This window comes from Artemia franciscana, chromosome 1 (genome assembly GCF_032884065.1).
Source record: "Artemia franciscana chromosome 1, ASM3288406v1, whole genome shotgun sequence".
NCBI classification, from domain to species: Eukaryota; Metazoa; Arthropoda; class Branchiopoda; order Anostraca; family Artemiidae; genus Artemia; species Artemia franciscana.
The window spans coordinates 66,039,601-66,183,779 of NC_088863.1; the positions used below are offsets into that span (position 1 = coordinate 66,039,601).

Sequence of the window (144,179 nt, forward strand, 5' to 3'; positions counted from 1 at the left end):
AGTGAAGAGCAATGGAAAATTGGAATAAAAGATATGAGACAATGATATATACAAGCCCGTGTTTTTGTTTTTCATATGCTGTGAAGCCCCATAGCTTTCAACATGAAATCAAAATTGCAAAAGATGTTCCCTGTAAATGCTTTACCATTTACATTAAATTATCACGATAAAGCTACGATGTGAGCAATCCCAGATAAAGATATGAAAATGTGGCTTGTAGGATTTTTAACCCTGGTAATGAAATTTGCGCCATAGAAATAAAAACATCGTTACTCCTCATTTATATCTTAGTCTTTTTTTTCCCAAGTCATGTACCCTCACGACCTTGACAATTTTTCCAAAAATTTATAAATTAGTATATTCGATTTATTTCCATACAGAATATGCTTTAAAAATAGCTTTGAATATTCCATCTGTTAATCTTATTACAGGCGATGATTTTTAGAGAAATGCCGAAGACACTCGAGAGAAATGAGACAAAGTTATGCGGTGGAACAATAATATCCAACCGTCATGTTTTGACGGCGGCCCACTGTATTACGCAAGAAAAAGATGTACGAGTTAAGTTAGAGGACTACACAATATGGATAAGGAATTAGAAGTTTAGTGCTGAACGAATAGCTTTGCATAAAAACTATGTAAGTAGAATTTTAGTTGAGTAGAATAATGTTTTTAACTCTCACCTCATAGCCTTTTATAATGTTAGTTTTCGCTGTTTTCTTTTATATATTTTGTTACTGTTGAGTTACTCCCTTTTTTGTGTGCATACATTCCTAGCTGAACTTACTTTGATGGTGGGACTCTATCACTATTTTTTTAGTTTTTAAATTTCTAATTTTAAATTTTTTAATTTTCATGATCAAATCATTTTATTTTTACCAATTGAAGCCACTGTATTGATCAAGAACTTCTTTCCAGCCTTTAGTAACCTGAGACTTAAAAATACATTTTGACAAACATGTATCTTGTGAGGAAGAATTGCGATTTGAATTTAATTCGCCCTTAAGAGCTAATCATTTTTGGAGGAAAACAAGAATAACTTAGATCAATTGATTTCAAAGTAGAAATCAGAGAGAGAGAGAAAGAAAGAGAGAGAGAGAGAGAGAGAAAGAAAAAGAGAGAGGGAGAGAGGTTTCTTTAAACAAAAGCGTAGCTCAAATGGCTAATTTGATGTTGAAATACAAAAGATATTATTATGCACTATTATATATTGACGTAAAAAAAAGGGACGAAAGAGTTCTGGTAACGGTTTGCCCGAGCACATGCAGGCGCAGAACATAAGCTTCAGTGGTTGCAACAGATGCAACAATGAATAACCAACTGATCCTAGACCAGCGTTGGTTGGAATCCTTGCAGTTGTTGTCAGACAATTTTGTCTGCTTATACGGCTCTAAAACTACTGAAACATCTCTGCAGTGTTACTTTCAAAATTGATAGGGCGTAAAATTACTCTGCAACAAGCTTCAGGCTGCCAAACTTCGGTTTCAAATTCGATTGTTTGCTCATAAGTGAACCTTCAGAAGTCGGAAACTTATAGTAAGATTGGGTCATGTCACCTGGCAGTATTATGGAGGTCTACTCTCGCCAGTCTTTGCCTGTTAAAGTTTTGACCAAGATGGTAAGCTTTGCTTACACTTTGCCTAGACCTGTGCCAAGCTAGGTGGATTCAGGTGTTAAGTTAACATATTCATGTCAAAAACAGATCTATGAAGTCAACCCCTTCAAGAAACCCCTTCATCAGTAGAAGACATCGGAAAACCGGAAGGCCTTCATAATTTCTCCAGTTCCTGTGACAAACTCCAAAGATCTAAAGAATGAGAAAGACTGGCAGACTTTTGAGGCCTATAGCCTCTTCGAGAAGTATGAAACAAAGCCGCATTATAATCTTAAGACGCTTTTCCAGCTATAGGACACAAAGCAGGTACGTCAGCCGATGAAACAGGATTAGGAGGATTCAATTATTACACTGTACGACAACATTTATAGTATCATGGCTGTATTCCAACTTTACATTTTCCATTAATTTACTTTTGAGAACCCCAATGTCTTATCAGGTTTGGCGATCATGGAAGCTGCTTGTCTATTTAAGAGATCATTAAAATTGAGAAGGTTAACATCTATTTTCATCCCAATAACTCTTTCCGCAGTAATCTTCTTGTTGACAAACCGTTATTTCTTCAATAACTTTTTGCTTTTAGTAAGGACCAAGGCCCTAACCCTGCAAACTTTTATTTCCCGGGGTGAACCTTATCAAGAACAAACTTTGGTCTTCGCTTCATCATCGCTTAATGAGTGAAATTAAAAAGTCTGAATGGAAGTAGAGCAAACTGTTAAAAACCAGGGTTGACGTAATCCTAGATTTAATTTTTCAGCGTCGAAGGGAAGTCTACTAGATTTTTTTTTTTTTTTTTTTTTTTTTTTTTTTTTTTTTTTTTTTTTTTTTTTTTTTTTTTTTTTTTTTAATGCGAAATATGATCCACAGCCTTGGAATTACTGTATTTTCACCCCTGTAGAGCAGCAAGGGCAGAGATATCTTTTTCAAACCTAGGTTGTCAGAGTCAAAGCACAATATGCTCCCGTCTGAGTGGCCTATTCTCGAAAAATGGAAAATTTTCTTATAGGTCGTAGATCCAGTTGTTGTTTATGATGTCGCAGTTATTATACTCGACAGGCTAACATCAGTGAGGCCCATAGGTATCCCTTTATATGGATCAAATTTTGAGGGCAATGTTGGCATCGTTAGTGGATGGGGGGAATATGGTAAGTAAATTCTATTTTTCAGTAGTTTATTTTAGATATACTTTCACCTTATCATTCGTTGAGTGAATGATTTCTTGGTCCAATAAAATATAAATAATTCAAATTAAATAAACTCAACCCCCTCCGAATTTAAGGCTATAGGGCTGAGGATGTTGCGTGAACCTAAACCAGCTAAAAATAAAACATATAAAGAGGATAACAGCAAAATCAGCCACCAAAATACAATCCACTGGAAATTATGTTAGAACAATGTATTTTGTCCATAAACAAAAAAAAAAAAAAACACAAAATTAACTTTGGTTGGAAAGATCAACAGACTCAGGGACTTAAGAAAGATTAAGAAAAAAGAAAAAAAGCGACCAAAATTCTTGTACGATTCTTTTAGAGGCATCTAACGAGTGACACTTTAGAACCATCTCCAGTAAAGTATTCTAGAAACTGGGGGAGTTTGTTTTTTCTCACTGAAGTATCTTTTGAGTTATCTAATTTGTGATCATCAAGCACTTTCCTCCATGCTCTTTTGAGGATCATCTTGAGGATGTTGCGTGAACCTAAACAATCTAAAAATTAAACATATAAAGAGGATAACAGCAAAATCAGCCACCAAAATACAATCCACTGGAAACTATGCTAGAGCAATGTATTTTGTCCAGTAAACAAAACAACCCACAAATTTAACTTTGATTGGAAAGATCAACAGACTCTGGGACTTTAGAAGGATAAAAAAAAAGAAAAAAAAGCGACCAAAATTCTTGTGCGATTCGTTTAAAGGCATCTAAAGAGTGACACTTTAGAACCATCTCCAGTAGATTATTCTAGAAAATGGAGGAGTTTGTTTTTTCTCTCTGAAGTATCTTTTGGGTTGTCTAATTTGTGATCATCAAGCACTTTCCTCGACGCTGTTTTCATTGGAGAAAAAAATATACAACATCAAGAGGTTTCAGTATGTCTGTTGCGTTCGGTGGAAGGAATACAAAGTGAATGCTATTTTCTCTTCAGACAGCCAACACTTTAGCATAAAAGTAGGAAGAGATGTTGTCGTCGCCCAAAAAAACTTTCACTCCTGCTCTCTTCTTTAGGTGGGGGAGTGCCTGTGGCATGAACTGCTCTTCAAAAATTTCACTTTCGAATCATCCTGACTAAGATGCAGCACACCTAGCTTCTTTAGGGCCTCCTGTACGCCAAGAGCGAAACATGCCTTTCCCTTTGTAGCTCACAAATGGTGGAAGTAGTTCCACTTCTGCATTTCCACATATCAACAGGGATATTGCTCCCTTAGTTCATTCATTATTCTGGAGGGGTATTTGGCACCTCTTTTCACGGCACATTTCTTTTTCCCTAGGTTGTCTGTTATACTAGTATAATCGTAATTACAAATATTTGACAAAGGCCCATCCTGAATAGTTACTTCTAAATAATTGATTAAAAAAAGAATTCTTAAAGTAATTTACTCTTCTCCAATTGATGCAAGATAACTTTTGACTGTGAGTTTCAGCTTTAAGCATTCAACAGGAAGACCCCACTCAACACATGTAAGCAAAATGGGAAACGATAGATTCATTTTCGAGCCCTGTCTATACAGTTGGTCTTTCCACCTTTTTACTGTGCTTTTTGTTCATTTGGTGAGCAAGAGTGTCAGCATTCACTGGTTTCGTATATGTTTTGGGAATTGGTAAAAATTCTTGATCAAGAATCAATTTGAAACGAATAAACTACGAATAAACTAGATTTAAAATAAGGGATCTGAGTTACGATGTCCTTCTAAATATGAAGTTTCATTAATATCCGATCACTCCTTCGTAAGTTAAAAATACGTCATTTTTTCTATTTTTTAGTATTAACCCCCCCCCCTCCCAATAGAGCAGATCCGTTCCAATTATGTAAATCACGTATCTACGACTTCTGCTTATTTTTCCCACCAAGTTTCATCCCGATCCCTCCAATCTAAGCGTTTTCCATGATTTTTCCCCACCCCGTAATCCCCCCAATTTCACTAGTCCCGGTCGGGATTTTAAATAAGAGCTCTGAGACACGATATCCTTCTAAATATCAAATTTCATTGAGATGCGATCATCCGTTCGTAAGTTAAAAATTTCTAATTTTTCAGAATTAACCCCCCCTCCCAACTACCCCAATGAGAGCGGATCCGTTCCGGTTATGTCAATCATGTATCTAGGACTTGTGTTTATTTTTCCCACCAAGTTTCATCCCGATCCCTCCGCTCTAAGTGTTTTCCAAGATTTTAGGTTTCCCCCTCCCACTGTCACCAGATCCGGTCGGGATTTAAAATAACAGCTTTGAGATACGATATCCTTCCAAACATCAAATTTCATTAAGATCGGATCAACCGTTCGTAAGTTAAAAGTACTTCAATTTTTCTATTTTTCCGAATTAACGGGCCCCCACTCCCCCCCCCAGATGGTTAAATTGAAAAAACGACTATTTCTAATTTAATCTGGTCCAGTCCCTGATACGCCTGCTAAATTTCATCGTCCTAGCTTACATGGAAGTGCCTAAAGTAGCAAAACCGGGACCGGACAGACAGACCGACAGAATTTGCGATTGTTATATGTCACTTGGTTAATACCAAGTGCCATAAAAATGTCAAATTCAATAAAATCTTTTTCTTTAGGTTCCATGGCTAGGAACCTACTTTAGGCACTTCCAGGTAAGCTAGGACGATGAAATTTGGCAGTCGTGTCAGGGACCGGACCAGATTAAACTAGAAATAGTCGTTTTCCCGATTTAACCATCTGCGGGGGGAGTGGGGGGGCCTGTTAATTCGGAAAAAATAGAAAAATGGAGTATTTTTAACTTACTAACGGTTGATCAGATCTTAATGAAATTTTATGTTTGGAAGGATATCGTGTCTCAGAGCTGTTATTTTAAATCCCGACCGGACCTGGTGACACTGGGGGGGGGGGGGGGGGTTAGGAGAGGGAAACCTAAAATCTTGGAAAATACTTAGAGTGGAGGAATTGGGATAAAATTTGATGGGAAAAATAAGCACAAGTCCTAGATACATGATTGACATAACCAGAACGGACCCGCTCTCTTTGGGTTAGTTGGGGGGGGGGGTAGTTTTAAAAAATTAGAAAAAATGAGGTATTTTTAATTTACGAACGGGTGATCGGATCTCAATGAAATTTGATAGTTAGAAGGATATCGTGTCTCAAAGCTTTTGTTTTAAATTCCGACCGGACCTGGTGACATGGGGGGGACCTAAAATCATGGAAAACGGTTAGATTGGAGGGATCAGTATGAAAATTGGTGGGAAAAATAAGAAGAAGTCTTAGATACGTGATGTACATAATTGGTACGGATCCGCTCTATGGGGGGGGGGTAATTCTGAAAAATTAGAAAAATGACGTATTTTTAACTTACGAAGGAGTGATCAGATCTTCATGAAACTTCATATTTAGAAGGACCTCGTAACTCAGATCTCTTATTTTAAATCTCGACCGGATCCAGAGTCACTGGGGGGTGGAAATCTTAGAAAATACTTAAAGCGGAAAGATCGGGATGAAACTGGATGGGAAGAATAAAAGTCCTAGATACATGATTGACATAACCGGAACGGATCCACTCTATTTGGGGTAGTTGGGGGGGGGGGGGTAGTTCTGAAAAATTAGAAAAAATGAGGTACTTTTAATTTACGAACGGGTGATCGGATCTCAATGAAATTTGATAGTTAGAAGGATATCGTGTCTCAAAACTCTTGTTTTAAATCCCGACCGGACCTGATGACATTTGGGGGGGCAACCTAAAATCATGGAAAACGCTTAGATTGGAGGGATCGGTATGAAAATTGGTAGGAAAAATAAGAAGTCATAGATACGTGATTTAGAACGGATCCGCTCTATGGGGGGGGGGGGGGGGTAATTCTGAAAAATTTGAAAAAATGACGTATTTTTAACTTACGAAAGAGTGATCGGATCTTCATGAAACTTCATATTTAGAAGGACCTCTTAACTCAGATCTTTTATTTTAAATTTCGACCGGATCCAACGTCACTGGGGGGGGGGGGGAATCTTAGAAAACACTTAAAGCGGAAAGATCGGGATGAAACTGGATGGGAAGAATAAAAACCGGTCTAACATACATGACTGACATAACCGGACCGGATTTGCTCTCTTTGGTGGAGTTGGGGGGGGTAATTTGGAAAAATGAGGTATTTGTAAGTTACGAAATGGTGACCAGATCTAATAAAATTTGATATTTAGAAGGATCTTGTGCTTTAAAGCTCTAATTTTAAATTGCGACCAGATCCTTTGACATTGGTGGGAGTTGGAGGGGAAACCGGAATTCTTGGAAAACGTGAAAATTGGGGTATTTTTATCTTACGAATAGGTGATCGGATCTTAATGAAATTTGATGTTTAGAAGGAATTCATGTCTCAGAGCTCTTATTTTAATATCCCGACCAGATCTTTTGACATTGGGGGGGTTGGAGGGGGAAATCTTGGAAAACATTTGGAGTTGAGGAATCGGGATGAAGCTTGGTGGATATAATAAGCAAATGTCCTTGATACGTGATTGATGTAACCGTACTGGATTCGCTCTCTTTGGGGGAGGGATTCAGTGATTTGGCGAGTTTGGTGCTTCTGGACGTGCTAGGACGATGAAAATTGGTAGGCGTGTCAGGGAGCTGCACAATTGACTTGATAAAGTCGTTTTCCCAGATTCGACCATCTGGGGGGGGGGGGCTAAAGGGAGAGGAAAAATTTTTAAAAATGAGAAATTTATAACTTACGAGTGGGTGATCGGATCTTAATGAATTTCGATATTTAGAAGGATATCGTGACTCAGAGCTCTTATTTTAAATCCTGACCGGCATCAAGCCTCTGATTTTCCTTTTAAATCAATCTTTTCGTTCTTAGAATTTTGTTAGAGCCCATACCATACCATGACTTGGATTTAGAAAATGACAAGGCCCAACCGCAATTGATACCGATGTTTGAAACTAGTCACGCTTTCAAAAAGTTTTAGTTAGTGTCCTGAGTAGTCGCAGTTGCGTGTTGTCATGGTTGAAAACATTCTAAGCCACAAGTATTACAAGTATTCGCCGTGGCAAGTATTATTAGTCCTACTCGCAGGTTGTCACCTTTGTAATCACAATAGCATTAGTATTGACTCTGAAACTGTCCTGGTAATACCCTTACCCGTTCCTAAGATGTTGCAGATGCGGCTACAATTAGATGCACATAGCGTCTTTTCATTTATTTTACTTTCATTTATTTTCATTTATTTTTTTTTGTCATTTATTCATTTCTTTTTTTTTCATTTATTTATTCTGAAAACTACCTTTCGGAATTTCATGAATTTTCAGCACGAGATAAGGTAAAAATCTTAAGTTTCGGACACAAACCTTTTAAGTACGAGATTCTAAAGACATCTAAAAATGTTGTTCTTGAATACTTTGAAACTTTTAATCCTTACATAGTTTTTACTTAAAAAGAGAGTTTTTGGACCCAGGAATAGGTCACAAACCCTTTGTCTATCATCTATTTTATAATATAAGTCTGAATTCCAAAGGTCAATAAGCAAATTAATGTAGACAAGAGTTTAAGGGTATACCCCTCTCTTATGAATACTCGTCTGAAAAAGGTCCTAGTCCATTTTGAACTCATTTTTTCACTGATCAGCTCAAAGCAGATGTCCTAAAATGCTTGAGCTTGGAGAACGTCATTGCACAACAAAAAAAACAAAAAAAAAATTGTTCTTCCAATAAGCGTAGAAAATTTGTTGTACCAATACCACTTACTTTACGCTCAAAATCTTGGGTCTAAAGGGCCTCTTGCAAAAAAGAGGTTTAGAGTGAGGGTTCCAAATGTTATAGCTTGTAAATATTTTACAATTTGCTTGAAAATTTTATGTGAAAGTTCTCGTGTTCGAGGCCTTGGAATAAGAAAGGTTTATAAAAAATGAAAATTTAAACAGGGGTATCGAATTAGGAAACAAGTTACTGGATAATCGTTTTTCTTGCGTACCTTTAATAGTTTACCATCTGGAAAAAAGTATTACAAATTGTGCATCGATCATTTTTTGTCTATACATTAGAAATAATGGAGGGCATGCTTGTAAGAATAAGCGGTGCGTCTCGAGTGTTGCTTATTCCTATTTCTCCAGTATTGCTACTGTTTCTCCATACCTCGCTACATTGATCAGATGCGGTAGATGGCCATGAGAAATGGGACGCGAGCTCATGAAATCATTCGACTGCTATTAAAATACTGATATTTTTAGAGCAAAAGAATGGTTGGATATAACATAGACAGCTTTTTTGTAATTATAAGTTTTATTTAATTTTTTCTATGGAAAACTACTTTTGACGATGGTTGATGCCCCTTATCTTATCACGGTACCCAAATACTTTGTTTTGCTTTTCTATGCCACCGTCCCTATTTACCTCGTGCTTTGTTGTCTGTACCAAATAAGCTTAACTTAGTCATATGCTTCAATGGGTTTCGATCTGAAGGTCGTAAAGCTCGAATAGTTTAACAGTTTGGAACAATAAAAGGTAAATTCGATTCACTAAGTTTATTCTGCATGGTCATAAATAAAAATTGTTTAAAAACGATTAAATATTTGAAAAACGACCAGAAAATAAATCTCTTTTTAATATTTTTTCAAATGAAAATAAGGAGCAATATGTAAAATTAAAACGAACAAACACTATTCCTTTCATGAGTGGAATGTAACTTACTTTACACTTCACTCTTTGCGCTAAAGTTTGCCTTCATGTCAAAATTCTTTAACATCGATTCCCAAAACACAAATACCGTTTAATTGAAATAAGAAGCTTTAAAAAGTACTAAAATACTAGTGAAAAGAGCGAGTGATTGAGGAAGGGACAGTCCCCTCCATATTTATTTATTTTTTCTTATTTAATTAATAAAGAAATAAAAAGATATAGCTAACAAACTTTGTCCTTATCGTTCTATGCACGACGTAAATAGTGACGTAGACCACACTGCCTTTTACTCACTAACACCAAAAATAAGAAGAACAATAGGGAATTCTTTTCGCAAGACAGTGGGAAAAAAATTAATATTTTGGCCTTATGTCCAAGGGTCGTCCTCAGCAAAACATAAATGTATAAGAAGATGTAAATAAATGTAACAGGGTAAAGTCAATAAAACTAAAATGATTTTTTTTTTTTTTTTAACAGTGTCCTTACCTGAGCGACGTTCAACCAGGACTGATAAATAAATTATGACGAAACTAGGCAGTTCATTGAAATGAAAGAGAATGATTTAAAAGCATGTTTTTAATGCCAATCTTGCTTTTTTGGCTGCTAATCTCATAGGTCTATTTATGACAGGTTATGTGTTAATATCTATTGTTAATATACCTGACACGGGGATGTCATGGATATTCTATGGTAGCCACAACACTTGGCTGGGTAGAGAATTTAATATGGCGAAACCCTATAGGCAAGTGTATTCTCCTGATGAGGCCTTGTGTTGGGTTGTTGCCTCTGAATTATTTGTCTTCATTGTTTCTATTGTTTGGTAAATGACGACTTATACTTATTGACGACATGACTGCCTGTCCATGGATTATTCTTTATGGTTGATTGTGTATGGCTATGCTGTTTGACCTATGTGATAGTATGGATGAGTAGGGTTACGTCCTCATTCAAGTGCTGGTCTATGTTAGTCACTAATTTACAGCGTTCGGACTCGCCTATAAATTCCAATAAATTCCTATATTCTAATGCACCCCTATAAAATGCCTATATTTTGGCTAAAATCCTATTATTCCTATATTTTCGGCTAGAGAGCACTAAGAACATTGCTCATGATTTGCAATTTTCACTTTTCTTTAAGTAAGCCAAGATGTGCTTTTCTTTTTGCTTTTGACTCTGTTGTAGACCGTGCTGTCTTTCGGTGCAGATCGATAATTAATTACAGCTGTTGAGCTGTTTGAACTTAACTAATCTTTTGTACTGGGCTTAGTAAGCTGCTTCTGCCTGGGCTATGCTGTTGTGTTGACCTAGTAGCCTATGTTTTGTTTTTTGTCATTTTGGGCCTGTTCGAAATGAGCAAAGATCAGTATACAGGCTAGCAGTATCTGCTTAATGAGACTGGAGTTCTTGCGACTTATGCGTTTCCTGCCTGAACGCTACTTTAAAGGCTGATGCGAATACGGCCCAGTTTTGGACATATCCATATTTTTTTTTATGGCCTTTTAATCTTGGGATGCTATTTTGTAGGTGATGCTTGGTAATTAAGTTTGGGGCCTACCAAGTTTAATAGTTCATGGCTTGCTAAGACGGATTGCAGCGGTAGAAAGATTGGCGAATGGTGTAAGACTGGGAACGACCAGTACTCGTTCTTTTGCAAACTCTGCTTGACTAATTTTGGTTGTACAGCTGGGGTTGCTCAGGGGTAAACCAACATGTGCGATCTGCAGAACACAAAGCCGCAGTTACTGCTTAACTACATCCACTATAGCTTCACCTGAATGGAAAATCTCGAGCTGATGAAACAACCAAGGATAAACCGTTAGTTGGTACAAACATGTTTTGTGAGCGTGATGCCGCTTATAAAGCTGAGTTAATATGGGCACTTCAGACGGTACAGAGTTCCATGTCTGCTAACTCTTCAGACCATATTGTCGCAACCTTCTATGCGATGTTCCCCGGTAAGACCTCCAACAAAGTGCCCCCATGTGCGAAGAAACTCATGTATCTGATCACCGATGCGCTGCATCCTTTCTGTAAGCAAATGCTTGTGAAGGACATTCAGTCATATCTTGTACTAGAATATGACGAGAACACCAACAACGCTGGTATGGAAGAGTTACAGATATGTGTTCAATATTGGTCCTCATATGGAAACGAAATCCAGAGCAGACTTTTTTGCACAAGTTCTATGGGCCACGCGACAAGTGATGATCTGTGTAGGAAGATTATGTCAGCCGTTGAGCAGAATCAGCTGCCACTTGAAAAACTGATCATGCTTGGAAGTGATGGACCAAACGTCAACAAAAGCGTTTGGAACAATTTCAATGCCAAAAAAGAAAGTGACAGGAAAGAGAATGTTGAATAATGGTACTTGAAACATCCATATAATCCATAACGCTTTCTTGAAAGGTCTTCAGGTGTTCGGAGAAGAAACTTCCGACTTTGTTATTCTTGTGCATTCATTTTTTGACGGCTGGCCTTCACGTTGTGAAGACTATTGAAAGTGCCAAAAGAAAGCAAGAGTGCCAGAGAATGCTTTCATATAGCATGTCCTAAGCCGCTGGTTAACGATCGGACGTGCCCTTGCTAGAATCATGCAGTAGTGCCGGCAATCCTAGAGTACTTCCTGAACTTCATGCCGAGTGAGAAAAAACTGAAGAAAGTTCTGTCCACTCCCAAATTTCTGAAGATTGTGGCTTATATCAGAAGTGCGAAGATGAAGGCCCAACTCGAGTTTGTTCTAGCCTCAGCAGAACTGTTCATAATTTTCACCCAACTGTTCCAGAAAGAAGAGCCTCTCATTCATGTTCTGAACTCTTTACTCCTGTAAAGAGTTAATTCCTGTTCTGGTCTTTACTCCAGATTTCGTGACCGAGATTGAAAATTTCTCACCAGAAATGTTGAACCTTGCTGAAAAATTTGCAGAAAAGCCCATAGTTTCAGAAAATGTGGAACGAGCTTTCCGTGAGAAAGCAACACTGAAAGACAAGGCCATTTTCTATGTCAATATGCGAAAACATTTTATTGCAGCATTCGCCATATTTTGAACAAATGGCCTCTGGAAAAGATGGTTTTCTAGAGGCTTTACGCTTTTTGAGTCCGATCAACATGAAGGATTCAAGAAGCATTGCAGACATAGCGGATCTGGCACGCGAGATTGCGATTGGAGCAAGCTCAGACGTCGCTCAGGCTGAGTGGCTGCTTTTCAAACTGAAAATGGACCCCGTTAGGACATTACTCGGATCAATCATTTTTGGAGCCATTACTTTGGACTGATGAATGAGCACAGGGACAGCAAGTACCCAGAACTTACCAAGCTTATCAAAGCAATGCTGACGTTATCGCCTGGCAGCGCAGATGTTGGGCATGGGTTCTCGTGTTCTAGTAGGATTCTTGGTGAAGACCAGGCATTAATGTCTGAACGCGTTCTGGATGCGAGACTCATGGTATATGACACGTTGAGACTTTATGGAGGAAAACCAGAACGGTTTGTTATTACAAAAAACTGTTGAATCTTGCAGGTTCTGTACGCTCTTGTTATCAGCAATATCTGCATTAAAAGAAAAAAGAAGCTTTTGAAGAGGACAACAAGTGGAAGTTGCAGGAGGTCCACGAAATAGAAGACCTGGAAAGGGAAAAGAAAAACTTAGAGCATCAGAACAAAGAGAAAAGAGAACAGTAGCAGATACTCTACTTCAAGAAGTGACCGATACTCTACTTCAAGAAGTGACCGATAGAATGAAGAAGGCTGCCGGGTCCAAGAGTTCCATAGACATTGCCCTAGCTGTTTCTTTGCTCGAAGGTGCTGTGAAGTCCAGAACAAGTGAAAGAGAGCAGATGGTGGAATCTGCGAGAATGGAGCAGTCTCTTGCAAAGAGAAAAACTGACCTCATATTGAAATTGATGCCCAAGAAGCAGCAAGAGTGATTTCAGGTATTTTACCTGTATCAGTCAGTCGTTGGCACAGTATGTGTATCTGATATAAAAAAAAAAAAAAAAAAAAAAAAAAAAAAAAAAAAAAAAAAAAAAAAAAAAAAAAAAAAAAAAAATGAACAGTAATCCCACGCCATTTACAACCGATCTGATCCCCGAAGACTTCCGAATCCTATATTTGGCCTATATTTAGGCTCGGGAAACCCTATATAAATAGGACAGAGCCTATAATTTGAAACGAACCGACCTGTCCGAACCCTGAATTTAGGAAAACAGTCTTCCTTTTCTCCTTCTGTCTCTTTTTTTTTGTGTTTGTGCTGTTGCATTGGTGATTTCTCTTTTCATGATAATATTTCGTAAGGTCATTTTTAATTAAATTTGTGAATAGAGCATTTGGTGAATATTCTCCCAAGTCTCTATTTAGGGAAATATTATTATTAATCTTAAGTCTGATTTCAATTGCTTCTCGAACTACTTGTTTTATGCCTATGTCTTTGCTAATAAGAGCGAATTCTCCAAAAAGTTGTGGTTAGAATTTTCAAACACACGGCTGCTTAAAGCAGAATGAAAAGAAACAGAAGGAATATTAGAATTTAGAGCTTTGGTGATATCATCTTTTTACTTTTGTAGGCGTTTCTCGAAATTCTGGTGAATTCTCCCTTTATGAAATTTGCCTGACTCGCATGGTATTTGGTAGACAACTACTTGGCGAGTAACTGGAGTTTTATCCTTACCAGATTTTAGGGAATTTATTATTTCCATATTATTGGTAAATACAACATACAGATTATTTTGTATGCATACTTTTTTAATATTCCTAGTGATTTTTGGGATTTATGGGAGGTAAATTATCTTTGGGGGCTATCAGGATTCTCACATGGTAAATTATCGTTGATTTTATGGGAGTATAAACTGCAAAACAAACAAACAAAACTAGTGCACTAGAAATGGGTGTAGTAAATGACCACCTACTTGTTTATTGTTTTTCAATAGCCTGAGTGATAGCTAGTTCAGGGGTATGTAATTTCGTAGTTTCGAACTATCGGTGTTTGTCTGTGTCAGACCGATAAACGTTGCAAACAATCATGGTCATTGCTTTGCCCTAGGTCTACCCAACCTTCTATTAACGGCACTATTGAAATTAACGTCGGGTACTTACGTGTTATAGTGACCACACCAAAGAAGGGAAGTTAGGTTAATCCTAATGAAATATACCAAAATATAATGAAAATATAAGTTTAGTAGCCAAATTATGGAAAATACAACAGAGAATTATGAAAAGCAGGCTGCCCAGAACGTATTATATTAAATGCCTAACCTAACCACCTCTATATATTAAATATTTAACTAAAGTGTACCGGCAAAGTAGTTTCTCTTGCTCAGGCTAAGCTTATTATCTCCGAGTGAACACAGAAACTAGTAGAAACTAGACTTCACTCCGCCCTGCTCAACATCAAATGTAAATCACTTCTCCAGTGCACTACTGCTTGTCCTGCAATCCTCAATTACCTTGATCCTACCGTCGATCTTTCCATCTGGATATCCTCAAGGATTGGTGTTTTTCTTGAAAGAATCCCAATTCTTTTCCCTGTGCCTTTAATTTCTCCATGAAGTGATTGTTCCACTTCGCAATCAATGTGGAGGAAACAAGTATCTATAAAATTTGAAAAGAATATTTTTGTCGGATTATCGAAAAATCTGAAATTCACGCATTGAAATTTCTCGACTTACGAATATTAAGTCGTAATTCGTGTTTTCATTACAAATGAAAATAGTAGTTATTTTCATTAACTGTTTCAAACATTCTTGTAGAAGAATATTGTTTTGTTAAATATTGTAAAACTTCTTGAATCAAATTTTTTAGGGTCACTGTTACGATGCAAAGAATGAACATCAGCGAAGAGATACTAACGATAACAACATTGACAGTGAGGTCGTCAAAAATGCGGATCAGAAGCCAAGTCTCGTGTCAACAGCTCTGACTTCCTTAAAGGGAGTCCCTTTGGTTCTTTACGAGGCCACTACAATCCAGTTACTATACAGTACATGCTTAGTGAAGAAAGACCACATCCTCATTGTGAGTTATAGATGATGTGCGAGGTCAACACAAGACTTACAGCCCGATATGGACGGCTGGGTGAGCTCGTCATGCCACTTGCTAGGTAAGGAATATCTTAGTTTATTCTTTGTTCCATCGCATAAATTGATGAAGAACCTATTAGGTTGAATTAGAGACACTTCACACGTTTTTCAGAAAGACAAACTTAGGAATGGTTAAAAACAATTTTGTGAATGCCATTAAAACAAATCCACTACCTATGCTTCTTTTAATGCTGATATCCATTGAATAATAACCAATCTTTTAAACCTATGTCCCCCTCCTTTCAAATACTGGGGGTTTGTCATCTAGACAAAAAAAGAATAATTATTTTGGACAAATTTTGCTTTCAAATTACAAGTCTTCTTTATTTCCATTGGTTTTGTCCGTGCATTTTACTGTATTATATAACTTGTCATGATCACTCCAGTAGGCTCAGTCAGTCCATGATCACTCAAGGGATGACTTAAGGTCCATATTTCATCCCCAATATTCTGAAAATTATCTTATTCTTCCCGTACATTATCATGATAATTTACCGGTTCCTATTTTGAATAATGCATTATCAGAAATAAATTCCGGCGTAAGAACCTGCTTTGCGGTACCTATAGATTCGAAGTCCAAAAACAAATCATCCCACTAGTCAGAATGTACTTAGAGGGGGGGAGGATTTGTAATTTCACCCATCCCCTTCCTCCCAATGTGAAATATTACATATACAGGCGAATTGTTCGCTTATGTAATGAATTCCCGGATTTTTTTTCTTTCAGGGCTGGAAGCAACTATTTAGCCATAGCCATAATTTAGCGCAATTTAGCCATAATTTTTAAATCCTTGTAGCATTTAACTGAAGAATCGGACGAAGCGTGTTACATTCACTCATTTGCACCATTTGAGGTTCCACTAATCGCAATATTAGCCTATTAGTTTTACCAACTGGCTGATTGTTTTACCACATACTTATCAAACGAAAGCAAAATTTTGCTAATCAGGGAAAAAGTGAGACATAATAGTGGGACTGTACCCTATTATTTTATATATTTTCATAATCATATGAAAAACCCATTCAACGAAGCCCTTCGACCCCTCCACCTCATATAAGATGACTATGTTCAACAAGTAGCTCAACTACAACAAATATATTACATGAAAAGCAGGAAGAGGGTGTACTGGATAAGGTACTCAAAACAGAGTTTAATTCACAATTATGTCATTCATTGGAATTCAGTTTTTCTTTTTTGTTGGGGGGAGGATTTCCGATATTTCATATACAAGTATACACAAAGACATAAAAAGACATTTTCTTAACAAACGTTGGTTTTATGACCATAAAACTCTCAGAATACCCGTTTTAAAATATAGGTCACTGCGTCTTGCGAAGCATGCTGTGCATAAACACAACACCATAAAATTATGGTATTTCTGATAGGAAATCTGCTTAATAAAATATCTGATGTATTTTCATTTATTTTATTGCTAAATATAAAATTCAAAAGCGAAACAAGACATTCATTTTTTTATTATATACAAGATGCAGCTAAAGTTCCTTAAGGGGAAGGTATGTTCATAAGACAAAGGGTAAAATACAACAGCTTTATTAACGAATATATAGCCTTACCTGTATCTAAAGTATTGCAGATGTTAATGACCTATCTTTATTTTATCAGATCTTCTCGGAATCCTTGCCCTCACGAATTTCATTTGCTACTGCTTAAGAGAAAATACCGAAGTGGGACTTGACATTCATCTTATTTTTAGCTATTTATAATATGCAGCTAAAGTATTAAAAGAGAAAGTTACAGCTAGTTAGACGAAGTCTATAATAATGTCTTTAATCCTGAATATATTAACATAAAAAAGAATATCACAGATTTAAATGAACTCTTTATTTTATCAGGCATTCTTGGTCCCCAAGGACTTAGTTTGCGTATTTGTAAACTTGAAAAAGAGTTACAGAAATTAAATGGAAAACCTGCCCAAATTACGATTGAAAATTTTCTTTTAAACAGTAAAATTAAATAGTTTGGTGATTCTTGGAAAACGTTAGAAAAATTAATTGGATTAAGGTGGCGACTTTTCAAACAAAGCTAAAAAAGAATTCTACAGCGAGCGAGAATTGTATCACTCATTTCTGCTAATACGTATGCGAGTTACCATAAGCAGTAATGTAGTTGCCATTGGTTATGATAATAATATTAAATAATATTGCATTTTAGAGCCTTTAACCCAGGAGCTTTGACTGCCCCTATTTATCAGTTTATATTTGTTTGTATTTATCTAATATCTTACATTCACCTTATATTATTATTGATTTATATTCACCTTATTAATATTTACCAATTTTATCGATTTTTATCATTTATAAACTTATTTCGTAAGATATGCAAGAAGTTGATACGGTCAATTGATAGCAAAGCATGCATATTAATAAAATCAGTAAGTTGGGAATTAAGCCTTTATATGAAAATACTACTGTATAACCAGAAGATATAAAATAGATAAAAGCTATTCATCTCCCTCTCCCTAAAGAGTTATGTTCGGATTGACGAAAACCTGCTGTATCTAGATGGAACATAACCAACTCCTCATCGGAAGAGTCACATATGGTAATGTTTGTCGATTGCGTCAATTAGTAATTATAGTTGCAATCAAAGAGTTTGTGTAACTTATAAGTGGAAACTGGCACTAGTGCCGACAAAAACTCAATGCCATCTAACGTTTTCCAACACTTTGCATTTTTCAGTGAAATAATAAAAATAATTAGTCTAATTTGTGTAGTTGGTAAAATTATTGTTGTAATAAGTGTCTCATTTCAGTTCCTGAGAGAATAAAAATGGAAATCTTGGAAAAATGCGTAGTATTGCCAAACGCTAGATAACGATGATATTTTTTGTCGACGCCAGCGCCAGTTTCCACTCTTATAAGTTACCCATACTCTTTGGTTGTCAGGTTAATACAGGATTCTCATGTCCAACTATTACAGCCATGATTACCTTTTCAATCAAATAACTGCTCTCATATTCTGTGGATGTTGATGTTGTTTGTAAAAACTCCCAGAAAACTCCTTAGCTACCGGATAAGAGTTAAATTTCCCAACTCTATTATCTGCTTAACAAAATAAAAAGAATAAATTAAGTTTGCTATTAACTTGCCATTGAAAATTAATATAGCGACATTTGGAAACGATCGCTTGGACCTAGGGTAATTCTAACCCTATTTAGAGGAATCTACATCAATATATTTATATGTGTATATTCTATATATTTCTAAGAAAAATATCGTTAATTTTTCTTCTAAAGTCGTAAATTGCTAAAACTTCGGGCATTGTAATCTATGCTATTTTGGGAGCATGTACAAGGTTAAGATTCAGTATCTTCTTAGGCAAAAAGAGAGGACACAAACTTGACCCTCCCCCCATGCTTGAAACACACCTCTGACTTGTGGGATTTCAGGAAAGGGAGCTGATACTGAGCAATTCTTCCAAATTTATAAAGCTATGTTATCAATCTTTTGCTAAAATCCTGCTTTTTTATAGCACATTGACTGGATATGCTATCGGTGCTGACAATGTGCCACGCTACGACGCTCTTTTGGAAGCCAGCCGAATGGGCCGACGAAAAGAGGACCGTTCAGAAAAGTTTTCCCAAAGGTTCAACCTGTGATGATACATCCCTGATCCCGGTTCATATCTGAATGGCTAGTCAAATAATGAACAACTAAAACCTCTGTTTTAATTGTAGTGCGTATTCATACCCGGTAATTTATTTATGTTTAAAACCGATGTTACTTTTTATATATAATTTTATGGGGAGGGAATAGGTTTTCGTTGAATAAAATTCGAATTATAACTACAAATTGAGTTTTATCATGACTAAGACAGGTACAGTAAAAACAGACTTGTATCGTCTTGTTCAAAAAACCTGTATCAAGTACTGCCATCTTTGTATGACCTCCGGCTATTGTGTTGCGAGAGCGCCACTTGGTTTTGTCGTCTTTTTTTGTAGCATCCCGATTTCAGCTTATTCCTAGAAAGTGGTAAGGGTCTAACATCTGTGGTTTTTACGGAAAGTTTGAACCTTAGGCCGAATTGATGAATATGACTGTGTTTTGAAAGCTTCGTAGAACTCTTGCATGAGGCCAAAAATCTATTGTTTCTATCCATTTCTGTCCGTGATTTCAGCTGAGTTTATCATTCGGTTTTTTACACTTGGGATTGCGGTGGAGAAGTGGTATCAGATATGCCTCTTAAACTTTAAAGGTTCTTTCATTGCTAAGGAAATTAGAGTTTATCCTTTGCTCTTTTCTAAGTGAGGACGTTAGAAATTTGGCCCAAGGTAAAAAAGTCAACTTTTGAACTAAGACAGATAGATTTTTTTTCGATGGCAGTCGATAGCTCTTGATGAGCTGATCAAAGTATATGTTATCCATTTTTTGGTAGAAAAATTCCTTCATGAGATATATCAGTTTGAAAGTTAAAGGGGTTGACAACATTAGTAGTAAGGTACACACTGAAACCAAAAGTAGGCCGATACCAATTCATGTATCCGCCAAGATTCAAGATCATATTCTTTGCTCTCCCAATTTATCTGTTTCGACTGTTTCTGCACACGAAACAGAAAGCGATATAGACAACCTACCAATTTCCTTTATGCTTTGTATTTCTCTTGCTACTAAACGTGGGAATCGTAGATGGTTTACCAGGTGAAATTGGAATAAGGCTAATTGGGCTCTTTATATTTCTACCCTTACCACTTTTTTGTCTAGGATAAAATTTCCTTTTCAGCTACTTCGGGTTGGATCTAAATTTGTAAATGATAATAATTTTCTGAACAAATGTTATTTTGATATTATATCATGCATGAAGGAGGCTGAGAGGGTGGCTGTTCCCGAAGAACGTGTTAAATTTAATACGCGGAAGCCTGAATGGTCATGGGATCCGGGTCTAAAATCAGCGAAAAATAGAGCCAAATTTTGGCTACATGTTTGGGTTTCTTGCGAACGACCACGTAGTATTTCAGCTTAAAAAGAAACTAAATTAGAGTATAAAAAGTATTTACGGTCTGCAAAATCTAAAATTTGCAAATTCCCGTCAAGTAATTTAGATTGGAAAAATGTGATAAATTCAAATAAAATTCGATTCAATAAAATTCAAGAATTCAAATAAATTTTGACCAATTTCATAAAATTCATAGAATTCAATAAAATTCATAGAATTCAAATAAAATTTGATTCAATAAAATTTAAGAATCCAAATAAATTTTGACCAATTTCATAAAATTCATAGAATTCAAATAAAATTTGACTCTTCGTCAAAAAGTAGCCCAATTAGTCCTGCTGCTTGGTGCAAATATTGCAACCTGATTTTTAACACTATAGGCCATTTTGTTCATGCTACTTTTATGAGGCTTCTTATTTCTGCGCTTCCCGTATCACTCCGCCAGAACCAGATCCTCCCAGTTAATTTAGTTTCGGTGGCACAAGCTATAAAGAAGCTTAAGGCTAGCTCTAATGATTGTGATGGTATAAGTGCCAAACACCTAAATGTAGATTGATTGTCCAGCTCTAGTCCAACATTTACAACTTCTGTTTCAATTGTGCTTATGCACCTCGGTTGTGCCTGAAAGTTTTGTGTGCGGAACAGCTACTTCGATCCTGAAAAAAGGAAAGATTCCAACTGAGTGTGCATCTTACATGCCAATAACGGTTTCCTGCAATTTAAGCAAAAAATTTGAGCATCTTCCCCTCCCATCAGTTAATTCTTCGGTATATTTGGTGAAAATCAGATTGAGTTTTCAGCTGGGGTAGGTTGCCAGCAGGCCCATTGAATTTTGGCTAATGTTCTTACTGAGGCTACTAAAAAGGATTCGAGTTATATTTATGTGCTTTGGATCTCTCCAAAGCCTTTGACACCGTAACGCATTCCCAAGCTATCTTTTCCCTTTTTAGTCACGGTATCAACATATCGGTAGTTTTTCTTCTTAGATATTGGTATTCAAATTCCTTTTTGCGGATTAAAACGGATATGAGGGTCTCAGAAAGTAAAATTCCAGTACGACGTGGGATCCGGTAAGGTGCTGTCCTCTCCCCCTCTATTTTCAAACTTTGTATATCATCTGTCTTTTCCTCTATCCCACCTACTTGTATCCTTAATTCTGTAAATATTTCTTATCTTGCCTATGCAGATGATATTCTTTTGATCAGTAGGACTAAAAAAGGGCTTTCTTTGTTTGTTTCAACAGTAGCATCTAAACTTCATGCGATTGGAGTGTTTCTTAATCTTTCAAAGTGTGAATATCTTTCATTTAATAGTAATATCACTACTCTAATCTGTGGATCTTTTTTTATCCCGTCGGTTTCTTCATTTCGGTGACTGGGGATTAATGTTCGCGAACAAATGTTGCCGCAACAACTCCCGCTGCCCATGCGACGTAGATCTAGTTCATTTTAATTTTGGCCCAGAAGTCGTTATAACAAGTTAGACGAATAAAACTGATTACAAAGGATTTGTCATAGATCTCAAGAGATTACTTCCCAAGACTGATTCTGAGTGGTTTAGGGAAATTAGGTGGGGTTATTTAAATACTTTGGCAGTAAGTCAAAAGATGGTATGTTCAACCCCGGATCTACCCCAAAAATTTTGAAGATGAGGGAAAAATAGAAATATGCGTTTGGGTTTTATTTTACCTTTATTAAGAAGCAGCTGTCTGTGAAAGTAAGAGGTTTAGAGGTATTAAGATTCGACACAATTTCGAAATTGATGGCTCACTTTCTCAACTATTTTTGAGAATAAAAGAAGATAATATAAAGTATTTTGGAGAAAAATTAAGCTTCTAGTTTTGATAAACCAAATGAGATACGATAAAACAGATTAAACATCGAGGGTATCCCTAAACACCCCTTCCCTTAGGAACAATCAGAGATTTAAAATTGTTTTCTAGCTAGTACTGAAAACGGACCTCTGAGCTCCCTTTCCCTTCATAGCAGCATCCCCTCCATTTTCTTGACCATCACACTTTTATAGGGTAAAGGGAGAAACAATATTACGGTTCAGATCATATATAAATAAATAATTGGATCAATTACTTGAGCCACACCCCCTCTCCTCCAGCGAAACTCCTTCTGGACCCTCTACCAGATAGGGTAATATATGCTATTAACCCTTAAACAAAGCACTATATTAGAATGTTTTAAAACAAGTTGGAAAAAATCGTTCCATTGATTTTGAAATGCATAATAAACACACAGATCGACAAATTAACCCCCATACAGCGTAAAAGGATGCAAAAACAGTCAACACACGCAAAGTTGACACCCTAGAAGTAGTGTTGGGTGATATTCTATAACCGAACTCTCAACTGCCCTTCTCGGGGGATATCTGACAGTTTATAAGTGACCACATAATTCTTATGTTGTTCTAGAATAATTTTCTGAGATTAGTCTGTGTGGGGGTGGAATGGAACTGGTACTTTGACAATAAATCACATCAATTTAGTTTTTTTAAGAAAAAAATCACTCAGTGATAATTTATTGCATCTTTTGGCATTTTGCGCTCCTAGGTCCAGGAGTAGTTGGCCTATTTTCAAATTATAGCATGTTGAGAAATATATTGAACCAACTAAAAGGCCATCTGTGCATGCTTCTGTAACTACTGTTGCTGCTACATCTTCTACTGTTACTTCTTTATACTACGGCTACTACTACTAAGGCTAAGGGTTGGAAGGTGAAACTCTCATAAAATGCTTAGAGGGATGTATAACTAAATCAAGAAACACTCTGTACATGCAGATTGTCAAAGGGGTATATCAGCAGTATCAAAAGGATGGTTTAGGATATTAAGTTGAAACTTTCAGGGCACGTTAAGGGATATGGAACTAATCGCAATTCACTATGTAATTACTACTACTATTACGAATTATACTACAACTACTACAGTTGCTAATTCTTTTACAACTACTACAAATATAACTGCTATTGCGTTGGAAAACTAGTACTACTGAAGCAAAGGCATTACGGTGAAACTGTACGAAAATAAGAGGAAAGTAAACGATTGAAGTAAGCTATGTGAGTGTAGGCTATTAAACAGGTGTAACAGCTATATCCCTGGAATAGCTTAGACCAATAAGTTGAAAATTTCATTGCATGCTAAGAGGGACATTGAATTTACCAAAGGCTCTTTGTGCATGCAACTGCTACTACTACCATTACTAGGAATGATACAAATATGCTACAACTACTACAGCTGCTATTACTTCTACAACTATAACTACTACGACTGCTACAAGTAGTAGTGAAGCTAAGGTTATTACGATGAAACTTTCCGCAAAGAAAACGGAAATAAGCTATTGAAACAAGTTATATGGATTTAGGATATTAATAAGGCGTAAAAGCTATATACCCAAAACAGCTTAGAGTATTAATTTGAAGCTTTCACTGCATATTAAGGAGGATATTGAACCAACCAAAAGGTACTATTTGTATTCTACTTTGACTGCTACTATTATGGCCTAGGTTATTAAGGAGGAGCATTAGGCTTGAACTTTCAGAGCATGTTTGCAGGGTCTGTTAAACAAACAAACTTTACTGCGTGCATATGTGTGGGTTATCAAAGGTTGTGATCTTATTACTAAGATCACAACAACAGCTCAAGGTATTTAGCTGGAACTCTCAGGGCTATCAATATCACTACCATTTTTGCTACTAATACTACTACTATTACGACTAATACTACACTTCTACTACTGCTACTATTAAATATATCAAAAGTAGCTTAAGTGCATCTAGTTTGTCAAGATATTCAGGCGGGATATTTTAGCACTAGAATAGGGTATAAAGCGAAAACTTTCTGGGAAAGTTTTTGTTGCTATAAAACTAAATCGAAAAACAAGATGTGCATGCTGGCTGTCAATAAGACGTCTCAGCAATATCTCAAGTACAACTGATGGAATTACGTTGAAGCTTTTAGGGTTACCACTATTTCTACCAGGCCTGGATTTAAAGCTTTTACGCTTGTAGGCACAGGCATTTTTCTGTCTAGTAAAAATGTGGTTTGACCACAAACATATTGCGATACAAATGATTCTTTCCCTATCCGACCAGAAAATATGTGCTGATTCCGGATCAGAAAAGTTTTTTTCCGAATTCAGGTTTGCGTTTTTTGAGGTTGAATTTGAGGCTAAAGTAAAAATGTTAATTAAGTAAATGCCAGCAAATGTGATGTCACAATTAGTGACATCACTTTTTTTTGCTGATGAACTTGAAACTATATATTTAAAGTCAAAAGAATTGGTTGGGGCTTAAAGCTTTGAGAGAGAGAGAGAGAATGAGTTTGGCGGAATGGTTCTAGGAAATTTGTGAAACTGCTATACAAATAATTATTTCACTATCCGACTGAAAAATATGTGCTGATTCCATATCTGAAAAGTTAAAGGTCTAGCTCTTCTACGAATTTGAGTTTTTTGTGATTGAATGTGAGGTTGAAGCAAACAATATTGATTGAATAAATACCAGCAAATATGATTAGATATGTAATTTTTACGCTCTTATTTTTGCTGATAAACTTGAAACTAAATGTTTCAAGCGAAATGAATTGCTTGGGGCTTAAAGTTTTGGGAGAGAGAGAGAGAGAGAGTGAGGCTGAGGGATGGGCTCTAGGAAAATTGGGAAAAAGGGGTCAACCTCAAGCAAATTGCTATACAAATCATCAGTTGAATGTCATCATGATTTCGTGACAAATAGGTTTTCGCTTTGTAAGTCATGAAGACTAATCTCTAAGTGTGTAAAAGGCATTCAACATATAATGGAAATTTCATTCAGTTGAACGTTTTGATATCACTGAATTCAGATTTCAATCCTCGGCAATTTTATCCGTGGCTTCCACTTCACACCTCCCTGTTTCGTATTTTAATACTTTCTCTACATTCCTTTTGTTTCCATGTGATCTTTCACACAGATAATTCTTGTACAAATCGCTTGTCCTCTCCATCGAACACACAGCTTTTTCACTATTCTTGTTGTATATAATATATATATTTCTATAGTTGTATATAATACATGTATATAATATATATTTCTAGTTGTAGTCTTAACTTTCTTCCTTGAAACACCATCAGCAACTTCACAAAATATTTTTTTTATTATTCCAGCCATCCTCCACATTGACAAATTTTAAACTCTCAAGTTTAGCCTCCAACTGTTCCTGGAAGATTTCTCTCAAATTCTGATCCTGGAGTCTTCCAACATCACAACTTCCCGGGAGGTAGTTACACTTCCGAAATATCGGCTTTGAATTAACCATAGACACAACTAGATAGTAATCTTTACTGTTAACATCAATAACAGCACTCCTATATACCCTAGTAACTTGTATTGATCCTGCCACTCTTCATTTTACTATACCATAATCAATTAGGTCTGCTATCTTAACATCACGTGAATACCATGCCAACTTATGGGCCATATTACGACCAAACACCATATTGACTATAACGAGATTGTTTTACTTACAAAATTGCACAAGTCTGTAGCCATTACCATTTCTCTCCCTACACCAAATTCACCTAGGCAAGGATACCATCTATCCCTGTTGCTACCGACCTGGGCGTTAAAACCTCCTAGTAAATACACTATATTTCTATCTAAGACCCTGTCTATTTACTCCTGTTACTGTAAGTAAAACCCGTCTGAGTAACTAGTATCTCCATCAGTCGGTTCAACAGGGGCGTATACTCCCATAACTAATACACTGGACTTTTTAGTCGTACAGTCAGCAATTAGAATTCTGTTATTAATACTTTCCCAGCCTAAACAAGACTTAGCAGCTTCCTTATTCATTACGAGCCCTACACAATGTTCATGTACCCCATCCTTCCTGACTGAACAAATTTCATGCTTGTTGTCCTGGGATCCAGGGATATGGGTTTCTGAAACTCCTAATGAGTCCAGTTCGAGTCGTCTGAATTCCTCAGTCAAAATGTCTATACGATAGTCATTTTTTGACGCCGTAACATTCCAAATTCCAATTTTCATGTTATTTAAATCATTGAAATCTTTTTGGCCTCAGGAGAAGCCACGATCCCAAATACCAGTGCAGGACGGGGACCAAAATATTTTCTCCAGTCTATACCAAAGTGCTTAAACCGGCTAAGAACTGGACAGCAAGAAGTCCCTGGAACCTCCAGCATTAATGGAGGTTTCATACAATCCTGCGTCCATCTTGGTCAAAACATGGTTTTCATTATCTTCTGTCATCTCTTCTATCAGGAAGAATTGAAATCCTGCTCAGACAGTCTCAAGCCTATTACCTCCAATTCATTATATATTCTTGCCTAAAAATATTATGCTACTACGGGGAAGCAGCCCATAGTAGATAAATCAGCTAGGAAGAGGTTTTTCAGTCCGAAATCGCTTGTCAAAAAACAAACCAAGCCCAGAAGAATTATCCATCAATCAGAATCTTGTGCGAATCCTGTTTCGTTCACTATAATTTCCTCGAGGAATACCACTGCTCAAGAGGTAATAGAGCTGATTACAAGGTTCCTAGTCTTGCAATTACCCTGAAAGTGAGACAGCCCTTTGGAGTGGTCGTTGTCCATGGATCTGGATAATATGCCCTGCCGCAGTTTTCCTCCCAATCGAGGATCCTCCTACGATGGTGTTCTGCGTCACAAAGCAATTTTACCCATTACTGGGTGAAGGTTTGTACCTCATGGGACGTCGTAAAACGCCAGTGGGCCCTGTTGAGTGCATAGCCCGTTAATGAGTGATAGGAGACTGAGAAACTCAGGATAGAAGATTAGATTTTTCAAATTGATTGGCACCATAAAGTTATTTCAGTTGGAAATTTGTATTACATACATTTTGGTTGTTGGTATATAAAGTTTTTCACCACTAATATTGTCTTTTAAGATTTTCTAAAGAAAGGTGATTTATTTAGTATGCATCGCCAACGCTGGTAAGTAGAAGAAACAGAAAACAATTGTCAAATAATGAGGGTGTTCCAGGTGAAAAATCAAGTAACTTTAAAGTAACTAGAGAAGTTACTTGAATTTTACGTTCACCAGGAACGGCTTTTGAAGTAACTAAGGTCTTATTCAGATAGAAAAAATACTACGACCAAGATTTTGATAAAACATTTGTAGTCCTTGTAAATATTGTAGCTAAGGCCACCGACCAGTAGAGGAAACTCTTAGAATATTTTGGAACTGACCTTGAAATCAAAAAAATTAGATACACTCTAGGGGTGTATGAATAGGATATTCTAGGCTAGTTGCATGTTTAAACTTGTTTGTCTTGGGTATAGTTTGAATAACGTAGCCTCTTGCCAAGATAGCAAAGAGTAGCTAAACTAGAATTTTACCACAATTATTTTTTCTGCATTGTTTCGTGATTGATTAAGCTAGCCTAACCTATATCTTAAATTTAACACACTGTATAAAATTGACCTACATTGTTCACAAAAAGAAAAATAACTTAATGCCAAATTCATTATGGAAAGGTATTAATTTTGCAATAAATCTGTGGGCATTCACCTAAATTTGGTTTAAATATCCTGTTTCTATACTAATTTCAGTGCATTAGTGTCTGAGATAGCATACAGTAGTGTTGATTATTGAAACTATTTGGCTTAGGCCTATCACTTTCTTACATTCAGTTGAACTATTAAGGTTAGAATTTTAGACTAGGCTAGTTAAAATTTCCAAATGATGGCCTTTTCACTTGGCTATCTTGAAAAGTATTTGAGCTTACTAAATGATTTTTTAATAATGGATCTGCATCAAATGAGAAGGAGTTCCCCTAGATTTGGCAAAATACTTTAGGAATTTTCATTGAAATATATATATTTTGGTACATCCATCAAGGAACCCCCCTCCTCAGATTTTCAAAATACTTTGCCTTCCCCCTCCTATGTACAGTTTTGTAAATTAGTGCCATTTGTGAATTAGCATAGCAGAAAGACTTTGGTTTTGTCCTAGATTTTGTTTTATTTTATACTTGACTGATTTCAGCTTATTCATAGAAAATTGTAAGGGTTTCATGTCTTCATTTTTATGGAATTTGTTTTTTTATTTATTTGCATAATTTTATAGTATTTGCTTATGAATAGGTCAAACTTGTATCAGATCAAAGGTATAAGCTATATAAAAAATGCCAATTTTTCATGATAATTAAAAATGTTTTCTTGGGCATTAATTTGTGAACATGGAACATTTTGTTGTTAGGGCAATATGATCTTCAGAAACTTGTTTAATAACCAAATCAGGCTCATACTTAGGCCCATGACCTAAACTTAACAAGAGAAAGAAACAGAAACTTGCAGGTAGGATTTAATTTAGAGTAAAGTGGATGACATATATTTGAAATATTCAGTTCACCAAGTTTAACCTTTATAAAGCAGAGTAGTCACAACACAGTTTTCAGTTTACTGTATTTGCTTCTAATTAAATATAGGCTTTCTTTGAGACCACAGTCCAAGATAAAAATGATTTATTCAAAGCCCAATAAAGGAACAAATTTTACAGCCTCCATCAAATATTCCAAAATTCATGAAAAATATAGCATAGAGATGGGTGCATAAAAATTCAATGGCTGATTTAGGATTTTTCTGTGAAGGGAAATTTCTCTCTTCTGATGGCTGTTCAAAAACCATTGTCTTTTGATAGGTAGAAAACAAAAATAACTGAACCTATAGTCTTTGTATGCATTCCTTTCATCTCAAATATTTGATACTCTTCAAAACACTCACTATTATTGAAACAGATATCTTACAAAATCCTAAATATCAAATAACTTCAAAAATTCAATAGATTATCTCAACTAGAAACAATTTTAGATTTTATAATTTTACAGCTTTTTTCAAATCTTCATACAATGAACTCTGCCAGTGGTACGACACTTTAGCAGCAACTGCCAAATAGCATTACTACTTACCTACCCCATTTTCTCTATTGTGGGGTATATGTATAAATGAATGTTGGAGTGGAGACAAGTATTATGTTGACTAATAATTTGTAATTTTTTTTATTACATAGAAACAGTTTTTTAGGACCAAGAAAAAAGGATTCTGATTTTATTTAAAAATACATTATTTTGTTTTGCTACAAAGTCATTTATTGTTGTAACCTGCGATTATGATGTTATTCATCATCTTGTATACAAAGATATCATCTTGTATACAAAGATGTCATCTTGTATACAATCATTGTGAGTCTTTATTTTGATGTGCATATTTGAAGAAAAAGTTTACCATATGTATAGACCAACTAACCCAATAGGAACATTTTGACTAAATACCTGACAGCCTGTACAACCAAAAAGTCTCTTTTTGCTTCCTGGCTTTTGGCTATGGTCTGTTTTATGCTTTCTATTTAGCTAATTTTGTTTTGCTGGTTAAATAGCAGAAATATTATTTATCTGACTATGTTTTTGAGTTTAGGCTATTTTATGGTTTTCATTTAGTTATTTTCTTTTTTCCCAAGAAAGAATGTTGGTTAAATAGCAGAAATAATCATATAGGCTACATCACCTATCACTGTCTTTGTAGAATAAACTTCTAATTTCTTGGAATTAATTTTTTCAGGTTTGGCATTAATAAATTTACTCATAGATAACATTGGCCTCCAAAATTAGAGTTTTGAAAATTCCGTAAAGTATTTTGCCAAGTTTCATGCTATTTGATATGTTAATTCCAAAAATGGTTCCCATCATTCCCATAATGTCAGGATTTTTTTGAAAAATACATATTATTTTAAACAAAACCCAATTTGGAAAAGAATGATGTTACCCAATTTCTTGTGTACTATCTGGTAATATTAGTTTCACCCAAAGCCAATAATTTGTTATTTCTTTATATTACATAGAAACAGTTTTTTAGGATTAAAAGTTTCTGATTTTATTCAAATGGCCCTTGTGTTTCAAGAGTTAAAGAATTAAGACAAAAGGTCAAACTGTAGCATAAAGAGCAGAGTATTGTGGAGGGGAAATCAAATCACATAACTTTCCCTAGCAAGAATTTCCTCTTTGTGAAGAATTTTTCCTGCAGAAAATTCTCCCATCAAATATTTATTTTCCTCAGAAATGCATTGATAAGCATCTTATCGTTTTGGTTATGGATGCAGCTGTTGGTTTGTTGCAAAATTACAAATTTCTGATGGAATGTAAACATTAACTTGCTTTTCTGAATTTACAACAAATTAGTGCAAACATAAACACTTAATTTGGTGGTGTCCATTGTAATTCTGAGTAACTTGCAATGTCAAGGATAATAACATCTTTGTTTTATTATACTTGACATCTAAAGTTTGTGTTTCCAAGATTTGTCAGGGGCTAATAGCTACAGTAAATTCTTAAATGATTCATAAATGAGGGTAGCTTCCCCCTCCTTAATAACTCATTTTTCACCCTGAAGTTTTTAATATCTTATAAAAGTTTCTTAGGGGCCATTTTCACAAGGATTCAAGTTCAACTAAAATCCTTGTGAAACCAACAAAAGATGGATAAAATTCATCTTTTGTTCAACTTAGAGATGGGCTTCATAATCCAGTTAAAAATGCGGCAAAAAACATAATCCATCTCAGTGATACCTAAACTCATATAGCAAATTTCAAGCAGAACTAACTTAGCCTACTAGCAGTTGTCTTGCATTTTGGAGAGGCCAGGCCACCCAAGCAAAGGGTGTATTGTCATTACAAATGATTTTTCTGAAATGAGCTGGTGGAAAACTATTAGGAAATGTAAGGAATCTAGTTTACTGTTTAGAGATTAGGATATCACAAAATTAAGCATTCAATATGCTTGTTTGTAAATCTTAAGTAAATACAAACCCTGTTGGAATTTTGTTGATATCCATTTCACAATTAGTGTGTCTAAAGAAAGTTTCCAAAGAGCATTCAGTTTTAAGCATGTATTTTATCTTTATTGATGGTTAAAGAAAGCAATAGATATACCTGCTGTAGTTGATTAGTAATAAATAACTTGCTGCCTTTCTGCATAAAAATGTGCATTTTTATGTATAATGTATAGCTTTTAAAGTCATTAATTCCTGAGAAGCCCCTTCTCCAGTTATGCCAGCTTTATGGGTAGTAAAGCCTTTTTAAAATAATCTGAAACAATTCTTTGGGGGTCCTTACGAGTGGCTTTCCTTTCTAAGGCAATTAGCAATAGGTGAAATATATTGCAGTCACTAAAAATTTACAATCTTACCTATTTTACCACTATTGCAGGAAAGTTGCAAAAAGGGTGAACTAAATATTTACCATTGAATTTGCCACAAAAGAAATTTCTAGCTTCAAGAAATTCAATCATGCCTTTAGAACAAGGGATCCTAAGTTAGGTCAAAGTCTTGAAAATGTGCTTCTAGCATAAATAATTTGTAAATAAAAATTTGTATCTTTCTAAAAATGAGACAAAAAAAATCCTGCAGAAAAGAAACAAGACAGATTAATAAAGGAAGAAATACCATGGATGCCCATGAAATGTAAGATAGAAATGAACAAAACTTCAAGTATGCATCTGTTTTCTTTAAACAGACAGGAGGAACAAACCTCCAAGCTTTGACAAATTCAATCTCACTTTTGGAACCAGGTATAAGACTAATTTCCAGGGAATGAAAACAGTAAATCCCTGGCTTTTCTATTGACACAGGCAGTGAAGGGAATAAAAACACATTTATTGTTCTGCCTATTTGTTCAACTTCTCTGTCTGTTCTACAAATTCTGTATTATATTTATTTGAAAAAAAAAGGCAAAATGTCATAGATAAGATTTATTTGCAAAAAAACCTGCAGGCCATAGCAAACACATGCAACTTTATACAAGCACCTAATTCCAAACAACTTAAAAAAGCAAACAAACTTGCAAACAACTTAAACAAGCAAACAAACTTTCAAACACTTTATGAATTCAGAAACACCCATAAATAAACTCTTACCAAGCTAACTCCTCAAACATGATTCCCTATGCTTAATCCCTAAACAAAGATTAAAAAAAACTGCTTTTTGGCTAAATGGTTTTCTCTTAGTTTTGATCAGACAATTTTGAGAAATAAGGGGTGGGGAAGGAGGCCTAGTTGCCCTCCAATTTTTTGGTTACTTAAAAAGGCAACTAGAACTTTTAATTTTTAACAAATGTTTTTATTAGTAAAAAATACACATAACTTAAGAATTAACTTACATAACAAACTTTTATACTCTTATATTTTTTTATTGTGTATATGAGGGGGTTTGTCCCCTTGTTAATACCTTGCCTTTTATACTAAATCTTAAGTTTTGTCCCAATTCTTTAAGAATGACCCCTGAATCCGAAAGGCCGTGGAATAAATAGTTGAAATGACCACCACTACTACTATATCATCTACAAACAATATACATGATAGCCTGAACCAATCCAAAGATACAAATTGGGCTCCATTATTTTTTCATAAAACTGTCTAAATCATTAACAAACAAGGAGAAAAGCTTTGGGGATAAAGTACATCCTTGTTTCACACCCAAATGAGACATAACTAGTCTAGAAAATTTCCCCATCACATTTACAACAAACTTCACCCTCCTATACATAGCTGCTATTATTGCTACAAAACAAGACAGCAAGCCTATTTCTAAGTTTCAATTAACAAACTCCTATTTACTGAATCAAAAGCACTTCTCAGGTCTAAAAAGATACAAATAGCCAACCATTTTTCTATCTCAATATTTCCAAAGTAAAAATATGGTCAATAGTGCTGAATGTCAATCTGAATCCCACTTGTACTAGACTCAGTATTTCCTCTTTATCTAACCAATCTCTTAGCCTAAATTCTGAAACCTTATTTGCACATTAGGGGAAGGGGGGGGGGGGTGCATTATATCAAATACCTAACCTAACCACCTCTATATATAAATATTAATTTAAATGTAATTGCATCATAGTTTGTTTCACAAAAGAACCTAACTTTACTTATTGAGTGTGTTCTGAATAACACAAGTAACTAACAACCATATTGATGCATAGCTTAGATTTTTTGTTATGCATTGATGTATACAATTCTTCTCAATTCCTATTTTGATAGCAATACATGAGGGTTTGAGTTTCACATTATTTTGCATAATTGGACAGCCTACTAGTTTTGACCCTATTTTCTAATGTAGCAAGAAGTTAGGCCTACTTAAAAAAGAAAAAAATTGTATGCTGACCAATGGTCAGCATTGCACAGCAAGTGATATCCTGATTCAATGTCTGTAGCTGGGAGTGTTAAAAAACATTGATTCTTCATTTGAGTGCAAAAAACATTTGATTCTTCTTTAGTTTTTCCTCTAAATTTCTCCAGGTAGGCTAATCATTATAGCTAGATGTACTGTGGCTAAGCTTACAGAGTCACACCATTGACCCTTATCCCAACCAAAATAAGAGCAACACCAGGCCTTAAACTCCTAAGCTTAGGTTTTCAAGCCAGGAGTAGCCTACAAGAAACTTTGCTAGGAGGGCTCAAATGTATCTATAAATTAATATTAAAAAGTTGTTACAGGCTACCAATAAACTGAAAAGTTTTTTGAAGAACTTCAATGAATTACAGGATTCAATCTAGCCAAGGCTAGCTTAAGTAATTATCATTGAATGTTTTAAATCAGCTTCCAGAGTAACACAGTGTTTCTTTCTGTCAAGTGGGATTGAACTAAGCTTTCTTTGAACTATATACATTTTTTTCTGGACAATTAGACCTATTACTCACTCTAGGCTATGCCATCTCTACAAAACAATTTACCACTGACTTTGGGTAGGCTAGCAACTGTCCAAGGATTACAGGAATTTAATTAGAAGCTTCCTAAAGCAAGACCTGAAGACTTCACCCCCAACAAACTATTCAACCAAGCTTCTCTAGATATACCCAGCAGATCACATTAATGCTTGAACTTTACCAATGAATTTTTTATTAAAAATCATTTTAAGGTCAAAATAAGATTGCTTACCATCACTGGCTCTTTGAACAATTGCAGTTCCATTCTCTTCACTGCATAAAGGCTCATAGTCTTCAAACTTTTTTTTGTTAGCCATCATAAAAGTTTTATATTATTGTAGTGATGATAATGATGTTAAGTTACTTAACTAAAGATGCTCGTTAACTATCTTTAGCAAAAGTTACTGAAAAAGTTACTTTGAAGTAACTTTTCTGTCGTTCCAGCTGCTAAATAGCCTCAGCTGGAACGGAAAAAGTTACTTTTAGTAACTTTTCCGTAACTTTTAGTTACTTTTTGTCTCAGCTGGAACACGCTCAATGTTGTCCAAGCAAATAGTGTTTTGAGAAGGTGGGTGATCAGATTTCAGCATTTTAGTGAAAAAAAAAATGTTTTCTGGGGTTCACCTAAGGTAAATTTCTGGCTTTTCGCTATCTTGGAATGCAGTGTAATTAGGGGAATGAAACTTTCAGCAATGTTTGCATGACCTAAATTAGCTTAGGCTACGTCCTGGTAAGATCTTTCAATACTGATAGCTTTATCCTTTCCATGTAATGAATCAATCAGCCTTTGATCTGTATTTTATCAAAAAGTTTAAATTGAGAGCCATAATTCTTTAGTAGCTTAAAATAACAAGTTTGTGAACTTGAAAGCTGTAATTTCAAGGGGCCTTTTTGGGAAACTTTCTAGTAAGGGCAGAGTTCTTGATAAGCTGTTTTTCTGCTATCTTGGAAAGGGGTATGGTTAGGCAGATGGAACTTTTAGCAATGAATCAAGGGCCAAAGGCATGCTATGGGAAGGTAGCCTATTGCCAAGCTACTATCTTAACTCTCTTCTGATTTCTAAGTTTGGTAAAATTCTAGTGAATTGACTTCTTGCTATCTCAGAAAGGGTTTAGGTTAGGAAAATGAAACTTTCAGGGATGAATCTACGGACAAAATTATGTCCAAGGAAGGTATTTGAAGCAACTAACTCCACTCCTTCTCCTTCTAGAGGGCCCTGACCTTTGATGACCTTTAAAAATATGTGTGTTATAAAAGTGAAACCTTGTAAAATAGATCTTCTGCTTAATTGAAGTACAACAAAATTGTTTTCAGCTTCATAGCTTTGCTCATTTCCATCTTATAAGGTTTTAAAGATAGCCTATGCAAATACATTTCCTAAATTTTGAAAAAGAACATTGATATGGCTTAAAATTCTTCTCAAGTAACAGGAATTACATTTTTCAGAACTAAAGGCAGAGAAACAGCAACTAGTAGCTGAAAATTTAGGTAAAATGTTGTTTTGTCAAAATTTCAATAGATATAGACCTATCATGTAGGCAAATTTCAGGGCCTTCTGGAGGGGAAGGAGTAGAGGTGGGTACTTCAAAATACCTTCCCAGGACATACTTTAGCCTGTAGACCCATCCCTGAAAGTTTCATTTTCATAACCTAAACCCTTTCCAAGATAGCAAGAAGTCAATTAACTAGAATTTTACCCTAAGTTTTAGAAGTTTGCCTGCTTAACTTATTAGAATTCTGATACAATAATATTATTCCTTAATTTTGAGTTTTCAGTCTTTTTCTCTGGTACAGATTATAAAATGTAATTCCTTTTAGACTGATTTTAGCCAAATTTTAAGCCATGTCAATGGTTATTTTCAAAGTTTAAGAAATATATTTGTGTGTCTTTGAAGTCTCATAAATTAGTGTTAAGCAAAAATATGAAGGTAATGCTTTTTTGGTTACCCACTCAAAAATTTGATCTGCATGATCTGAGAAAAACCAGTTTGTCTGTCTACATTAGGTTTTAAGTTAGGTAATTGTTTAGTTTCATCAAAAGCTATCTAAACAGGGAATTATGCTGCAAACTGCATAGTTCCCATAATATAGCACTTAAAAAATGCTAGTTCTGGAAGTAAATCCATTTCTGGTTGACCTTTCTCCTCCATGGGGCAGACTAAAAATGTGTAAAGTAGAACTAAAAATGAATAAAGTGGCAGGGTTTTGAAGCCAAGGGAAAATTTAGGGTTGTATAATATGAATGAAACTATATTTTAAATACTAATTCCAGTTATTACTAGTAATTTCTGTATAGTAGGAAGCCAAAAGATAATTAAAAAACTCACATATCCATTACTGTGAATATCCAAGATGGGCCACTTTTATTTTTGAGTTTAAATTAGTCAGCTGTTTGAACAAAACAAACATCCAGTTTTACTTATAGGTAACATTACCTATAGAGCAAAGCATATTAGTTCATTAGCCCCACAGGCACTAGGGCAAGGTCTGTATTCTGACTGGTCAAATTGTTAGTTGATGTTTATGAGCAACTTTTTGCTGAACAAGGTTCAGCATTATTTGTTATGGTCTTGATATTTCATCCTTGCAACCCTATTTTTGCCAGAAATTACAGTTAGTCAAGGATGAGCTTGCTTCATTAACCAGACGACCATTAGAACTAAATGAGCAAAGTGGAATGAAGGTTTGTTATTATTTATTGTTATATTTTTATATGTTTATTATTATTTTATTATTTATTTAAAGTGAAAGTAAACTATCTTGAATATTCACATTTATGGATGTGTCAGTTTTTTTTAATATCTTTTGACTTCCTACTATGCAGAAATTACCATTGATTACTGGAATTAGTATTTAAAATAAAATTTCATTCATGTTGTACAACCCCAACTTTTCCTTTGGCTTCAAAACCTGCCCACTTTATGTTATTTTAGTTTGCCCAATGGAGGAGGAGGGTCAACAAAAAATGGATGTACTTCTAGAATTACCATTTCTAGGTGCTATAAAGTGGAAACAATGCTGCTTTTCAGTATAAGTAGCTTAGTTGCATAGAGAAAAACTACAATTCTAGTATATTTTAATTAAATATTCAATATATAGAAGTGATTAGGTTAGGTATTTAACATAATGCATTCAGTGCAACCTACTTTCCATAATTTTCTTGTGTAGTCTCCATGATTTTGTTAGTTAAGTATTATATTTTAATGGTATAATTCACTAGGACTATCTTTACTTCCTGGGTGGGGTTAGGGTAATATTTTAATACCTTTTCTTGCACTTCATTTAAGCAGAAGACATATTTTGCAAGGTTTATTTTTATAACACAAAGATGTTCAAAGGTCATCAAAGTTCAGTGCCCTATAGAGGAAGAAAGGGTGAAGGTAGGTACTTCAAAGTATTTTTCTGGGACATACTTCAGCCTATAGATCCATCTCTGAAAGTTTCATTTTCCTGATCTAACCCCATCCCAAGATAACAAAAGGTGACTTGTCTAGAATTTTATCCTTGCTTGGTGCAAAATAACAAAGTTTATTTGCAAAATTGTGTTTTTAAAACAATTCTGGAATAAAAAAAACGCTTTTTCTTTAAGGCAACCACAGATAGACCTTTTTAAGATTAAAACAGGAACAAATATGAACAAGGCATAGGCTGGAATGTCAATTATATGTGATTGGAGGGGTAGAGCTATATACCTTAAATGCTTAAGATAAATATATCACTTACAGTATTTTATGGTAGCATGATCCTTTGCAACAAATAGCATTAGTAGGGCTGTGTTTAAGAGCACTTCATGTTCATCTATTATTACAAGGTCTAGTAACTCCATGGGCTTGGCATTCTGGTACCTAGCTGGACAATTTACAGCTTGATAAACTGAATAGTTAGTTTGACACTCTTAAAAGAGTACAACTGATTCCTATCTAGAATGGCCATCCATCCATTAGGTAGAAGGTAGGTTAAAATTTCCAACTATGTGAAGGTTTCCTATCAGTGCACCTTTTCTATCAATTGATTTTACTACCTGTAAAAGGTACCTCTCTAAATTAGGGGAACTCAAAATTTCTGTAAATTGTACCCATTTGAATTGGCTCACCAGGTTGGTTATTGATATCCACACTTCATCATTTGCCTACCAGGCTTAGGTAGCTTGGTATATATCTTTGTACAGCTTGTCTTTTTTGTCTGGTATGCTTTGGATACATTGTTTCTGCACTAAATTCTCCCAGTTCCTGTTGTTATCTATGGTTTCTTGAAAATTAGTTTCTTTGTTGTGAGGTGCACAAAAGAAAAATGATAGGTGCGTTTGAGCTAGTTGGGTTGTTTAAATTAGCTATGCAATGGAGATTTATGAGATATATTTGGGAGGAAGTATACTCATGAAATAGATACTAATGGATAAACTGTCCATTGTCTGATTTTTCTGGTGCTCTCAACTCAACAAGGTTAAGTTAATTCCTGTGTCTGTTTGTATCTTTGAGTATCAACTGCTTCATTTTGTTGCCTAAGTGGCTATTCAGAATCCATTTTAAAGCCTGTACCTGCAAGACTACAAGATTATTCAGCAAGTCCTGGTTGACAGCAACACTAGATGTTTGCTCAAGGGTATCTATCCATATTTCAATTGCCTGAAATTTATGATCCATACATTCAATCATTTCATGTTTAAACTCACAAAAAGACATTTTAATTGGTTTGCTTACTTGCCAAATCGATTAAGAACCCTCCCACCATTGTCACATTGCCCCTTATCTCCCACAAAAAATGTTCTAGGTCCTCCTTTGCCTTCACTTGTCATGGGACAGAGTGGGAACTTAATTTCTTCATACCCATTACCCCTCTCCCACCCTCCCCGGTTACTGTTTGCCCTCTTCAACTGTTTCAAGCATGAGCTTTTTTTTTCATTTAGGGGGATTCCTCTGTTGTTTTTTATGTTACATACCTAACTACCTATACTCTACATATTGGATACCACCCAATTTAGAGTAATTTACCCTTGAACCATGTTTTTTCTTTAGTTCTTTCTGTCATGCTACTTATGAAAAGTGAGTCTGCTCCTACCTTATATCCTGGGAAGATAACTTCGAAGACCACACTGCCTTTCCATGACGAAAGTAAAACAGTTCAAAATAGGGATGATTCCTTTTTATTGACAGTGAATAGATATAAAATTATTTAACTGGATATTTCGAACACATATACAGTGTTCATCATCAGCAGTAAAACTGAAAAAAAAACTGTAAAGCAGTTCATCATCAAAGTTTTACTGCTGATGATGAACACTGTATATGTGTTCGAAATATCCAGTTAAATAATTTTATATCTATTCACTGTCAATAAAAAGGTGTCATCCCTATTTTGAACTGTTTTACTTTCGTTATATCCTGGGAATTTTTTTTTCTTTAATTTACACCAATGTTACCCTCATTGTTTTATGGGCAGGGTAGCTGCCCCTCCCCCTGTTTTTCTGACATGAATTTCATTCAACAATTTTCCTTCAGCAGTGTAAAGAGATATAGATTTTTGTTCACAGTTTGACTTCTTTTGTCCTTTGGAAATCTTACAAGTCAAAAAAGTCGCTGCAGAATGCAGCTGCTTCTTGCCTTTAATGTTCCAAAAACTGTATGAACATTTATAATTATTCACTTTGGAAAGCTAAACACCTACTTTAATTTTAGTAATTTTCAATTGTCAAAAGAATATATGGAAAACTTGTCATATGTTAAATTCTCTTTTCAAACATTTGTCTCTGCCTTCTCTGCTTTAGAATCTTGCCTAAGATATTGTCCATTGATTTAGTTAATACAATCCCAACTTATTTTAAACCTCTCAAGGCAACACAAAATAAAGCTGCAAGAATTCTTGGCACTTCAATTCATCACCCTGCTAGACTACAAAATCTTTCAGAAACAGAAACTCTCTTGTTTCTTAATATATTAGCATTAGTCAACTCAGTCAACTCAAAGTTTTGTAGTTAAACCTACCACTTTGGCATTATAGTATTTGGTCTCCAGAAAGTTGTTTTTATTGTATGCATATTCTTGCCATCCCCTCTTGCTTGCTCTCTCCTACTTCAACTCATCTTGAAACACATAAGACTCCCTTAGTAAATTGTGGAAGGACTAGATTTTCAACAAAATTTCCAATCATTTTCACAGCAAATTGACTTAAATGATAAATTTACAAATCTAGCTGACATCTTTGAAGGAAATGTTGAAAGAATATATTGTTTACCCTTGATTCTATAATTTTCTTGGCATGATATATTGTGAATTTGCTGTGCTGGGGTAGCCTCCCTTGTCCTTCTGCTGCTCTAAGTTGTGATGTTTGAATTCTTTGCTTTTTTCTCTCTTCTTTTTGTTTTATTTTGTGTCTTGGGGGATCAAAAAATTTGTTTTGATATTAGTTTAGTTTGTGATCTGTTCTTAGCTCTATCTTGGGCCAATTTGAATTATTTTTTTTTTGGGGGGGGGTCTATTTTTTTCTGTATTTCATGTTAATAAAAATGTTGAATTTTGTTTCCCTCCTAATTTGATGGTTAATGGCCTTTTCTGGGTGAATCTAATCTTTAAGAGGCATTTACCCCCACTTTTGCAAATATGGGAAAAGCAAACTGGTTCTTCTGTAAGCTCCTGACTTTCTAAGCCTGTTTTCAAAAAGTTCTTCAGTCCAGTGAAATCAATGGCCCTGGAGCCTGTTTCTGAGGTTGAGATAAGCATAATTATCAATGTATTAAAAGGTTCAGCGTCATCTGGTTCTGATTGTATTCCCACTAAACTAGTGATATTCATACTTTCTTCAGTTTTCTCACCCCTGACAAAGCTTGTATTGTTTTTTTTATGGAGTTTTCCCTGTTAACTTTAGCAAGTTTAAGCAATTGTTTTATATAAAGATGGACCTCATAGTGATCAAGCTAATTATTGCCTGAAATCTTTATTTTCTGTGTTTAGCAAAATTTTTGAAATAGCTATGCTTTTCTATTACTACTCTTACTACTCTTGGCTCGATGGTGCAGTGGATTTGACCTTAGCTTGGTAATACGGGACCCAGAGGTCAAATCACGCTGCAGTAATGCACTGCAGGGCCCTTAGTAGTCAAGAAGCGTTGTTAATTCTTAAATAAAATAATAATAATAACTACTCTTGGCTCTTGATTCAGGTCTAATTCCTGCTTCTATATTTCTGGGACACCCAAAAAGCTTTTGGACTGAGTGGGTCAAAAGCTTTTGACCCACTAAGTTCTGCTCTTTGAATTGGCTGATTACTGTATAGGAGGGGGTATTAGTGCTTGGTTTGATTCTAATTGGTCTAGAATGTGTTTTTTTCTGTGAATCCTATTTCCAATCACCATCTCAGGTTAGCTTTAGGTCTCACACTGCTCAGTTCTAAGCAAACAGTGTGTCATTGTCCTTATTCATTGTGAATCTCTCTATTTCCAGCAATGTAGATCTCTGTCAACTGGTAATGACATTCTAGTTGCCTCTGCTTCTGACAGTAAACTTGGCAGGGCTGTAAGAACACAGCTTGAGTTCTTTATTATGTTGAGTGCATAGTTTGAGAGCCTAATTTGCATGGCATTAAGTCTGCTTCATGTTTTTTTTTTTTTTGTGAATTTGTCAGGGTTGTCCCAAACTTTTGGAAGTTCATCTTTCAAAGTGTACTTACAATAGACCTAGTGATCATTATGTTCAATTCCTGAGTGATTTACTTGACGAGAATCCTTCCTTCAGGCATCACATTAGTCATATTCAAATGAATATATCAAAGAATCTCATAACTTTTCGAAAACCCAAGTGCATTTTCCCTGGGTATATTCTAAAATGCTATTTCACATTCGATGTGTGTCTTGTTTTCTTCAGTTGCATGCTGGTGCACCACCAACCCTCTAGACTAGACCACCTCTTGTGTCTGAACAATCTACCATTACCTTCATAATTTGGAGGGTATTTGGATTCCATTCAATATTTTAGTCAGCTTTCAACCCCTTAACTCCTTAGTTGTGTTTTCAGGCACCAGGTTTGATGTGAGTTTTGAGCAGGTTTGACAAATATTTATTTATTTATTGATTGATTATTACGAATAGCAGTAAGCATAAAATGCTTGTCACAAAAACACAAAATCATAATACTAATCTAAAGTAAATTGGCAACGACAAACTAAACAGCAAAAAACTTCTAAATAACACGACACTACACAATAAAAGCGTCTAAATAAAAAGGCATATTGTATTGTAGTCAATTGTATATTGTATCAATTGTATAGGCGTATTGTATAAGTATTGTAGTCAAGAAGAGGGCGGGCCATTGATTTATATAGTAGTAAGAAATTACGAAGGTTAAACCTACTAAAGCTTCTCCTTATAGACGACAAACGATAATTTGTATGCTTTACAATTTCCGAAACATGCTTATCAAATTTCAATTGGGTATCAAAGTAAACGCCAAGGTCACGCACTATTTCGTTAGAAGAGATTCGTATGCCAGACAGGCGGTAACTATGCGCAGGTGGGAGTTTATGAGCATGGTGTAGTACAACACACTTAGAAGGGCTTATGAACATGGAATTAGATTTGCACCAATAAGTTAGAGAGTCAAGATCCTCCTGTAAAAGTTGCACATCGTTTGGTCTCGCACTGGTAGATTGAGTTTTACATCATCCGCGAACATCTTGACAGCAGAAGGCTGAACAGAGGAAGGAAGATCATTAATAAATAAACAAAATAAAATTGGACCCAGGCAGCTACCCTGGGGGACTCCACTTAACACATCAATTGAGGATGACATAGCTTCACCAACAACAACCTGCTGAGTTCGTCCATTTAGATAATCAGCAATAAATGCAATTGTTTTTTTTACCCAATTTATAAGCTGCACAATTTTTAAGAAGGGTGGGGATTGAGACTTTGTCGAATGCCTTCGAAAAGTTGATGTAAATGCAGTCAAAGGGTATGGCTAAATAGGCAAAACATTGAAAGTCCAAAATAACCTCAAGAAGCTGAGTATCACAAGACCTATTTTTTCGAAAACCATGCTGAGCAGGATTCCAAAGATGATTTCCGTCAAAATACCTTTGAACGCGTGAAACAATCAACTTTTCCATCACTCGGCAAAAAATAGACGTAATTGAAATTGGCCGATAGTTTTTAAAATCCGACTTGGAGCAACTTTTATGAAGTGACTTTACCAAGGCCTTCTTCCACCCTGACGGACACAGTCTGACGGACCGTCTATATCCGGCGCTTTAGACGTATCCAATTTTATAAGAATAGTATAAACTTCAGTCAATGAGAAATCTGAATCATCAAATGGAACAAGAATGTCCGGCGACGCAATGGACTCTACTTGAGATGCCAAATTAACTTCATTTGAATGAATTGGCTGTGTTTTAAGAAAAACCGAAGAAAAAATTTGGTTAAAAATAAGAGCCTTCTCAGAATCACTATCAATCTTTTAGTGTGTATCCTGATGTGTGAACGTAGATGTAGATGGTGCAAGGTTAGGCTTATTCCTATTTACATTTTGCCAAAATATTTTAGGTGATTTGGTGCTTGAGTGAATAATACGCGACTCGAGCTCTTCACGATTAGCCCTAAGAAGCCGAGTGACCTTGTTTCTCGCTAGTGAGTACGCATGCCATTCACCTGAATCGTCTTGCAACTGAGTATCCAAATGCCCTTGTCTGACTACTTTACTATGTCGTGACTCAATATAAGACCGCCAAAGACTATTTTTTTCACTTATTGCTTGGAGTATGTGTCTTGGAAGTTTAGGATTATTTCTGCGACCGGGAAAATTCTTCACCAAAGGAACAAATTTATCCCTACATTCCCTCAAAACTTTTTTTTTTACAAAATCAAACGCGGTGTCCGGAGAAACATGATTATTTTTAAGATCATACATGATATTAATGGACAAAAAAATTGTCGCATTGATTCATAATCGGCTTTAGCATAATCATGCCGATAAAACTCAAAACCTCTCTGTTGAGCATCAATATTCATAAAAATATCTAACACAACGTGATCACTTTTACCTAAAGGCGGACGGATATCTATACTCAAAATATCGTCGATTGACTTGGTAATAACCAGATCTAAAATCGATGGAAAAAGCATCATTCCTGGCTCGAGTTGGCCTATCAGTATGTTGGTATAAGTACAGATCATCCAATCTATCTAAAAATTGCTGCTCATACGATGAAGTGGACAAACTTATACTATGCACACTCCAATCTATCAAAGGTAAATTGAAATCACCTAGAATAAGGAACTTTGAACCACGACCAACAAGACGAGAAATACACGCTAGAATATTGGCATTATTAACTGGACTCGATAAATCCACAGTGGGACTACGATAAAAAGCTGCAATACACATGTAAGTACTATGATAAAGCAATTTAACATCAACCAAAAGACACTCCGACGCTGAGTCTACTAACGAATCAACAACCACAGAAAACTTAATAGAACCATGAATATAAATACAAATCCCTCTTTTAGCTGAATTATTAGGTACTAAATTATATTGTGGTAGCGGCTGAAAAAAAATAGACGGGTCACTGAAATGTTTTGGTAAAACTTCGGTAACAACAACTAAATGTGGTGTACATTGCTTTATTAGCTCACTAAACTCCCCCCGTATAGATGACATGCAGTCTGCATTTGTTTATGTCACCAAAAATTTATCACTCAGACACTTCGACTTTTTTAGGGAGTCACTCTTTGATGCTCGCGTAGCTATTTGGGGTTTTACGAAAAGAGTTATTGTTTTCAGGTTTTCCATGTTCAACCCAGCAAAACTTTAAAGTGTTTCCACCTTTGCAAGTTCCAAGTGTGTTGGACATGGGTTCTATGAAGAAATTTACCCATTTTGAATAAATCACTCCAAACAATAATGTGGATGACCCCATGTTGAACTCTATGTTGAATGTGGGTGCCCTGAAAACAAGGCAAATTTATTTTAATGTCCCCATGAAGTTGATGGATCTAGTCACAGTTGAAACTGCGTATTGTTTTGTTTATTTTGCATGGCATTTTGCTCTGGTTTGGCTTTTAGCATGTAGTCAGTGGTTGGTGACTGGTTGAAATTTTAATCTTTACTGTGCGTATGTTTTTTTTTTTTTTTTTTTTTTTTTTTTTTTTTTTTTTTTTTTTTTTTTTTTGTAAATATCTATTGAAAATATAAAAAATCAAATTGAAAATTAAAGTTTCTTTTACAGAACTACAAAGCAAAGAAGAACCTTAAAAAAAAAAAAATAATAATTACGCATGGTGTATTTGCGAAGCTAGTTCAAGCAAATTGACCTCTATCATTTTTCAACAGCCTTATCTGTAGAATTCTAAAAACAAAAACTTTACTAAACCCAGCTGGCCTGAGTTTTTTAGAGAATTACAATTGCATACTAAAAGCTATTGCATCATCATTCCTTAAATACTTTAACATGACTTTTGTTTTGTGTGGTCAAAACATGTTTGTGTTTGTGTGTAAATGTAGTCTGTGTTTTGTGTGGTCTAATCATAAAATTTTCTGCTCCTAAGACAAGATCCTTTTTTTTTCAGTTGGTTATGTGTTTTGTGTTTCAGTAAAGTGCTAGTTTTTTTTTTCTACACATAGTACAAAATATCACAAGCTACTTAATCTGAACTAATTGCATGTAGATGTGAAACTGTATTTTAATCTACAACATGATATAACTACCACACATATATTCTGACAAGATGATATAGCATATGTCTCATTTGAAAAGTTGTCTTTCTGAGGTTTAGTGTTACATTGGAGTCACTCTTCTAACTGATTCTCTATTGTTTACTCTTTGCTAGATTCTAGCTAAGAATGGTCAAAGGATTTTCTTCCTGTGCCTGCTATTTTTTTTCATTCTTTCTTTAGTGAATAACTTAATAACCAAACTATCAGCTATGTCCCCATAGAATACAGTTCTTTAATATAACCTGGAATAACTTAAAACTGAAATACTGATGCTGCTGGTAGTCAAATTGTTTTGAAATCTGTGGTTACATTCAGATTAGTCGGTAAAGCTGAAAATCAGCATTGGGAAAGGTGGTAGATAGACATAATATGCTATTCTTAAACAAAAAAAATCAAAAGAAAAGGATAAAAAAACAAGGAAAGGAAATAAGAGAACCAAAAGAATAGCAGAGAGCAAAAAAATGCTTTGAGCCAATTTTCATGATGTGTGGCCTATAAATAATGAATTAAGTGTACATTACTGGTAAAAGACTGCCGTAATTTTGCAGATACAATTATATAAATATAACCATTACAGTATTAGGTCATTAAATAACCCACAAGTCAACATAGCCCTAATATTATGGTAAGAGATTCAGATTGTTGCTGATTAATTTATGGTAGTTCACAGACTGGGAGGACCAATACTGGACACTTGGGCATATAGGAATGTCTGTTAAAAATAAAGATTGCCATCTAGTAATGTGTGGAGTTAATTTTAAGATGTAATTTCTGCAGGAGCAACTGCTTTCTAGTTAGTTACCACTAATCAATTCCAGCATTGGAATTTGAGAGGACCTTATAAAGAACAAATGAATATGAAATTAGAAACCTTAGAATTTCATTTGGGATTCTAGAAGAGTGGATAATAGTTTTGGGAAATAGTTTGTGAAGTGGCTGACGATATCTGAGAGAGGATAGCTAAAAACGCATCTGGGGATATTAACACAAGCGATTTAAGCTTGATAGAAGAAAGAATTGGTTGTACAAGATAACTCCTGAGTAATCTTACAAGAATGGGGTGAAATTAAGTGAACTGGAGAAGGCAATAAAGTATAAATATCAAGAAATATGGAGTGAAGGGCCATATATACAATTTCCTTCGGATCTGATAAATGCAACCAGATGGAAAAATAGTATGAAACTATAGCCTATAGGAATGCTAAGGAATAAACACAGTAAAGTGATAAAGAGAAGAGTATTGCGGTGGTTAAGGTAGGCTATTAGGTTAGTACCTGGATTCAAATTGAGCCAGGAGTTAAGCAGGGTTGTGCTCTATCCCTATTTATATGGATCGTTTTGAGGAAATTTGTCCTAAAGAACATGGCAAAGGCTATGGGAGATTACAGTATCAAATATGAAAGTCTTGCAAACTGATTATGCTGATAATGTGAGCTTCCTAGATCAATTACTTTCAAAAGGAATGATTTCCCAGAGGTTTTGACAGTTCAGTGTGCTAAAATACGTTTTAAATTAATGCTGTGAAGGCAGTTAGATGCTAAGACTGGGAATAAGCAAAGATGAAGAGGATATGTAGGGTAACAAGAAGATCGATCAAGTGGATAGTTTCACTTGCTGAAGTATTACTATTAGCAAAAATGGTGGATTTAGTGGAGATTTAAAAAGTAGTAGCCCAGGCCCAGGATTTTTCGTCACAGTTCAAAAAAAATTGGAAGAATAAGAAGTAAAGTCTGTGAACCAATGCTAGAATATTGGAAGGTACAGTGACGACAGTGGTCAAGTATGGCTGGGTAACGTAGGTTCTCGTTTACGGATTATTTTAGGCACCTGTCTGACTGACCATTTTATAAATGGTAAATTGTGTGAAAAATGTGCCTGCTTTCGCGGTTATATAAGGAGAGGAAGGTTGAGGTGGCCAGGGCACATTCTGCAGATGAAGGAGGGCAGATTTTCAAAGATCGTCCTTTTCGGCCAACTGTATAGGGCCAAGAAAAAAGAAGGTATTCCCCGAATGGGGCGGGAGGAGGCTGTAAGAAAGGATTTAAGGAAATTTGTAACTTCTTGGGAGGGATTAAAGAATGAGGCTCGACTAGATTTGGATGGAACAGTGGCTTGCGTAGCTGTATTTGCATCAGGCAGCTTTGAGCTGCAGTGAGCTGTTAAAAGTAGTAGTAGTAGTAGTAGTAGTGATGCTGAGAAATTGAGAAACTTGGACCAGTAAAAGCTGGGAATAGGGTCTGAATTATTAACATGGAATGTGTTAAGTAGAGATGGGTAGAACGTTCTGATATTCTTTGAAATTGTGTTTTCTGATAGGAGTAAAGAACTCAGAAGGATCAAAAATTATTGCTCTATAGTTGGAAAACAGTCCCAGCAAAAAATTGCACTTCACTTCACTTTAACTATAAAACCAACGCAAATAAAAATCAGGTGCTCTAATAGGAGCAGAAAAGTCCGAAAGTAGCTTGTGGAAAGTAATATGCCTACTAGTTTATAAGCCTCTTAATAGTCTATTACCACCATAACATCGACGATTTTATGCTTACAGTTCAAGTTCTCTGAAAAACTCAAGCAATTATAGTTTTTTCTTCTCACTTTTCTTAAACGTTCCTATGTAAAAGATGTATATTTTTTTTGACGCAAAAAATCTAAAGGGTACATTATCAGCGGTGGTATTGAAAAGTCGCGGTTAAAAAATCGAATTATTTATGAAATGTTGTTGTATATAGAATATATGGAAATATTAAAGAACTGAATGACAGTAAAAGAAGTAAACAAAACAGAAAGTTTGAATAAAGATAAAATTCACACGATAAGAATGAGAACACTAAAAATAAAACCAAAGGCGAGTTATTGGTGAGTAATCGTATTTATTCTGGTAGAATTACCTCTAAATACGTCATTGTTGTTCTTTCTTATAGACCGGTTCATTCTAGAGAAACTCTAATAATTGCCCCTTTTTCCGAAATAGATTAATATTTGATAAATTTCCATTTTTGTAAATATAGAAAGAAACAAATGATACTTCATTCTTCGATATATTTTTTTCATAGTTTTTTTTCAAATTTCTCTTACTAAGGATGTTGGAGAGGGTGTACACAATGGGGGGGGGGTATAAACCTCTGGCTAAGGATTTTTGACCATGAATATTACAATAGAATCTTCAATATACTCCAGAAATAGCAACACAAATGCCATTGGCAATGTACAAGAATTCTAACTCAACTAACAACATAAAACCAACAGTTGTGTCAAAATATTTAATTTTGTTCACGGTTAAATATGATGGTCTGTTTGTCTGTCTCTTTTATAGCATAATTCGTCCAGATACAAAAAAAAGCGTCAATGGACACACGTTTTCCAAGCCCACCTGCTCATGGTCAAGGTTTTCAATCTTCAAGGATCCCTAATTTCAAGCAATTAGAAACATGTTATAGTGAGGACCAAACCTAATTCTTTGTTTTTCGAGATAGTGGGTGAGAGGGGTTGAAAACCTTATGTACAGGATTTCAAACTTTGAAATATTTTTATTTACTTTTTTATAATGTGTATTCCCCTGCATTTTGTCTCTCTTTTGCGGGCAAATGATGTTGAGAAAAGACAAATGACAGAAAACACCCCTGTGGCTATGGCTCAAAACCTTTTATTTATGGTCTTAGTCCATGAAAGATTGATTGACTCTCTTAGAACTTTTATTCTCAGTATTTTGAATCTCTTTGGGCCACAGCTGATTTAGCATAAAATCGTAGAATTACCACTCTGCTGTTGTTTGTCACGGCGGGGCTCAAAACGTCTTGTTTGGGTTCTTTATTATAATAAAGAACCTTAAACCTAGAGTTTATCGGCTAGCTATTTAGAATTCGAAAAAAGAGGATTTTCCTTATTCCTGAAGATGGAATTCTGTGATTCTCCTAATTGGGATTTTGTTATGATTCCAATAGTGCAGTTTTTAATTTTAACCTGACCCCATTCTTGTGGGTTTTTTTTCGAAATTTGCGTAAATATATTTTTTTATTAAGCATTTACTATTAAGATTAATCGAAATAAAAGCTAAAATTCCTGAATCTGCTTTAAATGACAATTCTTCCTCACTTGACAGTTTTTCCAAAACATATTTTAAAATTCTTGGTTACTTCAGGCTAAAGTTTGTTCTTTGCTAAATCGCGCGACTTAACTCGCTAATTACTAGGCCTATATGTAACATGTTAATGAATCCATGGGACCATTGACAGAAGACAACATTCGTCAATTCTCTATTTGGCATGTTCAGCGCATAAAAATTAAAGATGTACTGCCGATCAAGAAACTTTTCAAGGACCCCCCCCCCCCCCTTGTCATCATCTTTCTCTTTACGCTAAAGTTTGATCGTTAATTATTTTTTTTTTTAAGAACGGCTCCGTAAACACAAAGGCTGTTTAATTAGAATAGAGAGCCTTTTTAAAAGTACTAAAAACTTTATCGTAAAGAACAATGTATTGAGGAGGGGGCAAAAATATTTAGCGTAAAGAACAATGTATTGAGGAAGGGGCAATCCCTTCATACGAAATAATTTATGTTCGTTTTGAGTTAATGTTATTCCTTACGTTCAGTTTTTATGGCGCTTGGTATTTACCAAGTGACATGTACCGATCGCAAATTCTGTCGTCTGTCTGTTGGTTTGTCCTGATTTTGCTAGTTTGGCACTTCCAGATAAGATAGGACGATGAAATTGGCAGGCGTATCAGGGACCATACCAGATTAAATTAAAAATAATTGTTTCCTTGATTCGATCATTCGGAAGGGAGTGGAGGGTGGGCATTCCATTTGAAATTTTTTTTTAGAAAAAATGGGTATTTTTAACTTACAATCGGCGGATCGGATCTTAATGAAATTTTATATTAAGAAGGATATCGTGTCTCAGAGCTCTTATTTTAAATCCTGACTAGATCTGGCGACATTGGGGAAGTTGGAGGGGGAAGCCTGAAATCTTGGAAAACGCTTAGAGTGGAGGGATCGGGATGAAACTTGGTTGGAAAGATAAGCACAAGTCCTAGATACGTGATTGACATAACCGGATTGGCTCTGCGCTCTTTGGGGGAGTTGGGGGGGGGGGGTTAATTCTGAAAAATAAGAAAAAATGAGGTATTTTTAACTTACAAAGCAGTCATCGGACCTTAGTGAATTTTCATATTTAGAAGGACCTCATAGCTCAAATCCCTTGTTTTAAATCCCGAACAGATCCAGTGGCATTGGGGGGAGTTAGAGGGGGGAACCAGAAATCTTTGAAAACGCTTAGAGTGGAGATATCGTGTTGATACTTGGTTGGAAGAATAAGTACAAGTCCTAGACACGTGATTGACATAGCCAGACTGGATTGGCTCTCTTTGGGGTGTTTGGAGGGGGGAAACAGAAATCTTGGAAACCGGAAATATTGGAAAACGCGTAGAGTGGAGAGATCAGGATGAAACTTAATTGGAAGAATAAGCGCAAGTTCTAGATACGTAATTGACATAACTGAACCGGATCCGCTCGCTTTGGGGGAGTTGGGAGGATTTCCAGTGCTTTGGCGAGTTCGGTGCTTATGGACATGCTAGGACGATGAAAATTGGTAGGCTAATGAAAGTTCTTAAGCCGAACTGGCCAGACATGACAATAAACAACAAAGAGAGATAAAACTCCACATAAAAAAAACCTCAAACGAGACTACGGCCAGTAAAGAGGAAAAACTAAAACAACGCGGATATTTCGCCTGTATCCTAACTAGGCGTCCTCAGCACAAGATAAAAAGAAAAAAACACTAAACTAAAAACAAATAAAACCACCACCAATAATAATAAATACAATTGTCGCTACTGATCCACGTAGGGAAAAGAAGCTATTAGAGTTACTTCAATGAGAACATCAAAGCAACTGTGGAAAAATCATGAAAATTGAAACTTAGTTAACTCTTCTGTTGCAAAATAATCCTCTTGTAAGCTAATATTGAAGCAAGTCTTTTTGGTCTAGTAGGTAATCTTGTCCCCTGGTGATTGTGTTAAATTTTAATTCCCTTATTGATTATTGGTTCATTTTTCAAAAGAAAATCATAAATTGGGTCAATATTTAAATTCCCTATGTCTCTATTTATTGAAAAATTAGCAAATATATGTTTTCTAATTTCTATAGCCTCCCTCACCCACTGAGAAAAACCTCTATCATTAGAAATAGCTGTAGCCTCATCAAATTGTATAAAATGTTCAGGATGAAAGAATGTATGTTCAGATAGAGCCGAAACAAAAGTTTCAGGTGGCTTTCTTAATTGTAGGGTTTTTTCTATTGAGTTGCAATGCTCAATAAATCTTTCAGTAAATTGTTGGTGAGTTCTACCAATATAAAACTTTCCACAAGAACAAGGGATTTTATACACCCCACTAACTAAATCTCCCCGGGTTAAATCCTTCCCAGAATTAAGAAAACTGCCTAATGGTCTCGCTGATTAGAAACAAGTATCAATGTTATTTTTACCTAAAATTCGTTAAAGCATCTCCCCCAAAGTAGTTACATAAGGCAAAGAAATGAACCTTTTCGGCAAGTTTAATTCTGTACACTGTGAAACCCCAATAACCCTATTGTTGTGTTTAATGCGTCTATTTTTTATTATTTTATCAATGAATTTAATCGGGTAACTATTACAAAAAAAAACATCCCTCAAATACAAGAATTCAGAATCTAAAAACTCCTGGGAACAAATTCTGAAAGCTCTATCCACCATTGCAATCACAACCCCTCGTTTTACTGAAACAGGGTGGCACGAGTGAAAGTTCAAATACCTATCACTGTGTATAGGCTTTCTATATACTGAAAAAAGTAAATCGAAATCACTTTTAATCAATAAGATAACAAAATAAGGTAGTTTGTCATTTTCTTCGAACTCCACTGTAAGTTTTATATTTTTGTCAAAACTAAATGTTCATGGAAAAGGTCTAAAGACTCTAAACCGTGTTTCCAAATGCAAACCACATCATCCATGAATCTGCCCCAGAAACAAGGGGAGAGCCTAAAACTGTGTATAGCGGAGGTTTCAATAGATTGAAACCTCGAAGGGGAGAGAATGTTCATTTGCAAGGATAACCAACTTCATAATGACTTCAATCTCCAAACTAGCCATGGTCACATCTTGTATCAAATCAAAGTGCTTTTGTAATTTAATCCTTGATATATCTTCGGACTTTTTCACGTTACGATTTGTATACATGGACACCACATCAAAACTACAGAGAATTGAATTCTCCTCCAATGTGAAATTTTTTAACTTATTAGTAAGATCAGTGGAATTTTTTATGTATGATTTTTGTGTTCCTAAGAGTGGACGCAATGCCACTGATAACCACTTTCCCAATTTTGCCACTGGTGATGAGAAAGTTGATATAATGGGACGGAGGGGGACTCCCGTCTTATGGATTTTGGGTAGACCAAAGATCTTTGGTGCGGAACAACCTCTTGGATAAAAGTTATTATAAAGTTGTGGGGTAATGTGTAAATTATTTTTCAGTGACTCCAATTCCTTTCTTATCGACTTTACATATTTATCTCTAAGATCAAAATCCAATTTTTTGTAAATAGTGGTATCCGAAATGATTGTATTTACGATCATAATCATCAGTGTCCATAATTACAATAGTATTTGCCCTAGTGTTATATCATTTTCAATTTTTCTCATGTTAAAACCCTTAAGTTTCCTTACGATTTCAGCTCTAAGCTCTTGAGGAGCCTCGACTTTATCAATAGAAGCCATGATTCCTTACTCTACCTTAGAAATTATTTTTGAATAAGAAATTGGTGTTTGAAAACAAAATCTAAAACCCTTCGACAAAACTGCCTCTTGTTGACTACTAAGAGGTTTAGATGATAAATTCTTAGTGACAGGACCCAGACAAAAACAAGGATAAAAAGTATCCGAATCCTAGAACTTTTCAAACAAAAGTCTATTGAACTTGTCGACCAAACGAACCTTTGACAAATGGAAATCATGGTGAAAAGATCTAACGGCCATTTCCTTAATTCTCAGAAAAATGTAAGATTGAAGGTAATTCCTCAAAAAGTTTTTGACAAAATTTAAGTCTTTGGACAACTTAAAACGTCTTTCTTTTTGCTCGAAGTCATGTGATTTAAAGCCATGAGGCTTAATTTGTTTTTTAATTTTGATCTATTTTCAGTACCAAAGTGGGTATTGATTCTAAAAGATTTAGGAATCACTGATTCCTTCTTGCAATTTTTTAATAAAATTTGCTGATTTAACAAATTTGCATGTTTTTTTTTAACCAAGGAAAAATAATAATTGACAGAAGCGGCTAATTGTTGCCCGTAAGCTTGACGAATGAAAGTTCTTAAGCCGAACTGGCCAGACATGACAATAAAGAACAAAGGGAAATAAAACTCCACACAAAAAAAAAATCTCAAACGAGACTAAGGCCAGTAGAAAGGAAAGACTAAAACAACGCGGAAATGTCGCCTGTATCCAAACTAGGCGTCCTCAGCACAAGATAAAAAGAAAAAACACTAAACTGAAAACAAATAAAACCACCACCAATTATAATAAATACAATTGTCGCTACTGATCCACGTAGGGAAAAGAAACTATTAGAGTTACTTCAATGAGAAAATTATAGTTCAAAGCAATTTAGTTGCTTTGATGTTCTCATTGAAGTAACTCTAATTGACCTGCACAAATTGACTCGATAACAGTCGTTTCCCCGATTCGACTAACTGGGGGGCTGGAGGGAGCGGAAAAATTAAAAAAAAAGATGTATTTTTAACTTACGAATAGGTGATCGGATCTTAATGAAATTTGATGTTTAGAAGGACTCGTGTCTTAGAGCTTTTATTTTAAATCCCGACCGCATCTGGTGATATTGGGGGGAGTTGGAGAGGGAAACGGGAAATCTTGGAAAATGCTTAGAGTGGAGAGATCGGGATGAAACTTGGTGGGAAGAATAAGCACAAGTCCTAGATACGTGATTGACATAACCAGACTGAATCTGCTTTCTTTGGGGGGATTGGGGGGGGGGTGTTAATTCGGAAAAATTAGAAAAATTGATGTATTTTTGGCTTACGAGCGGGTGTCCGGATCTTAATGAATTTTCATTTTTGGAAGGAACTCATGTATAAGAGATCCTGACCAGATCTGGTGACATTGGGGGGGATTTGGAGGGGGAAACCGGAAATCTCGGAAATTGCTTAGAGTGAAGAGATCGAAATGAAACTTGGTGGGTAGAATAAGCAAATATCGAAGATTGGTTATTGACGTAACCGGACTGGATCCACTCTCTTTGGGGGAGTTAGGGGGGTCCAGTGCTTTGGGGAGTTCAGTGCTTCTGGACTTGCTAGGACGATGAAAATTGTAGGTGTGTCAGAGACCTGTACAAATTGACTTGATAAAGTCGCTTTCCCCGATTCGACCATCTGGGTGGCTGAAGGGAGAGGGAAAATTAGAAAAAATGAGGTGTTTTTAACTTACGAGTAGGTGATCGGATCTTAATGAAATTTGATATTTAGAAGGACCTTGTGTCTCAGAGCTCTTATTTCAAATCCCGACCGGCATGAAGCTTCTGATTTTCCTTTTAAACCAATTTATTGACTCATAAAATTTTGCTAGAGCTCGTGCCATATGAGCTCTTGGCTCTTCCGACCTCGGCACAAATGCCATATGAGCTCTTAGCTCTTTTTTTTATAATCTATAAAGGATGTGCGTGCAGAAGAACAGGACTGTGAAAAGCAACAAAAAAGATGCCTTGTATTGAGGATGTAGTAAAAACTAGCTAATTTACGTGACTATGTCAAGTTAACTTGCTGTTCATTACCAAATTAAGTGTTTCTGGGATAGTTCAGTTATGGGCAACTTTCTATATCGCAATGGAATTTTTATCAGTCCAGCTATAGATTCATACTACGGTAGAGAAATATAGATATATTTCTCTACAGTTGTCTACGCTTAGCGTTAAAACTACCGAGATTATACCTTACAAAAAATTCAGTAAACGAGACTATGTCTCGTTAGGTCGCTTCACTCGTTGTTGTAATTAACTTCTTTATTGCATCCTCGCATCAAGGTATCTTTTCTGTTAGCTTGACTGTAAGGACGAACCCTATATCTCACTTAGTCCTTAGTTCTGCCCTAGGATGGATGGATGATAGACTGCATACAAGTAAAGTGACATCACTTATACAATTCTGAAAAAGGCCTATGCCACCAGCTACGCCTCTCACGCAGACTATCTGTTTTGGCTTTTTCTCCAATTAGCCATGGCTATCAACTTTTTCATCACAGTCCACCAACTTGATTTTAATTCAAAAATCAATGGACTCCGTCTTTCTGAGACAAAGCGTTCACTGTGCTTTGATTTCTATCACCCTAATATACCTACCGCACATGAAATATTCTCAAAACTAGCCATAAAGTATTTAATTGTTAGCCGAGAAGGGATTTTCATATCCTTTTATCTTAGAAAATAATCCGTTCTAAGCATTACTTGAATGATAATTATTTTTATGAGTAAGAATTTCCTTGATTCTCTTTTGTTGGAACTTAGCTGTTATTTGTTTGAGACTATTTTTATTATTGTCATGCATGCGCATCTTTCAATCAACACTGGAGCCTGTCGAGTTTGTTCCTAGACCGTAAACTTGGAACATTTACTAGTGTTGGGAAGCTTCTAAGTCCTAAAGATTAAGGTTTATTTAATGTTTTGTAAGTGGATAGTTTTTATGGACGTCAATATTGTTTTGTTACCTAGACGTTTAACCTAGTTTTGACTACAATTGAAGCAAAACACATTGTTCGTGCTCAAACGAATATTTGGATCGTTGTATTTCTGTCTAATAAATAAAGGAAAATTATAGAGTGAAAGAAAAGAGCAACATTAAAACTAAAAAAGTGAACTGGAATTATTCCGTATATGAGGGGGGGGCTATCCCCTTTTAGTCCCTCCTTCTTTACGCTAAAGTTTTATAGTTCTTTGAAAAGTGTTTTTATTCCAGTTCAACAGCCCTTGTGTTTGAGCAGTCTTTCTGAGCAGTCTTAAAGTGTCTCATTTTATTGTAGACCAAAGGAGCAAGGGTTAGAGGAGGTTCCAGTCTCTTTCATATATGTAGCAAATTCTCTTCATTTTAAGGTTTAACGTCGCTGTTTTCTTTTATTTGAAAAAAAACCTAATTTTTTGAAAAAAAACTAATTTTTTTCTTTCATTTCTGTTGGTGTTTAAAAACAAACGTAGCCAGGGTTACTCTAATCAGGAGGAGGGTTAAGGCCCCCTCGAACTTGATATTTGAAAATAAATTTAACTATGGCGAAAGAATACATCTTGAAGATAGCTCATTTAGTGTATTTGCTTTTCGAAATAAAGCATAATTGCCAAAAATAAACGCTATCTCCCCAATGAGGAGAACCCCCTACTGGCGTCTATGAGAGCACTGTGTAAAAAGATTTCTTCAATGAATTCGCCATGGAAACTGTTAAATGATTAACCTACAATTTGTTTTATTTCATTAAATCATTAATTGTTGGATACTAAATCCTTTGATATTGAATCGCTCCCTAGCACCAATATCTTGGGCGTGGTCCAAAAACATTCCTGGAAATTAAGAGGGAATAGAGATTATTTTTTACTTCTCTTCCCCAAACCATCTATATCTGAAGGCTCATGAAGCGTTACGAAATTTAGGCATAGAAACCACAGCTGTTTATGCTTCCGGACATTCCCCTTCCGAATCTATAAAGATGCACTTGCTTATGTGCAATTATGCATGTGTGTATTTTTATCAAGGCCCAAATGAATAAACTCACAGTTTTTCGATAACTTTAAATCAATTGGCCTTCTCAATATTTTTGCTCGATGGCTTTTTGAATTTCTTTCGGCTAAAATTTCTTATTTTTGCCATAAAATCGCTGAAAACGCCACATTGGCGTGGCGCAATTTTCTTGTAACTTAAATAGATAATAAAACTTTTAATATTCTTTTTAGATGGCCTTCTCTGATTTTCTAGGACCTTCGGTTTTGTACGATCTTACCCGAGGAAAGAAAAACAACAAAGAGATAAACATGAATCCTTGATCATCCTTCCTAAGTTCTGGTTTGAGTCCGGATAGCGCAAGTTTCTCCTTACTTACAGTTCACTGACACGAACTATTTTGATAATTAGATAAAATAGAAAATACATTGTTAATGGGTTGAAATTTTAATTGAAAGAGTGAGATATATTTACTGATAAAGCAGTAGCATTTCAATTTTTGTGATGAATTGTACATCGAATCAGCGTAAAATTTGACTCTTTTGATGTTTTAATTGTTACCTATTTTTTTATTTCTATTGGTCTGAGCCCGCTCCTTACTTTCAGTTTGTTACCACAAACTGTGATATGGCTCTACAATTTTCTCTAAAAATTTTCTTTCTTGAAAATATTTTAAGAAATGGATTTCAACCTATTTTTAATTGACACTGTTTTATTATTGGTTAATCTTCAAAATATTTTTGAATTTTCTCATGTAAGTATCTCCTCTGTCTCCCTAATTCAATAGTTGAATACCCCTTACCCCTCTCCCCCATAACACTCCTTTATTTCTTACTAGGAATTTCAGGGGGAAAATGCCTGAAACTCCCCAAAAAGGACAACAGATTTAAAAGAAAAGAGAGCCTTTCGAAAAACCACGGTAAAAAACCTTGCAAAGGAGAAGTGTAGTCCTTCACATAGAACAACAAGAATTTTTTTTTTCTCCTTTTTTTTGCAAAAAAATATAAAACAAACAAATGAACGTGGATTGTCAGTTTAACATACATATACTGATATCTATTCCTCAAAGTCTTAATAATTTGTTTAATTATTAAAGCTAAAAAAGTGAAAACATTTAATACGTATTATGTTCTCAGTAAAGTGCTGGTGTTCTGGTCTTGAAAAGGCATGGGGGTTATGAGTCCTATCCATGAAATTTCTGCTCATTTGAGTTTGACTTGGTTATTTATTGTAGTTTCTGTTCGTTTTGGTTTTCATTTATTCACTGTTGGTGATTAGTGGTAGTTTTAGGATTTGAAGATTATTTGACTTTATTTCTGCTTAATTTTAGTATAATGGAGCTCTTTACTCTCCTTTGAAAAGCTTGTTTTGTGGAAGAAGTTTTTAAAATTAATTTCTGTTCGGTTTTTATTGACATTGTATTTTTCATGGAAAGAGGAAATAATATTTTATATCTTTTCGTTGTTTTTTTTTTATAAGAATGTATAGTTTGGCTTGATATCTGTTATGCTGGAGAAAAATTTTCCATAATTTCTAAAAACATACACGCTTTTGAAAATCTCGACAAAAATCTTATTGTTTAATTTAGTTTTGTACCTCATTGAGTTGACCTGAAAAATAAAACTTAATACTATTCCCAATGTATTCCCTTTCATTTCATATACCGTATCTCAAAATATTCATTGGATGTCTTTGGAAAATAAACGGGCTAGGTAAGGGGCTGCTTGCCCTCCAATCACTTTTGACTCTTAAAAAGGACACTATTAGCTTCTTTAAAAATTTCAATTATATCGCTATCTGTGAAAGAGTGGCGTTGCCTATGATATTGCTTATATGCCCTTTTGAAAACCTGCATGCACATAGTCTTTTCGTTTAATTGAAATTCTCCCTAAAAGTTAAACTTAATACCTTTAGCGTCATTAGTTACAGTAATCGCAGTAGTAATAGTATTAATTGTGTAAGCATAGTGTCTTCTGGCTAATTCAAAATCCACCACAACTTACCCTGAAAAGTCTGACTTAATAATGTAAGCCGTTCTTTAGATTTTGCTTCGTCATTTTTTTGGCAACCTACATGCTTTTAGTTCGTTTTGATTCATTTCGACATCCGCCTAAATGTTCCTCGAAAGCTTCGCCTTAATATCCTTAGCTTACGTAGTAGCAATAGCTGTAGTAGCAGTAGTAGCATTAGTAGCTGTATGCACATAGCACCTTTGGTTCTCTTCAACAACCCCTTCAAAACACGCTGAAAGTTTCAACTTAATGACATAAACCGTTCCTGAAGCATTGCTGATTGACAACCAGTATGGGTGTAGTTTGTTTCGATTTAGTTCAATATAGTCTCAATATTCCCCTAAGTTTTCGCCTTGATGCACTTAGCTTTAGTAGTAGTAGTAGCAGAAGAAATAATAGTAGCAGTTGTAGTAGCAGTTGTAATAGTATGAGAAGAGCTGTAGCATTAGGGGCAAATATAGCCTTTTGGTTAGTTCAACATCCACCACAACAAGCCCTGTAAGTTTCAACACTCACCTCAACATTCTCTGAAAAACTCACTGGAACGTCTTTCGCCTTTTTTGAAAGTTAGGGTCAAACTTACCCACGTTTCTATATACTATATGTAAAGAATGACGGATTGCCTAACGTACAGCCATTGTCCTGACGGCAGCGGGAGGGCTTGACATTCCAAAGACATAATTACTTGACTTTTCAACATTGCTGAACAAATTGGCTGCCTCAAAATTTCAATGGGATGTGTTTTGGGAAGTGATGGGCTTGAGGGGGGGTCTGTTTGACCTCCAATCACTTTTTATTCTTAAAAAGGGCACTAGAACGTCTGTTTTCCAGTCAAATAAGCCCCATCCGAATTTTATACGGTCACCCACTCCTGAAAAATCTTTACTGGCGCATAACTGACAACCCTTGCCTCTGAGCTTGAGGAGGTTGTGACAACCCTGGAGGCATTGTTATATGTTCTTTGGACTATTTTGAGTCAAATGGCTATCTCACAATTTCGATCAGATAGATCTGGGAAAAGAGAGCGGTGGGGGGAGGGGCCAAATGCCTTTAAGATCACTTTTATCCCTCGAAAAGGAAGTATAATCTTCAATTTCCAATTAAATGTGCCTCTTCTAAAGTTTATGCGCCCACCCCTTCCATAAAATCCATATATACCACCGGGCTCTGAATATTTTCAACAAAATGTCTATCGCAAAATTTTTATAAATCGCTATTTGCTTACGCAGCGCTAAGTGAAGCTGTCCACGTGATCAATCTTCTCGTTATCCAACATTACCTATTTACCTTCACCTATTCCAAGTCTTAGCGACTAAGTCTTATTTATATTATTTTTCAAACCTGTTCTTGCGCCCTGAACCCTCAAAACCTCCCAAAATTCATTCGTGTTGCTTGTATTTTCTTCTAGGATGCCCAAGTTATCAGCAAAATCTTTGTATGTGAGATTAACTTCCCCATTTGATTCTCTGCTCTCTCATAGCCTTTGCTGTCGTCCTAAAGACAAAGCCCATCAAAATGATCCTCATAAATGAACGCAACCCTGTTTGACACTAGCCTATTTTTCCCGCAGCAAGGTTATTCTCGCACATATCATTAATCACTTTAATGTACTTATCTGGCATACCATACAATGATAGAACCTTCGCTAAAGCTCTTCTTTCGACTGAATCAAACGCGTCTTCATATTCTATACAATTAAAGACTGAATGGTCTGATGAATCTGGCACTTCTCAATTATCATTTTAAGAAAGAAAATTTGGTCCAAGCATCCTCTCCCCTTCCTAAAACCACACTGTTCCTCGCTTAAGCTTTATCTACAGCATCTTTAAGTCTAAGAAATATCATCAAACTAAGTAATTGACTTACGACAGAATCCAAGCTAACGGCTATAATTACCGCAATCACTTTCATCACCTTTCTTATAGAGTGGTTAACTGATTAAAGTTTTCTTAAAATTGCTAAGTACATCCCCTTTTGTAAAAATCATCATCATAATCTTCTGTAATTTATCTCTAGCTTAACAACCACGATATTTAAAAAGCTCATTTACCATACTATCAGCAACTGAAGCCACATTTTTTAAGCCTTTTAATCTTGTCACTAATTCATTCTCACAAAATAAATGTTCCTTGACTTCCAAGGTATTACACACTTTTCATTCTTTTTTATTTTTTACTGTTATTTGCACGGCTTAGCTCATTCTAAAACTATTCTGTCTATCTCTTTTAACTTTTTCCTTATTGCTGATCGTGGCCCCGTTTCTGTTTTTAAAGTGGGACACGTCCAGATTAGCCGTCCCCTCTCAATTTTCTAACAAGCCAGCACAGTGTTTAAATATTATGCCGTCTGGTAACATCTTCCAGATCTTAAACAATTTTACCCATGGTCTCTATTTCACACCTCCTTAGTTAATATTTTAGTGCTTTCTCCAATGTCCTTATATTTTTCTTATTTTCATATTATCTATCACTTAAAAGTTTCTTGTATATGCTGCTTCTTCTCTGTACTAAACCTAAATCATTTTCACTAATATTCCTAGCTGCGTTTCCAACTTTATTCTCTAAGACATCATTTGCGATTTCACAAGTTTTTTTCTAAAATAATTCCATCCATATCCTTCTTTTTCAAATTTTAGACTCTCCAGTTCAGCATTCAACTGTTCCTAGAAAGTTTCTCTCAAATTCTCATCCTGGAGTGTACCAACGTCGAAACTTCCCGGAAGGTAGTTATCCTTCCTAAATTTCAGCTTTAAATTAATCACACACCGTTGTATCTTGTATCGATCCTGCCAGTCTTCTATTTACAATAACATAATCGATAAGGTTAGCTGTCTTAGCATCATGGGAATACCATGTTGGCTTATGGGCCGTTTTTTGTCCAAATACTGTATCGGTTGTAACCAGATCTTTATATCTGACAAATTGCCGTAATCTATGACCGTTACTATTTTCTTCCTAAGCTCCCTTGATGTAGTTTACTAGTATAGTTGCAATAACGGTAGTAGAAGACGTAGTAGTAGTAGTCGCAATTACTTGCAGTCACTGTAGCAAGTTGTCGCAATTGCAGACGCAAGTAGTTGCAGACGTACTCACAAGGAAACACAGCTGCGAATTGTCGCAGCCACAAAAAGTTTCCGTCACAGTTAGCTGCATTTGCAAGTAGTCGCAGTTGCAAATAGGTACCTTCCCAGTCTAAATTAGTCGCAGTTGCAAATAGTCATCGTCGCAGTCGCAGATGAAAATAGTCGCAAGTAGTTGCAGTCACAGTAATAGTAGTGGCTTTGAAAGCTTCAAGTTAATAATCTTAGCTCTTCCTTGTATACTGTAGATACACTCGTTTGATAACATAGATGCATGTAGTGTCTTTTGAATCAGTTCAACTTCCCCAGCAACATTCCCTGGTTTTACTTTATTACCCCTAGACTTTTCAGGCAAATCCAGGATCGAACTTTCTCCTCTTTCCCAACAATAAATCCTATATTTTAACAATTGGGGAATTGCGTAATTTCCAACCCTTGTTCCGGGTAATATGAGGGTCTTTTAATCCAACGAGGCATAGTTACTAGACCTTTTGACTATTTTGAACCAAATGGCTGTCTTAAAATGTTGTGAAGAAGGCTATCTAAAACGGGTTAGGGGGCTGGTTGCCCTTAACTGCTTTCAATAGTCCCTCGACATACCCTAAAATTTTTAAGTTAATGTTCTCAGTCCTTTCTGAAATGTTTACGTGTTAGAATCTGACGGAAGAAGAGACGGGAATTCGTCTTTCAGAAGTAGTTACGAGAAGAGCAAACTTGATCATTTATAGTATTTCACTGGTGAATGAAGGACCTTCATTAGCGGTCAATAGTAGTCAAGATATGATTAAGGTCGGATTTCCAGCTACGGATCCACAATTTGAAAAATTTCTTAGGCTTTTCCATTTCGAAGGTTACTGCCTAGTGATTTTGTGATTTGCCTAGGCTAGGTATTATGTTCTTCTTAACTGTTCAAATAGCCCCGGTGTAGGCGTAACATCACGCCAGAGGCAACACTGTAGTGTTGTCTGAAGTAAGGAGAAATAATTACAAGTATAATCTGTAGTACCTTCATCTAGTTTTATTAAAGCCTCTAAAATATTCTTGGAACCATGGTGCACGTTAGTCCAGCCGGAAGATGTTTCTTGAGCAGGGAATTGTGCGTCAAAGTATGTTATTAGGCCATAATTTTTATGCCTTCTTGAAAATGTGAATTGAGACCCCCTACTCCCCTCCAACTAACTACCACCTATATCTAACTAACTATTTAGGTACTATATAGTATTTACTTTCAGGTTTTGTACTCGTATATAATGGTTTCCCCCCCAGTGTGCTGGACCCAGATGCTAATTTGGTTTATAGTACTAGATGCAACAGGGTCTACAGTGGGTGCAGTGTGTCCTGGTGCCTGTTATTGCGATGATATCAGATTGGAGGTTTTTTGTGACAATGCAGGGCTAGATGTCATTCCTATCACCCTTAACCCTTATGTTCAGGTAAGCGGGCCTTTATTGAAAACATAAAAACAAGTTTGTTTTCAAATTGTTCTTTTTTGATTATGAAAAATTTGAGACTATTTATAAATAAAATTAAATAATAATTTTGGGTCATTTAGTCAAACTGATTTAGCCCTGAGGATGAATGGTATCGAAAAGATAAAAAAAAGAAAAGAACTGGGTCAAAGGTTTGTTTGAATACAAAAAAAAAAAAATACAGTGACTAGTACGCTCGATAGAAACGAATGTGAAACCCGTTACTAACTATTAAATCGTAAAATTAAGTTGAAAGCGAATTATAGCGAACACCCCGCTGGAAAAAAAGCAACGAAAAGCATTATTCACAACTTATCTTTTTTCCTTTTTTCTCAGTGATTTGTTTCCTGTGACACCCCCGAGGACAACCGTTACTTTTTATGGGAGGTAGTGAATCATTATTTTTATGTTATTTGTGCGTTCTATTAAAAATCCTCCCTTCCTAAAAAAAAATTATTTAATTCACTGATTTATTGTCTAAGAGTGAAATACCCAGAAAACATACAATGGTAAAAAATTACCAAGCAACGCACAAGAGCAATTTATAATTTTATCCTGCTCTTTAAAAGAACTTGCAACCATCCATTCTGCAGCCAACATTTAAAGCTCAGGATGTGTTGTTTTGACTCAATTACTTTAAATTGGATTACTTTAATCCAATTTATCAATTTAATCAATTTATCCAATTTAATCAATTTATAATTTTATCCTGCTCTTTGAAAGAACTTGCAACCATCCATTCTGCTGCCAACATTTAAAGCTCAGGATGTGTTGTTTTGACTCAATTACTTTAAATTGGATTACTTTAATCCAATTTATCAATTTAATCAATTTATCCAATTTAATCAATTTATAATTTTATCCTGCTCTTTGAAAGAACTTGCAACCATCCATTCTGCGGCCAACATTTAAAGCTCAGGATGTGTTGTTTTGACTCAATTACTTTACCTGAAGTAAAATATTAGTGAATTTCAATTGATTTACACAAGGGGTAGGTTTCCTAGTTTTTATTTTTTTGTGAGAATTTAAACATACCCCACAAGACATAGTGTTATTCAATTGTTATCATTCTTTTATTTTTGGGCACCGTCAAGTGCCGTTTTACCGAGTGGTTAGCATGCTAGACTTGAAATCCTTTGTTCGTGTGGACAAGGTTTCGTGTCCTGTTGTAGCTTTTGTCCTTTTTTAACAATTTAGCTTGGAGGATTGAAATATACTGAAACTATTTAGTTTTGTTATTATGATCGTTCTGTTTGTTGGCGCCTCCCTTTCAGCGAATTATAACCTTGCATTTGCATTTCCTATTTGGATTTTTTTTTTTCTTTTCACTTGTAAAAGTTAATTTTTTTATTATGTTTTTTTTAGCGGCTCGCACTTCGCAACAATAGGATTAAGAGTATTGACAATGGTCTTCGGGTGTACCAAGATTTGTTATATGCGGACCTCTCACGGAACAAGTAAGTAACAATTTTTGTTAATGTTGTTCTAAATGGTAAAGAGCGACATTAATTTTGAAAGAATATTCTAAAAGTAAAAAGTAGCAATAATTTTGAAAGAAATCATTGATCCTTCGGAGATTTTTTTTAACAGAGGGTAAAGAAGGACAATGGAACCTAGAAAGCTTTATTAAACTTCACAAAATAGAGCCCCATCCTTCAATTACGGTTACAAGTCCTTAAATGGTCACACTCTCAAGCTCCTTAAACGGTCCCATTCCGCTTTTTATTCTAGTAAAAAAAAAAAAAAAAAAAAAAAAAAAAAAAAACTCAACAACACAAGTTCTTCAAAGAAAAGTAATAACCTACATTAAATAAAGTCAAGCAGAAAAGCAGGAACTAAAAACATGCAGAAATAAATTCAATTAATTACTGAAGCTTAAAACGAACATAAATTACTAAATAAATGAAACTTGAAGGCAAAGGAAATTCCAATAAATAATCAAGCCAAGCTTAAAGCGAACAGAAATAATCCAAAAAGACTAGCACTGGCACTTTACCAAAAGTGGTTTGCACTGTACTGAAAGCAACTATTATCTTGAGCTGTGCTTTTTATTGGTCATAACATCCACAAAAAAGAACGAAAATAACCATAATAACCAAGTTACTATAAAGACCTAATGAATGAAGATGAGGAGTTTAATATATCTCGATGTTCATTCCTGAAAGTCTCAGGAATTTTAGATACATATAAAAGTTGTGAAAGAGAAAACGTTTAAAATGTATTTAGTTTTCAGTAAAGAAGAAATGACGTTTTGGTCTTTCTAAAGCACAAAGGGCGTTAGACCTACTCCTGTTTGTAGTAATTTTTGTTCGCGTTGGGTTCCATTCGTTTATTGGTAACGATTTATGTTCATTTTACGCTTGAATTATTATTTGATTTAATTTCTACTTGCTTTGGTTTAATGCACATTTTTTTTTCTTTAAAAAACCTTTTTGGTGCACTACGGTTTTCTGAATTACTTTCTGACAGTTTTTAATAGGCAATGCTTTTTTTATAGGTTAATAAAAGGAATATTTGCGAAGCTTTTATTTGCTTTCCTCCTTAAGAAAAAAAAATTTTCACTTGTCATTTTTCTTTTGGAAAATTTTTACAACAAATTCTAAAAATAGTTGTATTCAAAAGTATTCAATCAATAGATTGCAAAGATCTCCTATAGGGCCAAGGCCATTCTGGCCCCCATCAAGTTACAACCCTGAGTAAGAAAAATAGTAATCAACCATCCTCTCAACTTGCCCTGAAAGATTAATATTTTGTTCAGCATACCCCTCTACATACCCTGAAAGTTTCTACCCAAAGCCATTCCCAAGATATAGTAGATATGTCCTTTTGAGGACCGTAAATGCCCACAATATATTTTGATTTAGTACCAACCCCAACGACATACCCTGAAAGTTCACACCATGAAACGTTCTACAGATACCATTTCGACAATCTAGTCATACATAGTGCCTTTAAGTTTAGTTCAACGTCTCGCACAACTTTCCCCGACAGTTTCAAATTGATACCCTATTCCGTTTCTGAGACATTGCATATATATCATTTTGACAACCTGGATGTACTTAAACTCTTGTGAATTAGATCAATTCTAGTTGTAGCAGCAGTTGCAGTCGCAGTCGCAAGCAATCAGAGCCGTGAATCTAATCACAAGTAATGGCAGTTATAAGTAGTCACCTTGGCAACTAGTCGCAGTTCGTAGTCACAGTTGCAAGTAGTCGTAGTCCCAAGTAGTTACAATTGTAGTTGCAGTCGCAGAAACAAGTAGTCTCATTCACAGTAATAGTAGTCCTGAAAGTTTCAGGTTAATAACTTAAGCAATTCGTAAGATATTGCACACACACCGTTTTAATAACCTTATACGACCTTTTATTTCATAAAAACGAAAAAAAAAGAATGAAAAGAAATAAAAATAAACAATCTTTTGGTGACTACATTCAAAAGTACTGAGACTTCCAAGAACGAATATCAATATATGGTAATTGTCAATCTATCATTTGTTCTTTTTTTTTTGTAACCTTGGTTAAAAGGTTCTACGACAACTCCTCCCGTGCTAAGTGGTCTGAACGAAACAACAACAATAACAATAAAACAAAACAAAACAATAACAAATAAAGCCCATTTCGCCTTTCACTTAGGTACCACCCAATGATACTGCAGAATTTAAGGTAAAAAAGAACATGGAAAATAAGTAGGTTGAGCAAGTCATTAAAGTTATCAAATTTATTTGCACATATTTTGCGAAAACAGCGCACGGATACATTTCAACTTTAGTGCTCAGTTGTTAAAGATACGGTTTTTGACCAACAGGAATACGTTTGAAAGTAATTAAATAATTTTACATTAATTTTTAGAAAATTTCAGCACAAGTTCTTATTGACCATGTTTATTATATTTTTTTGGCTTTGTTAATGAAAAAAAACAACTATTACAAAAACTATATTTGTTTAATAGGCATCCTGATTTTTTTAATAGACATACTGAACACATGAAACGAAAGTTTCCTAATATTTGAGCAATGAGACCTCTGGTTGCCTGTACTGGCTAGACTGGAAAGTTGAGGGCCACAGTAACATTTCTACATAGCAAGTAAAGGAGTAATAAAATACTAATCTTTCTAGAATTACACTGCATAATTTTTTTCGGCCTCATTTAGCAAGAGAAATTATTATGTTTTCGAATATAGGCCAGTTCAAAAAGTTTGAGCTTAGTGGGCCCAACTCCCCTGGCTATACTCGTGCAAGAGACCAAGTAAGAACTAGTAAGAATTTTTTTTCGGCCTCATTTTGCAATAGAAATTATTATGTTTTCGAACATAGGTCAGTTCAAAAACTTTGAGCTTAGTGGGCTCAACTCCCCTGGCTATACTCGTGCATGAGACCAAGTAAGAACTAGAAAAACTTGCACTACAAACATGCCTTTAGTGAATCAACTATGGTTTCTCACAAACATATAAAAAAGAAAGTCTTCAGACCGATTCACTAGTTTAAAATTCTTACAAGGTTATCTGCAATTTCATTTGGTTATAAAGCTATATAATAGTCAGAAATGTCATATAATAGTTCGAACTTATATCGAACAAAAATAAACTATCAATGAATACTTGAAACCTAAACAAATAGAAATTAAAAGGAATGACCAAGTCAAAATTCAAACGAACGGAAATTTTCAAGATTTTTGCCTCCTAAGCCTTCTAAATACTACAGCATCATTTTTACTACACTGAAAACAATTTGGGTAAAGATTAAGGAGAAGGACACATTTGAAGGAAACCCTAAAAAATTCTTTTTAATACAATCTAACTATTTTAATTCTATCAGTAAACTAAAATTCTAACAAAACTATTTTAATACAATCATAAATATTACTTATTTCACTTAATCCCCCCTCACAATGAAGCAATCGAAAGCTTACTGTATATTTTACTCATTTATTACAATAGCAAGCACTGATTAAAAAAAATACACCGTAAAATAAATGTTTTTGTTTTTAATGGGTGTTTTGGACCAAAGGGGTCCAAAACACAACCTATTGAAATACAAAGTAGTCCAATAGGGTTAAAATAATCAAAAAACCAAGTATTGAACTTCCCAGTCTCAGAAGTGGTATACGCAGATTGGCACAATCGCTTTTAAAGAGGCAGGTAGTACATACAAAATACACAATTAGTATACACCGTTATTTGGTCACTATCTTGTATACAGGGAGACACTATCGTGCCATCTATTTTATTTTCCTATTGTACCAGTCACCAGTTGCATCCCGACTTTAGGTCCTGAAGTTTGCGATCTGCTACCCTGATTTTAGATCCCAAACAGACTCGGCGTGGATACCAAAGACCTAATTTTGTGAGGCCCATCTTTTATACAAGACATTGTCACATACGTCAGATAAATTTCGAAGTAATAATAAAAGAGTTTAATTTAAATCCTTGGGATCATTGACATACGGCATCAACTGATATCATACCGTGTAAGTTGATGCATTAATACCACCTAGCACCCATTAAACGAAAATAGTACATTAAAACAGACCCTTCAAGCGCAAGAAATAATTTCTATTTGTTTAGGTTTCAAGTATTCATTGATAGTTTATTTTTGTTCGATATAAGTTCGAACTATTATATGACATTTCTGACTATTATATAGCTTTATAACCAAATGAAATTGCAGATAACCTTGTAAGAATTTTAAACTAGTGAATCGGTCTGAAGACTTTCTTTTTTATATGTTTGTGAGAAACCATAGTTGATTCACTAAAGGCATGTTTGTAGTGCAAGTTTTTCTAGTTCTTACTTGGTCTCATGCACGAGTATAGCCAGGGGAGTTGAGCCCACTAAGCTCAAAGTTTTTGAACTGACCTATATTCGAAAACATAATAATTTCTCTTGCAAAATGAGGCCGAAAAAAAAATCTTACTAGTTCTTACTTGGTCTCATGCACGAGTATAGCCAGGGGAGTTGGGCCCACTAAGCTCAAACTTTTTGAACTGGCCTATATTCGAAAACATAATAATTTCTCTTGCTAAATGAGGCCGAAAAAAATTATGCAGTGTAATTCTAGAAAGATTAGTATTTTATAACTCCTTTACTTGCTATGTAGAAATGTTACTGTGGCCCTCAACTTTCCAGTCTAGCCAGTACAGGCAACCAGAGGTCTCATTGCTCAAATATTTGGAAACTTTCGTTTCATGTGTTCAGTATGTCTATTAAAAAAAAATCAGGATGCCTATTAAACAAATATAGTTTTTGTAATAGTTGTTTTTTTTCATTAACAAAGCCAAAAAAATATAATAAACATGGTCAATAAGAACTTGTGCTGAAATTTTCTAAAAATTAATTTAAAATTATTTAATTACTTTCAAACGTATTCCTGTTGGTCAAAAACCGTATCTTTAACAACTGAGCACTAAAGTTGAAATGTATCCGTGCGCTGTTTTCGCAAAATATGTGCAAATAAATTTGATAACTTTAATGACTTGCTCAACCTACTTATTTTCCATGTTCTTTTTTACCTTAAATTCTGCAGTATCATTGGGTGGTACCTAAGTGAAAGGCGAAATGGGCTTTATTTGTTATTGTTTTGTTTTGTTTTATTGTTATTGTTGTTGTTTCGTTCAGGCCACTTAGCACGGGAGGAGTTGTCGTAGAACCTTTTAACCAAGATTACAAAAAAAAAGAACAAATGAAATGTAGATTGACAATTACCATATATTGATATTCGTTCTTGGAAGTCTCAGTACTTTTGAATGTAGTCACCAAAAGATTGTTTATTTTTATTTCTTTTCATTCTTTTTTTTCGTTTTTATGAAATAAAAGGGCGTATAAGGTTATTAAAACGGTGTGTGTGCAATATCTTACGAATTGCTTAAGTTAGTAACCTGAAACTTTCAGGACTACTATTACTGTGAATGAGACTACTTGTTTCTGCGACTGCAACTACAATTGTTACTACTTGGGACTACGACTACTTGCAACTGTGACTACGAACTGCGACTAGTTGCCAAGGTGACTACTTATAACTGCCATTACTTGTGATTAGATTCGTGGCTCTGATTGCTTGCAACTGCGACTGCAACTGCTGCTATAACTAGAATTGATCTAATTCACAAGAGTTTAAGTGCATCCAGGTTGTCAAAATGATATGTATGCAATGTCTCAGAAACGGAATAGGGTATCAATTTGAAACTGTCGGGGAAAGTTGTGCGAGAAGTTGAATAAACTTAAAGGCACTATGTATGACTAGATTGTCGAAATGGTATCTGTAGAACGTTTCATGGTGTGAACTTTCATGGTATGTCGTTGGGGTTGGTACTAAATCAAAATATATTGTGGGCATTTACGGTCCTCAAAAGGACATATCTACTATATCTTGGGAATGGCTTTGGGTAGAAACTTTCAGGGTATGTAGAGGGGTATGCTGAACAAAATATTAATCTTTCAGGGCAAGTTGAGAGGATGGTTGATTACTATTTTTCTTACTCAGGGTTGTAACTTGATGGGGGCCAGAATGGCCTTGGCCCTATAGGAGATCTTTGCAATCTATTGATTGAATACTTTTGAATACAACTATTTTTAGAATTTGTTGTAAAAATTTTCCAAAAGAAAAATGACAAGTGAAAATTTTTTTTTCTTAAGGAGGAAAGCAAATAAAAGCTTCGCAAATATTCCTTTTATTAACCTATAAAAAAAGCATTGCCTATTAAAAACGAACAGAAAGTAATTCAGAAAACCGTAGTGCACCAAAAAGGTTTTTTAAAGAAAAAAAAATGTGCATTAAACCAAAGCAAGTAGAAATTAAATCAAATAATAATTCAAGCGTAAAATGAACATAAATCGTTACCAATAAACGAATGGAACCCAACGCGAACAAAAATTACTACAAACAGGAGTAGGTCTAACGCCCTTTGTGCTTTAGAAAGACCAAAACGTCATTTCTTCTTTACTGAAAACTAAATACATTTTAAACGTTTTCTCTTTCACAACTTTTATATGTATCTAAAATTCCTGAGACTTTCAGGAATGAACATCGAGATATATTAAACTCCTCATCTTCATTCATTAGGTCTTTATAGTAACTTGGTTATTATGGTTATTTTCGTTCTTTTTTGTGGATGTTATGACCAATAAAAAGCACAGCTCAAGATAATAGTTGCTTTCAGTACAGTGCAAACCACTTTTGGTAAAGTGCCAGTGCTAGTCTTTTTGGATTATTTCTGTTCGCTTTAAGCTTGGCTTGATTATTTATTGGAATTTCCTTTGCCTTTAAGTTTCATTTATTTAGTAATTTATGTTCGTTTTAAGCTTCAGTAATTAATTGAATTTATTTCTGCATGTTTTTAGTTCCTGCTTTTCTGCTTGACTTTATTTAATGTAGGTTATTACTTTTCTTTGAAGAACTTGTGTTGTTGAGTTTTTTTTTTTTTTTTTTTTTTTTTTTTTACTAGAATAAAAAGAGGAATGGGACCGTTTAAGGAGCTTGAGAGTGTGACCATTTAAGGACTTGTAACCGTAATTGAAGGATGGGGCTCTATTTTGTGAAGTTTAATAAAGCTTTCTCGTTTAACTGTTAGACTTTGGATAAAAGGTTTTTGATCACTTTCCATATGGTTTAATAAACGGAAATTGTGTTAGCTAAGCTGAAAATTAAAAACAAAGTTTTAGCTGGGACAGTTGCGTAGTATAGTGAAACCTACATTATATTGGGAGATCTAGTAAGAAGTGTGGCGACCTTACCTTTGTAATTCCATTTTTTGTTACACGTTTCTTCTTCGTCAATTGACAAAATAATCTGTAGTAATCCTTATTGCCTTTATACGGCCCTCTAAAACCCTCTCGCTAAGATTGCTACTGAACGTCCCCCTATTTCAATAGGATGGAGGAATCGCAGCTTTAAGTAATTTTCAGAATTGCACTTATTATTGTACTAATGCACATAATTAACCTTATTGGTATCACAACCTTACCTTTGTATTTCAATTTTCCGTTACGCGTTTCTTCTTCCTCGATTTTTTATTGAAAAATTTTCTTTAGCACCCCTTTTTGCCTTACCTATATACAGCCCTCCAAAATTATCTCGCTAAGATTGCTACTGGGCGTTTCCCTATTTCAATGTAGAGGGGAATCTCAGCTTTGAGTACTTCTCAGAATTTTACCTATTATTGTACTTATGCACTTAGACAAATTGTCCTTTCTTTAGAAGTGCCCAAATCTTATAGACTTTCCCCTTTCATCCCAGACCGTGGCTGACAATTCATAGTTTTTCTGCTTTACTAATAGAGACAGATTCGGAGAAATATTCTTCCGCTAAGAGATATCACTGGAAACAGTTCAATATTAAGCTTAAGCTATGAAAAAGCTTGCCTTCACTCCCCTATTTTGGGTATAATTCTGTTTTCTATATTTGCTCTAGCTTGTATTTTGATACGAATAATATTACAAACAGAAGTTGGGGTTGTTTTGTCAATAATATGTAATATGAATAAAATGGAAAATCAGAGAAGAGTGAAATAGTCAATACAAGAAAGAGTTCTAAAACTTGTGGAAATTTGATGATGCTTCGCTAACCATATTCAAGCCAATACCGTTGAATTCGTAAAGGGAAAAACGAAATCTGGGTTTATTGTACCACAAGTACCACAAGACAGCTGGAGAAGGGCTAACTTAATCGCAAATTCTAAGTTCTAGAGTTCTTTTTGATAACCGAAAACGATTGGAAAGCAAACTGAACTGCTTTTGACCTTTCTCCACAAGTGCTTTTCCCTCCATTACGCGAATCCCATCGGTAAGTTGCAGACTGGCTTGAGCAAGCAACACTCGTTTCTCAAAAGAGAGGAAGTGTTACTAACCAGCCGCCAATAGTAAGCGGTACTTGATCTAAAGAACCAGTACTAGAAAGAGGACATCATTCTCCCCCTTCCAAGCAATTTTAATCCGATTCAGAGTGAAGATGAGGTGGTACATACAGTTAATTTTTCTCAATTAAAAAGTGGATTTTTTTCTGCCTGAAGGGGTGGTGGACTGTGGGTGAAACTGCTAAATACTTCAGTTTACTTGGAATTTGACAAGCTCAGAATCTCGATATTTTGCTTGGCATTCAGATTCTATTGAACTGTGCGAGATATTTCTGGTTGGTTCTATTGATTTGCTTGTGGATATGCCTCTTTATTCTTTTCAGGAGGTCAAATAGAAAAGGCAGGTCTTGCCCTTTATGTGTTGGATAAAATTGTATATCCTATTCGTTGTTCTTGGAATATGGAAGGTATTTTTGTTACCGCGCTCAAAAAATCTTAGTCTTTGGCAAGAGGTTTGTTGTCAGGAAAGTTTGTAGTGCTCCAACTAGTTCTATTCGAGACTTATCGCGCAATATTGGTGAACCAGCGAGGTTGGTCCAACACCAGCATTGAATAGGAGTATCAAGGACGATTTCAGCATAAGTCTCTTGGATGACGTTTCTGCGTCATTAAACTTCCCTGCTGGATGCTTCCGCATGGTTTGCGGAGACAATGTTTATACTTACTGGAGAAGCTGAAATAACTGCTTTTCTACTGGATAATATTTTTCATCTTTACCAGTTCTTAGTTGCTTTGTTTTCATAAGCAAAATTTCAGACTGCTTTGCCATCTTTTCGTTGTTAGTCATCTTTGAAAAAAAAATTTCGTCATTTTGAAAAGGATCTCCAACGTTTAAAACTGTTAAATCAGTATTGTTTTCACCAGATACCAGATGGTCATCGATTGGTCTTCTTTCGGGTAAAACTGATTTCGGAGAACCCGCTTTCAGAACTAAATTAATAAGTTTTCAAGTTTCCTCATATCTTTACCACATTTAGACAGCTATAAGATGATTCCTTCTTCTCCAGCTGTTGAATAAACTGGAGTCATTCAAAGGTTTAAACGTCCAGAATTTTTTTTTAATCCCTGGAAGATGAGAAATTACAAGTTTGGAGGATTGCAGGCTCCATTGAATCATCAAACAAAAAAACATGTTCTAAAATCTGACTTGGCTCTAATATCGTCTCACACCTATTCTGTGAAACTGATTTCTCATCTCTTTAAACTTTTTTTTTTCAGTTTAATGTCACTATGGGCCGTAATTCGCTCTTTGCCCTATTGCAGCTACTGCTGCGACCGTACACTGGTACGCACACGATAGTTCGAACTAATAATTTTGAGCTGATTAAGTAAGCAATACGAACCGACACCCATGCGAACAGATAAAAAGGAAAGTTCAGAAGAACAAGAAGAAGGGGAAAAAATTGAACCATGAGATTCACTATGACCCTGTAAGTAGTGATGCTATTTTGACTTTGACGACAGCCATATCCCACCATCCCGACGACACATATCCACCATTCTGACAACAGCCATATCACACCATTGTGACGACAGCCAGCAGGTGTTATTGTTATGTATTGTTATAGTTCACCTGTATGTTATGTAATAGGGAGTATTTGTTTACTTTTCCAAATTTATTCTTCAAGATTTTTATGGTTGCTACGCAATAGGGAATGTTTGTTCACTTATGTTGATGATGACGCAATCTAGCGTAACTTGTTAGAGATCAGGGCCCGCCAGTAAAATGGGGCATCCCCGGTTGTAACTGAGGACGGTGCAGACGTGGGATGTTACGTACGTACAACAGTATCTTACGTAATAGAAAATTGTTTACCTATGTTAGGGGTGAAGCAATCTCGCGTGGCTTGTTCGAGGTCAGGGCCAGCCAGTCAAGTGGGGAATCCCCGGCCGTAACTGAGGACGGCACACACGTGGAATTTTACGTAATACTTGAAGAGATATTTCATTTTCTTTAAAATTTTTCTTTCCTTTTTTTCTTCGAGACATTTTTTCTTCAAGATTTTTCGCTCAGGGCACCTGTATAATCTAAATATTTTTGTCAGCTTTAGAAATCAAATGTAAGACCAGAGATTTCCCCAATAACTGCACCAGAGCCATAACCAACTAAACCAGCAAACTATCCATTATATTTTGATTCGATAAATAGGTTCTACGTGACAAGCTGTTTCTCCGCTTTGCGTGACTTGTTTTGGTTCAAGAACCTTTATAATCCGAAACGAAGGCTTCCATTGTCAATTGGCTTAGGTAAAACTTGTTTTGGTCGGCTTAGCGCAGGAATATAAGCAATGGATATTTGCTATTACATTGTCTAGACAATGCATTGTTTTGATTCTCAAATGGCTTTATACGACACAGACTTTATATTGTAGATGTACGTTTTGTGTTTCGCACGATACACTCTTGATTTTTGCGAGTTCGTCTGGATTTCTGTGCATTGGTTATTATTTCTATGGGATTATTATAGTTTTTTGCAGCTTGGTCTTTATTTTTATGAACTTGTCTGGATTTTTAGAGGTTGACCTTGATTTTTATGAATTCACCTGGGTTTCTATGTATTGGTCATGATTTTTTAGAGGTTGGCCTTGATTTCTTCAGTTTGGTCTTGTTTTCTATGATTTGGTCTTGATTTATGTGTATTGGTCTGGATTTCTAAGGATTGTTCTGGATTTGTCTCGTATAAACACCAAAAAGAGCAATAGGGAATTTTGCAAGTCAGTCGGAAACAAGTTAGAATGAATATTTCGGTCCTGTGTCCAAGGGCCGTCCTCAGCATGACATGAATATATTAGAAGAAAAAAATACAACAGGGTAAAATCAGTAACAATAAAATGATTTTTTTTTTCAAAACAGTCCCAGCATCCCTACCTCTGCGAAGTTCAATCAGGGCTGATAATTAAATAGTGATGATATGAGTTAATTCATTGAAATGAAAGAGAATGATTTAAAAACACGCCTTTAATGCCAATCTTGGTTTTTTGGTTGCTGATACCATAGTTCTATTTGTGACAGGTTCTATGTTAATATCTATTGGTTTTTTAACTAAAATTGTGTATAGAACATTTATTGAATATTCTTCCAAGTTCCTATTTAAGAAATATTATTATTAATCTTAAGTTTGATTTAAATTGCTCCTCGAACTCCTTGCTTTATGCCTAGGTCATTGCTAAGGGCATATTCAAAAAATATTATGTGGCTAGGACTTTCAGACACATGACTGCTTAAAGCAGAATCAAAAGAATCAGAAGCAATACTAGAATTGAGAGCTTTGGTGATATCATCTTTATGCTGTTGTAGGCGTTTCTCGAAATTCTGGTGAGTTGTCCCTACATAGAATTTTCCACAGTCGCATCGTATTTGATAGACACCTCTTTGGCGAATAACTGGAGTTTTATCTTTACCAGAATTTAGGAGGTTTATAATTTTCAATTTATTGGTAAATACAACATACAGATTATTTTTTGTGCATACTTTTTTAAGATTCCTAGTGATTTTTAGGATATATGGGAGGAAAAGTTATGTTTGGGGGCTTATCGGGATTTTCACATGGTAAATTATCGTTGATTTTACGGGAGTGTCTTTTCAGTCTACGGTTAATCGTATTATTAATAAATAAAAGACGATATTTATTTCCAAAAAGCATGTCCCTGATAAAGTCTAGTTCTGCTGTGAAGGAATCAGAACAAACGTTTAGGGCACGATCGACAAGAGAGATTATGACAGCCGTTTTAACTTGTGGGGGCTGGTTTGATTTAAAATGTAAATATCTATTGTTTTGTTTTGGTTTTCTTAAATGTGGTTTCACTATATGCTCTATGCACAAATTTAATTAAAAACGACGTTACGAAATATTATAAAAACCAATAGACATTAACACAGAACCTGTAACAAATAAACCTATGAGATCAGCAGCCAAAAAAATCAAGATTGGTATTAAAACGTCTTTTTAAAGCATTCTCTTTTGTTTCATTGAATTACCTTATATCATCACTGTTTATTTATCAGTCCTGGTTGAACTTCGCTGAGGTAAGGATGCTGGGACTATTTTGATTTTTTTTTTTTTTTTTTTTTTTTTAGTTTTATTGATTTTATCTGTTTTGAGTTTTTCTTCTTATGTATTTGCGTCTTGCTGAGGACGGCCCTTGGACATAGGGCCGAAATATTTATTCTAATTTGTTTCCCATTATGTTGCAAATTTCCCTATTGTTCTTCTCATTTTTGGTGTTTGTGATGGAAAGACAGTGTGGTCTTCGTCGCTATTTGTTTATCTCTTGGTTTTGTCAATTTGAGTTTATAAGCTTATTTTTGTGGGGAAAAGGCTAAAAATGCCTTAGATGCGATAGTAAACGCAAGAGGCATTATGTACCTGCCAATCGGGCGGGTACATCATGCAATGCTGGAATCAACTGCCACGAGTCATCATGAGAGACGCTATTAGGAATTTTGCTTTATGTTTAAACGAACGATTCAAGTGTAAAAATTTTTACCAGGAAATGCGTGAAAAATGTCTTGGATATGATAATGCACGCCAAAGGGTGCCATCGGGTGGGTACATTGTGCCACTCAGGAGTCAACAGCCATGAGTTTCATAAGAAATGCTATGGGGAATTTTCCTTTAAGTTTAAATTTATCGATTCTAGTGTAAGCGGATATTTCTTACTGGAAAATTCCTGAGAAATGTGTGATAATGAACGCCAGAGGGTGCCAACGGATGGATATATTGTGCCACGTTGTCGTCGATCTTTTATGGTTCAAAAAGACAGCAAATGCCCCTCTGTGGTGGTATGTCAAGTTAGGGTGGCTAAAACGATCTTGTTTAAAGGCTTTAGACGATGAAAATCGGTTTCTCTGATATTTTGATCTTGTTTGGGCAAAAATTCATCTTTTATTGCACAAAATGACAGTAAATGCCCCTCGGCGGTATTTTGTCAAGACCCTGAGTGTTTTTTTACAGTTTAAAATAAGTTTGGAAGAATATGAAGATAAGAATGCGAACAAATATTAGAATATTGGAAGCTATGGTGAGGAAAGTGGTCGAGCATGGTAAATGATTTTCAAATTTTTTTTTTTCAATCTCCGGAGTGTTTTGGGTACCCGAGTGACTGACCGTATCTCAACCAGTAAGCTATATAAAAAAAATAGAGTTCAATCCCGCTTTCTAGGGTTATAATAAAAAGAAAGGTGTTCTGCAGATGGAGGGTGACAGATTTCCAAAGATACTCCTTGTCGGCCAACCGTCTAGAAACAAAAGAAAATCAGGGTGTCCCCGAAGGGGTGGGATAATGTCGTAAGGAGAGATCTAAGGGAAATTGGAACTTCGTTGGGGGTTGTAAAGAGAGAGGTGTTGAATAAATTCGGATCGGTGGGTGGTGTGCTTAGCTGTTTTGGCTTCAGGTGGTGTAGGGCTGAAGTGATTTGAATTTGTAGTAGTAGCCTAGTAGTATTAGTAGTAAAGTCACAGTCATATGAGGACTCTCTATGATTGAAGGGACATCAGTCCCTTCATGGTTTTTTTCCTGTTTTATGCTTGAACAAGGACATAATACACCTTCCGGTATACAGGGATTTTCAATCTGCATGATTGAAGGACAAAAGTCCTTCAATCAGCTCCCCTCTAAATCGGCAAATGCGGGATGGTTAAAAATCTTTTATTGATGATCGTCCAGGTTCTTTGGTTCAAATAAATGTAGGCTACGTTTAGTATAACTTTTTAGTAAGAAGTGCCTATATGCTGCTTGTTTTACCGTATGTGTGTTCCGTCTCAGGCTCCCTTTGGTACACATTCCGCCTTCTCCATCTCCAACTTCTTTTGGTCAAAAAGGGTTTGCTCCACCTCTGATCCTCTTTTTCAAAGAGTGCGTACGATCTTTCCCCAGCCTCTTTTGGTAAACAACGCAGAATGTTCAGCATGTATCTACTTTTGTTAAATAGAGTGTCTTAATTCCCTTCGGTCAACCGTGAGATTGGTCCATTACCAACTTCGTTTGGTCAGAATTGCAAGTATGAATGTCCTAAATTAAAACGAAATTAATTTTACATTTATCCACCAAATCAATCACAAAAAAATACAAAATTTGATAAGCTGTTGCTGAAAATATCTTCAAAGTTAAGGTATGTTAAGTAACTCACTTTTTTTCTTTCTTTTTGTGTAACAAACATATTGATTAATGATGTGCCAGGCTGTTGGCTACGATACAAATCTGAAGCAAGTAATTTAACGTAGAAGTCCAAGATGAAAACCAAAATATCTCACAAATAGTGATGGCAAAATTAGTGGTCTATAGTGCAGTAGTTCTGCCCCCATTAAAACTCAACCAAGTAAAAACCTCAACATATAATGCAGTTTTCTAATGGTTTATTCATTTTCCATGTCTTTTATTTTACTGTTTTTTTTTGTTTTTTTTTGTTTTTTTTTTGAAAAGGCTGTTTTATTTATAAACGGATTGTTCAATGTACTTGTTTTTAGAAATATATTTTATATATATTTTACTGTTTACTTTTATTTTACTTTTTTTAAAAGGCTGTTTTATTTATAAACGGATTGTTCAATGTACTTGTTTTTAGAAATATATTTTATATATATTTTACTGTTTACTTTTATTTTACTCTTTTTTGAAAAGGCTGTTTTATTTATAAACGGATTGTTCGATGTACTTGTTTTTAGAAATATAAAAGACCTGGAAATCGCTAGGGGCACCCCTATAAGATCATTTGACATAAATCTTCAGTATTTTGGAATTCTGGTTACATATACAGATTTGGTTTTATAGCTCGCTAATTCAGTCTTGTTTTAACTTTCTTTTTTGGCATCTGTGTTGTTGCTTGTTTTTTTCATGTTCTTTACGTTTTCCACCCTTTTTTGTTACTTCAATTCTCTTCTTTTTAAGGGTTGTCTTTCTTCAAAACAAGAGCTTTGAGCATCAAAGAAGCCTTACCGAATTGCATTTAGACTTCAACAAAATATCAAGCATTTCAAATGAAACGTGGCAAGGTCTGAAAGTTCTCACAGTTTTGACTCTTCAAGGCAACTATTTACAGTCGATTGCTGGAAGAACCTTTTCTACTGTCTTGAGACTTAAAGAACTAGATTTGAAACAAAACCGGATTGAATTTATACACCCTCAAGCTTTTGCTGGTTTAGAGGTAAATTTTTTCATACGCTTCCTTAATGGCGATTCTAAAAGTATTATTAGACCTTAAAGTTGAAATAAAAAGTTGAAGTTTATTCTCACTGAAAGTGAAGAGCAACAATAAAGCTTACTTACTATTTCGTATATGAAGGGAATTTTTCCCTCCCCAACACCTCACTCTTTACGCTAAAGTTTGATTTCTTACCCCAATTCTTTCAGAACGACTCCTGAAACACAAGGACCTTTAATTAGAATAAGATGCTTTATTAAAGTAAAAAAAAAAAAAAAAAAAAAAAAAAAAAAAAAAAAAAAAAAAAAAAACACTGTGAAGATCAAGGCATGAAGGGACGCCTGAAAGTTCTGGTGGGACGCCGGTCTGAAAGTTCTCACAGTTTTGACTCTTCAAGGCAACTATTTACAGTCGATTGCTGGAAGAACCTTTTCTACTGTCTTGAGACTTAAAGAACTAGATTTGAAACAAAATCGGATTGAATTTATACACCCTCAAGCTTTTGCTGGTTTAGAGGTAAATTTTTTCATACGCTTCCTTAATGGCGATTCTAAAAGTATTATTAGACCTTAAAGTTGAAATAAAAAGTTGAAGTTTAATCTCACTGAAAGTGAAGAACAACAATAAAGCTTACTTACTATTTCGTATATGAAGGGAATTTTTCCCTCCCCAACACCTCACTCTTTACGCTAAAGTTTGATTTCTTACCCCAATTCTTTCAGAACGACTCCTGAAACACAAGGACCTTTAATTAGAATAAGATGCTTTATTAAAGTAAAAAAAAAAAAAAAAAAAAAAAAAAAAAAAAAAAAAAAAAAAAAAAAAAAAAAAAACACTGTGAAGATCAAGGCATGAAGGGACGCCGGCTCCCCTCATGTGCGGAATAATTTCTGTTCGTTTTAAGTTTTAATGTTACTTTTTAATTTGTTGAAAAGAACTTGTATTTCTTTATTTAATAAAAATTTAAGAATGAGAGAAACTTCTAAAACCTTTACATCGAACAAAATAGTTGGCCATAAAATATTATTTCTCTTCGTTTAATTTGTTAAGACGAGAATTTATTTAGACTATTGGTGTCCAATTATAGTGTTTTCTGTTCACTGGTCAAGCTGTTCATTGTTATTAATGGTAAGTAAAGACGGAGTCTGTCAGTAGTAACTGGGAATCTAAAAAATGGAGTTGTATAAATATCTATCCATAAAAAAGACACGTTTTTTGTGTCCATTCTGCAAATTCAAAATTTACTACACTTTACTGTTACCTATACATATGTAGCGCAGAAAAAAAAATTGAGGAGGCGGTAGTGAAACCGAACAAATTTAACTTCCTAAAAACAATTTTAAAACAAAATTGCTTCGCCTTACAGTCAGCTATAGATATGTAGCGCAGAAAAAAAATTGAGGAGGCGGTAGTGAACCCGAACAAATTTAACTTCCTAAAAACAATTTTAAAAATTACTATGCTTCACAGTCACCTATAGATATGTATCGCAGAAAAAAAATTGAGGAGACGATAATGAACCCGAACAAATTTAACTTCCTAAAAACAATTTAAAAAAAAAATTGCTTCGCCTTACAGTCAGCTATAGATATGTAGCGCAGAAAAAAAAATTGAGGAGGCGGTAGTGAACCCGAACAAATTTAACTTTCTAAAAACAAATATAAAACAAATTACTATGCTTCACAGTCACCTATATATATGTATCGCAGAAAAAAAAATTGAGGAGGCGATAGCGAACCCGCACAAATTTAACTTCCTAAAAACAATTTTAAAAAATTACTATGCTTCACAGTCACCTATAGATATGTATCGCAGAAAAAAAATTGAGGAGACGATAATGAACCCGAACAAATTTAACTTCCTAAAAACAATTTAAAAAAAAAATTGCTTCGCCTTACAGTCAGCTATAAATATGTAGCGCAGAAAAAAAAAATTGAGGAGGCGATAGCGAACCCGCACAAATTTAACTTCCTAAAAACAATTTTAAAAAAATGACTTATAGATATGTATCGCAGAAAAAAAATTGAGGAGACGATAATGAACCCGAACAAATTTAACTTCCTAAAAACAATTTTTAAAAAAAAAATTGCTTCGCCTTACAGTCAGCTATAGATATGTAGCGCAGAAAAAAAAATTGAGGAGGCGGTAGTGAACCTGAACAAATTTAACTTTCTAAAAACAAATATAAAACAAATTACTATGCTTCACAGTCACCTATATATATGTATCGCAGAAAAAAAAATTGAGGAGGCGATAGCGAACCCGCACAAATTTAACTTCCTAAAAACAATTTTAAAAATTGACTATGCTTCACAGTCACCTATAGATATGTATCGCAGAAAAAAAATTGAGGAGGCTATAGTGAACCCGAACAAATTTAACTTCCTACAAACAAATATTTTCAATTTCGCTAGAGCTGGTGCAAAAACAAATTCTTCTATCACTTTAGTTGGTCACTTTGTCAATTAGATGACACAATTCTTGTGTCATTCTTTTTATTGGATTTTTCCACTCTCAAAGGTTGAAAATCTAAAAATATATCGAAGAGGGGAGTTTTTCAAAGAATTGCTATGCAGTCTGAATCCACCCCCAAAAAAATATAGCCCTCTCGGATCGGGATTGACCTTCTTAAATTTTCTTTCTTCGAACCAATTTTTTGTAAACTTGTTCGTTTGCTTTCATAACCTCAATCTACACCTCAATCTATAATCTAACCTCCTTTCTACATAACAGAACTGTATTGCCTAATCATCACATAAGGAAACAAGATATTTAGAAATCGGGATTTTCCAGGTATGCTAGACACCGTAGAGAGCATTAGATTGGTTTCCTGGTATAAATTATTGTTTAATTTAAATTTCATTTTTTTTATTATTTTTTTGTTCTGTCCATAGTTTTGGCAGAACTACTTGTACAAAACAAAAAAATTTGTTATAGTAATTTTTAGGTTAAACAACACGGATATAATACGAAGTGAACACATGTAAAAATACTAGAATGTATGTAGCTTAGTTGTAAAAAGTGTCAACAGATGGCGATCTGGTTGAAAATGACGGCTGGCTAGGTTAAGACTATCTCGTACCACCATCTTAACCTAGGTTAAGATCATCTAGGTAAACCTCTTTTTGGTAAGTTCTTTGTTACCTTGTCAATCAGTGACGTGGTGCTCCTGGGCTATCAAACAGTTTGTGGTAAAAAAAAAACTGTTAGTAATAAGCGAAGCGGCTCAATTGTAACCAATACTTTAAAAAATGGAATTTTATATCAACAGAATTATCAAAAGAGTTTGCTTATTATGCTGATTTCAAAAATGTAAGATTCACCAGGTTTAGTGTTACCGATCAAACGCCATGAGTCTGAAAAATTTACCTGTTCTGCGAAAAAGGGGGGAAACACCCACTAAAAGTCAAGGAATTTTAATGAAACGCCATGATGTTTACCAATAACTCGCTCTTTCCGCTAAAGTTTGAGTTTTGTCCCAATTCTTTAAGAACAATCCCTGAAACAAGGACCATTTAATTAGAATAATAATCTTTTTTTTAATTCTGAAAGAAAACTTTAGTGTCAAGAGCGAGGTATTTAGGAGGAAGTAACCCATTCATATACTTGATAATTTCTGTCCGCTTTAAGTTTTGATGTTGTTCCTTACTTTCAGGTGAAAAATGTTTTTCACCTGATTGGTTTTTTTTTTTTTTTTTTTTTTTTTTTTTTTTTTTTTTTTTTTTTTTTTTATTTATTTAATACTTTAAAGAAGCACCTTATGTCTTCCATTATAAACTTTTTTAGTTTGTATGGCGAAAATATTCAGAATTTATTGGGCAGTTTTATCAAAATTTGTAGAGTTTAGGTAATAGATCTGAATAAACAAAAGAAAAGTTAAAAACCGACACCTACTTTCCCGGAAATCTTAGAAATACTATTTTTCGTTTTATGACCGTGACGGGGATGCTCAGTTTATATAATAATTACACCATTAGTAAGTGTATTTTTTTTTCTTATAAATTGATCAGAATTTTCTTATTACAGTTCAAGAAAGGGTAGTCGCTAAAAATGTTCTAGCATACCTGCTCGGAAAATGCTAAAAACCAGGTCGAAGGAATTATAATTGGATTAATTTGGCCTCTTTGAAAATTCCCTGTGGTACTACCCACTTTGATTGACAAACTTGTTGACAAAAAGAAGTAAATTTCACTCTGTTCCTAGTCACATTCCCGATAGCTTTCGATGATAGCTAGTTTTCTGCGAGAATTTGCTAATGAATCCCTCGTTTTAGCGACAGTCAGCGACGCTGAGGCTTGCAAAATTATTTTAATTTATGTTCTAGCCTTAACATATTTTGAAATCGACATCACAAGACCACGTTGAGCAACGGCAGAATCGTGTTTGGTCTTATAATTCTGAATTTTCGTCCAGGCTGTATTTTCACCTTTTTCTGGTAAATTTTCAATTACCTGAACAAGGAATGGAGCGTCTTATTAGAAAAAAACTACTTCTATTACTACTAACAACCACTTCAGCACCAAGCCGCCCAAGGTCCACACAGCTTCGCTCTATTCTCCATTCCAGTCTATTCAAAATATCTTTCTCTACACCCTCCAAAGAAATTCACCCTCTTTCCATCTTCAAATTTCCTTTAAATTCTTGATAACGGACTCTTCCTGTCCCAGTCGGGGATGACCCTGCTATTCGTTTGGCCCTAGATGGTTGATCGAAAAGAACAACCTGGATGGACCCTGCACGAGCTTAGTGAAAAGATTATATATATAAATCTGTTATTAAGCTATTATAAGTTATACTCTTGGTCAGGAATTTAGAGGACAATTCGTCACAAATCTGTCGTTTTTCACAAATTTATTTCGATGAAATTTTTAACTTCTTCGAATGAGCCTTTCATGTTTTAGAAAAGTTTTAAAGTAAGCACGTATTGCATTTATGTTGAATTTTCTCTAAACTTTAGACCAACAATTACGATTTCAAAAATGAAATGTGATAATTCTACAATGCATTTTATAGTTTTTTTTTTTTTTTTTTTTTTTTTTTTTTTTTTTTTTTTTTTTTTTTTTTTTTTACTGCATTTGCTTTTGGGAATTCTTGCTTACTTTTAAAAAATGTTATATCTTATCCAACCAGATTGCCTATTCATGGAAAACGCTATTCTTATAAAACGCTGAGTTAGATTTTATTTTACTTGTAGAGTAAATATTTTACAGAACTCAGCTTTTTTGTCTCGTTTCTTGGAGGCTTGCGTTCCAAACCTTGTTTGAGTAAAAATTCAAATGATAAATTAGGTTTTAAATGTGCTAAACTAATTAATCTTAAATTTATCTAACGAAAGTTGTCAGTATATTAAACTTAGAATGGCTTAGTGAATAAAGGCGTGAATAATTTTATTGAAGGAAAGCACCAGAATTTCCATGATTCGATCAATATTTTCCCCTTTTTCCATCCCTGGTTTTGGACAGAAGCTACTACACTGCTTTCAAGTATATTTATACTTGCGAATGAGTTTGTTTCTCTTCAGAAGCTGTCAAAAGCTTTCAAAATGGAACAAGCAAGGAAAAATGAGAAGACGTTACAAAAGCGATCATTTTTTTTATCAGTTACCCTTAATTTTTGCAAGAAGTGCTTAGAACTTCCTCAGTTTTTCCTACAGTATACTCAAATTTTTATACCGACCATCGGCTAATTGTGTGATTGTCCAAACAAAATTCTGAAGACTTGCTTTGTTCAGAAGAACCATATCCACCCTGGTTGTGATATGTATTGTTGGACGATCTTTCAACATGAATCAATTGACTTTGTCTGTTGTAACGATCTTAAACTTTTTTTTGGTAAACTTTTTTTCTCGTGACGGTCTAAACCAGCCATTGTTTTGAACTGTTCCAAAATCTTTAACAGAGTTTACTTTCCTGTAATACTGTTGCAAAAAAAAATTGCCTTGATTCATTGGTTTATTTATAGGCTGTGACATATTTTTGGTAATCAATCACGTAAATCTTTAAGTGGATTTTAGAAAGGGAAGCCTAACAACGTTCCCTGAATGGTTCTAAAATAGTATAGGTGAAATTTTAGTCCAGTAAAAGAACGGGAACTTTTCCTGTCTTGATTTTTTTCAAGTAAACTCTCTGTTTCTCTGTGCTTGTTTTGGTGGCAATCATTGATGATCAATACACACTTGGGTGATCCACCTGTTAGCTGGCCTGGAATTACCAATAGACCCACTAGGCCCGGGCCAAGGTGTACACAATGCCAGGGGGTAGCAATAAATTATAATTGAGTGATTCTCCTCTTAATAAACGCTAGACTGATGTGATTTATAGTCAAAGTGACAGGGGCTCTGAGCCTCCGCGCTGCTTGTTCACATAAAAGTGATTTAAAACAATTCAGGAATTCCCTGGCCACTTATCTATCTTTCATTACTTCTGGCTCATCGAGTTCTGTTCAGTGCTTATCCACTATCCCCGAAAATTTCGCAAAAACATAGCAACAAAAACACTTTGGCCTAGGAGCGTTGAAGCTTTAAACCGGCCTTTCCTGTTAGGTGTTTTCTTGATAAAAATTTAGATGAAACTGAAGTTCAGGGCTAAGTTTAACTCCTTAAGCTAGAGTGATGTCTGTCTTAAAACTTGTGTTTTAAATTTCGAACCAAAACCTTGGGGAGTGACAGCTGCTTCTGTTGAATAGTACATTAATCGGTAGTAAATAAGAATTAAAATTTTATGTGACTATTTTCTTTAGAGAATTTATTAATTTTACTTGCCGTTTTTAGGAATTTTTACGGTAGTAGTTAATGCACAAATAAATAATTTTGGATAAGGTAAGGTATCTGCAGTAGAATTTTAGAGTTAAGTAACCCTATTTATACGAAATGAAACTTGTGTATTTATATACAAAATGTACAACAAACATGGCCTAATAAAAAGAACAAAAAAATATATATAGACAAGAGCATAGACTTCCTAGATCAGTATCTGCAACAGAAATCAGAAAGCGAAATCTGACCATTAGCAAAACAAAAAACTGAAACGCAGACTCATTTAAAATCAGTTTAAGTGTTCAATGTTGTATCATAAAGTTTGTGTCGTTTGGAAGTAATCAATGGATGGGTCTAACACGAAAACCCGACTTTATTTTTCTTTCGTAACTTAAACCTTCTTTTTCAGGATCTTGAGGTTCTGAGTTTAGATGATAATCGTCTGACTGCTCTAACTCCTTTTAAGGAAATATTCAGTGTTGTACCGAATTTGGCGGAACTTCATCTGGGGAAAAATAATCTATCTGCACTGCCTAGTGGTGTTTTCAGGAGCCTTGACCGATTGATGATACTCGACTTGGAAGATGCTCAACTAGGATCTATCTCTTCTGCAACATTTAGTGGAATAGAAAAGCTTAGAGCCTTAAAGCTGGATGGGAATGGATTCGAAGAAGTTCCCAGCAAAGAGTTGGAAAATCTCACATTTTTAGAGGAACTAAGCATCGGCAAGAACAGTTTTTCCACTGTCAATAGTCATGTTTTTTTCAGCTTGACAAGGCTTCGAGTATTGGATATCTCGAATTGCGACTATTTGACTGAAATTAAAAAAGATGCTTTTATAAGATTGAAATATCTGGAATCGGTAAGAATAAGTGGGAATCCAAACCTGTACAAGATGCCAGATGGTATTTTTCATTCTCCTCTGATCAGTTTAGATTTGAGTTACAACAGTCTCCGCAAGTTATCAGAGAACATGGGCTCGTGGGACAATATTGAGGAACTGAAAATTCACGGTAACCCGCTCTACTGCGGATGTGACAGCCTATGGTTCATTAAAATAGTTAAAAAAATTGACCAAGTGCATCAAAATGTAAAAGGAAAAGCTCAAAAGCAAAAAGCGGCGGACTTGTGGAACCGAGATTTTTATGCTAGTGAAATCCGTCTGTGGTCTCAGAACAGTCTTGACAGTGACGAAGAAAAACCTCGTGCTGGATTAAGAGGTAGAGGTAAAGTGCCCGTGGCAGTTGTAACGGTACCTCACTTTTCTTTTTTAAAGTCTAGATCTATCCCAATTCCTACATGTGACAGTCCAGTTGGTTTAAGTGGTATGCATTTGACCGAACTCAATGAAAATAATCTGGGTTGTTCCGATTTAATACCACATGAAATTCTAGTTGTGCTGTTGGCAGCTTTTGGATTTGCGTTTTTGGCATGTTTTGCTGTGGTTTGGTATAATCGTAAAAAAATTCGTACGTGTTGGATGAGAAAGAAACGTGAAAAAAGTTACAATTGTAGATGGGATGGTGGAAGATTGCATAACAATTCAACCATAAGTCCCAACCCTGTTTTGGTTGATAATAGACCGTACTATGGTGCTGATTATAGGCTACCATATGAAGGTGAATCAATGATCAACATGGAGAATACAATTCCCAGGACTGAGCTGTGAATGTTCTCTCATGCGCTCTCCTTTTTTCTTATTCATTCGGTGCTAATTTTTTATGTGCACAAAAATTATATCATAAAGTGATTGTTATATTTCATTCCCTTTTCCATCATTTTTAGTGTTTTTCCTTTTTCGTCTTTCAAGTTATACAGGTGCTGCTATTTGTGCTTTGTTATTTCCGAAACGTTGAAAGATTTTAGATTTATTCCGTCTTGTACAGACAAATTCCTTCCAAGAAGAGGGCATCTTTGGGGAAAAAGCTTTAAAAAAATATGCTAATTTGTGGTAAAAATGAATATAGAAAATTATGTTTAGGTTTTGGAGCCCAATTCCCCCTCCCTTCCTTCTGTGTGCATTTCTATATTGATCAACGAAAGCTAAATAAGGGAGAAGCGATCCAGAAGAACCTACTGTCTTACTACGCCAAAAAGACGTATCTTAATTTCTTTAAGGATTCAGTTGACAATATTCTTTAAAAAAAAAAAATGCATATTTCAGGTTGAAATTCCCTACAAAATAAAATGACGGGTTAATTATTAGTCGACAGATATTAACAATAATGACTTTTTTTTACTTTAATCAAAATCAAACAAGAATCAAAGGTCTAGTAGTATAAAGAAAACCAACACTTCGAAGTTAGGGCGAAACTAGATAAGACGAGTCAGGGCAGAGGGAAAGAGTGTGTTGGTAATTTATTTATTTCTTTCCTGGGATATTTTTCAGCAAGTTCCGTAACTTTCAGATCGATATTCAGGAGTCACAAAACACATGCGGTTCTGATTTTTGTTCTAAAGTGGCATATAAAGCAAAAAGAAGAAAACTAGAAATTATAAAATAATAGGAAGACGAGACTAAAATCTAGAAAGAAACCAAATGGATTGATCAGTAAAGCTAGTTGCAATTTAGCAAGATTTTTTACTGTATTTACCTCGACTTACAACAGTTTTGATATAACACGACAAAATATTTTTCTTTCAATCATAGACAGTGAGGATTTTGATAGATTTTCAAGCATTTATAGCATTAATTCCCAGCTACAAAAAAAAAAAAAAAAAAAAAAAAATACAGGGAACCGATAGTTTAAAATGGGATACATAGACTAGAGGAAAAGTGACTTTACGGTTGAGTGAATGCCTTTCACAGTTGTAAAGATTAAGAGATCCTTCTGTTCAAAAGAATATTATCTGCAGAACCAAAGTAAAAAAAAAATTCCTTGGTTGAGAATTGAAGTATATGAGATAGAAGAAAGAAGAGAATATATGCAAAATTTATAATTGTAGGATTGAGGACAGTGTCTTGGGGGATCCCATACTGTACTGGGGTTTAATGCTGGAAAGTTATTACGTCCATTTAGTCCGCAAAAAAAGTACCTGAGAAGAGAAATATCAAAAGATATACCTTGACTTAACAAAAGAAAAATTGTTTGAGAATGGGTAACTGTGCCAGAAGGTTTGGAAACATCTGAGGCAGATACATGTACGTCAATTTCATTTTACTGTCTTAAGTAAAAAGATTAGCCAAAATTTTCGATGGGCCTCTTGGCAACCCGCTTCAGCTAAGAACCCAATCTAGTTTTTACGGAAATATGCGGATAAATTAGCTAACTATTTCGGAATCTTTCTTTTCTTGTAAATCTGAAGTAACCGTTTCGCAGGAGAGGAGTTTTATGGTGATGCTGAAAAACATTAACGAGAAACATAAACAAAATTCTTTTTGTGGTTCTTTTGTCCTTGGCAAATCTCAAATCTTAATTTGAACATCCATCGTAAGAAACTGTATTCTATCACTGTGCATTGCAAACTAACCGGTTATTGTCCTATCGGATCTTCGCGATCCAAATTTTCGAGTGCTTCTCGTATAATACATAAGTATCTAGCCCTTCTCCGTCCCATTGATGCGGTAATTTGAAGGGTTTTGCTAGGTCCAGACAATTAACATTAAACGTTTAGTGCTTATACCGTCATAATTAGGACTCACAGTCTGACCTTGGGTTTCTTGTACCAGTGAAAATACCTGAACTGGGAGATCTACTTATTCTTGAGATACACCTTTTAGACTAAGTTGTTAGTATTCGCTTTTTTACTTCTACGTGTGTGTCTGCAGTTATTTATAGATTAATTGTGTTCTGTTTGTTCCTCTTTTACTGATTATTTAAATGAAATTCGTTTTAGATATTTAGTGGACTGGTTAATCCAAGTGCAATATTATTTAGTCTTTGTAGTTGAGTGCCTCAAATTTTGTACTCTTTTTTCAACGTAACATTTTGAAGTTAGGAGAACGCATTTTAAGAGCAGTAAGTACAGGCAATGAAGCTCTATTAGAATCTAATATTATTCCAATAAATAATATTTGTAATAATTAATATTAGGTAATAAAACTGCAAACTCTTTATCAGAATGCTGCTTCGATCTTATCTTTTTTTCATTTTTATTGAAAGCAGACAAAGAACAAATTAAGTATACGTAAAATGTGGGTTCCTTACCTTTTTACGATTTGTTGTGCCATACGTGTCATTTTTTTTTAAATTTCTAATTGATTCAGGGTGAAAATGTAGAGGATATCTGTTATGCCTACCTAATAGTTAGAAGTACGGTATCCGAGAGAAGAGGGATTTCACGTAACCTGGTCACCAAAGAGCAATAAAATACTTTTTTTTTATTCATTAAAGTAGCAGCACAACTCTACATTAGTGTTGTTTGTATCATATTAAAAAAAAGAATGTTAAAACAATAAAATAACGTAAAAGGGATTAGATTTCTAATTGATAGATTTTTTACCGTTTAAGAAATTACCTATTTTTTAACAGTCATTAAAAATTCTCGTATTAGGGATTTCTAGCATGTTATAATTATATAATCAGACCCAAATCATCCGTGAGCTTTTAAACTCAAGTTTATGCAGTATAGCCTATAAAAAGGTCAGCCCCTTTTTAATGTCGACAAAACATGTATCTCTCTCTTCTTTGGGGAGAAAAGTCTTTTTTTTTGTTTGTTTCAAAACTTTACTACTATTGGTCTTCGTGTCTATCCTTGCTCTGGTGTGTTTTTTAGGTTTCTTAGTTTTTTCTACTGAATTGGCTTTTCTATGACAGAGGAGCAAATAATTCTGCAAGCATATCACCAGAGTCATGTTGTTCCGTTAAAGGAATATATCTCATAGCCATAATAAGCATATCCTCGACTCGATTTATATTTTATGAATAATATAAACATTTCAACTTGTTTTTGAGCTGACTTTTTTCTTCTTTTCATTCGGAATTGTTTTTCGTGGAATTAAGAAAAGAGTACAAAAAGTTATGAACGTCGGAAAACAAGACCTTCAAAGGCTAAAAAAAACACATCTTATTTGGTTTTAAGTAGTTTCGTTCACATAGAATGTAGTGTGTCAAAAATATAAAAATCCATTTGGAAAATATAATGCTCATAACAAGCAATATCATGTCGTTCTGACAAATATTTGAAATTCGTGTTCATGCAATTATGTGGTCCTAGCCGAGTCGTTGGCACTCTGGATTTGGAAACCTTTGTCCCAAAGGGTGAGAGATCGATTATGGCTATCGTGGCTGGCTATTTAGTATGAGACGGTGTCAGTGGCGTGACTGTAAGCTCAGCCAGAGTTGACCCAGCTCTAAATAGGTACCTGGAGAAATATGAGGAAGGTAAGCAGGAAGGGTGTGCGAAAGCATAGAATGGCTGGCCCCAACCCCTCATTCCAGTTCCTCAGAGATGAGGAACTGCAATGATGGAACTGCCTGAGGATGAGGATTCCTCAGGGCTGAAACAGGGATCAGCATCGCCGGTTTGGACGTCAAGGATCTATTGCCGTATCCTCCTTATGTAATTGCAAAGGAACGTCATCTACATGTTGATTGCATTAAAAGCAAATAAGAGTCTTTCCGAAGATCTTTAGCCTAAATCAAAAATGGTATTTTTCTGTTTTACGCCATTCGCTTCGTTTCTCTTATTATCCTTGTTATCTTGGCTTTATTTTCGTATTTTCCAACTGAAAACCTTCTCTTAGTTTGTGCTGGATGTGCATTGAAAGATTACGAAAAAGACGTATATGACAGGAATTTTAGGAAGAGAGGCTGGAGCTTTATCTCGATTTGTGAGCTTAATTTAGACCGAAAGCCTGAGCCTTTTAATATACCTAATTTATCAAAACTTAAAGTAAAGTCTTAGTCTCTGGGGTGGGGTAAGTTTAGTTCCGATGTTGTTTGTTTGTTGATTTTTTCCAAAATTACTTTGCTAGTCTACTTAATTAAAACAAAAAATGCAGTAAATTCATGAAATTAAATTGGCCATCGTAAAAGCTAAATATTTATTTAGGTATTTAAATGTTTATTTATTTTATTGATTAATTTTTTTATAATATTATTTGATTGGATTTTTAATAATATTTTTGAATTTAACATTACTTCATTAGTGGATTTTAATAATATTAAAAATAATATTTGAAATAATTCCTTTCCAAAGTTTTTCAGGGATAGACATTCCACTGATGGATGTTTAGGGGAAGAGGAATCCGCCTGCCTTAAATTTTCGTGTAAAGAAAGAAGTACATCAAACGCAAATATACTAAATAAGTAAGTTTGTAAATAAGGTTTGTTTTGAAACGTGATTACATACAGTTATCGCAATAATAGATGTTTTATTCTTACGGGCTTTTTATAACCGGTGTGACTGTTGTTTTTTTTTGTTTTTGTTTTTTTTTTTTTTTTTTGTATAGGTTACCAAATAAAATATTAAATCGCCTTATAAATTTTTCTATCAATGACCTTCTTCTGGTACCGAAAAAAGTTTTTCTGGCAACAAAAAAAAGGTCTTGTAGCTACGAAAATAAATAATACCCATGCAGTTGGTCTTTAGAGTTCATTGATTATTTGTTCCTTATGCATTTCATTAAGTTTCTGAAATAGGCAATTAAAAGCCATCAGTATATTAAAAACTTCACAATGAATTCCTTTCGAAAAATTGTGATAACGACAATTAATTCAGGTTTGGCTGTTTTGCAATGTTTCCCTATATATTTACTCATTTTTATTATCTATGTGGCATAGACGTATTTTACCTGTATTAACTTTAGCAAATTTTTCCCTCAATAGCCTAAATGTTCATATATTGTGTCTTTCTGTTCATGCCGTATAGTAATTGTAATATTAATAGATTTACTGTAAGCTCGCCTTATATAATTGCTGTTTATGGATTTTACGTGGAGTTTTGCTCATTTTGTCTTTATGCAATATTTGTTAAATATTTTCAAAGAATCGCTTTTTAGTCAATTTAAATTTGTAGTTTTTCGATATTTCTCATAAATACAATTTTTCATTCTCTGCTGTGTCTTACTTGCGAGGTTTTGTCGTTCGTTCAGTTGCAATTATAAAGTACATTCCTAATTAGCTATTGAATTGGGTCCTATTGGACTTCTGGACTTTTCCTCGTCTGTAACATGTTTTTTTTTTTTTTTTTGCTTCAATGTTCCTATTTTTATCTATTCGAAGTTTTTCATTGAGTGCTGGTTTATTGCCAATAAGACTAAAATCAATAAACCGATATTGATGTATTCTTTAGAAAGCGATAAAAAAAAATACCTAGTAACTTGGTGTAAACGCCTCATCCAGTATCATTAGATCTTTCATAGTAAAAGTGTGTCCCTTTCCGTGTCAGCCCTATCGCAGCAAAGATCAAATCCTAGGCTCAATGTTGTCAAGGGGTGAGCCATCCGTTGTACAGCCTCCGGTTTGAAGTTGATTGTTAACGTGAAAATAAAATGGTAAGTAATGTTGGGTAACAGTGCTTTTGGTATGGAATGTGTATTTATTTAATATGACCTTAATTTTGGCTAAGAGTTCGATTTTTTTTATGTGAAATTGATCAGAATTTTTTTTATATTATTAAGCCATAATTGTAGATGATAGCACTTTACTTCAAAATTTTAGCTGACACAGACAAAATGATTTCATATTTGAATTGAGCACCCCAAAGGTAAATTATTAAAGCTTACTATAAATAGAAAATGTACAAGTGTTAGGGATTTAACGGTAAACTTAATAGCGTGTGATAGGGCTATATTTCTAAAAGTGCAGCTAATACAGAAAAATTGGTTTCATATTTGGATTCAGCATCCGAAAAATAACATGTACCTTGTTAGGTAACCTTGGCATAAAAAAGAAATAATTCTTGTTGGCCAATATAAACAGTTACCAACGGACAAATTCTGTAAAAACTAAAAAAGAGAAGTACGATGTGAATATAATGCACACACAAAGATTTTTGTGATATTCCAAATATGCAAAATTCGATAAAGTTCAATAGCTTCTGTTCACCTGAGATAGAGAGGGGTGAAGGTGTGTCGTATCGAACCATTGATCGTCCATGAAGGGTCCAATTCAGACAGATATCGTGAGTACAAGTACCATTTTGAAGAGCCAAAGGTAATCAAATTGTTATGAGACCCTTCCGTGCCATTTTTTGCCCTCGGAACGTTGAAACACAAAGTATTCCTTAAAGTGGCCAAGCCGTAACCCCCCCCCCCCCTCTCCGAAGTAAGGACCGAATTGCTTCGTCTCAGAAGTGGTAACGAATTATATGTAAGGAGCAGGTTTGCAAAAAGTTCCAAAGGTTCCAGTAGCAGAATTACAAAAGCTGCCGACACTTTTGCTGCACAACTTGTGTTTTGACAGCTTTGTTTTGAGCGGAAAGAACTTTTATACGTAAATTTTGCAGAAGAATAACAAATGTAGCTTAGTATAGTCTGTAGTTGGAAATATCAATAGTTTTCTGAATCACAATTTACAATGTAATCTAATTCAATGGCAAGCCCTATATTAGTCATAAATATCATTCTTCATAATTGTATATGTACCATTTTATCGAAAGTACTGTGTCATATTTACTCTAATACTGTTAGTGGAGTACAGTATTCAAAGTCTGAAGTATTCTGTATATTGCTTACTGCTGCTACTTTATGGTTGGAGTTGTACACTCCAATGCTATTGGTCTTATAAAAATAATACATACCCAACTTAGTGCTTGATACTCATTGATCACTATATTATAACTATTAAAAACATAATTTGATTTTCTATGAGAACAGTATTGATTGGCAACCTGGCAGCAGGGTCGTTAATAGCCAATATGCTCCTTTTTTTTGGATGGGGAGCAAGAGATTTTTACTGACAGGCTAGTCATTTTTACCGACTGTTTTTGTCAAAAATTAGCATGATGACCGTTTCGAATGCAACACGTGAAATCACTACACGAGTCGGTAAAACCGCTGCATTTACGAACCAAGATTCAGGTTTTGGTGAATATCACGTCACTATTTAATATTGTTTATTTAACCAAATGGAAAATTGTGGCACCATATGTAAAATAACGGCAGGAGTGGGTAAAACTGCTGCGTTTACCGACCAAGCTCAAAATTTTTATAGATGGCATATCAGTATTTTCGTCGTCTTTAGCCAACAAAGAATTTTAGCAGCATCGGAAAAATCTTACCGCAAAGTGCCATGATTTTAACGACTTCTTTTCTTTTTTTACCGAGTGAAAAAAAAACATCGGGGTGGGTTGTCCCTCTTCCGCCACAAACGTGACGGCCTTGACTGGTAGTCAAAAGCTTTACGTAGCTATAATATTAGTTTTGCCATATCTAATCCCCAAAATAAACAGGGAATTACCACTACATTGTAGCGTGGCTTTTTTCAGCCTACTAATCTTCCACGTTACAGCTTTTCCATTACCTGCTTTAACTGTATGTTCACCTTGATAGCTGCCAGCCCTTTTAAGATTCTGTCAACTGATGAATATACAGCTTTGAGATAATTTGGCAATTTGTGCGACATTTGAACAAATATTCGTTTTCAGTTGAAGAGAAGTGGAGTAAGTAAAAAGTTACTTTCGTAACTAGTCCAATTTATGCAAAAAGTCGGTCGGTCTAGTCCAGCTGTTGCAGTTTCAAACGGTCTTTTGTATGTCATTGGAGGGGATCAAACCCTCGAAGTCAATTTTTATCGTGCTCAGATCACAGTTTCTGATGTTGAAGTCTATGACCCCTATACGGGACAGTGGAGTTTTGCTCCACCCCTACCTGATTCAAGAAGTGAAGCTGGGGCTAGACTTTGGAACTAGACTTTCGCTAGTTCCAATTTATGCAAAAGAGGTAGTCAAAGTAGCTGACATTCTCACTCCGAATCAGTATGAGGCAGAGTAAGTTCAGGTATATTTTTATTTACTGTGTTTTTCTTTACTTACACTGTGTTTTTCTACTGTGTCTTCCGCAAGGGCGAAGGATAACAACAACGTAAAAGTAAATTTTCCCATAGCGACATCGAAATAAAATGAGCTTTCAATTTGAACAGGTTTTAAAAAGCAACAGCATGAGGGCTCACTCACAGAGCGAGATAGTACGTTACTTCTCTAAATGCGTACTCTCTACTAATTGAATTCGATACCAATCTTTAGAATTATCCAATATCTTTATGTTGAAGCATTAAAGATCAGGATTACATAATAGTTTTAATGAGAATATAGAACGTTATTGTATTCACGAAGCAAGTGAGAACACGGGGCTTTTTGGAGCCAATCCGGTCTACTACTTTACTAATACGATGAAATTTTTGTTTTTCAGCACGATACGCTGTGCTGAAGAAATGCCACTTGTATCGTAAACCAAAGTGAACGTCCAAGGCCTCTTCAATGAATGACTTACATGTTTCATTAAATAGGAGAGCCCTGCCACTGGATAACTAACTCACAGCAAAGAGTGGCAGAACTGACACTACAGCCATGAGCATGTTCGTTCATAATATTGCCCATACTCTTGACAATAGATTCGCATGACGTCTTGCACATACAGCACAGTAAAAGGTAAAGAAATTCGGGAGAGTTATCGTACGTGATGGCTGGTTAAAAATAAGTAAAGCTTCTGTAGTGCACTAAGAGAGGAATGCTTAGGATCTGCATTTACACTAGAAACACGATCTAATCATTCTTTGTACTAGTACAGAACTGCACTTCGTGGTAAACGTTGGTACCGTGGCACCTTTTGGAGTGAAAGGGAAAGGCGATCCTTAGTTTCGTAAATATCAATAATCCCTTCTAAACTAAGTACGAAATTCGCATTTGAGATCTTTTCAAATAATTATTTTAATTGTCGCTCAGTAAGGAAAACATCAGGGAGTAGTTGCCCCTTAAAGTTTTGAAAACTTATGCTGAGTGTATAGAAAACCTAGCGGAGGAAAACAACGATTATTGCTTGAAACTGACACCTTGTGTCTCGACGAGGGTTATTATTGCTTCAAAGTTTTTCCATAAGCCATCTGTTTGTTACCGGTGAATATGAGGTTACAATGACGTGATACCCACTGTGACGAGTTTCAAGCATATCCTTCAGCCAATTCAACGCGATGCACTGTATCCTAGTTAAATTTATACCAGGAGAATCACGGAGATCAATAAGCATCAAAAGATAAATGGGTACATGAAGCGTGAAATACTGTCCATCCACTGAACCACCTACTAGCTGCTCCTTGATATCTTCTACTCTCGGAGAGTGATGCTTCAAAGCTTCAAGCAGAGCGTGTGCGATGTCTAATCCTGTATGCCCACTAACGACTGGCAAGTTCACAACAGAAAATCAAGACGACCAGACATCCGAGAATAATACCCACAATCTGGAACGTTTGCCGATAAGGTGAACGGCAACAATAGCAAAAGGCATTTCTTCGGCATTAATAGCAAATGGTGGTGACCCTTTAATAGCAGATAGATTTGTACTAAGGCATCTTTGCAGTTGGGAGTCAAGAATTTTGGCAAAAATGAGAGTAAGACTTACAACAACCATGCGACTGTGGTTCATTTCGCCTATGGGAATTCACCTCTTTCAAGCTATCAAGAGTTATATTGCCATCGTATTGGAGCTGGGAACCATGATCCCTTAAAGCTGTCGATGATCATTCAGACGACAGATCAATTTCTACACATAATCTGATTTGCTTTGGACTTTTTGGCATTATCATCTAGAAAAATTTGCTTTTGAGCTGAAAATTCTAGATCCCTAGGTTGATTTTAGTCGGTAAAGGTTTTCTCAAGTGAAAAATTGTAAGTGATTAGATCAGTGTTGGTCCAGCTTAAACACTGAGTCTGAAGCTTAGTCTCTTCGTCAAAAATCGGAAATTTAAACTGCGTAAATAGTTCAAGCTAAGGGAGAGCATGCAACCCTTCTTCCTTCTTCTTCTTGTATGATTATTCAAGACGCTATTGCTAATTCTCCATGTAGTTCCGGGCACTACAGCTGCTGATATTGAACTCCGGGTCCTCGGTCGAAGAGTGTATGGTAACGAATCCGGGATGCAGCGTAGCTTGCAAACCCAGTAAGAGACGATCGCGTCCAGTACTATGAAATACAATAGCCCATAACTCCTAAAAATAGTGTCAGGTTGGAACAAGAAGTACACTATTACAACGGCCTTGTCTGAAACTCTTTAATAAGAAACTTACCGTCCATTGACTTCAACAACATGAAAAATGTATTGGCTTGAAAATAAAGAAAAGTGGTTGAAACCACGATATTCTGCATATACGGCATCTTTTTTCTTTTCATTATTCTTTTCCTCAGATAGCGGGGCATTGGAACAACGGAGAGAGCGGTTTAATGGCTCAACTTAAAGAAAACTACAACATCTAATGTTACAAGCAAGGAGAGTCTTTGGCCAACTGTAACATAACCTTAAAAAACGTAATACTAAGAATTACATCAACAGAATTGGCTTTTATGGTATCCCCAAATATATGAAATTCAGCCGTTAACATTAACAGAAATAATAGTTACAATTTCTGATTCAGCTTCAATTGCTGAGTATTCCTCACTGGTAATTTTTTTTTTCAGAGCGCGTTTTGAAATTTTTGGTTAATAAGGGCTAAAGTTCGTTCTTTACTAAGCTGCATCTGATGATGCAACTATGAAAAATGGCATACATCTCAAAAACTAAATTTTCTATTATAGAAAAATTATATTTATGTCGTTTAAATGGTATAAATCCTGCTGCTAGTTATGTCCAGACATTTGGCTCGGGCCAATAGTAACTGAAACCATAAAAAGGGGAAAATTTTGATGACGATTAATACATTCGCTAATCAAGAAATAGCAGTGATGCAATGATAAAAACAAACTGTAGTCGGTAATTTGAGTAAGAAATGTCCAGAAAATTCGGTAAATTTAGGAGTTTGGGGGGAGAAGACATATAAATAGACAAAGACATAGGCACAGACACAGACACAGACATAGACACAGACACAGACACACACAAAGACCGAAGCCGTCCCGAAGCCCTCCCCCTGCGTAAGTCGCTGATTGCATTAGAAAGGCGAAAATGGTATACCAGATTCGAATTTGGATCGTAGACATATTTTGTAGATCTTATTAAAATAATTATAGGATCCAAAGAGCCTTCCCTTTTTTATGCAAAATAAACAAATAATGTAAATACTATGTTTTACGTTTAAGGACCGACTGATAAACTTTAACAAAAAGGTAAGCACATTGTCATATCTTGTAGTGAGTATTGAAAGAGGATACAGGTGAATTGAGGGCTGCTCAAATCAAAGCGACATCAGCAACCTATAGCGTTTGATGAGAGTCGTCATCCCCTCGTGTTAGTCTGACTTCAGGAATCACTGCCTCATACTATCATCACATTAATAACATGGTTGGTATAAATTACTGGAAAAATCTGGATTTTAAATTTTTAGTCCAAACCAATAAAGCTAAGATGAAGCCCCCATGATCTCACATGTAGGGAAAGAATCGGAATTTTATGCTAGTTCCAAAGACATAAAGTTTATTAAGTTTTATGATATCCATCAAAAGCTACGAATCTGATAAAATCTCCCTGGTTTATAAAAAAGGAGCTGTTTTTAACATTTACGCTTTTAACATTTATTTGAAAGATTCCTTAAACGAAACTGATTTGCTTCCTATTTCATTAAATTATGCCCAGTGATATGTAAAAGCTAATCAATTATTGTTAAGGAGGGGAGCTTTGTTTTCATAGTATTAAATGGTAATATTTCTCATTTTCCTACTTATATACGAGGCTGGTCCGCCCAGAATTCCGTAGAATAATATCATTAAGGACTCGTTCAAGGCTGTTTATCGAAAATTTTGACTGTATAGGCCTACTCTGCTTTAAAACTTAAACGTTTAAAACTTTAAAAAATTTTAAACTAAAACTTAAACTAGCGGCTATTGAAACAATAGGGCCGTGAATTGGAATAAGAAGCTTTTTAAGATTGAAAAAACTTATAGCGCAACGACCTAGGGATTGAGTAGGGGGAAACCTCATATACGGAATAATTTTCTATTTGTTACAGAAAAACTTAATTTAAAGTGGCTGAAAGAAGAAGTTAAAAGTGCGTTGCCTTATCTGAAATACCGTTCTCAAAAAAAAAGAAAAAAAGATCAGCTTTTCTCTATTCTCTACGGGACTGTGAGTGTGAGGAAAGTATGGGCCATTATGCATTGGAAAGCCTTGTGACGAAGAGGACGCCATGCAGAAAATCTAAAGACCAACAAAGGTGATAAGGAAAAGCATGTTAAATTTTACCCAGTATGCCAAGGACACCAGTCAGGAAATGTCAGCCAGTCAGCAAAAGGACCAGATATCGAAAAATATTCGATGACAGCGGCTGGCTGGTATCCAGTTACTTTATATTTTTAAAAAAGGGACTAGAATTATCAATTTTGATCGAATGAGCATCCACCAAAGTTTCTACGACAACAAGGGAGGGAAGCTGGTGATGGGAAGGGGCAGCCTACCCCCTATAAAGAATAAATTACGCTCATTTTGGGTTTAGTGTTACTCTTTACTTTCATGATAAAGTCGTAGACCCGAGAAATCCCCAGGAATCAATAGGGATTAAATTTCAATTTCTATCTCTCTCTTCCTTCTTTACGTATATCGAGAACTAATTATGTATTTATCTATAAGCGCAATGAGGTTTGCGATGTTTTGTTATTAAAATGCTCCCTTTGAGAAATCCACCCTCCCTTCTAGCCTAAAAAAATATAAGCCCAGCTGTTGAGGTTCAAGCTCTTCCCTACAGAAAAAAGGAAATTTCGTATTTTTCATCAAAGATTGATTACGGATGCGTGGGTTTTTTCTAGGAATGATCGTATAGAACCAAAATTCCTAGAAGATCAAAAGAGGGCTTATTCAAAAGAAAATTAAAAGTGCCCTTTCTAAGTGACCAAACAGATTGGAGGACTACCAGCCTCCTTTCTCCTACATTGCTGAAGAAGAGATGCGGTTGTTGACCCGAAATATCGTCTTGTTTCTTCCGGTATTTTTGTTGGCCTTGTAAAATCCCAGTTTTTATTCAATTTTTTTTTTCTCTTCTTTGCTTACTTAAATAATTGCCTGTTTATTTGGACTAAAGAGTTCTGTCAATTTCAAATTTGCTTGGTCCTGACTCCAGGTAAATTTAACCAAATTAAAATACAATAATATCGCAAGGCCAGCCGAATTTTTCAAATAAGAGTGATTCCGTTCTGATTTCGACGATTCCCCAAGCAGTTCATGGGAAATGGTGGATATATATATAGCATCATTCGATTTGATCAGCTACAGATGTCGTTTCCAGAGAAAACTACTACTGTTACTAACAATTTATCGCGGCACCAAGCGGCCTGAGGCCAACACAGCCACGTACATTCCTCCTACATCCCCAACCTGCAGCTATGTTAGACCTTCTCTTGAGTATGCATGCCCTGCTTGGCATCCAGGTTTGACAAAATATCAAACAGATAGACTTGAGACGATCCAAAAAAGAGCTGGAAAAATTACACTTGGACGAAACTACTCAACATACGAGGATGCACTGAAACAACCCAATTTCGACACACTTGCTAGTCGTAGACACGGCTTAACATATAGATTTGGACTAAATTGTGTGAATTCCCCAACTCATTGTCGTCTACTACCCAACCTTGAGAGCCCCCCAACTGAAGGATCAGTTACTAGACTCCGACAAATAAAAAAAAAATTGTCCACAGTTACTGACTTGCTCAGCCTATAGTACTGAGAGATATCGTAACTCACTTGTCCCATATTTTACCCGTCATTTCAATAATATTAACATGACTAATATTTAATGTTTGATTAATATGTGTTTGATTAATATAATTTTTGATTAAATTCTTGTGAGTGTTTTTGAAGGTATAAATAATTTTTGTCATGACATGATAATGCTAGCTCCGGCTATTGTAGTGAACAAATATATTCTATTCTATTCTATAACCTCCTCAAAGCCTCCCTCTTTATACCCTTTCAGGAAGTTCCTATTCCCTTTAAATCTTTCTTTATGACATCCTCCTACAGCAACCGTGGACAACATGCTTTCTGTTTATCCCTAGATGGTTGACCAAAAATATCGCAAGGCCAGCCGAATTTTCAAATAAAAGTGATTCCGTTCGGATTTCGACGATTTCCCAAGCAGTTCATGGGAAATGGCGGATATATATATAGCGTCATTCGACTTGATCAGCTACAGATGTCGCTTCCAGAGAATACTACTACTGTTACTAACAATTTATCGCGGCACCAAGCGGCCTGAGGCCAACACAGCCACGTACATTCCTCCTACATCCCCAACCTGCAGCTATGTTAGACCTTCTCTTGAGTATGCATGCCCTGCTTGGCATCCGGGTTTGACAAAATATCAAACAGATAGACTTGAGACGATCTAAAAAAGAGCTGTAAAAATGACACTTGGACAAAACTACTCAACATACGAGGATGCACTGAAACAACCCCATTTGGACTCACTTGATAGTCCTAGACACGGCTTAACATGTAGATTTGGACTAAATTGTGTGAATTCCCCACCTCATTGTCGTCTACTACCTAACCTTGAGAGATTCTCAACTGAAGGACCAGTTACTAGACTCCGACAAATGAAAAAGAATTGTCCACAGTTACTGACTTGCTCAGCTTATAGTACTGAGAGATATCGTAAATCACTTGTCCCATATTTTACCCATCATTTCAATAATATTGACATGACTAATATTTAATATGTGTTTGATTAATGTAATTTTTGATAAAAATTTTTGTGAGTGTTTTTGAAGGTATAAATAATTTTTGTCATGACATGATAATGCTAGCTCCGGCTGTTCTAGTGAATAAATATATTGTATTCTACTCTATAACCTCTTCAAAGCCTCCCTCTTTATACCCTTTCAGGAAGTTCCTATTCCCTTTAAATCTTTCTTTATGACATCCTCCTACAGCAACCATGGACAACATGATTTCCTGTTTATCCTTAGATGGTTGACCAAAAAGGACAATCTTTGCCAATCTGTCATTCCTCATCCATAGAACGTGCCCTAGCCATCTCAACATTTCTCTCACTGTAGCCCTAGAAAGCGGGATTGAACCACACTTTATGTTGAGCCTTTTATTTCAAATATGGTCAGTCAGCTGGGTACCGAGAATAATCCATAGGCAATTTCTCTGGAAAACATCTAGCACCGCTTATCAGAGCGCCCATGCTTCTGAGCAATAATTGACCACTGCCATCATTGTAGCTTCCAATATTCTAATCTTAGTTTTTAGACTTATCTTCCTATTATTCTAAACTTCTTTTTTAACGCGAAAAACACCATGAGCCTTGGTTATCGTACTTTTAACATCTTCATTCCTCCCACCGTCTTTACTAATAATGCTACCAAAGTAAGTTAAGCTGTCCGTTCGATTCATCTTTTCGTTACCCTACGTCACCTTTTCATCTTCACTTATTCCTAACCTTAGTGACTTAGTCTTCCTAACATTCATTTTCAAACCTATTCTAGCACCCTGAAATTGCAAAACCTTTAGTTCATTCATTTTCCTCACACTTTCATATAGGATGCTTAAATCATCAGCGTAATCTAAGTCCTGGAGAGCTTTTCCTCCCTATTTGATTCTGTGATCTCCCATAGCATTTACTGTGCTTTTTAAGACAAAATCCCTCAAAATAATCCAAATAAAGGGAGATAGAACACAACCCTACTTGACTCCTGATTTAACATTAAACTAGCTGCTAATCTCATTTCCTACCCTAACCGCAGCAGTGTTATTCTTGTACATAGCACTACTCACTTTAGTGTACTTGTCAGGTATACCATACAAGGGTAAAACCTTTGCTAAAGCTCTTCTATTAACAGAATCAACTGGTTGCTCATAATCTATAAAACTGAGGTGTTTGATAACTCAAGGATTCCTCAATTATTAGCCTAAGAGTGAAAACTTGGTCGACTCATCCTCTACCTTACCGCACTGTTCTTCTCTTAAAACTTTGTCCACAACTTCTCTCAGTCTCAAAAGTTTAATAACATTAAATAATTTGGCATCTACAGAGACCAGACTATTGCCTCGATAATTCCCACACTCACTCTTATCGCCTTGCTTATACAGTGGCTTAATTAAGGTTTTCTAATATCGTAAGGTACTTCCCACTACTCAATAATCATACTAATAATCTTAAGTAACTTATTTCTAACCTCAGAACTACCATATTTAAGAAACTCATTTACCACACTATATGCACCTGGAGCCTTACTATTTTTCAATCCTTTTAGTACTGTCGCTAATTCTTCCTCACAAAACAAATCTTCCTTCACATCCAAGGTATCACAAACTTCTTCATTTTCCTCTATAGCTTTTCCTGCAACTTTATTTCGCTTTAGCACATTCTCAAAATGTTCCTCCCATCTTTCTTTAACTCTTTCCTTATCACTAATTGTGGCCCCATTCCTATCTTTAACTTGGACGCGTCCAGATTGACAACTTCGACTCAGTGTATTAATATGTCAGTATAATAATTTACTATTATGGTGTCTAGATGCATCTTCAAGATCTTCGGCAACTTTATCCGTAGCCTCCACTTCACACCTGCTTAGTTCATATTTTAATGCTTTCTCCACTTTATTTACATTCTTTCTGTTTTCATATGACTTATCACTCAGATAGTTCTTGTACAAACCCCTTCTCCTGTCTATTAAACATAAAGCTTTTTCACTAAATTGTGTTCCAAAAATCACACCATCCATCATCCAAATTGTCAAATTTTAAACTTTCCAGTCTAGGATTCAACTGTTCCTGGAAAGTTGCTTTCCGATTCTCTCGTACTGGATTCTGCTAACATTATAATTTCCCGGGAGATACATACCAAATTTCAACTTTAAATTAACCCTAGACACTACCAGATGGTGATTTTTACTTGTAACAGCAATAACAGTATTCCTGATGTACCCTGACATTTTGTATGGATCCTGCCAGTCTCTGGTATAGAATAACATAATTAAAAAGGTTTTCTGCCATTTTATGACTAAATAATATACTGGTTATAACTAGATTGTTATGTCTGCAAAATTGAAACAGTTTGTAGCCACTGCTGTTTTCTTTTCCTATAGCAAATTTACCTAGGCTAGGATACCATCTATCTCTACTTCTACCGACCTGGGCGTTAAAATCTAATAAAAACACTATACTTCTACCTGGGTCTATTTACTCCTCTAACTGTAAGTAAAATTCATCTGAGTCACTAGTATTTCCGTCAGTCGGTTCAACAGGGGCATATACTATTATAATTGGATACTCTGAACCTTTTAGTCATAAAATAAGCGATTAGTATTATATTATCAATACCTTCCCATTCTAAACAAGACACAACAGCTTTCTTATTCATCATGAGCCATCATGATCCTTCCTGCCTGAGTAAAAAACTCTATTCCAACTAATTTCTTGCTTCCTACCCAAGGGATGTGAGCTTCTGAAACTACTAACAAGTCCAGTTTGAATCGTCTGAATTCGTCGCTCAAGTTGTCGACACGATAGTTATTTGGCTTTGTGCCATCCTGGCTCCATCTTGGTCAAAACATGGTTTTCAGCACTCGGTACCATTAGCAAATTTTTTATCTCGGCATGGGGGATGATCTCTGAAGTTCCTAGTTGATAAGACAACATAGACCAAATACGACCACCTTTTTTACTATAAGCAAAGAGTAACAAGTATTATCATATGAAAGTAAAGAGCAACATTAAATTCTAAAACGAGCAGAATTTATTGCATGTTTAATTTATTGCGTATATATTTCGTAAATATGGGATAAATTCCTCCTGTTTTGGAGTTTAATGTTGCTCTTTACTTTCACGTGATAATACTTTCTCCGAGGCTGCTAAACTCTACAGGTGTGGAGAATTTTCCATGGGAGAGGGGAGGTTTCGGGGGATATTTACCGCAGGGTATATTTCCCGCAGGAGAGAACTTTTAGAGGGGAGTATGCCAGCCCCCAAACTCTATAGAGGTCTCTGGTGATATCAATAAAGTCTAGGTGGAACTGTATGCCTTGGTGGTAGACTGATGATTCCGGCCAAGTAAAGTAGAAGCATCAAACTAAATCAGGTTATTGGGAACAATAAGTTTACTCTCACACCGAAGGCCCTTTTTGCACCAGACGGTACAAACCTGCCATTCATGGACAAATCTAAATAAACACCTACTTAACAGGGTGGTAATCGCAGAATGTTCATACGCTGAGTTCTTTTGCAAATTTATGTTTGGTAGAAAGACAGATATCTCAAACCACACGAAAACAAGGGCGCTCACACTACAGCCATAGATGATGCCAATAGTTTGATTTTCGTCAAGCTTCAACATGGCTCGAATTACTTGACAAATGCTCTGTGACAGCCCTGTAGATACGTTCGAAAGGTACAATCATTTTTCTGCATATCGCAGGTGATGAAAAATCTGTGCAAGATAGATGTCAAGCAACCCATGTGTTTTATTTATATCACTTGTGGGTTTCTCGTAAGCAGCTGGAACAGAGCATGAATCTTTTGTATGACAGGATCCATAACAATTGAAAATATACTACGGTGAATATTTTTCCAGTCCATGTAAAAGTGGGTCTGGGGCTGACAGGGTTGTGAAGAAGGATCAGACTGAATGGATGGACAAAAAAGAGACGTAGATAATGTAAGGGTGTCTGACAATTGGAGATCAGCAACAGCATGAACAGGTAATACTAGAAGATTTGTTGAACAAGCTACGCCATCAATGTTTGTTACATTGCTTGTGTGATGTTTCTAAGTGTGTTCAAGATTTTCAGCAGAACCCTTAGCCGGATCGTCAAAAATGCCAGACAAAATAAAAGATGATGATGTTTCAAACAAATTGTAGTTGAATCCCTGGTAATAATACAGCACTTATCGAACTAGCGAATCTTAGAGAGACAAGACGCTAGTTTCTCACATGCCAACTTAAACTGAAATTCTAACTGTTCATTGCGGTAAGCTGTCGGGAAACACGATTGACAATAACACACTCTTTTACTTGAATAAATGAAAAATAAAAGAAAAAATGACAAGAATGAAAAATACTAAACGGAACGAACTTTAACGGAACTAGAACGAAACAGAGTGAAAATTTAGTGATTTGGAGATTAGAAGCCGGTCTCACAACACTTTTCCTGGTAAAAGTTATTTTCTACCATCCGCAATTCCGCAGATCCATAAGCAGATGATAACATTTCCCTCCTATTCGCGTATTTGAATAAAGATAAAAGAAAAATAAGATTTTTAAATTACATTTAAAATGAGGGTTTGATGGAATTGTCCCCATAAAGATGTAATTTCAGGTGAGAAGGAAATAAGAACTTTTTGGCTAAAAGTGAATTTTCTAAGATTTTATGCCACGCATGGGGCTCAAAATAAAATAAAGTTAAAAAATTAGAATTCTTTAGAAAGAAATCTAAATGAAAATCATCTCGAAAGAAAATTAAACACCCTTTTTGATGGAGAATATCCAGTGTTCACGCATAAAGCCAGTTTTAGTATATAAATAATAATTGGAGTTGGAAAAAAGATGTGGAGGCTGGTGGCTAGGGGGATTTGGAGGCAAAAAAATTTATAGTAATTGAAGTAAACATTTTTTGCTTAGGAAATCATTTTTATTATTGGTAATTATTAGTAATAATTATTCGTACTAAGCGTTAAGCCTCATTCTTACAAAGAGGGATTATATTAATTTATTAAACCTGCATGGTTAGGGAGTCTATACCGTCAGGATATGTTTAAGCAATGATAGATAAGACTCTTAGATAGACTCAAGGTACATTTATTGCACCTGACACGTAGCCAAGTAACACAGGTGGGTTAACTAGACATAGGTGATGTGCTGGCGATTGATAGAGTCCCATTGTCTATAAGCTGGCATTATATACCAGCCTATTGGCGATGTACTCGGAAATTATAGAACTTCCAGAATTTTCGGGTTGGAAGGGACACATTTTTATAAATCTATCGTTTGTCCACAATGCATTACTACTAATGTGAAATTTAGTTTTTGCCAGAAGAAACATCACCGAAGCGTGTTTATTTTTTCTTAACCAAGAGCAATCAAATCGAATCAACGGTCCTAGAAGATCAGGAGAGGGTTTATCCAAACAGAAGTAAAAAGCTCTTGCGTCTTTTTTAGGTAATCAGAGATTTTACCTCTGAAGAATTGCTTTCCCGGCAGTTTCGGGATGCCAAACTATGATTTTGCCAAAACTGTACTTAAATGTAGTTTAATGTAGCGTTTAATGTAGCGTTATCTTATGATACACGTCTATGCTAACCTATGTCTATTCTATGCTTGCGTGGCCTCTCAGGAACAAATGGACCACGGTGCAGTGTTGCATATTCTACAACTAAGAAGTTCCAAACATATTTTTTTTTATACTTTTTATATGAATAACGTCTCAGAATTTTTCATGGATAGCATGAAGATCCACTTTTTGGCATAATACTCAATTATATTCACTAAACATACGCAATCACTAAACATGATTTCATTAAAAATCAATTGCATCAGCTATTATGAAAAAGAGGTTGTGGATAATTTTGAAGTGGGGGGTGAGATGGGGATCGGGAGTGGTGGAGAGTGAGGAAAGGTAGTTGATAATCCTAAAAGGGTGCATTTCAACAGTGGCTTTGTTTGGGGGGGGGCAGCTGGCCCCCCAAAAATTCCAAAAAAAACTATGATAAGTAACTATAAAACAGTAGCTCGTTTTAAGATTCAAATATGCTCTTTACTTCGACCATATATTTTTTTTTAATCCCAGATTTTTTTTAAATTAAAAAACCACAAAAAATAGCTGTCTATTGCGCTTCCCCATTTAATATATATGCAAATATATTGCCATTGAAGGCTTATCATCAATGAAATAAGTCATCTGCTTCTTGTACAAGCTCAGCGTAACATCAACCAGGGAGAATTTGGCTCTTGTTTGTAGGTCTAGTGCTTAAAATACATTATAGTGAGAAATAACTTGGACCGTTTTCAATACCTGAATTAGACTATGGTATGTGAGTTTTGCGTTTTAAGCTAAATTAAGGAATTATTTTATGCCTAGTTTAGACTGTCCCATAGGGCAGCGCCGAAGGAATTCAGAATAGGTCTAAGAACCTAAAATCTCGAATATTGAATGGTATAACGCTTTTGTTGCTATTGAAACTAGTTCCAGTTGTACCAATCACAGGGAGGGAGGAGTATTTGCCTCCTGGATTTCCCACCATCGCTTGATTTCGAAAATAAAATTTTATTCGGTATTTTCATAGCAAAAAAGAAAAAAGAACCTTAATTTTTTGTATATAAGTATAGGATTGAGGCTGCTGAGAAGGAAATATGTTAAAGAACTATTCTTAGACCTACTTCATAATGTGTAGAATAATTGTAGTTAACAGACTTTGACCGCAACTGCACTATAGTTTACACACCACCCCCCACCATATTATGCAAACATACAACCCAAGTCATTTGTTTCCCGTGTGTTTTACCATGTGTCACTCTTGTTTCAACTCGTGAAATTAAATAAAAAGATATTTAAGATATTAAATATCATTATTAAATTTTTAAAAAGCAAGTTTTTTCTAAGAAAAGTACACGTTGTGAGTGTCATATGGCACTTTATGATTGCCTTCACAACTCAGTATTAGGTAATAAATATTGTTTTGAAGTTCCTGATTTGTCCCGGTAACATAAGTACCAGTAAAATTAGGTCGGGGTAGAACAGACAGTGCAAGGATTTTTCAAAAATAGTGTTTCATCCTGTTATTGATGTTCTATCTAAATTAAAAGTAGGCTTGTAAGTTTTGTGTGTGAATACGATAAGCTCGATTTTAAACGCTACATCTCTGAGTTACTTTGTTTTTACGGAGTTGAGGATATAAAAAACAAAATCATTCTAGAAAGATCATATGTTTTTACTAAAAACGCTTGAAATATGTTGTTCCTCGTATATTTGATCTATTTAAACTATACTTCACTATTCCTATGAATTATGCGTCCTATGAAAGATCTTTTTCTTCGCTTCGATGGTTGAAGACAGGGTTGCCAACTGCCGATATAAAAAAAGAGTGCAAAACAAGTCCAAAGAAAGTGCAAGTCGTTGAAAAAGAGTGCAAGTTAAAAAATTTGCAATCCCTTTCACTGTTCTGACCACTCATACGCCATTTACAAATAATTATCAATTATTCTATGGTCAATAAACATGTTACATTTTAATTTTTGAAAATGTAAATAAAATAAAGTTAGGAGGACTCCCTACTTAAAATAACCTCTCTAAATAATGGGTTAGATAATCATTTTCAGATTCAGATTCATTTATTCAAAAATTTATATTCATCAAAATCTTCAACTTGCCCAATTTTTTTAATTTTTCATTAATGTTTTTAGCCTAAAAGGTAGTGCTCTGCTTGAAATTTGTAGGCGGTTATTTTGATCCTTCGGATCATTAGCTGAGCTATAGTTGACTTCATCAAATATTTAAATAAATTTTTGTCTCCATTTTATCCAAATGTTATGAAAGGATAATAAGAGGTCCAAGTATCTAGTCACAAACGATAGCTGACTTCACTGTAGCCAAGTACTATACACGAGCAGCAAAAAAAAAAAAAAAAAAAAAAAAAAAAAAAAAAAAAAAAAAAAAAAAAAAAAAAAAAAAAAAAAGAGAAAAAGGTGACTAAAATAAGTTTATGTCCAATTTTTTATGAAATGAGTAGTTTTTTGGGACATTCCAAGAAATTGGATAGCTGTTTGTTTGGCGAATATACTGCTTTGCTTTGAGTACATTTAGTTTGAGTATATAATGAATATGAATATATGCGAATGAGACAAGAGTTGTGCGAAAGGGGTATTTCAGATCAGACGAATCACAGAAAAAGGTCTTGCTGGGTTGTTTGTCCCAACCACACAGAAGTTCAAATTTAAATTTTCTATTATATAAAAACCACATCCATAGCTTGCAAAAAAATTCCATGATACATGTGACTTAACATTTTATTTTGATGCATTTGCAGTATCCATGGAGGAGAAATTGGAGCCGATCAATAACTACAAATAATTTCATAAACAGTAATTTAAAGTTAATAAACCTAATTTTGTATTATATTTTCAAAGAATAGCTCCCAGTGCACAAACAACAATAAGTCACAATTTACTCCCAGCTCTTTTTACACCTACAAGGATTGTAGGTGTAAAAAACTATATTTTTTTTAAACTACAATCACATACTACCTCAAAGGATTAAAAAAACAACATGGGAGAATACGAAGATCTAAGGAAGACAACTCCTCATGTGTGCAAATATGTGGATATACAGGTAGAAGTTCAACCTTAAATTTGAATCTTACGCAAAAATTGACGTTGGAGCGGTCCAAAATTTCAAAGAGAGCACAAATTGAAAAAAAAAAAAAAAAAAAAACACACACAGACGACAATCATCCTATGAAATTCTTGCGATTATAAAAGAAGGACGGGCATTAAAATACTGTGCTCCCACACTATGTGTATGATTGCTTATAACTATCAGTAGTAATGTTTCTTTAAGGAAGCAGAAACAAAACAGATTGATTATCTTCAAAAATAGCACACAAAATTCCTTGTAGGTTACAACTCATATAGATACATTAATAATTAAAACTAACAATCAAACGAGTTACAAAATATGTAAGAACTGGAATATCTTGATCTCTTGTAAGCATAGTGTTTAAATAATAAATTGTAGAATCGTAAGTTCCATAGCACCCAATAAAACAATAAAGGTTAAAATACAACTGACACACGATGGACAACATACAAGTCCAAGAAAAAGGAATGCTAAAACAATAACATATTTGTTAACGCTCTCTTCCTAGGTAAAAAAAAAAAAAAAATTATTTTTTTTATAGTAGATGCATCCGGGAATAAATTCTTCCTGTTGACTAGTAGGAAGGCCATTCTTATGCAAATGAATGTTAAATTTGGATTCGGGATGCAAAACTCACTATAGATTTAAGTTTACCCCCCCCCCAATTTGCATATATATTCTTAATTGGTATATAGAGGTGGGGTGAAGTGAATTCGCGGCAAAAGTGACTATTATTTCCGGATAAAGCATAAGAAAAGGCGTCAAGTGGTATGTCCACTTTATTCATAGGTCCATAATAGGAACTGCTCAATATTTTTTCGTTTTTGTTACTTTTCCATCGCCTTACTGCATCTTGAATGCTCACTTTTCCAGTTCCAAGAAGAATGGTTGTGCCAAAGAGCTTTTAACTTCCTTCCGTAAAACTTGACGTCGAATCTACCATGTTTGAAATTGTTATTTATACTTTGATCTACTTCTTCGTAATTGGTTGAAAATAGCAGAAAAATTGTGTAATATTTTGAATCTAACCTATTAGTGTCTTCAGTAAATGGTACCTTTTTTTTAGTAGTGCTCGAATATAATTCTTGCCCCTCCACCCAATAAAAATACTGGCGCTACGCCCGTGCATTTCAATGCCATAATTGTCCATCTCCCACATGAGCCTTCAAGCAAATATAAACATCTTTAATAGCTAAGGCCCGTGTTTCAGTGCATCTGCTAAGTGTTTTAGTAACACAAGTGGCTTAAGAACTAGAAACACAAAATCTCTCCAGATTCTAGCGTACCAGGGGTGGTTTTAGTGGGAGGGGGGACTTTCCTCGGGAGTATAAATTTCTTGGACGCAAAAATGCCGGTTATGATCATTTTTGAAATGTTATTTTATTAAAATAAAGCAGAGGGCTCATTTGGCAGCAAGTATAAGCAAATTGAGTCTGAAATTTTCATCTTTCCTTTACCTTCATCGTTATTCCTCGAAAAGATAAGTGAGTAGACAGAATTTAATCTATCTTAATGTTGTTAGAATTAATTGTAACGAGTGGAGATGAAGGGATCTTCGCAAATGTAAGAGTTGCCTATCAAATATAATTAGCGATTGCTTTGTCGGTCGTTTTATTTGTCGGTATTCCATTGATGAACGGTCGTTTAGTAAACTTAGATTAATATTAACGTACCTCAGATCAACTATGGACCAGTTGCGACTAAACGATATACTGTTAATGAGCATAGAACGCGAATAATTAGAAGCAATCATTTGGGACGAGTTAATTAATAATTTTCCTGAGGCTAAAGCAAGAGAAGCCAGTTTTAACTGAATAGAAAATGTTGCTAATAAATGGAACTTCTGTTAATAAATGAAGATTTTGTAAAAACTTGCCCAGCAAATTTTTTGGGAGAAGGATATAAGGGAGGGGGTTCAATCAAGATTTTGCCCATACCACTTAGATCAAGCTTTGTTTTGGAGCTTCGAATTTATGTCCCACTTGTTGTGACGAAAAAAACAAGCCAAACAAAAAGACAAATAAAAGAGGGAGAAACGTCAATACGCTCTATTCAAAAAAAGTCCTTTTCCTTGACACTCAAGATGGGCATTGTAATTCCACTATTTGGTTAATGGGTATAGATAATCTAATGGCTTAGTCTTCGATCTTTCGTGTAGTCTCGAAGAGCTGCTGGTTTCGTAATTTTTAGAAATCAGTTTCGTATTAAACTATTACCATTAATAGCAATCGAAACAATTGTTACCATACCTAAATCAGCTTCAAATGGCGAGTCTTCCTCGCTGGACATTTTATACGCGTTCTTAAACTGACAGTTATTACAGAGATATAAAAAAGATTATAAAAAAGATTATAAGAGATTATAAGAGATTATTAAGAGATTATAAAAAAGTAGAGCTCAAAAAATCACCCACACAAAAAGTAGCTCACACAGAAAAATTTTAGACTAGACGATTGGGTGTCATCTATTAAAAAAAAAATATCACTTTAATATAGCGGGAGGAGTGATGGGATTGGGCAATGGCATATGGCAATGGGAGTTGGTTTGGATATTTTAATGTAAATCTGAACCAACCCTGTTTGTAGAAGTTAGGTATTTAGGATCGAAACACACTGATAAATCCTTGACATTATCTATTTTCTATTTTATATTCTATTATTCTATTATTCTATATTCTATTATTCTATTATTCTATATTCTATTATTTTCTATTCTATAAAAAGGAAATACGCTTGTTTTTAACAAGATTACAGCTATAGCATTTTTGGGTAAAATTCTAGTCAATTGACTTCTTGCTATCTCAGAAAGGGTTTAGGTTAGAAAAAAGAAACTTTCAGGGATAGGTCTGCAGGCTAAAGTATCCTTCTCTTCTCCCTTTAGAGGGCCCAGAAATTTGCCTAAATGACAGGTCTATACCTATTGAAATTTTGACAAAACCCCATTTGACCTTAATTTTCAGTTACCAGATGCTTTTTCTCTTCCTTTAGTTCTGAAAATACAATTCCTGTTATTTGAGTAGAATTTTGAGCCATATCAATGTTTTTTTTTTTAAATTTAGGAAATGTATTTGCATATCTTTAAAACCTTATAAAACGGAATTGAGCAAAGTTATAAAGCTGAAAACAATTTTGCGGTACTTCAATCTATCTATATAAAAATAAGTTGTCTGTGTGTGTGTGTGTGTGTGGGTGTCGAGTGACGTCATGTTTGTGTGTCGACTGACGTCATGTTTGTCGACTGACGTCATTATAAGGATTGAGCTGTATGCATCATGAAGTTGTTTGTCGACTGACGTCATGTTTGTCAACTGATGAAATTACATACCGGGACACCGGGACACAAATGACGACCGGGACACAGGGAATATAAATGACGACCGGGAACCTCAAAGATAAATTACAGACTGGGACACCCGGACACAAATCACGACCGGGACACAGGGAATATAAATGACGACCGGGACATAGGGACACAACTACAACGGGGACGCCGGGGGCACAGGCGGGATATATAAATGACGACCGGGACACAGGGATTGTTCGAATAGAAATTACAGACGGGGACACAAATGACGACCGGGACACCGGGACACAGGGAATATAAATGACGACCGGGACACTCAAAGAGAAATTACAAACTGGGATACCGAGACACAAATGACGACCGGGACACAGGGATTGGTCGAATAGAAATTATAGACCGGGACACAAATGACGACCGGGACATCGGGACACAGGGAATATAAATGACGACCGGGACACTCAAAGAGAAATTACAAACTGGGATACCGAGACACAAATGGCGACCAGGACACAGGGAATATAAATGACGACCGGGACACAGGGACACATCATTAGAATAATAAGGTATAGATCTGAATACGGATTGTTTTTTTCCCATGGACAATTCAGTAAACCTGACAATCTATTTATATGCACAGACAATGGGACAGCAAAGAATGTTGTATATTCGCATGTTTTATGTAGTTAAAAACATATACATATATATATATATATATATATATATATATATATATATATATATATATATATATATATATATATATCCATTCACAAGTGGGACAGCGAAGCGCCACCCCAACAGCTAGTTAAGCATAAGATCTATTTTGCAACCGTTTCAGTTTTATAACACACATATTTTTAAAGGTCATCAAAGGTCAGGGCTCCCTAGAGGGACAAGGAGTGGAGCTAGGTACTTCAAAATACCTTCCCGGGACATACTTTAGTCTGTAGATTCACCGCTGAAAGTTTCATTTTCCTAACCTAAACCCTTTCTAAGATAGCAAGAAGTCAATTAACTAGAATTTTACCCACTTTTGCACTGTGTCGTAATTGCAGATTTGGGGATCTCTATTTTGTATTCTTTTCTTTTATCCTTCTTCTCTGTATTTCCTATTAAAATGGTCAAAGCAGAAAGATAGACAATTGTTCCGAGTTGATACTACCTCTTTCATGGACACATTCCAGTTCTCATTTTCACATTCCAGAGGTGTTCTTTGTCTCAGCGGAGTAGTTTTGGCTCCGCCCATCTTCACTTTTTAGAAGTTCTTCAACAGTGAACTGATTGCGTATCAGTCACTGACTAAATTTTTCTGTATTAGTAATTGTTTAGTTTTCTTGTATTAATAAGTTGAAGTGATGAAAACAAGGTTATTGATTGTTATTGCTGTGGTATCTGCGGCACAAACATATCCAAGGGAGAGTTCTTGTAAAAATTTAAAGGATTTATTCTTGTCCAAAGGAATTATTGTAACAGATTTACCAGAACATCCAAATGAGGGTGAGTTTTATTTTTTATTCCGTATTAGAATATCTTAGGCTTATTTGCTTACACTATAATATTGATCGCCATCAAAAATTTGACGCAACCTTACGGAAATGTAGGGCGGGAGGTAATTTTCTGGTTTTCATTGGAATTGTAATAAAAAAAAGGATTCAAAAATCAGTTTTCAATTCTACGTTATGTGGTATTCTTCCTATCTTAGAAAATAATTGAGTTATGTGAATGATAGCTAGCCTACTTCAAAAAATGGATCCAAAGACAAAACTAGGTTGCCTCTGGGAAGCAGGCCAGGAAATGCGCCCAGGCCTAGGGGCGCACAATTACGAGGGGCGCAAAAAAAAAACACCGATAATTTTTTTTTCATGACGAAAACTGGACTGATGGGATTTATCATGAAAACACTTTGCTGTTGTGCTGGCTATCCTCTGAAAAGTGATATTAAAACAAAACAGGAATTCCGTAGCCACTTATAAACTGTCAGATGTCTCCCAAAAATGACAGCTGAGAGCTTGGTACCACTTTTCTCTTGTATTATTTTTGGCTCATCACTTATTAGCTGCCTTCTGTTCAGGACTTCCAGTATCCCCAAATTTTCGAGTCCCCCTTAAATTGTTGTTTCTCCCCCCCCCCCCCCCCAAAAAGGCTTGGGCCTAGGGGTACCAAAACGCTTTGGCCTAGGGCCTTAAGTCTGGCCCTGCTGCGAGTGTATTCCCTTTGCTAGGGCCTATTATGTTTAGCCTACTGTTTACTTATTTCTAGGGTTAAGAAGATTGCAAACATACCTATCTGAATTTTGACCAAAAAAGTGTAACTAAATTTTGAGTTTTCAATTTTTTTTCATTGTCTTTAGTTTTTGAAAGTGCTATTCCTATTATGGTAAATATATATATAGCTAGGAATAAAGTGAATATACCATTTGATGCCTTTCATCCTCTTTTTTTTTAAATCCAACAACCTCTTCTGGGACTAATTCCATTTTAATAGTAATCAAAATTGTGCAAATGCGTATCTAAAACTGTAACATGAGATAAAATTGCCGTTTATAGCTGATTCAAGAACAATACCTATTATTTCCATTACTCTTAATAGTAAAATGGTATTCTGTAGACAAATTTGGAGGAATTTTAAAAAGAGCCTGATACCTCTCAAGAAAGGTATCACAGTAAACAAAAAGCCCACCATTAGAATTTTCAACATTGAATTTACCAATTAACAAACTTTGAAATTACCAGAGTTTTCAGCATTGGAATTGGTCGATGTTGATATTACCTGAACAATTGTTTTGGGTCATGAAACTATTATTAATAGACGCATTTTGACTTTTTGAACAACTTTCTCTCTTGCAAAACTACCGCAAACTCACCGTTATGGAGTTATTATAAATTTGCAAATTAGGGGGGGGGGGAGCCCAGCATATATTAAATACAGCAATGGTTTGTTTCCGTATTTAATATATGCTATGCATTACCCCCACCCCCCTAATGTACAAATATATAGCCCAAATTTGCTTGTAAAGTATTACAGATTCGCGATTTCAAATATCCGATCAACGGAAACGGAAATGATTGCAATTCTATATGTGTAAATACAAGAATATTTGGGCCGGAATAACTCCATAACGGTGAGTTTGCGGTAGTTTTGCAAGAGAGAAAAGATGTTCAAAAAGTCAAAGTGCATCTATTAACAATAGTTTCATGACCCAGAACAACTGTTCAGGTAATACCAACATTGACCTTGGAATTACCAATGTTGAAAACTCTAAACAAGAAATTACAGCCCCCGCCTTGAACAATAAGGAAAATCACATTTTTGCGTGGGTAACCAGGGCCAGATTTAAAACTTTGACGCTTCTAGGCCCAAGCGTTTTTGCCTCTTCGTTTTTGTGAGACTTTCGGAGGACTAAGCCAAAATTTCAGGGATAATGAAAGCATTGAACAGAACGCAAATGGTGAGCCAAAAGTAATCAAAGAGAGAAGTGCTATCTGAACTCTCAGCTTTCATTCTTGAGAGACATCCGACAATTTATAAGTGGTCACAGAATTCCTGAGTTGTTTTAAAATATCTTTTCTGTGATCAGGCAGCGCGGTGGCGCAGTGCACCTGGTAATGATGAATCATATCATTCCAGTTTCTGTTAAGAAAAAAAAAATAATCAACCGTTGATGATTTACTGCGCCCCTTGGCCTAGACCATTAGCCTAACCATTAAATATATGAGTTTCATCAAGTTTAGTCTTACCCATCAAAGGTTACAAGCCCGAGAAATTTGCCTCATTTTAGTAAACAGGGGGAAACACCCCTTAAAATTCATATAATCTTAACGAAAATTAGATTCAGCGTATCAGAGACCCTACAGTTTAAGTTTCAAGCTCCCATCTACAAAAATGTGGAATTTTGTGTTTTTTGCCACAAGACAGATCATGGATGTGTGTTTATTTTTTTTTTCCCCAGGGGTGATCGTATCGACCCAGTGGTCCTAGAATGTCGCGAGAGGGATTATTCTAACGGAAATTAAAAGCTCTAGCGCCTTTTTAAGTGACCAAAGACTTGGAGGGCACCTAGGCCCCCTCCCACGCTCATGTTTTCCCAAAGTCACCAGATAAAAATTCTGAGATAACCATTTTGTTCGGCATAGTCAAAAAACCTAATAACTATGTCTTTGGGGACGACTTACTCCCCCATAGTCCCCGTGGGAGCGGCTGCAAGTTACAAACTTTGACCTGTGTTTACATATAGTAATGGTCATTGGGAAGTGTACAGACGCTGTGAGGGGATTCTTTTTGGTTGGAAGGAGAGGGCTTGAGGGGAGGGGTTTATGCGGGGGAACTTTCCATGGGGGAAGAGAATTTCCATGAAGCAAAGTTTTTTCAACTGAAAGTAAAGAGCAGGATTAAAACTTAAACAAATAGAAATTATTACGCATATGTGGGGTTCACTTCCTCCTAATAACTCGCTCTTTACGCTAAACTAATTTTATTAATTTCAGACACGGCCTTTGTGACTCTGGAGTCATTCTTAAGGAATGGGGCAAAATTTAAGCTTTAGTGTAAAGAGCGAGGTATTGAAGAGGGGGCGAACCCTTTCATATACGTTATGAAAACATACGAATATAGATGTTCGCTACTTAAGTTACGTATATTTTTACTAAAAAAACATTCGTAAAAAATACAAGTTCTAGTTGCCTTTTTAAGTAACCATAAAATTGGAGGATAACTAGGCATACTCCCCTCCTCCTTTTTTTCAAAATCATCCGATCAAAACTATGAGAAAGCCATCTAGCCAAAAAATAAATTAATTTGCAAATTTGGTTTTAATTATTCATGTGCGGAGAGCCAAAATCAAAACATGCACTAATTCAAAAACGTTCAGAAATTAAATAAAAAAAAACAATTGTTTTTAACTGAAAGTAGGGAGCGACATTAAAACTTAAAACGAACAGAAATTACACCAAATATGAAAGGGTCTGTTCCCTCCTCGACGCCTCGCTCTTTCCGCTAAAGTTTTTTACTGTTTTAAAAAGCAGGGTTGAGAGAAAGAGTCAAGCTTTAGCGTAAAGAGTGGGGCGTTGAGGAGAGAACAGCCCATTTCATATACGGATCAATTTCTGTTCGTTTTAAGTTTTAATATCGTTCCTTACTTTCAGTAAAAAAAAACTTGTTTATTTATTTAATTTTCTCAAGATTCTATGACTTTTAAAGTGGGTTTCCCCCTATTTTCTAAAATAAGGCAAATTTTCTCAGGCTCTAAACTTTTGATGGGTAAGACTTAACTTGATAAACTTGTATATTTAAAATCAACATTAGAATGATTCTTTTGATGTACTTATTGGTATCAAAATTTCATTTTTTAGAGTTTCGGTTACTATTGAGCCGGGTCGCTTCGTTCTACAGTTCGTTACCACGAACTGTTTGATCCTTCACAAAAAGCTGTTGTAATTTGTATTTATCAACCTGATGTGCTAATATAATTTGTGTTAAGTCATAATTAGATGTTTATTTTTAGTGTGAAAACAATAGTGTGTTGAACTTTTTTTTAAAGGCATTTTAGTATGACGTTTTCGACAGTTGTGGCAGAAGATTTCCATCAGACTCCTATTGGACAGGTAATTTGATTTCTAATGGAAAGGTAAACTAACTATTCCTTTAGGGGGTTGCAACATTGTGCTATCAATACCGTACCCAGTTCTTATGCATTTTCTTGATTTTTGTGTGCGTTTTTTTTTGACAAAATCACAATTTTCTAGATTCTGCACTTCTTTTATTTTTATTTTTAATCAATATAAGCTTGTTTTTTTTGTGTTCATGTAGCATTTTTCAAGTCCCCCTTAAAACGTCCGTACATTTCATAATAACCGTTACTATAAGGAAACAATGGTCAAAGTTTGTAACTTGCAGCCCCTCCTCCGGGAACTGTGGGAGATTAAGTCGTCCCCAAGGACACATGTATTAGGTTTTCAGCTAAGCTGAACGGAATGGCTATCTCAAAATTTTAAACTGGTGACTTTGGGGGGAAATGTGCGTGGGGGGGTTTAGTGTTATGTTTAGCGAACGTTTTTGTTAGTATTAAACATACATACATTACGAATTTACTTACGTAACGAGCTTCTATATTTGTGTATTTTTATTACGTATATGAAGGGGTTTGCCCCCTCGTCAATACCTCACTCTTTACACTAAAGCTTGAGTTTCATCCCAAATCTTTAACAATGACCCTGAATCAGAAAGGCCATAGAATACCCCCCTCGTCAATACCTCACTCTTTACACTAAAGTTTGAATTTTATCCCAGATCTTTAACAATTACCCTGAATCACAAAGGTCATAGAATAGATAGTTGAAATATACTTTAGCGTATATACTTTAGCGTAAAGAGCAAGGTTTTGTGGAGGAGACAAACCCCCTTTATATACGTAATTCTTATGTTCTTTATAATTTTTAATGTCACTCATTACTTCCAGATGAAAAAAGATATATTTTCTCATTGTTTTTTTTTAAATAGTGCTAGAAAATCCTGCGCCCCCTCCATGGAAATTCTCTTCCCTTATGATGAATACCTCCATGAAAAGATCCTCCCACGTACCCGCCTTCTCCCGACCGAACCCTCCCAATACGAAAAAGTCCCCCTTAAAACGTCTGTACATTTCATAATAACCATTACTATATGGAAACAATGGTCAAAGTTTCTACCTTGCAGCCCCTCCTCCGGGGACTGTGGGAGATTAAGTCGTCCCCAAGGACACAGGTATTAGGTTTTCAGCTAAATATATAACAAATCCTGGCCTGTGAGTAGCAATGATATGTTTTTTTTCTTTTATTTTTCTTTGCTGCTAGCAGGGCACTGAAACGCCATACAGAGTTGTTTAATGATTCATTTAAAAGCTAATGTTTGTATTTATTTAGTTTTTAACTTTGCTTCATTGACTAAAAACCAAAAACAAGGTAATAAGTTACCTTTTGAAGCCCCATTTAGGGCTCAAAATGAAATTTGCCCCGGAAACGATTAACGAATATGGAAAGGGCATAAAAAGACACCGTGGAATGTATTCAATTTCTTAATAGCTACATTATGCAAATATCTATATATTTACCCTTGTTATTTCAGTTAAGTTTAAACCTTAGTCTATATAGGTTTTTCTCCTAAATTTAAGAAACAAATATGCAAATCTTTAAAACCTTATGAATCAGAATTTAACAAAGATGTGAAGATAAAAACATTTTCCCATGCTTTATTTAACCATAAGATTTATTTTGCAAGTTTATATGGCGTATTATTTAGGACTATGACCCTATTGAAAGGGGACTGATGGGAGGGCTATCGTTTGGGGGTAGATGCCCCCAATAATTGGGAAAAATTATTTTATAGCCCATAACCCTTTATTATTCGGATATGGACCACTTTCGCCACCCCCCCTCCATAAAACGGCGGATATTCGCCCCTGATTGCTGGTGAACAATAGTAACGGAAAATACCATTACATACTTGGTAATAATTTCGGTTTGGAAGTTTGAATGGTACTACTCTTCTGTTACCGGTACGATAGTATTTCCTTTAGAACAGCCCTAAGACAGGACTGATGTCCTAATATTTGTTTTTTGCATTGACGCCTATGACACTAATCTAGATGCCCTAATGCCCAGAGCTTGATTTACCGATACGTCCACTTGGCCCGGGCTTAGGGGGGCGCAAAAATTATCTCTTGAATGATTATTTTTTTCTTAACGAAAACTGGACTGTTGTGATTTATCGTTGAAGTGCCGACTGCACTCCGCACCTGTGCTGCTTATTCACCGAAAAGGAATTTTAAGACAACGCAGGAAGTCCGTGGCCACATAAACTTTCAGATGTCTCCTAAGAACGGCAGCTGAGAGTCCGGTATCACTTCTCTCTTTGATTACTTTTGGCTCACCAGTTGTGTTGTGTTCAGTGATTTCACTATCTCCGTGTTTTTGTGGGATTTTCCTGAAAATCGCCCAAAAACGGAGGGGCAAAAACGGTTTGCCTAGAATCGTCAATAGCTTTAAATTCGGCCCTGTTCATGCCCCATCTTCTACGGCACATTTTTAGGATTGGAAAGAATGGACTAGTATTCGCACACGAGTTTAATAGAAGATGGCTATCCGGCGTAGAAAGTAGCCTTTTTTTCCAAGCTAGCCTCATACTTCTTCACTTCCTAATTGTCGCCAAACATCCGGGATAAATTTACTAAATAAGCAACAAAAAAATATGAAATATACTCTTGTCTGGGGGTTCATATTCTTGTCTTAGGTTCATTTGGCATTATGAATTGTATGTTCATAAAGAATAAGTATAAAAAAGTATTGCAAGTATACAAAGTCATCAAAATTTTTCAGTTAGTTTAGGGTTATATCAGCCCCATTGGAGGGAGGAGGATTGGGCAATTGAAGTGACAAATGTGCTCAGACTGTTCAGAGCGCATTGCTAGTGTTGTCACTATCCCAATAGAAATTGATATTCAAACAACCAAAGAAATGCCTACGCTACTTGAAGCCTCTGCCACAATGGAGTGTAGCTAATTATCTAATTTCAGACCCATTAGTATTAGTCTGATAGGCTTTTGCTTGCTAGTTGGCCTGATGAAAGAAACATATTTTCACTATATTTTGATCATTTCTTTACCACAGGCAGAGTTATCCTTATGATCAACAAAATCCCAAGAGTTTGTTGTAAAAATCTCAAGTAAGATCAATTTCCACAATATCAAATATTTAGTAAAGTAGTGTATACAACCTTAATATACTTTTTTATGGTAATAGCCTAGGTAATATATTTACTTTCCCCAAGATCTAAGCTCAGGACAGAAACGTTATCGTGAAAAATCGCCAGGAGTCCTAAATCTATATTCGCCCTTGCGAAGAAAATTCATGAACAGTTTCTGAACATCCAGAATAGATAAAGAAGCTCTTTGATTGGCTTGCCTTAATAAAGTTTAAATGAATTAATTTTTTCTGCTTGATATAACTTACTTTTGAATGTAACTAAATTTTACATAAATAGATCGATGTTTGCTAATTCTCATTGTGAATGGGACTAAAGAGAAAAATCGCCAAAAAATAAGCGTAAGCTGTACAGAAGTTGTTTGTTTTTTAAGGCCGTATCTGGGGTAAGGGGGTCTGAGCCCCCCTCCCGAAATATTTGTTCGAGTCGTATAAAATGACAAAATGAATATAAACAAATTTCTGATGTGTTTTTATGTTTTTTGTCCCCCCTCCCAAAGAGAGAAAATTCTAGATACGTTTTTGTTGTATCTGTTTTATTATGATGTATTATATGTAAGCATACCTGTTTCCAGAGGGTAGGGTAGTGGTGCCAATTCAAGAAATTTTATTGGAAAGTGGCAAATTTCTGTTAATCATGCAATTATAAATCACTTTTCTATTTTCTATTAATTTCCATTAATAGAAAATGTCTTTTGTTAATCATGCAATTATGTTGGCTTCTAATTTAATTGGATGTGGTCTTTCCTCGTCAGTCCGTATGAATTTTGAAAAAAGAGCCTATAACCCCTCAATCATGGCTTGACGTTTAATTTGATAGAGAAAATCGACGTTTTCGATTTTCTATTTGAAGGAAAATCGAAATTTTAAGCAACAAAATGGATCGTGCTTCTAATTTTGTGCTTTCCTATGAATATTTGCTAAAATTTTACTTACTACCAGATTATTTATTTGCTGGGTATTGAAAAAAAAATATTTTTGAGTAACTGTTTCTCTTGGGGATGCTGTATAGCTATCGCGAAGTATCACTTCTCAGTGTTTTCTGCGACATAAACTAGAAGTTGGTTTCAAGCCCGTTGCTAAACTTTTTGAAAAAATTGATGACTAATGATGTGAAAAATTTAATTAGTATTAAAGACAGCCATTGCTTATATTGATCGAGAGATGATTTTGTTAGCTTAGAAGCTACTAAATGACGATTATTGAAAAGATTAGGAGGAGAAATGGGTCCTTGACTTTCTCTTGTTAGGACAGGAATGAGTTTCCTACGTGGGATTGGGGGCATATTTTTTTATTCGGAAGTAGTTTTTGGCAAACAAAAAGTAGATACATGTTTCAGAGGGAATCAATTCCGACGGATTCAGTTCTCGCTTGGCCGGTTTGAGGAGTATAAGTGAGCGGATAAGAGCATCAAAAGTGCGTCTGATATCAAGACTAGTGAGAACTAGACATTCCCCTTAGGATTCAGTATCGATTAAAGTATTGGCTACAACCGTGAGCACATCTGCATATTTGCTTTCTTTTTCGAGAACAAAAGTGGATTTTCCCTTCTTGGGAACTGGGATAGTGGCAACAAGTAGAGGGTACAATGTGCTATGTAAAAAATAATCTGTACTATTTTGTATAATTGACCACTGATGTGATTAATACTATTGGATGATTAAAAAACTCAGTTTTATCGACAATTTGCTTAGTAGCAACAAATGCATTTCGTTTCTCTTTGCTTCGACGAAGTTTGTTAACTTTAACGTAAGTACTGGGAAAGGAAATATATATAAAGGTTTGATTGGTTAGACGGTTCCAGCCATTCTGCAGCACAGAGTTTATAATGAGGCTTTCCAGCTTTCACGAGAGCCAAGTCACTTTGGATACTAGCCTAACATACACAATCTCTCCTACGGTCGGGACTTCACATGGGCTCAGTGTAACAAACTTAAGTATGGGGGCATTTTGCTTCACATGTGTGAGAAGCTTGCACAGGTGAAGAATATTGTCCTCGTCTTTTGTGCACGTTACCAAGCAGCTTGAAATGATTTGCATGCTCAGGACCTATGCCCCATGTATTTAATTCTATCTTCATTGATACTGTCTTTAATATATTACGCTGATGATGCTTTGAATCGTTTCCGCACTCTTCAAAGAATAAATGATATCATAATGATATGAATGTTTCACACTTCATCAGGAGTATCAGAAGCTCAGCCTTTTTGTCAATTCAAATAAGCCTGCATCTTGTTTATATAGGCCTTCCCATTGGCCTCTCGATACGTCAGACAGATTCGTAGGTCATCTCATGCTTCACATATAGGCTTCTTATGCACTGATTGTTGCAGAAAATTTCAGAATCAACCGCCTACTATTATCAGTCTTTTCAATGTCGTAGCCCTTCCTTACACGTTATATATTATAATACAATTGTTATGTATCATATTTTATATATTATATATATATAATATACCTTGTACCAGCGTAGTGGAACAAGCCGAGTCTCCGTGTTCGAGAGTTCTCGGGTTCAATCCCGCGCGGTGCAAGGAATGCAGCTGCAACAAGTAGAGTTTCTAATTTTAGCCGTCCTGGCCGAGTGGGTTGGTGCGCTGGATTCGGGATCCCTTGTCTGAGAGGACACGGGTTCGAATCCCAGTGTGTCCAATTCTTCAGTTTGGAACGGGGGTCAGTTGCGTGACTCTGTAAGCTTAGCCAGAGTCGACCCAGCTCTAAATGGGTACCTGGAGAAATCTGGGGAAGGTAAACAGGAAGGGTGTGCGAAAGCACAGGATGGCTGGCGCCAAACCCCCCCCCCCCCCCCCATTGCACTTCCTGGCTGAAGCGCCAAGTAACGGAGATCAGCACCGCCGGTACGGACTGTAAAGTCTAATGCCGTATCCTTTACCTTTTTTTTATATTTTAAGAAGGCCTGTTCCTTTCGGTTTGCCAAACTTTTGTTTGGCAAACTGATTTTTTTTTTCACTGATATTTTTTTATTCTTTGACCCTGATTTATCCGATTTTCAAATTAATTGTCAAATATATTAATTGTCAAATAACATAAATTTTCATAGAAACATCTTACACTAAATAAAATAATAATGAAAACAAATTGTACATCTTGCAATTTTTTAGAGAGGGTATGGCGGTAGAAGTGATTCCACCCTCTGGTGTAGAATCCTGCGTGGTGTGTAGTTTACTTTTGGTTACTTTGACCTGGAAACTAATGTGGAATAGGAAAATTAGCCTACAACTTGATTTAATTTTTTAACTCCTAATTGAAGGTGATTGCAGAGAGCGTTAAATCTCTTCCTATTCATAGTTTCGTGAGTCCCACTAGATAGTCGTTATGTGAACGAATTGTAATAGCGTTTATGTAATATGTAATAAACGCTATGTAATAGCGTTTGCGAAATCAAATTTTAGAGTTTTGGGAGTTTGAGATCCAAGAGTAAATTTTGAAATTTAGGCTAAGAAAAATAAGCAGATTAATTGCAGAATAATTAAGGATTTAATTTGCGGAATAATTTAATTTGGGATGATTAAGAGTGATGCAAGTTGCTGATGTTTTAAAGTGGCTGGGATTTCTCGCTTTTGTAGTGTCTATTAGTTGGGTCTTGAGAACATTTTTTGGGGGATATTTCGTGGGAGGTTCCTGCTGGTTTCATTGGAGGAGTTTTAAATAGAGAGAAAAATATACTTAATATTTGGTTGAGTCATACATATGTAGCGCGTTAGGCAATAGCTAACGACGTTTTCGGAGATGATCATTAATTTTGAAGCATTGTTATGTATAAGAGAAGATTATTATAAGAAAAGTAAAAACACACTTCTAAGCTGAAAACGAGCTTGGCGGGCCTTTAAACCCACGATTTTATCGAAAATCACTACATTTTGAATACTGTTCCTATAGTCTTCTATGAACGCAGCATCCAGGATTCTTTCCGAAATAAAACTTTGAAAAATATCAAAATGTGTTCTTATGTATTTTTATTATGGTTTTATGAGTCGAACAAACGTTTCGGAGAGGGGGGTCAAACCCTAATCCTTTCCCTGAATACGGCCTTATTTCTACGATTTCTATCTGAATAGTCTATTTTTTGACGTCCGGGTGCCCACTTTCAACCATTTGGTGCACATTTTGAAATGCCACGTGTGTTGTTCGGTTCTCCCATGCTTGGCATGTGCCACATTGATTGCATGATTTCTGAAGGTAGGAGCCCCGTGTTTCGCCTCTTTGGAAGGTTTATCCAATTTCACTTTTCCCTTTCCAAGATAAAATCCTATATGCGTGCTTTATATGTTGTTTTATTCCGTTCGGCCGTTATCTCTGCTTATTTGTTAAGGCATCTCTCATTGAGAGGATGAAACTCATTACGAAAAGAATTGCTCGTGTCTTCACGATACTTCAGTCATCTTGTATTAAATGTTTCCAACTTATATTTCTTTGATTGATTCTCCAAGATCGATAAGCTGTGCCCCACACTAACCAAATGTTTCTCCCCTTAGGCTGTTAGTATTCGATCAAGAGATAGTCACGTCCACTTTTAAGCTAATTTTGTCAATATGAATTATACCTTGTTTTGGCAGAGTAGTCGGATTAATCAACTGATTTGGGCTGAGTGGACTGCGAATCAATTTCACAGTATAGACCAGTAGAAGTTTTCGGTGAAGTACATCAATGGTTTTGTTCTTTGAAGGGGCCTGAAACCAAAAAAAGCAGCAAGAAACCAAATCGTATTTTACCAAAAACATGTAACAAATGTTGGGTAGTTTTCTTTCAAATCTTGATCGGTGGAGGGGTTCTCTTCCTCCTTGTCTAGGTGTGTCAATATTAGCAATGAATCGGCATTGTGTTCATATTTTCCTTCTTTCCCTATGTTCTTTCTCCAATTTCCCGTTTTTCTTTAGTATTGTTCCAAGTTAGACGAAGAATGTATAGACTATGTTTTATTGTCTAATGTATGACTAGTAAAAACAGGGAGAGGGGTTAATATTTTATCATGTTCATACAACTTGTGTTTTTTCTCTTTCGAGGGGCAAGAAATAATTTTGAAAGAGGCTGAAATCTTGATGTTTCACAGAGGTGTGCTGGCATAAGGGTACCCCCTCGTTCCCAAATAATAATAAATGTATTTATTTTATTTTTTTAGTTCTTTCTTTAAATTGTTGTCTATCTGATAATATATTTTATAGTATTTGCATGGATTTATTTTCGAATTTGCAAAAAAAAAACTGACAAAAAAGCGTAAATTATAATAAATTATGGATAAGAAAAACATATTGGGACTTGATACTGGCCCTAAGTCATATGACCATAGCAACCAACAGTTTAAAAAGAACGTTTAGCAAGGATGATTGGCGAGAAAAGGTAACTTTTACTACTGAAATGTTATTATAGCTTACTGAAAAATGCTAGAATTTTCAAAAATAACAAAAAGAAACCTCGAAAATGTCGTCAAATCGAAAGGAAAAGTACACCGTTTGAATCGCCTTGGTCAAAAACTATGGAAAAATTAAAGACCCAACCTTCAACAAAAAGGAAAGTCACTTTCTTAGCATGGGTAGTACCTTTTTTTTTCTCTCCGCTGCTAGTCATACACTGGAATATTATGAAAAAGGGTTTAACGGCTCATTTAATAGCTGATTTTATATTTATTTATATTTTGTAAAATCAACTTGATTACGCCATCTTCATACAGCATAGAGCATACTTCATAAGTGCCATATAGCACCCAAACAGGGTACTTTAGATGTCATTTCCGGAATGCAAAGGCTGGGAAGAAAAAGAAGGATGACATCAGAATTTTCATGATTTCGATACCTTGAACTTGAGTTTGGCCATCCTCTATTATATGCACCCCTCCTAGCCTCCTCTTCTTCTTGTATGGATGAATATGGAAACGCTTACGCATAAGGGCATCAGCGGAGCCAAATTTCGCGCCCTGCAGTGTGTTGCTGCATCAGAGGCGGTTTTAGGATGGAGATTGAGGTGTGATTGACCTGGGTGCAGAAATTTTAGGGGTGCTAAATTTCAAATAAACAATGTAACGATTATAATAATTTTGTAATTTTGTAATTTTATTAAAATAAAGTACAGGACGTGGTCGGTAAAACTTTTCGGAGATTTGCTCCGGGCATAAGAGCGACTAGAACCGCCACTATGCTATAGCTAGGTTTCGGACTCTGGGTCCCGTATTACCGAGGCGAGATCACACCCACTGCGCCATCTCAGGACTCTAGCCTCTTTAATAATTTTCCATTAATCTTCTGCTGACAAACAGAACTAGCAAGCTACTGCAACGTCATATAGAGTCGTTTAAAGTCTTATTTCAGAGGTAATTTATATAAATATACACGTACTTTTTATTAACTCAAATTGTGATAACAGTCATGAAGCGTCAAATAGCACCTACAAAATGGCATTTTTTGGTGTCATTTCTAAAGAAAAAATGCTACGAGGCGTGAAAAGGGCCCCATTTTAAAGCTCGCGATCATATCTATGTGTTCTTTGTAAGCTCTTTATTATAAATCCATCATACAGTGCCATATGGCACAAAAATGGAAGGGGGTAGTTTCTAGAGTATAAACGCTGGGGAGCATGGAAAGGTAGCCTGAAATACAAATCTACTTGGTCGAAAACCGATTACCAGAGGTTTAGAATTTCCCCTTTTTACTGATGTCCTTCTCAGCTTCTTTAGCACATAGCAAAGAGTAAATTTACAGTTGCGCTTTTGAAAAAAAAACCAACAAAACTTAATTAAATGAACGTTAAATGAAAAAAAACAAGGTTTTTAACTGAAAGTAAGGAGCGACATTAAAGCTTCAAACGAACAGAAATTATTCCATTTATGAAAGGGGTGTCCCCTCCTCAATGCCTTCCTCTTTACGCTAAAGTTTGACTCTTTCTCACAACTCTACTTTTTAAAACAATAAAAAACTTTAGCGTAAAGAGCGAGGCGTTGAGGAGGGGACAACCCCTTTTATAAACGGAATAATTTCTGTTCGTTTTAAGTTTTAATGTCGCTCCTTACTTGCAGTTAAAAACCTTGTTTTTTCATTCAATTTCTGAATGTTTTTAATTAATGCATGTTTTGATTTTGCCTCACCACACATGAATAATTAAAGCAAATTTGTACATTAATTTTTTTTGGCTAAATGGCTTTCTCATCGTTTTGACCTGACAATTTTGATAAAAAAATGTGGGAGAGGAGGCCTAGTTGCACTCCAATTTTTGGCGACTTAAAAAGGCAACTAGAACTTTGAATTTTTTACGAAGGTTTTTATTAGTACGGTAATAAATATGCGTAACTTATGAATTAACTTACGTAACGAAATTCTATGATTGTATGTTTGTATTACATATATGAGGGGGTTCTCCCCCTCGTCAATACCTCACTTTTTACACTTAAGATTCAACTTTGTCCCAATTATTTAAGAATATGACCCTTGAATCACAAACGCCATAGAATAAATAGTTGAAATTACTAAAAATACTTTAGCGTAAAGAGTGAGTTATTGTGGAAGAGACGAACCCCATTTTATGCGTAATAATTTCTGTTCGTCTTATGTTCTAATGCTGCTCCTTACCTCCACCACAAAAAACCTTTTTTTTTAATTTATTTTCTCATTGTTCTTTTAAATAATGGTTGAAAATCCTGCGGTCCCCTCATGGAAATTTTCTTCCCTCAGGGTAAATTCCTCCATGGAACAATACTCCCACGTAACCCCCTCCCCGACCCCCTTTAAAGTGAAAAAGTCCCCCTGAAATCGTCTGTACACGTCCCAGTAACCATTACTTTGTGTAAAAAATGGTCAAAGTTTATGACTTGCATCCCCTCCCCCGGGGACTGTGGGGAAGACAGTCGTTCCCAAAGACATAATTCTCAAAATTTTGATTTCTTCCAGTAACTTGGGAGAAAAATGAGCGTGGGAGGGGGCCTAGGTACCCTCCAATTTTTTGGTAACTTAAAAAGAACATTAGAACTTTTAATTTCCGTTAGAATGAGGCCTCTCGTGACATTCTAGGACCACTGGTTCGATACGATCACCCCTGGAAAAAAAAAAAAAAAAACACGCATCCGTGATCTGTCTTCTGGCAAAAAATACAAAATTCCTCATTTTTGTAGATAGGAGCTCGAAACTTCTACAGTAGGAGTCTCTGATACGTTAAATCTCATGGTGTGATTTTTGCTAAGATTCTTCGACTTTTAGGGGGATGTTTCCCCCTATTTTCTAAAGTAAGGCAAATTTTCTCAGGCTCATAACTTTTGATGGGTAAAACTAAACTTGATGAAACTTATATATTTAGAATCAGCGTAAAAATGCGTTTTTTTTTATATAACTATTGGTATCAAAATTCTATTTTTTAGAGTTTCGGTTACTATTGAGCCGGGTCGCTCCTTACGTTCGTTACCACGAACTGTTTGATTATTCTTAGTAGCACAGGTTTATTACGAAACTAAGGTTAGGCCTAGGAATGCCCCGAACACCTGTAGGAATTTCGAAAAATAGTAGAGTTTGAAAGCCCTTGAAAATGTCTTTACCTTGAGGCCTTGCTACATTCTCTTCTTTGTCTTTAGCTCAACGGATCTATACTCATTTAGGGTTAAATATGAATTGATAGTACAAAAATAATAAAAAATTATGTCTTCTTTGGGCTTCACTTGCCAGCTCGTAAATAAAGGACCTTAATTTGTAGCTGTCTATTATTAAGTCGTGAATATTTTGGCTCCTCTTTTTACTGTCAAATTTTGAAGTCCAAGGAGCAAAAATCACCGAAATATTCTTTCTTAAGAGAAGTCCAACTTTTTCTTAGTAATTAAGCTGCAAAAGCTATGAAATTAATTTTTGTAAGTCATATAAACTACATCTCTAAAATTCTTTTGTTTTAAACATGTCTAAAATGTCCTTTTTTAGTTTTTGAAAACTAAAAAGTTTTCTAAAATCTCTACATATTCCATATTGGGCAGTATTTCATAAACAACGGTGTTTTTTATCTCCAATTTTCAAAGAAACCATTGATAATATACATACTCGTTGGACACTTTGTTTTTATAGAATCCGGGTTTTTCAAGGGTGGCTTAAGCGGGATGTGAAGTAAAGCCCAGAGGCGTAGCTCCAGCATTTTGTTGGGAGGAGAGAGTTAAGAGTGGTTCCCGCCCGGAGACTCAAGGGTCATGGACCATCTAATACTTTTTCCTCAAAAATTATGAAGACGACTGCCCCCCCCTCCCCCAACGACGCCACTGGTAAAACCTATATATGTAGGCTATAGTGCCCTATAGAAAAGCTAATTTGACTTCTTTAGTTCCATTGTCCCGAACAAAAATCAATTGAAAAGGAATATTTTTCTTACGGAGAGTAAAGACGAAACTTAAAGCTAAAAAATTACTGCTTCGCAGTTTTTGCAACATCTGTCGGCAATATATTGTTTCAAACCAATTAACTCTAAACATTTACGAAAATTTGTAGAATTCTGAAAATAAGGGCTTTACTGAAAACGGATCTTGCTTGAGGTTTGAGAAAATTAAATTTTAGACTAAAATCTTTTCATTTCATGACCAGTGAAAGACTATAAAAACCCTTACAAATTAGTGTTTTATGTTCGTCAGGGTAGTTGAGGACTTTTCAGCTCCTAAATGTCTTCCGTTTCGTGGATTTTGTGTTTTCAGTAATTCGCTAGTTTTTCAGAATTCCATAGGTTCAGGGAAATATATATATAGTCAGTTTATTCGAACCAATTTTGCCGATGTATGTTGCGTAAACTTTGAAGCAGTAATTTTTGTAAGTTTTAAGTTCCATCTTTCCTCTTCTCTTCCATCAGAAAAAAATTCGTTTAAAATTAATATCTGACTATAAAATTGTTCACCGGTTGCTAATTCCCTTGTGCTTTGATTAAAAAGTCATTAAGGCCTATTTCTGATTAACACCCTGCTGTGTATTAACCATTTGAGGATGAAGTTGTCAACATGTCAGCATTCAATTTGAATGGTATTTTATTTCTGCCCTTCTGCTGTTAAATGGTATGTTCCGCTATTAATTCCGCTATGTCTAATAGCATGAATCCCCAACCTCAAGGCTGTGTCCAGGATTTTTGTTCGAGAAAGGGGGGGGGAGGTTACAAAGAAACTTTCAGAACTCATTAAAGTGTGTTTTTAGGCAGTTTTGATGCTTTTTTATAAGTCCGTCAAAATTTCAGGGGAGAGGTCAAACTGGCTAACTCCCACTCCCTGGATAAGAGCTTGCCTAGCATAAATATTTCCTGGAATTTTTCTCACTGGTTCCCCTCCCAAAAAAATATTGCGTACTTGCCCAAAGAGATGGGCTAGTGGAGTAAATTAACGGAAACGTAAAGGAGGGAGGATTGAATGTATTTTTTTTAATGCTGCTAGAGGCACTTTCATTGTTTGTTCAGTTTTTTCGCTAAAAGAAAAAAAAAATAAACACAAAAAGGCCATCGTCAAAGAAATACAAGAAACTATTTTTGAAAATCTAGGAGGTGACAAATGCCCTCCCCCCAGTTAATACTGCTGAGAGAGGCTAATATTTATGGTGTATTTTTTCTAAAATCGGAGAATAAGGGAAATCCAAAGGGGAAGTAGATGATAAGTAATGTCCCTGTTCAAAATTAAGGTGAAGCCTACTGTTTTGATTTTCAAAAAATACCAGTTTGTTATTTTGAATAAACGTTAAAGCAGAAAGAACATCACTAAAAAAAGAAAAAGAAAATCCCCAGAGACATCTTCACCTGCAAAGGAATGCTACGTTTTCTTAATCTGTCTGGTGCCATATGTTTTTAGCTAATTTCGCCAGTTTTTTACCAATTTTTTTTCTCCCGCTGCTAACAAAAACTGCATAACACTACTACTACTAACAACTCACTGTGGCACCAAGCCACCCGAGACCAACACACTTTGCACGCTCCTCCTCCATCCCAATCTATTCAAAGCCTCTCTCTTTACACCCTCCCCGGAAGATCCTATTTCTCTTAAATTATCCCTTACTAAATTCTCTGCCGAAAAAGACAATATTTGGTAATATGTCATCTTTCATCCGCCGAACATGCTTCAGCCATCTCAACCTTTTCTCGTAATAGCTCTAGGATGCAGGATACCAGAACATAGTCTCATTAAAAAATATTTACGCAGTTAAACAACACGATATATAATATTATATAGCTTCAAATAAATAAACCTGGCAAATGAAGCTTTAAAAAACAGTGTATATCATATATAATATTGTATAGCTTCAAATAAATAAACCTGGCAAATGAAGCTTTAAAAAACAGTGTATATCGATGTTTATTTTGTATGGACTATGTGTACCTTTAGGAATGAATGCTCAACCACGCCACACTACTGTCTCTGAAACCAGAAAGCTTAATATACAGGTTTTTGATAATTTTAAATCGCTAGGCTATCTCAGAAAATTCCCTTAATGGCTTTTTGGCACCCAAAATTCTCCTTTTGCGTCGCAAAATGGTAGAGAAAGATGCTTCGCTCTGACACTATCCTATTGGTACTTAAAGAGATCAGTAAAACTCTCATTCTCCTTTCTAATAGGACTTCTTTTAATATTCTAGGAAAATTAGTTCGATATGTTCCACCTGTAAAAAAATTAAAACAATAACAGACAATAAAATAAATAAACATATATCCGTCATAATCGTTCTCGAAAAAATGAATCAAATTTTAACAACTCTGTAAATAGTTGCTTGCGCACTTGGCAATAGTGTTCCCTTAAATGCTAAATTTGATGGTTTAATTTCATTCAGCCACTCCATTTAATTTCACTCAGCACTCCACTCAGCCGGCAATTGCGTACCTAAGAATTAATTAAGATAAAATCAATAAGGTTCTGGTGACTTTGCAAAATGATATCACAAATATATCACAAATAATCTACAAGTGATATACCATCCGCTTATTTTAATACTTTCATCAAAATTTAGTTTCTTGCGAGTTTCCGTTGTTATTATTCAGTCTTGATCGTCCTCATCAGGTACTGTTTGAAAACCAATCAGGTACTGGTACCAAGAATACATTAAATTAGCTTGATTTCACTTAAAGCTTAAACCCCGCGAAATTATTCAGACATTGACCCGATCGTAAGTTTTGGGCATCGCAGAATAAGGTGGAAACTGCGAGGGGAAGGAGGAGCAAATTTCGAGTTTTTCAGGTTCCAAATACTTAAATACTTTGATAATACTTTAAATACTATAAGTACTTTAATACTTAAGTACTTAAATAAATCACTTAAGCAATAAATCAGTTTTGTGGGGCTGAAATGGGGTGAAGTTTTTACTACAGGAGGATAATCAATATTTCAATCTTTTTTCCTTTTCTTCTTTTTTACATTTTTCCTTTTTTTTCTGTCTATTTCTATTTTCTTTATTTATATTCAAATCAAGTAGTTGTGGCATCAAGCCATGGGCAATTGTAGAAAAACCCAAGACAGATAGTCCGATTGAGTGAGAGGCAAATCTGGCATAAGCGCTTATTAGGATTGTATAAAAATTATGTCAGTTCATTTGTTGATAGATAAGTCGATCTATCATCCGTCCATGCGTCATTCCTAGGACAAAACTAAGGCAAATATTCATATAAATAAGGGGATGAAAGAATTGGTTGGATTTTATGTAATGGCATCTGAGTTGTATTGAGTTTGGGATGACCGGAACGGGCTGAGTTACACGCATACTCATTTTTAGAAGTGGTTGTCTCCTTCACTGAGGCCACATTCACTAGTATCTAACCCCTAGAGGAAAGGGTATTACAAAAATTCCACCACTTTTATTGGGCGTCCTTTAAACCAGCCTTGTTAAAAGGGTTCACCTCTTAATCCTGTTTAAAGCCATATTTTCCCCCTTTATTCTTTATTTCACCTATTGCTCTGTGTGTTGTTATGGGGTCGCGGTAATAGTATAAAGGCTTCTTAAATTTGTCTTCCGTTTGTAAAAATATTTAGTCGAATTTGTCAAAGAAGAAGAAAACAAAGCTTATAACCATGTCTTTGCGACTGTTTACCAAACATTGCGATATTTCGAATATGGACATCGAAAAAGGCGCACGTCAAAGTGATGTTCAAAACGATTGGGTCACTCCTTACGAAGATCTACTCATTATCTGTCTTGAATCCCTGCCCCAATTTCTCAAAATATCGTGATTTTTCTTCTGTATTTTTTGCATTATTCTGCAAGTTTGACCGCTTTTTGAGAAGCAGCGAATCACCTTCTTGGTCCTGGCTGGTACCCAACAAAAGTGCAATGTGGCTCCTAGCTTACAAATAAGAAAGCAAGACTAGTTTGTCAAAAAAAAACAATCTATATTGGATGTTTTTCTCATCAAACTCAATCTGAAGGACCTTATAAACCTCCTTTCACTGGAAGATCGTCCGCTGTGATTTCTTTCTAGTAAAATACTACTCTCCATTTTTCTGTGCCTCCTAGTAAATATGTGTTATTGTCAAACAGTTCGTGGTAACGAACCGTAGTAAGGAGCGGCCCGGCTCAATAGTAACAGAAACTCTAAAAAAACGGGATATTGATACCAATAGTTACATCAAAAGGATCGCATTTTAATGCTAATTTTAAACACATAAGTTTCTTAAAGTTTAGTCTTACCCATCAAAAATTACGAGTCAGAAAAAATTTGCCTTATTTTAGAAAATAGGAGGACATACCCCTTAAAAGCCATATAATGTAAACTAAAATCACACCATCAGATTCAGCGTATCAGAGGACCTCACTGTAGAAGTTTGAAGCTCATATCTATAAAAATGTAGAATTTTGTATTTTTTGCCAGAAGACATATCACGGATGCAAGTTTATTTGTTTGTTTCTGTTTTTTTCCAGGGGAGATCGTATCGACCCCAAATTATTTCCCCAAGTCACTGGATCAAAATTTTGAGATAGCCATTTTGTTCAGCTTAGTCGAAAACCTAGTAACTATGTCTTTGGGGGTGACTTAATCCCCCACAGTCCCCGGGGGAGGGACTGCAAGTTACAAACTTTGACCATTGTTTACATACAGAAATGGTTATTCTGAAGTGTACAGCGTTTTCAAGGGGACTTTTTTCGCGTTGGGGTGGGGGTGGGTCAGGGGAGGGGCTACGTGGGAGGATTTTTCCATGGAGAAATTTTTCATGAGGGAAGAGAATTTCCATGAAGGGAGTGCAGGGTTTTCTAGCATTGTTAAAAAAAAACAAAAACAATGAGCCAAAAAAATTTCAACAGGAAGTAATGGGCAGCATTGAAGCCTAAAACGAACATAAAATATTATGTATATAAAGTGGTTTGTCTCTTCCACAATACCTTGCTCTTTACGCTAAAGTATTTTTAGTAATTTCAGCTATTTATTCTAGGCCTCTGTGGTTCAGGGGTCATTCTTAAAGATTTGAGACAAAATTCAAGCTTTAGTGTAAAGAGTGAGGTATTGACGAGGGGTTAGAAGTTCGTTACGTAAGTTAATTCGTATGTTTACATAATAGCTTTATTGGTTCTGGACTGAAAACTATTTATATATATATATATATATATATATATATATATATATATATATATATATATATATATATATATATATATATATATATATATATATATATATATATATATATATATATATATATATATATATGTATATATATATATATATATATATATATATATATATATATATATATATATATATATATATATATATATATATATATATATATATATCCTCCTTTATTTTTCAGTTTTTTTCCTTTTTTTAGTTTTTTTTTGTTTTTCAGTTTTTAGTTTTTTTTTTATGTTGCATGTTCAAGAGTCGGTAAACCTGACAATCTATTTATATGTCCCCCAACGGTAGTTTTTATATATATAGATAGATTCGGTCGTTATTTGTGTCCCGGTGTCCCTGTCTGTAATTTCTCTTTGAGTGTCCCGGTCGTCATTTATATTCCCTGTTTCCTGGTGTCCTGGTCGTCATTTGTTTCCCGGTGTTCCGGTCTGTAATTTCATCAGTTGACAAACATGACGTCGTCATAACAAACATGACGACAACTAACTTCATGACGACATACAGCTCAATCCTAATGACGTCAGTCGACAGACAGACAAACAACTTATTTTTATATATATATATATAGATATATATTAAAATGCGAAAATTAAAACTAAAAAGCTTAAAGAAAAACTTTTTGAAAAAGTCTTAGCATCCTTACTTCAATGAAGTTACAACCAGGACTGATAGTCTTAAAGTGGATGATTCATAATCCGTGTGGAAGTTTAAATCCACATACGAGTTGCATGATGGAAAATTCAAGTGCCGCTTCGGTTTTCCAAAGCAATACAATTCAGACACATCTCTAGCTGATGCTGAAAACCTAAGTACCGGTGTCGTTATGATCCCAAATTAGACGAATTGAATAGAGAAGAATTTTCACATGACCGTGTTGTGGATCGAAAATGTTCCAATAATCGTCGAATTACTCGTGATAATCGTCGTGTCGCCACATATAATCCTTATTTGCTCAAAAATATCTATGTCATATAAATATGGAATATCTTGGAAATTTAAGTCTGGTAAAGTATCTATATAAATACATCTACAAGGGACATGATTGTGCCTCAATAAAGATTGTCAAAAATAAACGATGCATGGTTTACAATGAAGCAAAAACCAATTTGGAAGGACGGTGCATTACACCAACTGAAGCCCGATGGTGACTATTTAGTTACGATATATAAAAAAAGAGCCATGTCGTTTAACGTTTAAATGTTCATTTTCCAGAAAATTGCCTAATGCAAAATATGAGCTGAGCCCAAGAAGATATGTTAGATATTGGACAACAAGGCTCATGTTGGAAGCGTATTTTAAACGAGCAATAACGTTATATTTATTTATGTATTCTTTCTCGAAAACGGCGACATATTTTTTCGGCGAAAAATTTGCAGCCTCAGATATTCTGGCCTAAGAAAACTATCTAGACAGGTCGGAAGTTTGAGAAAATTCGTTAAGAGCCTTAATTTTGGGAAAAAACTATTCATGTGAGTGAAGTCATTTTTATAGACATTAATATTGAAATGACGTATTGCACAAAAGAGATGAAAATTTGCTATTACTAAACATGGTGATTCTCTATTTGACAAGGGATTACAACAATTCAAAAATCTTAAAAAAAATAAAAGTTTGAAGCTTAGTACACATTGATGTTAGGAATCGTACTAGCTTCAATGTTGAAATATCTTTGAACAGATACAGTATGAAAAGACATTAAATTGCATCAAGAGCAAAAACTGGTAATTAAAAATATATTTGTATTTTATTTCGCAATTGCTTTAATAACAAAATATCTTTGAGAAGAAAACCAGTATGAAAAGACAGCAAATTTTCTGCGATTGGAAGACAAGCGACAACAAGAACCCATATATTGAAGCCTGTAGCGTGCCGAGTGCCGGAGCCTGATGGCTGGTAACTGCAAAATATTTTATATATATTTTAACAAGGGATTACAACGATTCAAAAACTTAAAAAAGAAAACCAAATGTTTGAAGCCTAGTAGATATCGTTGTTAAAAATCGGACTTGCTTTTATAATTAAATATCTGTATGTGTGTATTTTTTCTCGAAAACGGCTCCATTTTTTTCTGGGAAAATTGGCATCCTGGTATATTCTGGCCAAAAAAAGCGATTTAGATAAGTCAAAGTTTGAGAAAATTCGTTAGTGGCCTTAATTTTGAAAAAACAGTAAATCAGCGTTGCTTCAATAATCAAATATCTTTGAAAAGATCTGTTTGAAAAGACATTAAATTGCGTAAAAAGCAAAAAACCGGCAATTGCAAAAATATTTCTATGTATTTTAGCAAGGGTTTACAATAGTTTAAAAACCTTAAAAAAGAACACCAAAAGTTTGAAGCTTAATAGAAAATCAGTGTTAGAAATCGTACTAGTTTCAATAATCAAATATCTTTGATAAGAATATAGTATAAAAAGGCATTAAATCGCTTAAGAGCAAAAAACTGGTAATTGCAAAAATATTTGCACACATTTTAACAAGGTATTTCAACAATTCAAAATCTTAAAAAGGAAAACCAGAAGTTTGAACCTTAGTAGACAATATACACATACCATTTTCATTTCATGTTCCTAAAACATCATTACCGAATTTCTTTTGTTATGAGTACTTGCAATATGTTTTTAAGACATGAAAAAAAGTTGAAAACATTTTTGATCACCAAAGTTATTGTGTAAACTACAAAAATATTTTTGTTGCCTGAGCAGTAATTTTAATGTTTTATTTCAAACTCGAAAAATACCTGAAAATTTTAAATTTAGTTTTTTTTGTTAGATAAATCAGCCCGCTACGTGATTAAGCCGACAGGTTTGAATGCAACCAGTTATATAATGTCAGTAGGAAGGCCCCAAAACGAAAATTTGCAGTTATTGCAAATGATGATTCTTTGGAATCACCTGAACTATCAATCGTGATAAGACCAAGAGAACAGCCCGAACAAATTAAATTCAAAATGGGTAGAAATCAGCAACATAGACCATCAAATGAGACAAGACCAATACGGGCATCAAAATCAAAGGGTACTGCTAAATTGTCTGAAGTAATCAAAATCCAAAAAAAAGAAGAAGGACAAATGGAAAGATATGCTACAGCGAGTATCAAAACGTGTCAAAAATGAAAATGAAGGGCAAAGAAACGGGCGGTTAAAAGATTTTCGAAAACGAGAATGAGAGCTTGTCAAAATGAAAATGAAGAGCAAAATGACACACTGTTAGAAGACAAGCGACACCAAGAAATTGAGCGAGTAAAAAAAAGATATTTTTATTTACAATATATATAATAATATATATTTACATATATATATATATATATATATATATATATATATATATATATATATATATATATATATATATATATATATATATATATATATATATATATATATATATATATATATATATATATATATATATATATATATATATATATATATATATATATATATGTTTTTTTATAATTATGCCTTATTTCCAAAAGGAAATTCACTAACTGATTTCATTTTCTTGCAATATTCGTTTTTGAGGGGATGGTAGCACTTCTTGTATTTAGGACAACCTGTGTAGGGTGTTGGAAATTAAAATGTGCAAATGAAATGAGGATTCCTCCCTCGTACCATAGGCTGTATGAGACAGGTTCCCACTCGTAAGTCCCCTACTCATCTCTTAACGGAAAAGCCGGGATTTCGTGCCAATCCCTCAAGAAAAACTATTCAAACCCAAGGGCCATTGAATTTGTACAAAAAGGGTTTTTTAAGCAATATAAACCCTTTAGCGTAAAGGCCATGGATTTTAATTGCTCGTTACTTTTATTTTTAAAATTTGCTTTTTATTTATTTAACGCTTTATGTTTTTTGGGCCAGGATTAATACCACATGGGTGCCCACTTTTAGAAGTCACGGTCACTTTGTGGTGCATACCATGCATGGAGGAAGTGTGCCAAGCGCGGTAGAACCTGGTTCGAAAATGACGGAAACTGAGTATAATGTAGCAGAAACTGTGCCAAACGTGGCAAAATTTACAACGCATGTGGCGTTGTGAGATGTCCAACAGTTGGCGGAAAGTGGGCATTTCGCCCTTGGTTCTCACAGTAATTCATAACAACGTAGCATTTAAAATCAAGAACACACCCTTGAACCGAATAAAAACTAAATAAACAAATTGATGTACCGCCATGCGCCATGCCCATGCTAACCAACCTTCCAAATTCCTACCTTTTAAATAATTCGTAAGACCACACTGGATATGTATGACAAAATGCAACAAACTGTGAAGTAGAAAAGC

The 144,179-nt window shown here is 35.2% G+C and overlaps 3 protein-coding genes across 5 annotated transcripts in view; 2 read left to right on the top strand and 1 right to left on the bottom strand.

Moving 5' to 3' along the window:
* Window positions 1–26,140: 26,140 nt before the first annotated feature.
* LOC136037317 (uncharacterized) lies at window positions 26,141–26,506 on the bottom strand. The gene has a single exon (XM_065720023.1). It carries the CDS (start codon window positions 26,504–26,506, stop codon window positions 26,141–26,143), a length of 366 nt encoding a protein of 121 aa, XP_065576095.1.
* A 929-nt stretch (window positions 26,507–27,435) lies between these two features.
* Window positions 27,436–94,936, top strand: LOC136033021 (leucine-rich repeat neuronal protein 2-like). 3 transcript variants are annotated; one of them, XM_065713573.1, is made up of 6 exons: window positions 27,436–27,464; window positions 34,726–34,757; window positions 63,962–64,162; window positions 65,564–65,655; window positions 80,932–81,187; window positions 88,348–94,936. In XM_065713573.1, exons 3-6 carry the CDS (start codon window positions 63,980–63,982, stop codon window positions 89,605–89,607), a joined length of 1,791 nt encoding a protein of 596 aa, XP_065569645.1. In that variant the 5' UTR covers window positions 27,436–27,464; window positions 34,726–34,757; window positions 63,962–63,979; the 3' UTR covers window positions 89,608–94,936. The 3 variants fall into 3 exon arrangements, with proteins under 3 accessions (XP_065569645.1, XP_065569651.1, XP_065569661.1); XM_065713579.1 differs by having other exon boundaries at window positions 27,454–27,464; window positions 34,726–34,818; XM_065713589.1 differs by lacking the exons at window positions 27,436–27,464; window positions 34,726–34,757 and adding an exon at window positions 56,527–56,598.
* Window positions 94,937–117,896: 22,960 nt separating this feature from the next.
* Window positions 117,897–144,179, top strand: part of LOC136033035 (glypican-5-like) — a 141,403-nt gene continuing 115,120 nt past the window's right edge. The window contains exon 1 of the mRNA XM_065713600.1: window positions 117,897–118,116. Within this exon, the coding sequence (XP_065569672.1) occupies window positions 117,975–118,116 (142 nt within the window). The 5' untranslated portion in view covers window positions 117,897–117,974. The remainder of the gene's footprint in view (window positions 118,117–144,179) is intronic.

Excerpts from the sequence above, each read along its gene's own strand:
- LOC136037317 (XM_065720023.1), bottom strand. The coding sequence starts at position 26,506 with ATGAAAATTGGAATTTGGAATGTTACGGCGTCAAAAAATGACTATCGT.
- LOC136033021 (XM_065713573.1), top strand. The coding sequence starts at position 63,980 with ATGGTTTCCCCCCCAGTGTGCTGGACCCAGATGCTAATTTGGTTTATA. Across the intron at positions 65,656-80,931 it reads GCGGACCTCTCACGGAACAA|GGTTGTCTTTCTTCAAAACA; the intron begins GTAAGTAACAAT and ends CTTCTTTTTAAG. Across the intron at positions 81,188-88,347 it reads AAGCTTTTGCTGGTTTAGAG|GATCTTGAGGTTCTGAGTTT; the intron begins GTAAATTTTTTC and ends CTTCTTTTTCAG.